General features: G+C 39.2%; 1 protein-coding gene across 2 annotated transcripts; it reads right to left on the bottom strand.

Moving 5' to 3' along the window:
- Positions 1-10,711: 10,711 nt before the first annotated feature.
- On the bottom strand, positions 10,712-103,598 carry PDS5A (PDS5 cohesin associated factor A). 2 transcript variants are annotated; one of them, XM_075091640.1, is made up of 34 exons: positions 103,321-103,598; positions 102,316-102,486; positions 65,001-65,204; positions 64,538-64,624; positions 63,633-63,730; positions 63,017-63,143; positions 58,705-58,785; positions 57,098-57,238; positions 55,930-56,045; positions 55,053-55,147; positions 53,998-54,143; positions 47,649-47,800; positions 44,152-44,265; positions 43,407-43,488; positions 42,572-42,620; positions 42,318-42,457; positions 40,740-40,855; positions 39,762-39,867; positions 38,110-38,270; positions 35,334-35,457; positions 34,021-34,179; positions 33,636-33,704; positions 32,846-32,982; positions 32,007-32,130; positions 31,561-31,765; positions 30,937-31,051; positions 26,430-26,562; positions 25,669-25,788; positions 24,425-24,487; positions 18,095-18,240; positions 16,770-16,875; positions 13,737-14,089; positions 12,484-12,634; positions 10,712-11,917 (listed from the first exon to the last, which is right to left on the bottom strand). In XM_075091640.1, the coding sequence occupies exons 1-34, from the start codon at positions 103,345-103,347 to the stop codon at positions 11,882-11,884; spliced, it is 4,254 nt and encodes a 1,417-aa protein (XP_074947741.1). In that variant the 5' UTR covers positions 103,348-103,598; the 3' UTR covers positions 10,712-11,881. The 2 variants fall into 2 exon arrangements, with proteins under 2 accessions (XP_074947741.1, XP_074947740.1); XM_075091639.1 differs by lacking the exon at positions 12,484-12,634 and having other exon boundaries at positions 103,321-103,470.
- Between the last annotated feature and the right edge of the window lie 4,865 nt (positions 103,599-108,463).

Here is a 108,463-nt window from a genome sequence, read left to right as displayed (position 1 = left end):
GCATCAGCCTTCCTGTACAGGAGGAGTGGGGGGGCTGGAATGCAGCATCAGTGTTTTTTGTCTTGAAAATAAAAAGTACACCAACACTTTTGTACACAAATGATTTTTTAAATAAACACACATTTTAAAAGATGTTGATTTTCACTGGGAATGCTGAACAATAAATGCATGTTTCCCTGAAACCAGTTTTCACTTCATTTCTGGTAATTTGAATTGTTCAGAGATTACAGGGTCTACTGCCTCCACCTCAGTGAGGAGAGAAAGGGACGATAATTTTCATGATGCACATTTCTTTAAAAATTTCTAAGTTGTGTGAATATAAGCTGTGTAACAAAAGCGTGCATTATTTCAATGAGGACTGCCTCAGGTGCTGATAGCCTAAGACGGATACAGCACAACACCTCCTGTCTCCTCTCAAAGTCTGTGTCTGAAGAAAGGAAAAAAGTTTTCTTGGGATTTTCCAGCACTGCCCCCATTCATCTCATCTGTGTGCATTTTAAATGACACTCTGTATAAATGACAGTTGGCTCTTACAGGGGGAGGTGGCAGCCTGGTGGGTATATAACACTGCCCTGAGGCTAGTAGAGATGACAGTGCTGGGGCTTGCTCTGCCACCAACACGTGCTATTCACTTTTTTGGCGTTTGTCAACATTTGTTCAATGGGGTGAAGCGGTTTCAAAGCCCGTGTCTGCCCAGCCGAAGCTCTGAGCAGTGAGTTTGCTGTGGAGCTGGTTGCAATACTTGCTCTCAGATCTAGATCCCATCATCGAGGGGGTTTGTGTCTGTGGCTCTGGGTGGGTTTTGCAGGTTTGCAGGCAGGCTCTGCCAGACAAGATGGTGCTGCACACTGTTATGGTGTTAGAACAGCGGTGTAAGGGGGATTTTTTAATTTCTTTATTTAAATTTACTATCCTCAGGAGCTATGTTGTATTGTGTGGTACCTCGTTCATTAGTGAGGGTGAGGGAGCAGGAGCACTCCCCAGCCCCTTTGTTGTGGGTGGGGGCTTCTCTTAGCCTGCCCATTGATTTAGAAAAAATGAAGAAAAATCCTGTGTTCTTGCAGTTAGACACTGCCGTGACATGAGTAACTGAGAGCTGCTTTGTACTGAAATACTTATGAAGTTGTCCAACAGATTTGTTATTTCTTCCAGCACCCCAAAACGGGAGGCGAGTTCACAGTTGAAATGGACTAACAGCACTTACGAGCTCAACTCCTCCTGTACTGAACTGTCTGTTTCAGTTGCTGTAACGTTGACACGTTTAGCTTTCGGGCAGGTAACGCTGATACTGCTGATACAGCAACTCCAGGATTTTAAAGTGTTTTAAGGTCAAGTCTGGAGCTGGAGCTGGAGCACCTCTACCTGGTATAATGTCAAATAAATTACATTGCTTCGCTTAGTGGCTGCTTTGTGTTGAAATACATGAAGTCTTTAGGTGGGTTTGTGGCAGCCTGGTGTAAAACAAATAGTAGTGGGCTGGGATGGTGAGGAAAAAATTAGTCTGGTGTTGCTAGGGGGAAACTGGGAGAGAAGCTGTTTTGTGCTGATGTTATATAAGCCACCAGACCCTTTAGCGACCCAAGTTGTCAGTATACAGCTGCCTTTGCTTGCAAGTGTGGTGCAGGGCACAGGCTCGTGGCCTCCTGCTCTTATGGCAGGTGGGAAAGGGACTGCGCACAGCCAGCACCTTGCTTTTCCTGTCCTGGTCTCTTCCCTTCCTCCATCTCTCCTAGAATAACTCTTCTTGCACCTGGCAGTTTAAGAACAAGATAGGCAGCAAATAGCCAAGGTTCCTGCTGATCCTGTTGGAGAGGTTTGGGAAGTTCCCCGCAGCCGAGCCATGCTACTGGATTGTGGGCAGCCCTTGCCTGTTTCAGGGCAAAGCTGGCTGTCCCCAGCCCAGGTGCACAGGCCCAGGTGCACGAGGGTGGCTTCCTTGAAGCAGGAACACCTCGCTGGTCACAGCCCAAAAACAGATGAGCTGGTTATGCTCCAAGGTGGATTTTGGTTCAAAAAGCAGACCTAGAACTGGCTGGTCCCATTTCACGTGGCAGTTGGGGGTAGCCTGGCAGATAAGCCTTTTTTTTTACCAAAGAGAGAGTGCTGGAAATTGTGTCATCACCACAGGTTTAACTTTCCCTGAAGGCAAGCTGAAGGACAAACACCAGACACAGAGGGGGTCCCTGGTGTTCCTGGAAGTGGTGGCCAACGTGTCTTCACATCCCTGCGAGAAGCTGTGTTGGATATTGAGGTGGTTTATCTCTAAAAAGTGGTTAAAGGATCCAAAGCTGTCAGTTCAAATGGAATGAAACCCCCTCATGTTTATGGCTTTTACTGTTAAAGAGGAAACTGATACATGAATCCTGTGTATGAACTGCCCAGAAGCAAATAACGTGCTGGGATGGGGGCAAGGAGGAGGGGTGTTCTCTCTCTTATGCTTGGCATGTGCATTCCCCGTTATAGCATCTTCCATGTTCGAGTCCTTCAATGCTCTGAACCACATCAGAAGTGCCAGGAGTAAATTGTGTCCAGGCCATACTTGTCAGAAGAGATATTTAGACGTAGACATGTATGAACAAAGTAGTTACCAAAAGTTCACCAAGTCAGAAGATGCCGAGTTGGGGGGAGAGAACCCCCAAAATCCCAGACAGTTCTTAAGAACAGAGAGGGAGAGAGTTGTTCTTTGTATTGTTCATGTACTGTTCTCCTCACCTATGAATCGTCCTCACCTGTGAGGAGTTCAGCAAGGGGAAGTGCAAGGTCCTGCACCTGGGGAGGAACAACCCCAGGCACCAGTACACGCTGGGACAACTGGAAAGTAAGCTCGGCAGAAAAGGACCTGGACTAAGTTGAAAATGAGCCATCAACCTGCCCTTGTGGCAAAGGCAGCAGTGTCCTCAGCTGCATTGGGCAAGGTGTTGCCAGCAGGGTGAGGGAGGGGATCCTGCCCCTCTGCTCGGCCCTGGTGAGGCCATGCACAGCTGGAGCACGGCGGCCAGATCTGATGGGTTGGGCTGGAGGCAGCCTGCTGTCAGGCCAGGCAATCGTGGCCTCAGGGCGTCTGTGTCTGTCCATGTCTGCAAAAAAAAAAAAAAAAAAAAAAAAAAAAAAGCAAAGGAAAATATATGACGGGGCCACATGCTGTAGATGTGACATGACAAAGCCCTCTTGATAGCAAAATGGTTGGAAAAAAAAGACATTTTTTGACTTAAAGGTGGGACATTTTGGAAAGAAATCAGCTCAGTGATGCTGAGTCAAATGAGATTCTGACACCATCATCTCAGCCAACAGCTTTGGGCAGCTTCCAAAGCGATCCTCAGGTAAAATGTGTGCAAGGAGAAGCCGTAAGAGCAAGAACCCTCCCTCCCCTGGCAGAGGCAATGAGTGTCCTCGGCCTGTGGTGCAGCTCCCTGGGCAGAGGGTGGGACCGTGTTTGGGTCCAACCCAGCAGGGGTCTGTTGGAAAAGGAACACATTACGAAGGCTGAGGAATGACCAAATAACAAATAGACTTGAGCCCTTTGGATCTGAACAAGATGGTGAGTCTGTCTTACTAAATTTAACAGGAAGACCCCTACTCCTGTTATCATAGCTCTGGGGGTGAAGGTGCCAAGGCTGGGGGGCACAGGTCCCCTCAAAATGGCCAAAAAGTTCCTAATACCTGACAGTTATGTGGGAAATGCTTGGTCCAACAAGCTTGGAGGATGTGTAGGAGATGGAGCGAGGTGGTGGGGATGGAGTTGTGCCACAGCCCTGGTGGTGCCCGTCCCCCTCCCAGGGGCACGCACAGAAGCCTCAGGGAGCAGCAGACTGCAGCCAGCCTGGGGGGGTGATGAGCCAAGCTGGTGGACACAGCAATGGGCATTTCTCTGGGGCCAGGTGATATACAAGGGACATGAGCTCAGGTTGGTATTAATTGGTTAGGAGTAAGTTTGGCCTGGAACCAAGTTTCCTGGGCCCCCTTCCAGCCCTCTGCTCCCCCAGAAGGGGCACCTCGTCGCTTTTCTGCTGTGGGTCCTGTGAGACTTGTGGCCCCAGCACGAGGCAGAGGTTCAGGCCTGGAGTCTCAATCAGGTGACTGGTGTTTTCAGGTGGCTGCAATGCTGAGCATGCGCTAAGAGGATCTGTGCCCTAGGGAATAAGCACTCGCCTATTTAGGCCTTTAGAAACATGGAGAGTTGCATGGCGGGAGTTAGGGGCTTCTCTGCCCCAAGTCACTCGTGAAAATGGCACGAAGGCTCTTCCTCTGTGCAAGGTGACAAAATGGGCCACAGGTCCCATCCAGCACTGTGGCCCCAGCCCAGCACCAGCACTGGACTGTGGGCCCAGGCAAGCCCGAAGTCCCCGGCAGCCCAGACGGGGGGGCAAGTGCCTGCCCAGATGCAGCCGCGCGTAGGCTGAGCACCTAAGCACTATACATCCCTGCAGCACTGCTCCTGCCGGGCCACAGCAGAGTCCCACCATCTCAGCGCTGCTACTCCAAAAGCTTCTGCCATGCGTGCAACTGCTTGGACATTAAGGAAGCTGCTGCCAGCCTGAACACTAATAAAATAAATATATTGTTTTCATTATATTGTTAAAGTAGGTCAAAGCTCCCTCCATTAGCCTACTTAGAAGGCTTTTGGTAACATCTGCTGTGTCAGTGCATTGACAGGGTCGGTGCCTGAAGGTTGCAGGAGATAGATAGATAATACAAAAAAGCCCTTGCGTCATTCCCACATGCCGGCCTTACTGGATGCGAGGGCCACTGACAAGTTGAACTTGGTGTTATGAACCACTGTTGTGGCAGAAAAACTGAGGATCAGCAGAAATAGGAAATGGGAGAGAAAAGCTCCTACTGCGAGGTAAAGCTCCTGACACAACTTTGTATATAGAAGACAAAGCCCAAGTAATGCTCAATGGAAACAATCATTGTCAGTTTAGAGGACTCGGAGCCAAATACTCAAACAAATAAATCAACCACCCATTTCTCTAGGGATGTACCTCCAAGCACAACTATGTGTGTTCAATGAGAAGAGCCTGGCTTTATTTATTTACGCTCTCCCATTTAGGTATTTATACACATTGATACGCTCTGATGGATGATCTTGCCAAGATGCCTTTGAAACTTGGAAAGCCACAGAGATGACCATGTCTACCTCACAAGCAACACAACAGGACTGTACATGCCACCATGATCTGGTACGTACAGTCTGTGAGGGTTTGGTCTTTCATATACCTGTGGAAACCAGAAAGAATTAAAAATACTTTTGGGTGGGTGGGGGAATGCTGGATTTCCTGTGATAGCTTGTAATAGTCCGGATGACCAGAAAATTTCCCTAAAGTATTTGGAGATTTGGCCATTCAGTGCATGTTGACAGACCTTCCAGCAGCTCCTGAGATGACTATGTGGCTCATAGACTGGGTGACATTATGGTAACATACAGGTTACCAGAACCAGAACCTGCATGGTAGGTGCACTGTGACAAACAACTCCCCGCTTGATGAGGAGAGCAAGTAACAGCAGCAACCTGTGCTGAAGTAGGGAGGACACCTACTCTGGACATGGAAAGTCCTTGTGGGAAAAGCAAAGTTTAAAGTCTTGCTGCTAAAGCAGAGCCTGATAAACTGTGAATGCATCCCCCAGAAGCATTAGAAATTAATCATGGCACAGAGTCCTCTTTCTCCCCAAATCCTTTTATGCCAGAAACTAAGCTCACACGGAGGAAAGCAAGAAGGTAATGCAGAAGACGTGATGTGCAGGCGTGGATGGATACAGCAGAGAGGGCCTTGGAGAATAGCTGGGAAGCAATGTACTGCAGCTAGAAGGTTGAGAAAAGGATGGGAAAGGGCCCTAAGGAAAGGTACAGAGCTACTGTGGTCATGTCCACTCCCAGGGACTGGAGAATGGCTTCCTTGTCCATGTCCCAGTTCTATCCTGGTGTAACAGCATGAGGAAGGATGAACAGTAATCACTGCTACCACCATCTGGAATAATTTATCCATACTAGAGGTTGCTCCATCCTTTCCTGGTAACATTCAGGGACGAAAACAGCCAAGAGGTGATAGCATGAAATTACTTGGGCAGTGACACTTTCTCCTAATTTTGCAGGAAGTGGAAAAGAGTTTATCTGTGGGCAGCAGGGAGCAGGCAGTGTCCATGCAGGGTACCCTGCATGTGCTCTGGGGATGGCACGTAAGCCTCCTGAGAGGAGAAGACTGATGACTCAGACCTCTGCCACTAGCATAAGCCCACCCCATTTCTGGTTTGGGGGCAGTACTGAGATGGATGATGCAGAGGCACCTGAATATATAGCAAAGCAAATGGTATTTTGATTTTCACTCATAGCACAGGGCAAAATATTCTGAGCATCCCAGCTTTCCTTGGCGTAGGGTGCCAGCCTACATGCCCTCTACCCAGCCAGATGCTGGCTGTTGCAGCTATGCCATGCCAAAGAAGTCAGATTATCGCCTATGAATTTTCTAGAGCACACAGTGATAACCCACCTGCTTTACAGCAATCGGAACCAACACCAAAGCAACTCAGCCATAATCACCCGCCATCTCTTGCTTCAGAAGCTTTGGTGCATCAGGGTCAACATACATCCATCTCCACTTCCAGGGCAATGAGAGAATTAAATGCCTGAACTTAACTTAAGGAGCAAAACATGTTTTCTTGTTCTGGAGCATGCCCGCTTTGCAGCGCTATGAACACACATCTGAGCTCTTGTAGCTGTTGAGTAATAGTCTTGTCGTGGGAGAAGGATGCTCGGTGTATGCAAAGTTATTTGGTCATGCTTCTTGCCTCAGCTGAAGTGCTGCTGAGACTACACTGCTGCCAGCATGACTTCATGAGTTACAAATTAGCTCGGATAACCTCTGTGCTCCCACTGAAAAGCAGATTGTCCCTGATGGCTGTCCCTCCTCATCAACACAGGGCTCAACTGTGCTGCCCATCTGTGTTGCCCTTGGATGTCTCAGCTCTGCTGACCGTGGATCTGGCTGCACAGTTGGTGATGAATCCACCAGGTTCAAAGTTGAATGGCTTCCTTGAATCATGGAATCATTTCTTGCCAAAGCTAAAGGGGACACCACAAGTCCTGGCTCTTCCTCCTGTTGATTTGCAACACTCATCCATTGCACAGTCAGACAGTTCCCTGATAAAAGTTTGTCATGACTTTTGTTAGGCAGAAGCAGGAGGACTTCTTCCAGGGCAATGGTATGACGCCTGCACACTGCCTGTTGCAGGCAGTAATTCGGGTAACTCTTCACGTGCAGTTTGTGTCAAGCACCCGTGAGAGACACCAAGGCTCCAAGGAAGACGCTCACATCATCTTTAGGCACATGTGATGCTGAGTTCAGTTACAACACTGCTCCTGCCAATTACTGGAGTAATCGTGGCTGCCGCTTCAGCATTTGTAGCCCAAGGGAGGGGGAGGTTATCTGAACTGGAGCAAGCCTGAAAGGACCTTTTGCTGTAGTCCCACTCATTTCTTTACAAGCAGCTGCAAATGACAAAAACTTGCTCATTTCCTTTCAGACTGCGAAAAAATCAGGCCAGGAACTTGCCTTGAGTGAGAGATGTTCCTGCTCTGAATTTGAAGTATTCTAGCATGTCAGATTTATGAAAGTAGTCATCCTGCGGGTCACCACAGTGACTGGGTGCTAAGGAATCTCTGATGGGAGCCACAGGACTGGCCACCTTCAGTCAGAAGATCACAGAGCGTGAGATCGAAGGGAGAAACTGGGTCACTTGCTGTCTTTGGTCTCTTGCGGTCAAACCACAGGAGTAACAAATTTTGGATCCACTCTCCTGACCTGGACTGGGCAGAAGGGAGGGGAGAGGCTGTGAGCCCCCGCCTCTGCTTCTGTATCTGGGCTTCAAAGTTCTGCTCCTAAGGAAGTCTGGCTGCCTTCCAGGAACCAAGCCAAATGGATCCAGGGAATGTCGGGCTTAAAAACTCTTTAAAGAATGGAAGCTGCTGTTGGTCTTTGAAGCTAAGGAGTGTTTTATCTTACTGAGCTTCCCTCTGACTGAGTACCTGGGGTACTCATCAGCAGGATGTTTCCCTCCTTGTCAGAAATTTAAGCAGGTGAAGGCTTCAAGGGACATACCAAGTGCTGCTGTACCAGAGGACTTCACTAATTGCTATTTAACACCTTGCTATTCCCTACGCAAACCTGCTCCTGCACCGAGGTACAATTCCTTGCTGAGGCCAGCTACTCTTCGACTAATGCTTTGTTATCAGCTACGCACATCTGCAGCCTGGCTGGCAAGGAGACTTTAGTCCAGCTTCTTTAGTTTGGACTGTTTCCTTGAGCACTGATTTGGGACTTGATTTCCATGCAGAAACCTATTACTGCTAATAAATATAATAATGGAGCACGCATGCAAGCAAACTAGGATCCCCATGGATGATATCTTAAAGAAGCAAATTTCCTGCGTATCGCAAGTGTTTGGTGATCCCAAATCTTTTTGGATCTTTAGAGGAGATGGTTCAGCTGTGACAGCCCCATCAGTTAACTTGGAACTGAAGAGCCAGTCTGATGTTGACTTGGTCCAACAACTTGTGCTAAGTAGCTAATGGCTGGAAGTACATTTTAGATAAGGATCTATTATTTATCAGCTCTAGAACTTAAAAGGCTTGTCAGCTTGTCAGAAAAGATTTATAATGCATATTATTTCTCCTGTTTAAGATTGCTCTAGAAAAAAATATTACTTTGTCTAAAACAACTATTCAGATTTAGTTTTGTTGAGTGGTAGAGGTTCAGTTTAGTACGTTACAAAGTATGTTCTCAGGACAGCCTTCCTGTCTCACTGTTACGAAAGCTGTGCAGTCCAGGCATCAGAGGACACAGAGAAACAGAAATAAATACATGTCCACTAAGAAACAAAGCCACACTTTTATGAAGATGGGAACTTAAAGATGACAAGAACTTAGCTCTAACTATGTAACTGAATGCAAAACCTCAGCACCTTTAAATCCTACACTGGATAAAAGCCGTAAAAGGCTGGGTTTTATTGGGCTTCCTTTTATTCTTTATTGCACATTAACAAGTGAAAAACTCTTGAGCATCAGTTTGCTTATTACAAGGACAGAATCCCCATTCTTATGTAAAATATTTAAAAACTCATACGTGGCCAAGTACAAAACCCCCACCTCTTTCTCTGGAGTAATTTGCCTTCAATTCCACAGTTTTACACTGATTAATAGATTTTATTTTTAAAGCCTCAGAAGAACAACTAGTGAAGCATAAATTTATGTATGTATAAATTATGCCTGTACTTCCCCGTTATAAAGGCTGATGGTTCCTACTACTGTCTATCCCAAGTGAGGCTGCTGTAATGACCCCTGGCCTCAGGGGATACTGTTCTTACAGAAAGACGTCCACCACTGAGGCAGCTCTGAACTGTGCCACGGGTACTCTCACGACTTTGGCGAGGGAGTAGCGGGGAACGGGCAGGGAAATTCTGTACGTAGCCTTGTCTGGGCAAGAAATCAGGGAGCCACCAGTAGACCTTTCCTACACTTTGTATGCTGCATTTTTGCTCAGCCAATTATGTCCAGCATAATTTGCTGCATGAATGTACTGATTGTCTTTGACTACGCTTATAATCAACACATAGAAGTAACTCAAATGTCCCCTTAAAGAAAACAGAAGAAAGAAACTCTACATAACTCTGCTTGTAAAAAGACAACTGAAAACCCTGCTCTGAGCATGGCACTGAACCTCCGGAAACCCCTTCTAACCTAAACTATTCTACAATGATTCCTTGAGTAACTTGACATTTGAACTGATTAAAAACTGACCAAAAAAACCCACAACCAAAACCCCAACAATTATCCACCTCACAAAAATCAAAGCTTTTGGAAATAATTCTCAATACTTGCAAGATTTGTCAAGTCCAGATTTCAAATCATTGCTAGAGGGGACACCACTAGGTGCCAGAGCTCATTTCTAAAAGAGAGTTTCTTTTTTAGGTAGCGCCTAAAATCTTCTATCAAAAACATTTTCAAATTGTTTTAAACCAAAATACCGTAACTTTTGCACAAGGGAAGTATTTGACCAGAACACTAGAAAGAAGCTACATCACTATCAGTAAATCCATCTTGTGAAATTATTTCAGTTTTAGAAATCAAACCCCTGATGGATGTGTAATTAAATGCTTTTAAAATCTCCCAGTCTCCCTCTGTCAAAAGCATTTCAAATCCTTCAATCAAAGCATCACCGATTGCTTTAGAAAGAGTTGCATATGCTGCTTTGTGAAAAGTCTGGTTTTCTCTCTTACAGAGGAAAAATAACTGTAACACCAGTTAAGCACTCAATAAGAGAGACTCAGTCATTGTTTAACAGCACACAACCGTGCCCTATCCACTTCAGGAGAGCAAGTAATCCTTAACCAATGTCAACAGTGTCCAGCTCTTCCACAATGCATCAAGGGATTTCAAAACAATCTCCAAAAGAGAAATGGTGAGCTGAGGCACAGGGAGACAAAGTGAACTGAACTGTTCACTGTCACCCTGCAGACCAACCCCCTGCTTCCCATACAACTTTGCATGATAAAGCACTGTAACTTCACCTAAAAACTATCTTTTTAACTATGTAACTGTCTATATTACAACTTCTTTGCTCAATACAATATTTCTATGAATGTCCAAGACCACGCACAGATACAGCAAGTAGTTTTCTGTGAAAGAAAATAAGAAAAATTAAAAAAAAAGACTGCCACATGACACCTAGAAGCGTTTATTTTATGCAACAAACTTAAATATGATCATGTGTACATAAAAGTGTACACTGTATCTATGCTGAACAATGCCAGGAAACATAATATTGATGCAACAATCGTCTAAAATAAACATTAAAAAATGAGCCTGGACAGGAAGACAAAATGCAAAACAGACTTACTTCCAATCAGCACAATGCTTAAAATTGAGAGCAATCCTAAACATTTCCAACTTTCCTTACAAAGCTGCCAAAGTCCAACTATTTTTAAAAATTGATTTTTTTTTCTTTACATCAATAATAAAAATCTGGTGACAAACATTATAAAATCAAATGCTGGACTGTCTTTACTCCTTTAAAATTTAGAATATTCCAACAGAACCGCAGGAGTAAAAACACTTAAGTGATATATGTTTTTATAAAACAAACATCAATATGTACATTTATTGCAAATTATATTAAACTAAAATGGAGGGAAAATTAAAAAATGAAATGTCTACTTGCGAATTAATAATAATTTTAAGTGATTACTTTCCCACTCTGATAAAAATCAGAAAGCAACATTTATAAAATTGCCACCACATGACTTTTCATAGCAGGGAACTGAAATCTGTACATCTTATTTTTGCAGAAAAGTAGGCAGGCAGAAAGAATTATACATAAAACAGTCTCCAAAAGTAAAGCAAAAAAAATTTTTTTGTGATTTTTTGTTTTTCCTCTAGTCTTGTTTAAAATCCATTCAGTAGACTTCTACTTTTTCTGTGAAACATGGGAATACCTGGCTCTAGAATCATGAATTTTCAATGTCAGTGTAAGGACCTCCTCTGACTTGCTTTAAAAAAAAAAAAATGCAGCATGAAAATTAATGGTGTAAATACACTTTTAAACTCCAGAATGCAGGAACTGGAACCAAGTGTTAAGCAATTTGCTTAATTATTGACTTTTCATAAAAAAAGTCTCTGGGGAAATAAGTACAGATGCTTTTAGCCTCTTTCTCAAGAGTTTCTGCTTTACATTTCCATTGAGAAGGATTAATTTCATGTGAAAGGGAAGCATAGTTTTCCTTCTGGTTTCAGAGCTGAAAGCTGTGTGTTTTGAAGTAATCTCAGTTCCTGTACAGGAAATTTCTGAATCCTAGTTTTTGCAGAAGCTTGGAGCATGCCTTTATTTGGCCTTCATTTCCTCCCTTTTCGAGCGAGTTTTCTTTTTACCTTTTTTTGGGGGAAAAAGGGAAATAAAAGTTAATCGTAAGGACATGGAAATTACAATTGATTCTGAATCAAAATCCTACTTATATCCTTTACATTTTAACTTTTACACTCTATACTGTGATTCTTCCATCTTTTATCTTCTCAGTGATTACATAATTAATTGAATACAAGTGAATTTCTGTATTGTATAGCACAACTTCCTGATAAACTTGGAAATACACAGGTTGAAGAATAATAATTCTTTAAGTGAGTAATGTCTTTTCAGCATAACAGAAATACATTTATCTGTAGCTTTCACTGGAATCAGAGAGTAAGAATGGGGGCTTATTCTCATTAACTGCATTTAGTTACCCGGGTTTATAAAAACAGTATTACTTAAGGACAAGCACTACTTCAGAAGTTTTTCAAATATTCACAGTAACATGTACATGTCTACTTAAAAGCAAAAATCAGACACAGCTATTTTTACATACATTTTTCTAGAAGACAGAAAAGCTTCTCTGATTCCCTGTTGTATAAGCTACAATAAAAACACAGAATTGTCCTAGACAAGATGCCTGCTACACCTTAAGGAAGCCTCCCTCTGCTATCTCTGTATCCTCAGTATCTTCCTGGCTGCTCCCACAGGCCTTAAAAAGATCCATTGCATTTTGGGAATATTCTGGACTTGAGTCTATCTCCAACAGTGAATCTCCATCACTTCCAAGCACCTGGCTTCTGAAAAATGTTAACAATGTTTTGGTAATTTTTCCAAGAAACACTGAGGTATTACATATTTCAAAGCAGCTATCTGACACAGGTGGCTTATTTAAGGCTATGGAGAGCGCAGTTTGTTATGAAGACTTAAAGAAAATTGATGTCTAAAACAAGCATTGCAAAGCAGTACACAAATACTAATCTCTTGAAAGACTGAACAATTTACTAGTATAGGAACCTTGCTGTGAGTGGAAAAGGTAATTCTTTTTGGCCAAGGTTCTCTGCAAGATCTTTACAAAATCTCTACAAAGAAACCATTCTAATGATTCTTTCTTCCTTAAGATTAAGTTGTGATTTCTTCCAACACACTGGTTTGCTGACCTTATCTTATTGCTCTACAACTTTGGACACTTTTGCATTAAAATTATTATTGTATCAGATTCGGCTAAACAAATGTCTCAGAGTTTATGCACATTTGTGGTTTGTTTATATTGGAAATCACATTCCCACATTTAAACACTGGAGTATAGAAAACTAAGTTATCATCCAAGAGCTGTTCTGTAGTTTACACAGTTCCAAATTCCACTTTCGATTTACTTAATATGTCTTTAAAAATTGTTAATATTAACAGTAAACAAGCACAGACAAAAATATCAAAAAGGAATGGCAGTTCAAATTACAACTTGTTCTGTTCATTAAAGACGGTCAGTTTTCAAGCCTTTGTTATCAATGAGCTGAAGCAGAGCAGAGCACCTGAACTCCTGTGTACCTGGCATTACTGAACGCACTTGAAATACTCTCAACTTTTAGTTCCTTTACACAGCAATGCTAGGAAGGGGAACCAGGATGACACAACATACAATTTGGTGAAAACCAGTTAGGTTATCCTGTTCTGACCAAACAAATTAAGTTCTCCAATTCCAGCTGCCCTGGTACTTAAATTTGAAAAACAGAACAGAACACAACACAATATATGCTGGACCATGATGTTTACAAATCTTTGTGATTTAGTTGTGCCCTTTAACATATGCTGGATCTATTATAATTGCATTTCTGGGTCTATCTTGAGACAAGAAAGGCCCACCCCATCCAGGCATGTTTTATTTATGCATTTTATTTTTACCTTTGTAGATCAATCTGTCTCTGTGCTGCTGCTGGTTTTTTTGCTGTGTCTTGCTGTTTTGGTGCTTTGGCGTTACCTGCCTCTAAACTCCCTGGACTTTCTTGACTGACTGCTGCCCTTTTCCTTCCCCTGACAGGTGGTTTATTTGTTTCCTCATTTTTTGCAGTGGTACCCTGAGGTTCAGGTTTGGGTGGACGCCCTCTCCTGGTTTTTGCTGCAAGTGATGGTCCTGTTTCATCTACATTTTTTTCTTCTGGTTTTTGATGAATATTCTCAGTTCCAGATGCTGTTGCTGTTCTTTTTTTCCCACGTTCAGTGCTGTTTCCTTGTGTAGCCTGATCAGAATTAATCTCCTAGAAGATAAAAATCACGAATGTGAAGACAAAAAAAGATTCCCAAAGGAAAACTCAAATTGTTACCTTCCTCTGACAGAAACATGAGTTTTTAAAACAAAGTTCATCTAAAAACACATCACATAGGCTTAAGACCTAGTAAAAAGTTTTACTAAATGGGATTTTGGACATCAGCCTTGCAAAAAGATTTCCTACAACGTGTGTAATGTTACTATCTGCACCCAATGTATCTTTTAATTGCTTGAAAAGTGCGATTACAGTAAGTAATAATCTCAGCTCCTCCCATGACGGTTCTTCTGGACAAGCTCCTTTTACTGCCTCTTTGCCAACTGACAGGAGAGAACTGAGGAGCAAGAGTAATGACTCCAGTACAGTAAAGGATATTTACTTCAATATATGCAAATTTTGAGACCAACCTTCAGTAAAGGTGCAGATTACTAAAACCCTAAATACCAGTAAAAGGAGAAAAACCAAAGCTTGCAGGGAATAAAAGGGAGTAAAACCTAGTCACAAACAAAACTTGCTGTCTTTGTTAATTCTTTGTCATGCCTGAATAGGTACGGCCTACATGCATGTTTTTCTCATTACACTGAACAAGGTAATGGAGTGATTAAACTTCATGAAGCACCGTCTGTATATGTGAAAGAGAAAGGGTGGCGGCAATGTAGGTCCCTACACAGAAAAGTATTCATATGGAAACAAAGAGGAAGCAACTGGATGCTGGACCTTCATTTGAACACTGGCTTCTGAAGCAGTTAGGAGGAGGGGCACAGAAAAGGGTACTGAAGAAGCATGGCTGGGATGACTTAGCAATTTTGGACACACCAATTAAGGCCACTCATTATTGTAAGTGCTGTGTCTGAACCAAGGAGTTTTTTGTTAAATATTCTATCATTATTTCTTAAATTTTTAAATAAGCCAGACAGTCTCTGTAATCTTTATTACTCTTCTGGCAGCTTCACAGCAGATGTTTACAACCTCTATTCATAAGAACTTTACAGGTGACCACTCTTTAAAAATTTCAACTAAAGTCAGATTTCAAGAACACAGAAAGCATTTTTGAAGATTCATTTCATAAATGTTTTGCTGAACTTTTCAGAAGAACCCTGTTTTGGGGAAATAGAAGAAAAGGAACCATACTTTGAAATTTAGAAAGATTTTTTTCTTCTTTGTTAGCTCACAGGTGTGAATGTCATGTGGATGTAATTTTTAAAGATTGAGAAAAAACTAACTTTATGTGATGATACAAATCCAAAACACCTGCTTCTCACTCTGATTTCATCTAATCAAAAAAGACTGAGTAGATATATCACTTCTTAAAATGGGTACAGCATGAACCATCTATGTATCCCTATATTACTACAAAAACCTATTTTGATTTTAGAATCACAGAATCATCTAGGTTGCTAGGGACCCCTTGAAATAATCTGGTCAATCCTTCTGTTGAAAGCAGGGCCTCAGGGTTTATCCAGGGCCCCTGACAAGCCAAGCTGTGAACAGCAACGTTCCATCACTTTTCTGGGCAACCTATTCCGGTGTTAATTTTCCTCACAATGTTTTTTTTTTTTTTTTTTGCTTGCACCCAGACAGTATTTCCCCTGAAGCAACTTCTGCCCGTAGCCTGTTGTCCTGTCACCATGCAGCCCTGAGAAGAGAGTACTTCCACCTTCTCCGTAAATACCTTGTAGATATTGAAAGACTGATTAGATCCCCCCAAGGCTTCTCTCCTCTAGGCTGAACAAGACCAGTGCTTTCAACCTTTCTTCATACAACTTCTCTGAGTCTTTATCATCTTGGTGGCCCCCTGCAAAGCTCCTTCCAGTTTTTCAATATCTGTGGTGAACTGGGGATGACAGCATTCTGGACACAGCATTCCAGGTGCAGCCTAATGAATGCCAAACAGGGTGGAATAATCCTATCCCTCAATCTGCTGGCTATACTCTTCCTGATGCAGCCTAGGACTCAGCTTGCTCTCGCTGCTGCCAAGGCACACTGTCACTGCCGACTCATGCTCTGCTGGCTCTCCATTGGGATGGTCCCCCAGGTCCTTCTCCGCCAACCTATACCCCAGCTGGGCAGATCTCAGTGTATTGTACTGCTGCGTGAGATGAATCTATCCCAGGTACAGGACTTCACATTTATCTCTGTTAAACTTCATGCAACTGAATGTTTTGTAAGTTAAAAATCATTATGATTTAGGCATGATCTTCTCTAATGGAAGGGGCGAAAAGCATTAAAAATCCTTAAAGTTTAAATAATACTTTAGTTGTGACACAACCCAAAGTTAGATGTTTATTTCATGCTACAAGACCACTTGAAATTTTCCTGGCATTATCTTCAGTTAAAGCTACAGGTGTCAACCTTCACTCTGAATCACAGCCTGTTATTATACTGGAAAATATAGAATAAAGGTGGGAATCTTCTGGAATTTTAGAAAAAGAAGGAAGAAGTCTCTTCTGATTTGCCATTGCTATTTTTAAGCACATGAGCTCTATTAAATACTCTGGATAAAATAAATAGTAGCTTTGAAAATAAGGGGTCTTAGTCTAGGAAGGTGATAAAACTACATGAAATTAAGTCGGACAATTACCAGTTCCTCAGAGACCACCTGCAATGATGTGTACTGAATACAATGCCAAGCCTATTACAGAGATACAGTCCATAAAATCCCCAGACATACCTTGTTTTTCACAGGTTCTGTCTTTGCTGGTGTGACTGAAATAATCCTCACAGGATTTTCATCATTCTCACTGACCCCAGTTTCTGATATATCTGAACTTTGTTCCCTGGTAGCATAATTGAAGATGAAATGAAACCAAAACATACAGAAAAAAAAAAGAAAAGTGTTTGCAATTATTTAAAAAATACAGTTAAAAAAAAATCCATGCAGACAGATTGAATTAGTTAAAACAAGTGTTGAATTTGCCTGAGTCCACACTTACATTTTCTCTCCCAGAACTCGGAAAGGTCTGACAGGGATTGTCTAGTCACTGAGCCAAACCCCTTATCACAGACACAATGCCATATAGTTCTTTTTACAAACTTAAGACCAATGCTCTAAACAACGCTGTGTTCTTTTTCCAGATAGAAAAAAAAAGGATACTGGCAAAGATAGTGAAGAAAAATAGAGACCAGCAATGCTCAAACATCAAGTTAATTTAAGCAAACATACAATAGTTTTAAAAACAATATAGTTAAAAAATAATCAAGATGATTACAGCATAATCGTGCGCACTTATAGAACAAATTCTGAACTGAGTTATACTTCCCTTTGGCCTTATGAAATGTAGCAACTGGAGTTGACTTTCTGTACTTTCTTTAACCCTTTATCTTAGCCAGTTAACCAATTCCAAAACAAATTAAGCAATCTGAAAATTTGAAAGTGTAAACTGTGTCTCCAGATTTATGACAAATTTAAAAACTCTGGATCTACATAAAAATAACACTTACTAGAAGAAAGATCAAATATTACAATCATATGTTGCATCTTTCCACTGAGATCCTGGTCCTCTTCAGCAAGTTCTTTTTAATTTTTCTTAATCTTAAATAGGTCAGAATATTTAATCTACATCCAAAATGTTTCTTATTACCGATCAGGATTAATCCTAATTTATACATCAAAAATGTGAGAGTTGCAAAACCTGTTTAGTATTAATTATGGGTGATCTTTTCAATTAATATATTTTCTGATGTAAATATATTATGAATATTAGCAACCAAAAATTCAGACAGTATAGTGTCTCTTCTCTTTCATTATATGTAATCACAGGCAGGCCACACCCGAACACTGGACTGAATTTATGTCGACTAAAAACCCAAAACAAAAAGCAAAGATAGAGATTTTTACCTATAGAGAACAACTATATTTTTTTTAAAATTGACAAAATTAAGACACACTTCAAACACACAGGTACACACACCAAATTACCTCCTCTCCTAAAACATGCAAGCACACTGGAGAACATGAAGTAAAGAGTTGATGAAAGAAATTTCAGATTCTTGTACCTTGATCGGTTTCCTGCAGAAGAGCTCAGCTCAGAGTTTACACTGATATTGCTTCCAGTCTCTGATCCTGTAGTTCTAATATACGGCCTCCTTCCAGTTGCAGATAACGGTTTGTTTACTGTACCTAATACACCAGTTGGTTTTGGCTAGAAGAAAATGTTTAAATCTTAAAAAATATGAACTGCAGATAAATATTTAAATTTTAATTTAGTTTTAAAATATACCCTGAGTATATTAAAATTCTTTTTCTGGATTAACAGTCTCAGTCATGATGCCATCAGTTTAGAGCTACAGACCTCATTCTTTACTTAAAAACCAGTCTATCTTTCTTCTATTTCTTATAATTTAACAGCACTTCATCAACTGCCTTGCTCTCTGCCATGCTCTGAAGGGATAGCAGCTGGAGAAGCCTCAACAAAAGCCAGAATGTTAGGTAATGATTAGAGGAATGAAAGGATGTGGCAATATGCTTTTGGTCTCAACACAGTTGAGAGCCTCTGGGTAAGGATGAAGGGGAAGGCAAATGAAGCGGACGTTGTTGTGGGGGTCTACTATTGACCGCCCAGCCAGAATGACAACACCAATGATTTATTCCACAAGGAATTAGGAATCTCTCTAGATCAACTGCCCTTTTCTTATGGGTGATTTTAACTTCCCAGACATCAGTTGGGAATATCATACAGCGGAGACAAACAGGTCCAGGAAATTTCTGAAGCATAGGTACTACGGTTGCTGACTAGGAAAGGTGCCTTTCTAGATTTTTATATTTTTTTTGTAAACAGAGAGGGACTTGTGGGTGAAGTGGTGATTGGTGGCTGTCTTAGTCACAGTGACCACGAAGTGGTTGAGTTTCAAAATGTTAGCGATAGGAGAAAAACCGCCAGCAAAACTTCAACCCTGGGTAGGGGGAGGGCAGACTTCAGACTGCTGAAGGAGCTAGTTAGTAAAGTCCACTGGGACCACTGGGGTCCAGGAATGCTAGTCATTTTTTAAGAGCCATCTCTTGAAAGTGCAGGAGCAGGCAATTCCAAAGTGTTATAAGTCAAGCAGGTGGGGCAGAAGGCTGGCTTGGCTGAGCAAGGATCTTCTATAACTCAGGCAGAACAGGAAAGCCTAAGGACTTTGGCAGCAAGGACAGGAGACATGGGAGGACTACAGAGACGCTGTTTATTTGCCATTGTAGGGAAAAAATTTGTGTGGCCAGATCTTCATTAGAATTCAAGCTGGCCAGCACTGTGAAGGACAACAAAAAGGGTTTTTTAAATATGTTAATAGCAAAAAGGGGATCAGAGATAACATTGGCCTGTTGCTTGATGAGGTCGGTCACCTCACAAATAGGGATGTAGACAAAGCAGAGACATTTAATGCCTTCTTTGCCTCTGTCTTCAACACTGGTGATGGGCCCTGGGACCCCCAGAGCCCTGCCTTGGAAGACCACAACTGGGGGGATGACAGACTCCCAGTTGACCCTGAACTTGTTCAAGACTTGCTGCTCCAGCAGTATGCACATAAATCTAAGGGGCTAAGCTAGCTGGTATTGTTGAGGTACCTCTCCATTATTTTTGAACAGCCTTGGGAGTCTGGAGAGGTCCCAGTTAACTGGAAGCTTGCTGATGACTCCAAGTTGAGTGCTGATGACATCAAGTTGAGTGGAGAAGTAGATACTCCAGAAGGGAGAGCCACTCTGCAGGAAGATCTGGATAGGCTGGAGGAGTGGGCCAGCAAGAACCTTATGAAGTTCAACAACGAAAGTGTAAGGTCATGCACCTGGGAAAACATAATCCAGGAGTGCAGCATAGACTGGGATCCACCTGGATGGAGAGCAGCTCTGTGGAAAGGGACCTGGGGGTCCTGGTGGACAGGAAGCTCAACATGAGCAAACAGTGTGCTGCTGCAGCCAAGAAGGCCAACAGGATGCTGGGTTGCATCAAAAAGGGCATCACCAGCAGAGATAAAGAAGTCATTATCCCACTTTACTCAGCGCTTGTCAGGCCACACCTGGAGTACTGTGTACAGTTCTGGTCCCCGCTCTACAAAAAGGATATGGACAGGCTGGAAGGGGTCCAGAGAAGGGCGACCAAGATGTTCAAAGGCCTGGGAAGCCTGTCATACAAGGATAGGCTGGGAGAGCTGGGTTTGTTCAGCCGTGAGAAAAGGAGGCTCAGAGGGGATCTCATTACAATGTACCAGTGCTGAAGGGGCAGCTACAAAGAAGACGGAGACTCCCCTTTTACCAGGAGTCACATGGAGAGGACAAGGGGGGAATGGACACAAATTGCTCTTGGGGAGATTCCGATTGGACACCAGAGGGAAATTTTTCACACTGAGGACAGTCACCATTGGAATAATCTCCGAAGGGAAGTGGTTGACTTGGCCACGTTGGACACCTTCAAGAGTCGTCTGGACAGGGTGTCTAAACAAGACAGACATCTTGTCTAGACTCTGCTCTTCCAAGAAAGGTTGGACTAGATGATCCCTGAGGTCCCTTCCAACCTGCGATTCTGTGATAACTGTTGTCCCAGTTTTCAAGAAGGGTAAGAAAGATGACCCTGGTAATCAGAGGCCTGTCAGCCTGACTTCAGTGACTGGTAAAATTATGGAGAAGGTTGTTCTGGGAGTTATTGAAAAAACACTTGAGACACATGCAGTCATTGGTCCAAGCCAGCAGAGGTTCACAAGGGGAAAGTGCTGCTTAACCAACTTAATTTCCTTTTATGACAAGGTCATTCACCTAGTTGACCAAGGAAAGCTAGCAGATGTGGTGGTTTTGGATTCTAGCAAAGCATTTGATACTGTCTCTCACAGTATCCTCCTGGATAAACTGTCCAGCACACAGCTAGACAAGCCCACAATATGTTGGGTGAGCAATTGGCTGGTGGGTCACACTCAGAGGGTCATAGTAAATGGGGTTACATCAGGCTGGTGGCCAGTCACCAGTGGGGTTCCCCAAGGCTCAACTTCAGGCCCAGTGCTCTTAAAATGTTTTTATAAATGATCTAGATGAGGAGCCAAATGTACGTTAAGTAAGTTCGCTGACAATACTAAACTAGGAGGAGCTGTGGACTCCCTCGTGGGTAGAGAGGCCTCACAGAGAGATCTGGATAGATTACAGAGCTGGACAATCACAAACCATATGAAATTTAACAAGATCAAGTACCTCATTCTCCACCTGCGATGGGATAATCCTGGTTATACATACAAACTGGAGGACGAGAGGCTGGAGAGCAGTTTGGGTTGATGGCAAGCTGAATATGAGTAAATAGTATGCCCTGGCAGCCAAAAGGGCCATCTGTGCCCTGGGGTGCATCCAGCACAGCGTAACTAGCTGGTTGAGGGAGGTGGTTGTCCCACATCACACTGCATTGGTGCAGCCCCACCTTGAGTACTGTGTGCAGTTTTGGGCGCCCCAGTAAAGAGGGACATCAAACTATTAGAGTGTGTCCAGAGGAGGGTGACCAAGATAGTGAAAGGCCTTGAGGGCAAGACTTATGAAGAGCAGCTGAGGTCACTTGGTTTGTTCAGCTTGGAAAAGAGAAAGCTGAGGGGTGCCCTCATCGCAGTCTACAACTTCCTCAAGGCGGAGCAGTGGAGGGGGAGTGCTAATCTCCTCTCTCTGGTGACCAGCATTAGGACACGAGGAAATGGATTGAAGCTGCATCAGGGGAAGTTCAGATTGGACAGTAGGGAAAGGTTCTTCACTGAGAAGGGGGTTGCTCACTGGAACAGGCTCCCCCAGGAAGTGGTCACAGCACAAAGCCTGTCAGGGTTCAAGGAGCATCTGGACGACGCTCTTAGTCATATGGTTTAGTTTTAGGTAGGACCTGATAACCCTTATGAGTCCCTTCCAACCTGAGATATTCTATGTCTCTAACATCCTATATTTGCAAAGTAAAGCACCTCTGGGAAAGGCTTTCCAAAATGTAATGCAGAATTAGGTACACTACAACAGTAGGAAATGTGTACACTTTCACTATACAGAAAGACAGTGTAAAAGTATATCACAGATTCTGGTGTTTTCCAATACAGCGGTGGTATTTTAGATCTTGTTATGGCTGGTGTCTGTTGACCAATTTGGTGAGGGTGAGGGTAGGTAGGCAGAAGGAAGATTTTGTTTTGTCTCTGGAGAGGAGTCAAAGAAGTTTTCATAACTGGCATGTCACATTCCTTGTGTAATTTTACATGTCCTCAGAGACCAAGTTAATTTGTTAAGACATTCCCACAAGAAAAAAATAAATCCCACATGTGGAAGTAATGAAGGAGCAGGCAGGAGAGATACCACAGATGCTGGAAAACATTTGGCGGGGTGGGACAGGACACATGAAAAAGCAGCAATGGTCTCTGTAAAAATGGCCTGTTACTGAGAACATGTTCAGTAGCTGCTTCATCCTAGTGCTAATACTGCACAACATTTACTTAAACATATTATTCTTCTAATATTTTATTTGCTCAATTTACTGAGTATTTTATAAAAAGCAGGAAGCACTCAGCACAGCTAACAGGAGAGAGAAAAATGTTTAAGAGAGAAAACAAAGTGCTTCTGCAAACCAGTAGGTTGCAAATTGCTGGCACCTACTGCCCTAAAAGGTTGTGAAGGCAGAGCATCAGGTGGTTCAAAACCAGAGCAGATAAATTTGGGAACAAGTCCATAAGCAGATATCAAAACCAACAGGCACAGATACAGTCTAGCACCCCATTATAAAAACTATGAATGCTGGGGGAGTAAGAAAGGGAATGTACTGCAGAAAGTGGCTAGGCTTGCACACTGTCCTTAATCATGTTGTATTAGTCCCTCTGGAAAAACAATACCAGGCCAAAACAGACCATTGGTCTGAGTCAGTGGGGTGTCTTTACACATCTGTGTTTTCTGAACCTGAAGTAAGCAGAAAAAGCAGCACGTGTTTGTGTATTCTATTCGAGTATGGAATAAATGTTTTGTTTTCCCAGAACACTGAAAATTACCTAAATAATACTAGGTTGGTATGGGACATTTCCTGCCCCCCCCCAAACCTAACCCTATTTTAACAGAATGCAGGAGAGAAGCCTGTCTCATACCAGTACATTTTGGTTGGGTTTGGTTTTTTTTTCATTATGACATATCTTTAGTACACATTGGTGAATGCCTTATCGAAAGAGAAATTTAATAAGTTTACACAGCCAACTAAACTTGCTTCAAATGCTTCATTCATTATATTTGAATGCTGTCAAAGGTGAAACAATTACAGCAGTAGACAGATACTTTGTTCTGAGGTTATTTAAAGCACCAGTTTGGCACTGGCTGCTGCTAAAAGATGGTCTTCTGCCTGCCTCCTCCCTTCCTAACTCCAACCCAGCTGAGTAGCATCCAGGCTGGTGTCACAGGGTGAACATGAAGCAAGGAGAGGCAGGATTCTGCCAACTGAGCAAACCTCACCCACCTGCTCTGACAGCAGAAACTTCTTTTAAAAATGAAAAATCAGGATGAGAAAAGGCAATTTTAAATTATATGGCTATTTACAGAGTGACCATTTGTCTCCATTCTTACAATGAACAACTGCCACGAAGTTCTGCTCTAACTGAAGACTTCAGAAACTAATGCAGTAACATGAAAATTAATAAATTCATATGAAATTGATATTAAAACCATGACTTATACTGTTCTCAGGATTTTTACATTTTATGGGTCAGCCAGCATTCTCTCACTAAGCTCAAGAAAAAAACCAAACCTGCTAATTTTCTGAGGTAGACTAAAAAGCATTCCAACTTAATTTAACCAGAACCTAGGAAAGACAGTTTCAGAATCCCAAGAAAGGGCAGCTTATGGTAAAAAGTATAAAATAGGTTCTGTTTTTTATATAGTTTTTTTGTTGTGCTGCCCTGCCATTGCAGAAAGACTTGGTATTTTTTCTACCGTATGAAGGTATTAGCCAATTTATGTCTGAAATAAAATGAGACGTTCAAAATGGTGTAGACATTTGCAGTCGAATCTAATAGCATTAACAGCTATATTAAAAATATTAAGAGTGACAATTTAAGACCTCTAATGCTAGTGGTGTCACAATTCAGTATCTGCACCATAACTTTATGCCACACTTATTTGAATAACGTAAAAACCTGTAATTATGTGAAAAACTCTAGTTAATCAAGGACCTATGCCTCACTGCACAGGTTATGACCTTGGTGTTGTTTACGCACCAGGTAGTATGTTAAAGGCATTAGTTATGCCATTAAATGGAAGAATCACAAATTATTGTTCACAAATTCCTAATACAATTCTTAAACTACAGCCGTCCAGGACATTTTAAAAAATCACAAGTAATACTGAAAGAATTGTAACTTGTCAAAATACAGTACCTTCCCTGTCAAAAGAAGAACCCTTATCTCTTCTGAAATATAATTCCTGTCATTGCAGAAATCCTGTATAGAAAAGAAAATAGACATCAGTTTGTTTTATCTCTCAATCTTGCTGTTATTTTTTTATTTATACACTATTGACTTCTCAAATTAGATGCTACTATCAAGTGCTACAGATATTTCACACCATGCAACTTGCTGACAAATTAATCAATCTAGTAAAGATAGGCCAAACTAGTATTCTGGAGGAGATTTGTAGTGAGCATTACTGAATGACAGTATGCCATACCTGAGGTTGGGATTAACATTTTTTTCTTCTTGAATGACACGAATCATTTGAAGTGAAGCAAGACTGCCCTCCCTAATTTTTTCACTTGCATCTTTTTAATGAGAAGTCCAAAAAGAGGAAAAGAGCTGCTGTTTTCTCTAAACAAGTTGAAAGTTGCTACCTTTGTTGTTCTGAGTACAGTTTACACAGACCAAAACACTAAACCTGAATGCAGGTAGCTATTGCAGACACCAGCTCCCTGTCACCATGGCATCTGCCACCTCACAGTTAAATAAGCAAACTAAATTTTGATTAAACAGACTCTGGAAAGGCTGTTAATTAACAGCCTAAGAGACTGAAAATGTGAAATGTATTCTTCAGTACAACCGAAACATCAGGTCTGGTCCAGAGAATTACTTTGGTTCCACTTATATTTTTAGAAGTATGCCTCTTGAAGAATAGTAGTGCTATTGCTGACAGTAGAGCTGTACTTACCAAGACTATTACTAGGAAATAAGAGGACCACCTTGTACAGCAAACAAAATAGCCAAACAGCTATGGATAGATATAAACATACCACAGGTAACATGATAACTGTGTCATTCCTTTCCCCCACCCCCCACCACCCCCCCCTTTTTTTTTTTCAGTCTGCTTTGCATTCTAATTCGGATATACAGTCAGAATGTACATATATCCTCATATATTCAGATGCATTTGTAAAACACTAATGAAATGATCCAGCAATACGTGCTAACGTATCAATATCTATTCTAATTAGGTCTCACCTGGTTACAAACATTTCTGAGACATTTATAGGACAGAGACAGTGCACTGCTGATGTTAAATTTAATTGCTGAGGGTAAAATATATGCATTTTCCTACTCATGATATTATATGATGGAGATAACCAGCTCTCAGTTATAAAAATTGAAGTTATTAGCTGTTATTACTTTGGAAGTTAAATGAACAAATTTACCTTTTCAGGTTGTGTAAAAAATTTGGTTGGCAATACAGGGTCCTTCGGTGAATCTGCATTGCACAAAGCACTTTTGCTGTTGATTACACATAGTGCTACATCACATACAGTATAAAGTTTCTAAAGAAATAAAGAAAAAAATGCTTTAGGAATTACTCTTTTTACAGTGGACAGAGAATGTGGTTCTTTAAACAGTTTAATCTATGTGTTAAAATAATGGCCACTAAGGACATGTTTTGTAATTACATCATTAATCATACTGTTGGCTCTTCAAACACATACAGAAGTCCTCATTTTTCATGTTACTATTTAATAAAAGCTAGTAATACTTTACATGCCTACGCTGTACAATAGAAGCTCTTGCTCAGTCAAATCACCATAAATGGTTTCTCATCTCTGCTAGAAACTAACAGGTTTAACAGTAGCCATATAATACACTATTTTCTCCCCCAAGAGCAGAAGACACTTATGTTGAGGAAAATAGGCAGTAGAAGTTAAAATAAGGCAGGCGGGCAGTAACAGGAATAGTTAACAAATTTTGTTTATTAACTTCATTAGGTATTGTGTGCTGGATAAGGTCAGCAAGGTTATGAAAGAATGAGATTGGCAACATGAAGACAATGCTCGCAATTAACACTCTCTGTAAAAGACCATAAAAACGTCTGAGGTAGTGCTTTCAGATTTCCTGCAAATCCTGTTCATCAACTGCTTGTGAAACCCTCAGCCCATCACCCAAGACTTATCTGAATTGCATTTCTTACTTCATTGGCCTTTGGCTCATCAGGAGACTGAGCATCTCGGGTAAGCTTGATGTTTTCTGCCATCTTTTTCATGAAGGCATGGCTATTATTCTCATTCTTTGTCATTAAAACTTCAAGCATGAACCACAGGCACCTAAAAAGCCATAAACCCACAAGCAATTACATTCCGACTTTTATACTGCAGCTCCCACATACAACGTCTTAAAAATTTTTGTCAGCCGAACTAGCTTTTTCTTAAGAAACCACAATCAATTTGAAGGTATTGTATAACATCATCCAAAGGTGTAAATAGAGTCTAAACCTTTAACACAGAGTCTTAATTGTACTCTTCGGAACAGATCTACCAAATTAGCATGCTTCTCTGTTTTATCTGTAAACACTGCCCAACTAAACAGCTTTTTTAACTTCCAAATATGAATAGAATCAACAATTCTGGTGCTACCATCATCTAGATGAAATTCTGTAATCACTACTGTCATGGTTTTAGCTGGGATAGAGTTAACTTTCTTCACTGTAGCTGGTATAGTGCTGTATTTTGGACTTAGTATGAGAATAATATTGAAAACACACTGATGTTTTAGCTGTTGCTAAGCAGTGCTTATACTAGTCAAGGACTTTCGCAGCTTCCCATGCTCTGCCGGGTGCACAAGAAGCCGGGAGGGGAGGGGGCACAGCCAAGGCAGCTGATCCAAACTGACCAAAGGGGTATTCCATATCATGTGATATCACACCCAGTATATTAACTGGGGAGAGTTGGCAGGGGGAAGCAGCGATCGCGGCCCAGGGACTGGCGTCGTTGGTGGCAGGTGGTGAGCAGTTGCAGCACTTGTTGTTTGGGTTTATGTCCCCTCCAAAGGTTTTGCCTCTCTCTCTCTGTCTGTTATTTTCCTTTTCATTATACTATTATTATTGTTGTTGTTGTTGTTACTACTATTACTATTACCGTTTTATTTTCATTACTAAACTGTTCTTATTTCAACCCATAAGTTTTCTTACTTTGGCCCTTCTGATTCTCTCCCAATCCCACTGGGGTGGGGGGAGTGATCAAGCAGCTGTGTGGTGCTTAGTTGCTGACTGGGGCTAAATCACGACAGCTACCTTGGTCTACGTCTATGTTTCTATCAACAATGTACCATGACCCCACTCAAAACAGGCTTAAACAAACCATACTGCTGGTAGACAGTTACATACAATGCATGCTTTAATACTGGAATTCAAATAGGAGAGGAGACCCAAAACTGAGCAGGTCAGTTTCTTCCTAATGCTCCATACAGGAGGAAAAGAAATCCTTAACATATCCTTAGACATAATGGAATGATTTTTCCCATTTTCTTTCTTTCAATCTCGTTTATTTATAGGGAGAACCCATTATATTTTGACTAAGAGTTTATTTTAAGAATTATTCCAATTATGATATAAAGCACAACTGGTCCATCCATGCTATCAATTTGCTATCAAGCTTCAGAGCTGCAAGTGGCTGGAGGGTCAACAATAATCATAATATGGTAAAATAATACTTAGTTGGGAAAGACATATGGGTGGGTCTGAGAAGCGCAGACTTTGCCAGTCGCTAATTTAATTCGGATGCTCTGAAGAGATATTACCTTGTAGAAAGAGGCTAATAAAAATACTAGAAAAACAGGATGACTGAACATTAGAATTCCCCATCCACAAAAGCCCCAGTCTTCTTAACTGATACAAATTATCGCAGCCAAAACCCAACACAAATATTTAGAGTTAATGTTCTTCACAGTAGCTAGTATGGGGCTATGTTTTGGGTCTGTGCTGAAAACAGTGTTGATTATATAATACATGTGTGTTTTCATTACTGCTGAGCAGGGCTTACACAAAGTCAAGGCCTTTTCTGCTGCTCACACCAGCACAAGAAGCCGGGAGGGGGCACGGCTGGGACAGCTGACCCCCAACTGACCCAAGGATATTCCATACCATATGATGTCATGCTCAGCATACAGAGCTGGGGGAGGAAGAAGGAAGGGGGGCATGTTTGGAGTGATGGCGTTTGTCTTCCCAAGTAATCATTACATGTGATGGAGCCCTGCTTCCATGGAGATGGCTGAACACTTGCCTGCCCGTGGGGAACAGTGAATTAATTCCTTGTTTTTGCTTTGCTTGCATGCGCAGCTTTTGCTTTACCTATTAAACTGTCTTTACCTCAACCCATGCGTTTTCTCATTTTTACTCTCCCCATTCTCTCCCCCATCCCACCAGGGGGGAGTGAGCAAGCAGCTGTGTGGGGCTTGCTTGCTGGCTGGGGTTACATCATGACAAGATTGTAATGCAAGAGATGAAGGAACATTCCTCTCAAAAACTCAAAGTAAAAGAGGGTTGTGCTCCATCAAAACACTTAATTATCTAGTGTTCAAATAAAATAAGACCTCCATATTCTGACTTCAATCTACAAAGGCTGTAAGTAAATAAATGTGTTTAATGCCTTTACATCCATCTATTCACTGTTCTCAAAACTTAAATGGGATGAGTACAGGACCAATAACATACCACACTAACCCAGCTTCTCCAAAACCCTGTGTCGTCCAAAGATTACTATCGAGGACAAATTTTTCTCTGGTAATTCCAGTTAACAGATGTCAACTTCAATAGCTTGATTTCCTCACTAAGTCAACAAATTAAATAAAGCATTAATTAATAAAACAAGACCTTTCTGGAATGACAGTGGGATTTCATGTAGAAAAATATGCACCTAGAACAGCAGAGTCACATAAAATAAGTTAATTCTCTGTATCCATTTCAGTATTTTTTGAATATGAATTTGGAAGAAAAAGACAGTCTCAAGATAAAAAAGAAACCCGAACCCAAACATACCTCTGTAGGACAAGCTTTAAAAATTTCATAAGATTTTTTTAAAATTTCTTACCAATTATCACAGATTATGGTTAAGGAACTTGCTAGGCATATATTTACTTTATGTGACTGTATTCAGGCCATATAAAACCAAGACAAACTAGGGAGACAACTACAAAACACACTGCCAGTCTGCTTTTCCAAGTTTGCAAGCATCTATGTTAACACTTTAAAGCGAACAACACTACGACTCTCAGAACTCTTGAAAGAAACACTGTATTACATTATATGAGAAACATGTTTTGCATTTATCTCAGGGGACTCTTCAGAGAAGTATTCCTGCCAAAATTCCTGTACAGAGTATTTCTTTGTTTGGAGCAGTCCTCTCTGGCTAGTTCAGCCAGCCTGTGACAAACATGAGGGAGACAACAAAGGAGAGCTATACAAGGGGTGTCCAAAAAAGCTCTGTGCACTAGCAAGCACTTCTCAGAGAAAGCATTAACTCAACAACCGTGAATGAGAACTTGTTCCATGCATTTTGGATAAAGTACACGCTGGAGAGTGCTTTCAGATGTGCCAGGAACAGGGAGTCCTGGGACAAAACGTAGGCTTGATGATTACATAAGAAATCTTCACTGACTTCAGGTTCTGACCAGGTGTGAGTCAAGTAACTTAGAAATCAGAACAAACCAAGTTTTTCATTTAAAGAAAGAATCAGACTTGGACTGTCACAGGTGAAGGTGCAAAAAGAATTAACATGTAAACTGGTCTATTTGTGCCAAGAATTAACTGCTTTTCTGATTATGTATACTGTAGTATGTGGTTATACATGTCTTTGTAATACTAAAACAACATAGCTCATAGTTCAACCAAAAAATAAATACAAGAAAAATACAAAATAAAAACGGGGGCCGGGGGTCTGTGCTTTAACAATATTTAAGTTTTAAAATTTAACTATTTTTCAAAATTCATTACAAGACACAGAAATAAAAAAGTTGTGCTTAAGGTATGAGAGATTATTTGAGGCATACAAGAAGGAAACAGTATAGAATAAACTTCTGTATGACAGGCATATGTACAATCATCTTTGCTGAATACATTAAGAAGCACTAAGCCTGCACTTCAGATGTACAGTGCAAATGATAAGTCAGCAGCCAACTTTGCATGAATTCTAGTAGGTTGTTTGCAGGGGAGGAAGAGAAAAAATAAGGGGGGGGTCAAAGTAAACCAACCGAAGAGGAAAAAAAAGAAAAAGAAAGAAGGTCCAGTGAAGCAGGACTCTGACCCAGCATCAGTGGCATTATGTTTCCAAGTCTTGGCGAATCTCTGCATTTTATAGCTTCCAAAATATCTGAACTGACATTACTTGGCATCTCTTAACTGTGTTGGGAAATTCTACAGATATTCCTAGGCACAAATACAAGAATCTAAAACCATTACTTCACTTTAAAGGAAGCCCAGACAACTCACTAATTTGGTATACTATGGTGTGACCTACAGGCTACCATTTGGGCTTTCAGAATATACTGCTAAGCAGTTGTTGATGCCTTCTTTCCTTGGTTAAATTGTTACACATTTCCAAGATAACCATTTTGTAAAATATAACAGGAGCTCCTCTTCCTAATAAGTTTTTTCCAAGCACGGAAAAATTCTCAGCATAACAATTCTAGAATCATTTGACACTTACTCTTTGACATCACGAAGCTGATCAACATCCTGAGGTTTTGTGAAATCTGGATCATGTGCCAGTAAGTGAATCATATATGGTACCACGTATTCAGGCAGCAAGGACAGCAATTTTTCTACAGTAACAAAAAATCATAAATAACCTCTGTATTACACACACTTATGCATCACAAGAAACACTTTCTCAAAGTATTAATTTTCAAACATGGAATGTAAAATTTCAACTTGCATTTTCTTCCTGCAAATTTTAATTTTAATGAATCATTAAAAATAATTGAACAAGCTTTACTACTACAAAACTACTTGTTCTTACTTCAGGAAGAAGGTCATAAAGCCTAAAACATGAGAAAACAACATTTTATTTTTTGAGCAAAACAACTACTACAATAACAGCATTGTATTTCACATGTATAATTCTCATCAACGTACAGAGAAGTCTTTTATGCTTTATGCTAATGCTAAACTAAGGAAATTTAGATCTGAATTTGTCTAATATAAAGATGAGGAAACAAATTAAACTTATCCAGTGTTTCTTTACAAAAGCAATTTGCTTAAGTTTAATGATTACTCCTTCCAGTTTAGTATTGGACTGTTGTATTCTTAACAGTTTTACTGAAATACTAACCGTTAGCCATAGGATTCTGCTTAATATATTCTCTTCGTATACTGATGTTTTTGAGCAAGCACTGTCTGGCATGTGCTCTTCTCTCTTTCACAGGGTCTTTGGCACACAAAGCAAAGATTGCCATATATTCCAAGGGGAGCAGTAATTTCACAAGTGCCTTATGCAGTTTCTGGGCAAATATCTGCCTCACTTGGTAGCACTCATCCTATAGCAACATAAAACATCTGGTTTTATGCAACCATAAAAATCTTGGTCTTAAAAAAAAGCATTCAAGGTGGAATTATGAGGAGGCATTTAAAAAATATCAACAGATGCAGCACAACAGATATTTGAAGTTTCAAGAGCTCTTTTAAATAGAAAATACTCAATGTAGCAGCAACAAAAGCTCAGGTGTAAGGACTCTGAGCTCAATTAAGAGTCACTTCAATTCAAATGCAGTTACTTACATTAATGACAAGTGCACAGAGCTGGAACTGTTCTGGGGTAATTATTTCATGGTAACAGGGTTCCTGTGCAAGCTTCATTATTGCACTACCAGCAGCTAATCGCAGTCGAGACATATCCGATTTACTATACAAACATGAGAGAAAAAAAACCCAAAACAAAACACAACTCTCCACAACTATCCTTAAACTACTTGAATGTCATGATTTTTTTTTTTACAAGATCAATGAGCGATTAAGGTTTTTCTCCATCAGATCAGATTACAGTTCCACAGCTTCAGATCAAGCTAAGTTAACCCAACCAAATTTGTGAAAATAAGGGGCTCTGCTTTCCCAACAAAAAACATAATTCCAGTAAAATAGTGAAATGACAAGAGTCAAGCTTCTTGTTTTCATATGACTGTCTAAATGCACTTTTGCCACAGATTTTCTCTTTCCTTCCGTCACCCTCAGAATGAAGATGAGGTGCAGTTACCTCACAGTTGGAACAAAGAAGCTCCACCCAAGATCACCCAATTCCTAAGTGTGTTAAATCTCATCACTCAATTATTTCCAAAGATAGTCCTGCAGGTCTTTTACTCTCTGGAATGTCTTTTACTATCAAGGTATCTACAGAGTTCTGAGTTAGGTTATTAGTAAATTACAAGAAAGAGGGATGATCAAGCATATTTTTATACTTGCCTTTCCACTCCTAAAATAAAACTCCAGTCAGATCTGTTTTCTATCATCACAGTAGCCAACATTATGCCCACCTTAAAATTCTAAAGACGCTCCAAAAGAATTAATATTCTTTGAAATTCTAGAACAAAATTGACAGAAGCCTGAAAGGAATAAAACCTGACCTGATGCGCTTCTGTTCTGTCAAGTCTCCTTCACTGACGAGCATAGCTGATAATAACCGGAGTGTGGAATTTGCAGATTTTGATTGGTTGTTTTTCATACCCAACAGCCAGCGTACCAAAAGTTTAATCGCTTGCACCTATAAATGTGAACAAACAATGAACTTACTTTCTGAAGTCGATAATGCACTAATACCTGCTGTCAAATTGAAATTTCCATAGACTCCTTTTGATTAGAGCTGATATATTTTTAAAGGAACAGAATGAAGAAGTAAATATTTAGAGAGTGAAGAAGTATCAGTCTTTGTGACACCGGGACTTTTCAGCTATGGTTCAGTGTCTTCTCACAGGTTCATCTAGAGGATACTTGCTACATGATTAAGAGCAACTAGGTAAATATTTCTAAAAACAGACATAATTTTATTCACCGTAAATAGCCTATAGAGACGAATGAATAAAATTCATCAAGGTCTCAATTTACTGCAAATCTGTTTACTGTCAGTAAAGTCAAATTACCTCTCTTGCAAGGAAAACTAAAACTTTTGATTCTCTCTCGTTTTCTCAACATTCAGCATAACTAATATGGGTAAGTGAAGACTCCAAAAGGCACAGTTTCTACTAGTTCTATAACTGTGTGTATAACGCAAAAAACTCCAGAACAGTGCATATTCTAAGCAGACCAATACAAAAGTACTCAAAGGGATTTATTCTAATACTTTCCATTGCACAACTTGGAAAAAAGGAGATTTTTAATCTCAAAAATACACATTATTACTGACAGCAGATCATTCACCTTTGCTAGTACTTCTGGAGAAACTTCTTCATCTGGAGACCACAATTTTCCATTTTTCTCACCTGTTGACTACAGACATTCATGTAAGTTTAAGAACTGGTTCAACCCATACAGGAAATGTAGAGGTAAAAATGGAAAAAAAAGTCACGGACTAAGCTTTCTTTCACACAAAGATCTTTTATAATGCAATATCACTGTACTAGCCACTTATAGAACATTCCTTTATTGACCCATTTAACAAAAACAAACAACCCAAACAAACATTCCCCCCCCCAAAACCATAAAAACCACAAAAAAAACAACCCAAAACAAAAACTCTATTTCCCAGAATGTTAATAACAGGCAAACAGAATAGTAAGGACTTCCCAAAAGAAGAAAATCTTACCCTGTCATTCATTAGGAGATCTTTCACAATGAAATTTGCAACAACAGATTTCATTGGAGAAGCAAACTGGTCTGGAGCCAACATAGAAATATGACCCAATGAGACTAATGGAGTTATAAGTTGTTCTGGTACATCAGCATTCAAACTTCTACTAAGAGGCTGAGGAAGGAAAAAAAAAAAAAATCAAAATTCAACTACAGATAAGTAAGCTACCATGCTTAATTTATTTTACTGCTGGATTGCTGATGAGTTTCAGGGGTTTTTCATAAGAATTAATAAAGTTAGCAGGTCAAAATGGAGAATGAATGTTATTTCATAATTAACAGAGTAACCAAAAATCCCAGGAGATAAGGGCAAAAATGAATTTTATATTCTCTTCATATTTTAATGGCCAAACACATTCAAAACCTGGGAGATATGGGAAAAACTCTGACTCAATTTTATTCAGGAGCTGTAAAAACCTAAATTTTAACTGCAAATGGCAGAAAATAATAGCAGGTTAAAAAACCCTTGGAGACCACCAGGGACATTTCTATCAAGCCATCAGTATTTCCCTTCCAGGTAACAGTCACCAGGATAATTCTGTACTGCTGCATCACTCAGCACCCTTACACCGTATTCTGGTATTAGCAAGGGAACATGCACTCTGACAGAAGTCCAAGCAGAGATCAAACTCCATAAGCTTAATTCAAAGCTTCTCACACTTCTGAATTATGCATAGGTTCAAAAGACAGCCAAGATTAAGAACCTAAGATATGTGCAGATTAATAATGTTGTTATTTAAGAGATTACAGTGAAAAGTAATAACCTCTCTGCTCTGTATAAGGTGACTTTTTGCTTTAGAGCTTGTCTAAGCAAGCAGCAAGTGAGCAGTAAGCTAATGTCTGAGCTTACTGTCACACAGTTATTCTGCACTAACTTCCTCAGTGAGAAAGTGCTGTATGTGCAAAGACCTTAAAGCATAGTAATTTAATACAGTTTGAAAGTAGAGTATGTTATCTCTCATTTAGTATCTGCTAAAGGTGTCCTCAGTGGGATTTAGTGTGGATCATTCCAGCATATTTAGTTTATTCCCCCCTAACTTTTCCCATGTAGACAAAAATGAATACCTTATCAGAATATTACAGAATATGTAAGAAACAGTCATAATTTGCTATTGTAAAATTAACGACTTAACTACCATGCACCTGTAGTCTTCCTGACCTCATAAATTGTTATCTGTTAATAAAGAGTATGAATTAAATTAATAGTAATTACTGATATCAATTAAGGAGAACAGAAACAAATCTTATAAACAGAAAAGCAAGACATACCTCAAATATCTGTGCAAGTTGCACTTCTTTATTTGAAAATATGGCATGTATACAGTGAACAGCTTGTTTTGCCTGATGAGGAGTGCCTCTTTTTGCTTTCTGATGCAAAATCGGAATTAGTGTTCTGTGAACATTAAACAAAATACTTCAAAATGCAATTTGCAATCTCCAAAAAAATAATGTTCTTCACCTATACAAATCTATCCTCACAGTCTTATAAATCAAGCATTCCTTTGAAGTCTGTTCAGGAAACATCATAATCATAAAGTGAAAAGAAGGATGGAACTCTAGTAATACTTGTTGAACATCTGACTGTACACAGTTAAGCAGAATAAAAGCCCATGGGGAAAAATAAAACATGAAAGAAAATAATGATCAAAATAAGGCTGTTTAGGAAGCCAAATATATGGGGGGAACCTGACAGGTTTAGCTAGGGTAAACTCCTGGGCTTGTTATCCAAGCTTGGAAGTGACAGACCTGAAGAAAATTTATGAAATAACCATTAAACATTAGTGTGTTTATAGGCCTTTACTACTTCAACTTTGGTCTTTAATCACAACGTATAGTCAAGTGAACAACTGCTTTCTTCTGAGCTCTTGCATTTGAATCCCCTGAAATCCCTCTGCTAATCAGAGGCCACCGAAGGAAAGAGCAGGGCAGAAGCCACTACAGATATCAGGGTGAGGTTGCTCAGGCTGTTTGGTTCCACTCCTGAGAGTGCACTGGAAGGCAGGCCTGTCCCTGAGAGGTCATTGCCCGAGACACTGACTGGTGAGGTTTACCCTGCAACTCGCCAGAAACTGACATGGGAAAACAAAATTGCCTAGAAAGCATCTGACACACAAACATCTTTAAAAGAAAAAAAAATCCTGCTTTCTTGAAAGGCTCAGTAACAATACAGCACTCAATATGTGGACTATTTAGCACCCAGCCTTCACTGACACATTCTACATAATCAAAAATCAGCAACAAGAGGTGGAAGAGCTTGCAGGCTTCAAAGAATAAAGTCTCAAACATTTTCCTCAAAAAACACATACAACCAAAAAAAAACCAAACAAAAGAACCCTAGAAAAATGTTAACAGTATCCTGAAGAAGGAGAATGTCTCTTCTCAAACCTGCTAAGATTCCACAAGTTGGATTAAATAAGAAACAAAATAGCGAAGAATTCAGTAAAACCTACAGTTAAAATAAGCTTCAATGCCTGACCTACAGTTTTCATAGTACATGCACATTCAATGGCCTTTGCGTTGGTGCATCGCTTAGAAACCATACCTCGTCACACCCCAACTGACAGAAATCTGCAGAAGGTGAAACCTGACATGTTTACATGCACCTTTACATGTTCGCATCTACAAGTTTACACATGGTCCATAGGCTCTCTCTGAGCATGTGCAATGCTTCCATCAGACTCTGGCATCACGTGGTGGTCCTTGCCGATGAACTGGTGCACAAATCTATTCATTTCCCATACAAGGAAGAACTTGGGCTACTGCTGGTGAACACTACTTCAAAGGCCAGCAGGCAGCCTGTTCACACAAGCGGTTTAAAAAAAAACAGGTCACTTGAAACAAACTGTCTTGTTCATCACATCAAATCTTTTGTTTACGATAAAAGATTTATCAATATATGAAACCTGGAACATCTACTTGTTCTCAGGTTTCTTTTACTTTGCATCACTGTAAACACTGGCCTGGTTTTGGCTCTCAGAACGTTAACCTGACTTGCTTGCAAACCATGCCAAGGGCTAGACATCCATTTTGACAGTTATATTTTTAAGTTATTTGAGACTGCTCAGGCTATGCTTCAGCAATACCTGGCTAAGGCATGAAGCAAAAAAATATTTCAGCAATAGCAGCTCCTTTGACGGTCTTGACTGAACTCCAGTAGGGAACTATAGACAACTGGGACTGTACTGGAACTATACTGACAATGGGGATTGCTAGGCTTTTCCTTCTCTTCACCGCTATAAATGTCTTAAAAGGCATATCATATGTAAACTTGTACATTTTCTTTTGCCCAAAATCAGATTCAAATCCATAAGAATCACTGAGGTTACATCTTCAATTCACTGAGAATTTAAGGTGTACATTGGTATACATTTTAGCATGGTAATACCAGAGATGTTATTTCAATATCTGCGAACTTGAAACCTGTGCTTTATGATCTGGATTAGTTACTAACAGGCTAATTTTAAGGCTTTAGATGTTACCCACAAGGTTTTAAATAGTCTGTGAATACGTAGTAGATTATGCAGCTTTAACCAGCAGTTAAAGCAAAACTTGCATAATGATGACTTATAGACAGCCAATTATTCTTTGTTCGAAATTCATCCCTGCTTTTGGATCTTGCTTCCCAGCTTGTTTCATAACAGAGCTGTTAACCATCAGAGATTATATTTTCATTCCTTACAAAGAGAGAAAAATTGTGTAAAGGACAGGTATGAGTAGAAACGATGCCAAGGAATTACATCTTTGCCATATTTTTACTGTTGCTTATTTTGTAACCTGGGAAACATGCTACATGCTGTTTTTAATGTGTCTATTAGTAGGAAATCTTTAAGAAGTACCTAACATCTTCAGTAAATACACAAAAATTGTGGGAAAACAGAATTTAAAAATGAAGAGAGAGAAATGTAGCGAAGGAATACAAAATTATGGAAGAGAATCTGTTCGTGTTTACAAGACTATAAAGTAATTTTAGGAGTAATACATTGAATAAGCCATCAAGAGGCACAATTCCAGGTATGAAAAGCAGCACGTAAAGTAATACACTCACGATCTTATCTGTGGCAGGTCTGTTTCTATTTTGTGACCTGTGTTTCTGAAAATCTGTATGGCTGCCTCGGCTACCTTATCATCTTCCATCCTGAGGCACTGCAGCAGAGACTCGTAGGTCTCTGCAGAGTGGAACGAGGTAGGATGTGTAAAGGACAGAACCTGCAAATACACATTAAAACAAAGGTATATTTACTCACGGTAAGTGAAACATTAGAAAAACAAATTATGGCTATTTATGAGCATTACCGTCAACATAAATAGCTATTACATGCTCATTTGAAATTATTACATTCAATAACTACATTCTGGAGAAGGTGATATAGGCATTTCCAAATAAATTCATCTGTACTTTGTTCTTCAGGTCCTACTCTCCTCCAAATATTGTATAAGATACTACGTTATTTGAATACGTAAATCTATTTATTAAAATGAACAGTTATTCAAGAGTATTCGTTTATATTCCAATCTACTTAAGAACGCGTTTTTGAACTTAACCGAAATCTTAATTTCTCCAGAATCTATAGTCCTTGAGCAGAAAAGAAATCAAGAAGGTTAAGATATCTACAAACAAAACATATACCACTGTACTTTTAATCTAAAGTTAATGAAATGTAACACATTCTGTTAAATAGAAGAAATGTAAAATAAGAAACTAAGCACACCGAGATTCAAGGCAGGACAAGAGAGAACAAAAGGTTATCCCAAAGCAAAACTATATTAAGTATAGTAAAGTTCAGATGACACAAGGCAGGAAAAACAACGAAAAGTTGCGTGTATTTTGTGTGTTCTTTGGATTTATCCTATCTTGCCTTCTTTGATCAGAGTGGCCTACTTGAGCGGGTATCAATGTGTGAAGTAACATTGACAGAGATATCCATGTCACTGCAACAAAATCTTCAACCTTGGCAAATTTCTTTTCTGAACTACATTAGCAAACAGACATTACTTCTTTGCATACTTCTGTGTAACTATTTCTGCTGTGGTTGCCCATTGCCAAATTTGGTGTGATATGTCTCCATGAACTCCACCTCACTCATTCACACTTCTGAAAAGTCTCACTTCAATTATGTGACCTTCCCCTCCATTCCCTCCTATATTTTATACTGCTCTTTGCATCATATTGAATATGAAGTCTCATTAGTGAGCTGCCAAATTCATCACAGATGTTTTCCAGACATTTTAAATCCTTCTTTCTCTCCCAGCTATTTCTCATCACCACTGAGAACACAAGTTCCCCCACCCACCCACCCCTTTTTTTTTTTCCTACATGACTTGGCTCTTTAGTTTATTGCTTGCTTTCCTTCCAGTATCATACAGGCCCCAAAGAATGTGCCTCTCCTGATTTCCCCATTTCTCTTCCTCTCACTTTACTTCTGTGCCTTCTTCTATATGACTTCCCTAAGCAGAAACCAATCTCTGCTTTAATGTGCATATTTCAACTCTTGGCACCCTTTCCAAAACATACTTCTTCCAAGAAACCGCCTCTTTCATTATTCTTTTCTCAAGTGAGTATTAATAACCAAACACTTTCATACATTAAAAAAGTAATTAACTAAATAATAACTATTAAAATGGTGCTAACATCAATTTGTTAGTCATACCACTTTTGTCCCTTCCATTACAAGCTATAGCAGCATTAACGTAGATTACCTTGAGAAGTTCAAGTCCTGCACGAATAGCAGTATCAGGACTTACACCCTCCTCTTCATCATCAGCTGTCCCCTCTATGGATTTATTCATTAGTTTTACTAGTGCACTGAAGTAAGAGATACAAAAAGAAAAACGCAAATTAATATGACCATGTACAAATGTTAAAGGCTGGAGATATCAACAAGATTATCTGGTTTTGACAATAAATAAAGGGAAAGCAATAGACCATTACAGAGGAGATGTAGTGTTTGATTTTAGATTGGTTTGTTTGTCGGTTTTTGTTGTTGTTGCTCGTTTGGTTTGTTTTGATTTTTTAAAAATCAAGTTATTCCATTATTCCTCTTCCTTCTGACTTAGCTTTCTGCAAAGTTAATTCTTTAGGAAAAAAACCCAAACAAACAAAAACCCAAAACAAACAAAAACACACACATCCACAAAAAACCAACCCAAAACCAACCAACCAACAAAAAAAAAAAAAACACCAAAAAAACCAAAAACACCCCCACCATTTTGGCAGCATTCAGATCAACACATAGTTGCATAGTTTCAGAATGTAATTAGTTTGCCAGACAAGTCTCAGAAGAAATCCAAACATTCTCTTACACAATCCCACAAAAGCTAATTAATTCAACTGCTATATGGAGGACTGTTGCAGTTAACTATGTGAAAATAATGATCATCATTTTCACCTTAAGCCCCACAAATAGCAGTTTCACTGGGAACAACTACTATATTTTTAAAAATAATTTGCAGACAGCACTGTAAAGAAGTAGAGGAAAGAAAAAAAATCCAGTTGCATTCTCTAGGCTGCTGAAAATAAAGACAACTATGTAAAATGTTTTCTTTAAAAAGCATATTTACTGCTAGGACAGATTAATCTAAGTCCCAAGTAGATTTTTTTTTCCTCTTATTTTTATTTTGTGTCATTTAAATCATCTTTATAATCACTTATGACTTAGTACGATCTTTCAAACTTACCTAATGGCTTCTGAGTCAATATGTACAGGGGCAATTCTTTCCAAAAGAAATTTGACCATTTCCAGAAAAGGATTTGTTGGCTGCTTCGGATTTGCAAGTTTCCGGGCTATCTCTCTCTACAAGAATGTCAGATGCAAACAAGAATTATACTCATTTTACTTACTTCTTAAGCATCTTGAATAAACTAAATATAGCCACTTCTTTTAACCACAGAAATTCTCTATATAATCAGTGAAACATATTTGAAGGGTGGCTGTTGTTATCTCCAAATCTTTCTTTATCACATTATATTGAAAGCAGACGTACTTTACCAAACTATTTAAGTGTAAGATGCATGTAGGTTTGTAGTGAGAGTTTTTCAGAGTTTCTTAAGGAACTGCAGGCCAGATCTAAAACAGTATCAAGGGAGAGCTACGTGCAATGTAGACAGAATTTAAATATCTGTGTTGACAAGAGTAATTCATAAATCTGTGGGTAACCCTGTTGTATGTGAGAGTTTTCATAAGCAACAATGAAAAAATTGCACTAAAAGCTACACTACTGCAGATGTGCAGAAGCACTATACTACCTTGGCTAAAACAGATGTTCAGACCCTATGTGCTTGCCTATGAATGTTTTGCATCCAAAAATTTGTTTTCCCCTATGAATGCCCCAAATGTCAAGAACATTAAATTCAGCTGCAAACCCAGAAGAAGATGGATAAGAAGATATTTTGTTTTGAACAGAAGTCTAAAAATCTCTCAAAGAAATGACTTCTTGGCCTTTCTCCTCCTAAAGGGCTGGAGGCTGCAGACCCTACAAACTAGGAAATCATTCTAACTGCTACGTTGAAGTACCTTCAAGGGAGTGGGAAGAAACTTTCCTCTTGAAATTGCATCACTGCATTTCCAAAGTGCAAAATTTACTAGCTTAGAAGGAGACTATACTCTGTCCCCTTCCCTAGACAATTTCAGATGCATTAGACAAATCCCAAGAAGCCTATGTTTGTTTGTTGATGCTCTCTATTGTGATTTCTGTCAATGCAACTCCTTACTTTATCTTGGGACCATAATGAAGAAAAATCTGTGATTGTTGGCACAATCTTTAAATCTCTGTTAAAGTCCAATTTAATATTAAGGTGTGTATTTTAATCAAAGAGGTTAAGGGGGGGGGGGAGAAGAGGCTGGTGTCAAAATAATGTTCTAGGAAGAAAAATAAATGAATAATATGCAGATGGTATAATACTCGGCTTGCTGGTACTCAGAAAAAGTTTCATCAGTGTCAGAAGACAGTTTAGGAACCTTACCACAAATAAGACACTGGAAATAAAATAGTGAAAAAAAATAAGCTGGTCTTCTAGTCTTTGTGCTTGACTCTCATAATCCCAGGAAAGAATAAAGCTAATATTTTCTTAGGAAGCAAGATGATGATCATAAATTGTATTTTCCATAATCTCTACAGATTAACCAAAAAGGTATTTTATGAAAATCAGGAATATATAAAAATCATATTAAGGTACCAAAAGAGACTGTTAACTCTGATTAATTGTTTTAAGCACAAATATTTAAGGTATAAAAGTTTGCTTTTCCATTTCCTTACCACACAGACATCTGCCTGTTTACAAGAACATGTAGGGCTAATTAACAGTTCAAGCTGGGACCGAAGTTTCTCATCATCACCCAGAACCTGATTGAATTTCTTCACAAAATCTTGTGCTTTTCCAGGATCTGGAAGGTTTTCTGTATGATTAAACACAATTTAACATAAGACAAATTTGCCACTTCAGCACGCCAAGATTCACAGAAATACAATATTCAGGAATGCTGTAATATATAGAACTTAATAACACTTACTTGCTATGGTCATCAGCTTTCCAAACATGGCAGCACTGTTTGCTTCTGACTGAGAATAGCAGCAAAAAATAAACAGACAAACAAATCAGTGATATCTCCTTTATAAAATGTAACTTTAAGCTGATATGTTAGCTCTTCTACAGCACTTCATTCTACTCTGGAATCTTATGGTTTATTTTTTTGTTTTAAGAATGAACACTAGAATAGTGTAACAGTATCATTAGCAGCTACTACGCACAAAAAAAGGGGAAAAAATCTTCCTGCAATATCAAAGAACTGCAAAAACCTCACTAATTCACATAACATTAAAATCAATTGTTGGAAGAAGACCTCAAAAAAAACCCCAAACCCCAAAGAAACAATTCCCCCAAGATCACCCCCACATCAAAACCCCAAAGCAATGCTCTTCTGTTTAAAGTTTCTGCTAGTCTGAAAATATGCTTGTAAGTAAAACTCCAGTATAAATATTTTAAAACTTTTGTTTTCAAACAAATTGTTGCTTTATGTTATGACATATTCCACTCTCAAAACATGCTGTAAAATGAGAAACAAAAGAAGTATGTCAAAAGTAAATAAAACACTTGGAAGTTTTTTTTTTTTTTTACTTTTTCCTACGTTATCAACCAGTAATATAAAATAATGGTAAACATAAGGAGCCCATATACCTTTAAGCGTTACTGAAAGTAACTTTACTTAATGAGAATGGAACATTATCTATATATGAAAATCAACAGAATAATAAAATTACACTGAACAAATAATACAGTATTAAAAAACCCAGCAAATTGGTCTATCAGGTCCACTGGATGAAGTATTAATATTTTCAAAACCGTACAGTGGGCTGCTTGTGCAAGTCTAGCAATTCTCGTACGTGACTCCTTAGCATGTTCTGGCACTTCCACATCTCATTCAGTGCTCTGCAGAAGTGCAAAACCAGAAAAGAAAAGCTTAGCAATTTGTTCATGACAGGAACATGCTGAATGTATTAGCAAACGAGATTATTTATCTTACAAGTGCAACATCTGCTAGGTACAATCAAATCATACCAAGTATTAAAAATAACCATTCCAAACAAGGTGGAACTGATTCTCTCTTTTTATAGAGTATCATCTCTCTTATTATTTTACTTAGAATGATTTCACATATGTAGGACAGCCACAGTACGTCTTACAACTGCCCAGATTATCCTGAAAATAACATTTTCAGCATAAAAAAACCCACAGGCCACTATCAACTGGAATTCAGCTATAGATACCTTCATTATGGACCCTAATATAGAGTAAATCTAGAAATAATTACTTGCGCATTTTTACTTCTGCATTGTTTTCACTGAATGAAAACAAATAGATAAACCCACTTTTCTCAAATATTAAGGTATCTTTTGTCTAAAGGGCATGTAGACGTTGCATATAAAATGGAAATGTTTTTAAATACTACTTGCAAATAACGCTAAGCACCAATTACTTATATTTTTATTTAAATCCTGACAATACAAGTAATATTATATATATTTATATATTATTATATATGTTGGAATAACCTGAGAAGGCAAGTATTTGCTGAACACAAACTAAACTCACTTGACAGCATTTGGATCCAGGCTAGCATACAAATAGTACAAGCACTTCATTCGCTCTTCTGTTTCCAAATTGTGTGGAACGAGATACTGAGCAAAGATTTTCTCTACCAGTAATCTGCAAGAAGAGAAGAGACAAAAACTGTACATTTCCAAAAGTGGTGATACCTTTCAGACAAGCTGAAAGAACAAGAAATTCCAGAAGTCATTGCAACTGGATTTTTCAACAGAGAAGAAAAAAAGTAATTGTCTCTTTCTCATCTGTAAAGATACTTTCCACTGTTGATAGAAAGATTAGCAAGAAGTGCTTCTTGAGAGCTTTTCCATGTCTTTGATTTTTCACCTTTAAGAGGGAGTAACAGCTTTATTTGTCACAATCCAAATTCTCCTTTGTCCTTAGGCTCTGAGAATCTCCCTTTGTTTACTCTCATCCATAAGAGTAAGGGATACAGACAGTAAAAAGCCCAAATAAAGGAGAAAAAAAATGTAACTTGAGGGGGAGGAAAAGTAAAAATCTGAAGTACCCTCAAGGGAAAGATTAAGATAAAACTGTAATGGGGGGGGGGGGACCAACCAAAACATTTGAAACTACTCATTATTCTAATACAGAATCTAAAAGTCAACATTAAAAAAACGGTGGAGACAAAGGAACACCAAAACATATACAACAAAAGGAGCAAAAAGGAAACTAAGCGAAAACAAACAAAACCAACAAAAACATTCTCCATTTATCTTTTTTTTTAATTACATACTTGAGGTTCTACATAAAATACAAAACTTGAACTATAAAATATGACTGTACAGTTCATGTAATTATAGCCCCCCCAAATGAAAGAACATTCAGACGATAATTTAATCCATAGCAGTGAGAGCTGTGCACAATGTTCAGCTCTACAATTTTGTATTTATGGACAAATATTTTGTGTGTTTGAATTTACAAAATTTTTCACTATGATTCCTAGTAAGCACTCCAGGAGTGCCTTGTACAAAGAGCACAGAAGGCAGTACAGGTCAAACACACCTTATTTCTGCTCAAAGAAAATTCCAACAGACATGATGGCATGGCAGAAGAATAAAAGGATGATCGTGAATATGGCTACAACTATCTCAAGGCACCCCATTAATATTAAAAGAAAACTTGTCTTTCTCCCTTTAAATGTACATTTTACTACTGATAACTCCAAGAACTAAATTACTTGGGGAGCAGGATCTTCAGATCTCAGGAGACTCATCTCTGTTTAATGTAATAGGAGACTGGAGGCAGAGTTATCTTACTAATTTATGAACATTGCTCTAGCCCACGTCTCTACAGATACATGTTCTAGGAAAGCTGTCAATACAAACGGTGAGGCTGTTATCACACCTTCCCTGGCCCATGTTGGTTCAGGTAAAGGTTTACAAGTAGGGAATTCCTCTGGGACACCCGTTTCTCCTGTGAAGAAAATAATTGGCTAGCATATCAATGCCAGGTAACAGGGCATATGTGGTTATTTTACTCCACTCCATTCCCTATGCATTTGTTGTAAAACAAAGAAGCTCAGAGCACACAGGTGACAAGCAGTTCTTACGTCTGGAACCCAGTCCTGAGTAGACATGCACATCAGTAGTCAAGTAACAACAAAAACATTATCAAGTGACTGAGTTCAGGATGTGTGGACAAAATTGGTTCTATTCTACTTCATACCTGAATACTGTGTGACATGGTGCTACTATCTTTTGAAAGAACTAGTGTTATCCTATGCACACAATGGAAAACAGCTGTCTGAGCCTTGGAGTATTCACTGTTACTTTTTATCCTCCTACCTCACTTTAGAAAGAAAACAGGCCAGAGCTGGCTAATTTTGACTTATGCTTGTGTGTTTAAAGGACGGGATGAACTCTGTCCTAAAGATCACAGCTTTTCTACAGCTCTTCAGGTCCTACAAGTACTAACTTTCTAATTCTGACAATGGTAACATTGAAATGCATTTATTCCTCCAGTCTAAGATGGGGAAACCAACCCAGTGTGGTCACTGGGCAAGAATTTCACTGTCAGCTTTAAAAACTAGTAGAACTTGGCTTAAACTTCAAGGTACCAAACTGAACTAGAAGAACACTGAAAATTAAGCCACCAATCCTTCAGTGTGGATGCCCAGAAAACAAACAGCATACAATCCATGCCTATTCATGCAAAGACCAGTTTCAATGGCTTAATCAGACTTTCAGACGAAATCACGTCAGAGAAAGAAACTCAGCTTTGATGACACACTCTTTCCTTAAAACTCCTTGCCTCGTTTCCCTGACAGTGTTCTCTGCATTTCCCATGAGCAGGAATATTGAAAACATCTGCCCCATTCACTATGGACTTTGATTCATCCCCTGCTCACTATCAAACCTGTGTACTGACAGTGAGATGTGAACATGATAGGAAAAACATGAACAAACCTCTCAATGCAAAATAAAGCATATTTGATGCATATATACATATGCAGAATTAGCTTTGTATAACTATGTGGAGATTTCCTAATTTTTCACTATTTGATACTTATACCTCAGCAGACTTTCAGTGTAATTTCTGTATGTATGGTCTTATAACCATATCTTTTCTCTTTTTTTTTTTTTAAAAAAGGCAACTAATCAAATATGTAGCTATGGCCCACTTATGATCAGCCACATAAACAGTGAGAGCCTTCAGCACTGCAGCGCTAAGAATTCACTATCATAACTGGCAACTGAAGGAGGCTACTAGCCCATTCAGACTAGTCACTAAGGTCACAGAACATACTAAGATAGCAGACTGTATAAGCAAGATGGTGAGAAACACTATTTTAAAAAAGGGCTGATTTCTGGTTTGCTGTATTAAAAATCTAGGCTGAAACTCCACCTTTGTGTGATCTCATAGTTTCCCTTTCCTTGTGAAAGACAAAGAATTAATAGTGAGACTTGAAAACTACCTTCCAAAACCTTGGCCAAAATACTTTTCTCTAAGCCAAAAAAGGTATTTCAACAATTAAAGGGACTGAGTGACAAAACAGGGAAGAGTAGACAACAGTGGAAGCACCCCTGATATTCCTTCAGCTTGTGTTCTTCCTAAAAGGTCCGTTTCTACATAGCATACCAAAATTAGATGTCTGCGTGCGTACTACGGTGTGTGTGTGTACATGCATGATGCACACAGATCATGGACTTTAACTGCTAGTCCCTGGAAAGTAGCATGGCAAACAAGAACTGGGTATAGTAAATGCAAAATTTGACAAGTTTTTTTCTACGCAGTAGTTAGTTAATGACAATCTACTGTCATCACAGATCCAGTTCCATCAGTAAATAGAATGAATACATGAACAGATAATGCAACCACCCTGAATACCTCAGTACATATCTTAATGGTTATTAATTAAATATATCATACTTAAAAGCACAAATACAGAATGTGACATAACAGCTTTCTCAGGATAAGCACATATTTTCAGAGTATCTCTTATCACTATACAATTAAAATTAGGAAGGCTTAGGTTGACTCACTTGTCATCAATGCTATTTTGATAATATATGTGCAAAAGTTTATCCTTTATCCAGCTCACTTTCTCTGCAGCATCTTTTCCAGCCTCGGCATGAAGACAATACTTCTTGTATAGCTGGGCAAGACCCATCATAGCTTCTTTTCTTACTCTCCACTTGAGGGGGAAGAAATGAAAAGGAGGTGGGGAATTGGTTTTGGTAAATAAATATCAAACATATACAAAATACAGTAAAGGTGTAGAAGTGTGAAAGACAAAACAGCCACATTCTGATCTCCTACATTTAGACAGTTCAAAAGCTGAAAAACGCTGTTCAGAGCCTCTAAATGAGAATTTGTAATGCCTACATAGGGGGTTTCTTCCCTGTACTATCCAGGCTGTGTTACCTTTACAGAGGAATCCAGTACTCCTCTGTGCTGAGCAAAGAAAATCTAGGAGTTAGTCAGTATAAAAAAAAAAAGTTAAGTACAGCTTAACACACATGCCTGAGTAAGTGTCTTCTTGAGCCAGGATTTAGAAGACTTATCTATTCAGAGACAGGTAACAATCAGAGGCAGCAGCCTTCTTTTGCCCCACAGCCTTATACTGTCTTACAGCATGCTTGTCTGAAAATGGGAGATCCAGAGCTTAGGCCTAGCTAAACTTGCTAGGGCTCGAACTCTTAGGCCACTTTCCATCCAGGACAGTGGGAGGAGGCTTCAGCTTTTTGCTGAAGCCTCAAACTAATTGCTATAAGACTCCAGGGATCCAAGAAAAAGCCAGACTGCAACACCCACAGATGGCATTCCTGGGTTCTCATCCTTGCTTTTCATGGTCACTACTTTATCCCCTCATGTAAACAGGAAATGTCCCATTATTGAACAGTTTAACAGACAAGATCTGTAAGCTCTCCTGTGCTGACCTGTGGAAGGAATCACACCAGAACAGACTGAGGATTAATTTAGACAGAATAGTGTCTCCCACTGAATGATTTACAAAGAAAGCCTCAGAAGAAACTTGTTGTCTCTCACCATTTAAAAGAAATGCATGAAATTAAGACTGAAAGAGAGAATTTCTTCTAGAACACAATAGATATCAATTTCTGCCTTGAACTCCAAGGACTAACAACGCTCAAAATCATTTCACCCTATCAAGCATGAATGTAGATACTATTATTCACACTGTGCATGACTTCTTCAATCTTGTTAAACTGACAGCTTGTTTTAATAACACCAAGTGAGATATTGCACATTTAGTTTCTTAATAGTTTTACTGAGTGACCTCCTTTTCTTGAAGGACAAAGGAAAGAAAAATCTTCAAGATAATACAACTTATGTCAGCACAACAGCCTTTGACATCACTTGCTCTGAGCTATATCAAGAAGATCGGGGAAAAAAAGGTATTTTGTTACACCTTTCTTAAATATAAAAAACCGCAGGTAACAGGTCAAGATAGTAATCACTTTGACAGTACGTAGTATAATACTCTTTCCCCGCACCCCCACCCCCCGAGAAAATCTTTAGACATAAACAGACGTTATTGTTTAACTTCTCTGCAGGAATTTGTTCATACCCACTGTGATCTAAAGCACATTTTAAAGAAAATAGAAGTCTGAAAGAGAAACATTTTCAGAAAAATATTAATATTTTTCTGCATTCAGATATAACCTTCCAATGCAAGTGATAGCTTCATCAGATCTCCTATATGAGACAGGAAGGACAGTAAAACTATCATCAGAAGACAATGGAGAAGGACTGCAAGAAATGATTCCAGAAAACTTAAGCCTAAAATGAAAGCAGAGTACTTAAACAAGGGGTTATAAGAAAAGGAAATTAGGATTGTCAATACATTTCTGATCATTGAAATTGCTGTAGAGAAGAAGTTAGAGCATGCAGAAAGGCAGTTTCAGGCAGAAGATGGGAAACACTGGACAGAAGCTCTTAGAGAATGCTTTGAGACACCATGGAAGCAAGTCACTGAACAGGAGATCCAGGCAGAAGAAAAGGAGTAAGCTGCTACCAAGAATTAAAGCAGAAACACATACAGTAGGGTAAAAGTCAAAGGTGAATGAAAATACAGGGGGACATAATAATCACTTTCAAAGGGAGCTGATCAATAAACAAAGTTAATGGAAGCATTATCCTGATTTAATTAACAGAAATTTTTTACAGTCTTAGCTTCCTTGGTTAACCAGCATAAACTCCTTCGCTGAACACTGCTGGGCTGAGTTAAAAAACCTCTTACCGAAAGTTCAAGACAATATCTTACCTGTTGGAATAGCTAACCTATTCCTTCCATAGAGTTAAGGAAACCTTAAAATCTTTCTCCTTCATCTGGAAAAACCACAACAGTTTTTAATAAGCACAGAGAAGGAGGAGTTAAAACTAACGCATGCAGAAAAATGCGTAAAGAGAAATAGGAAATGGGAGTCTGTTCCTATGGCTCCTCATTCAATAGCTTCTGGCTTTAAGCTGATTATGTGAAAGTCTGTTCTCACAAAGGGACTCAGACTCTAGACCACAAAGGCTGTTGGGAAAAATGGGAATAGAAGTCAGCCGTCAAAATTCTCCTCTAACTTTTCAGGTTCTTCAGGTTACCCCATTAAAAAGGAAAAGTACTGAACCATTTTTAGAAGCTTTCAATTTTCTTTTTAAAAATGTCTCCTGAAACTCATTATTGTGAAAAGTGAAGACATTGGAAAGACCATGGAGACAGTACTCCCATGGAAAATTCCTCAGCACAATTCTTACCGAAGACAAGATTCCAGTTTTTGGGAAGCCTCTGTTCCAACTGGACCAATAGAAATGGATTTGAAAACTATTGGTGGGGGGGGAGGTTTGTTGTTTTATAATAACTGTAATCATTGTGCAAATGCCCATACAGATTAAGTTAGCTAAGGACATTTAAAAAAAAAAAAAAAAAAAAACAAAAAAACAAACCACAAACCCCAAAAAACCAGAACTAAGTACTGTCTTTTAGCCAAAACCTTTCATCCTAAAAAAAGTCATTAGGCTATCTTTTGTAATACTGTGCCATTTAGAATATGGCCAGGAGGAAAAAAAACGATCACATAAACATAACAGTTAGCATGCTTTGAATTTGAAGTTTTCCAGATTCCTAATTGTTTTATAAAGAAAAGAGGCAGAACTGAAATGACAGATTAGTGTGTTTAAACAATCAGCATTTTACTTCACTCTCTTGGACAAGTGTTCTTTCTATTGTAATATCTATACTCATTTGACAGATGATTGCAGGCCCAAAAAGAATTAGATGAAGCCAAATTGATGAATGATCACTTAGGAGTTTGCAGTAGATTTGTCCAACAGAAATCTGGCTACAAGGGGTAAATGCAGTCAGGAGAACATAATTGAGTTCTTTAAAGCAAAAGAATAATTTAAAAAGGTATAATGCACTATGTCTGAAACTGAAAAAATCCTACACAGAAAATAAAGACAATTACATGGACATATCAATGTCCTTCTCCCAAACTTGAGAAAAATCCTTTTAAAAAATGCTGAAAGTTTACAAGTCCTTGATATTCACTTTATAATACTAATTGTATTTACGAAGACATGCTATACTGTTAAGGTCTACTTCAAATGCTAAGTATTTGTTGTAGTCATTTCTAGCCAATCCTCAATTTTCCTTTCTCCTCAGGATGTATTTTCATTAAAGCTCTCTCCAGAGATTTTTATTAGAGAAACATCATCTAGAGGTGAAGTTATTCTTCACTGCTAAGTGCCTGAAGAGGCACCTAACCTTGAAATGTAATATATCATCAAACCCATGACTGGTGTGAAACCACTGAGTCAAACATATTAGGAACATTAAGAAGTACTGCACTGGGTTTAAGACTATATGAACTGAAAATCCCTAGCTCTGCAGAAATGTGTATTACAGCTGTACAACTGACTGCCTCTTACTGATGGAGGCATGCTAAAGGAGAACAGAGACACTACGTACAAGATGCAGTAACAATCATCCCATTCTGACTATGAGGAAGTCCCAATGTGAAGTGGTGGTTACACTAAAAGTTTTTAGATCTCATAAATGACTTTTTGGACATGTTTGTTTAATGGCTGAAAAAGAAGGAAGGTGGTCTTAATTACTCCTGAGAAATGTGCAAGGCCAAGCTGCAGATACAACTAACTGAAGAGCTATCTGCTTTTTAATAGTGAACATACTCAAAGTCAGTATTTCTCTTTGTGCAAAGACAACATCCCTTTCTCAAAATCCATTACAGTAACATTCTCATTTAAAAAGGGGAACATAAAAAAGACAAACTTATTTTAAAAGAATTAAAGCAACTAGCTAGAATGGCGAATGTAATAGAAAGGATGCCCCCTATCAAAAAGGAACAACAACAACAACAACAACAACTCAACGTGGCTATGCAGGACAGTGAAGTCTGCTATTAAAACATCATCCTCCAAAGATCATGGAGTCACATCTGGAGGAGTGTGAACAGGGAAGAGTATAAGCTCTGGCAAATTGAAGGTAAATCCTTGATGGAGCATGGCAAAAGTTTCAGAACCAAATTGTTAAAAGCATACTAATTAAACAATTTCACCAAAGCCTCCAGAAGCAGGAAGTCTTCCAGACCCTTTTGGAGGGCTGAAAGACAAAAAAGATTTATTCCAGGAGAAAGGTCTGAAGAGGTTTCTTAAGGTGTCATTAGAAGACATTTTAAAGCAAATTAAGAAAACAAGCACTAACAAAATCATTAAGACCAGGTTGTATCTCATCCATGACTTCTACAGGTATTTAGAAATGATACACCAAATGCTAACTATTCTGTTATTGCCATCTGTCAATGAACAGATTGAACAGCAAATGTGAAAGAAGCCAAAAGGTTCCGAGAGGAACAGAGTGCCACTCGCCAGAACATTGGATTTTGAACGGGCAAACAGGTTGAAACAAAACAGTAACAACAACAAAGAGCAGACACTGCTGAAAAATGAAGTTAAGGGAATGAGCCATTACACTTTACATAATGGGAAGTTTTGTCTAAGATAAAATAAATTTTAGCAGACCCACAAGTATATCTGTAAAATGCATTAGGATCCCCAAAAACTTCCAAAGAAGTCTTATACCAGAGGCTCTTAAAATAAAAATCCTCCTGTGAATTAATTATTGACTAAAACATAGGAGAGAATGGTGGAAATAAATGACTGGTTTTCACAATGAAGGGAACAAAGGGAACCTATTGATGGAGTCAGAAGGGAATCTGTGACACTTAACGTATGAAAAATTATTCGAAAACGAACTGAACAGCGTGTATAAAATTTACCAAGGTAGGCAGTTCTAACATTATGATGATGAACTGCAGAAAAATGTCACGCTACTAAATCTTTACAATATGAAGTGAAAGAAATTCAGATTAAAGCCAGGTTTTCCCACCTGCATTAACTCTGCATGTATAGTATGCGGCAATGTACCACCCAAAATTATTCAGGAAAGATACTGAAGTCAACATAGATGTTTTCCAAAATTGTCAGGTCAGTGCTCAGAAATAGCACAGAAGACAAAGAGAATGGTAAAGAATAAGAAAAAAAATATCTTAAAGTAGGTACACAACACGGTGCACACCTTGAGTGCCATGGCCGACTCTGGTCACCATGGTTCCAACAGGATATAGAACAATCAGATAAGAATGATCAGAAGTATGCAATATAATCAATTTGTGTGGAAGTAGTGAATCGAGTGATTCTTCAGCTTGGAAAGCAAAGGAGCGGAGAAGATATGAAATACATATATATTAATCAGAAGTGGGTCGAGTAATATTTATTGTTTTTCATAATGCAAGAACTACGAGATACCCAGTGAAATGTATCGGATAAGTTTAAAACAAACAAGTGAAGTTAAGTTTAATGCATGTGTGGAAAAAGTGAATTTACTGATGCAGATGCCATGGATGCTTAAAAAGTACAAATAAGTTCAAGAAAGAACTTAATAAATATGGGGAATAAAGGTCCGTTGAAACCTATAATGAACAGGATCAAGCAGATTTAATAAATCCTTACAACACAAATTGCTGGAAGCCAAAACTGACCACTATGACAATTATACTGTGCTATGGGGACCTTTGGCCTAAACATATGTGGCAATTCTTATGTTCTTACAATACGACTATGCTCCTCACAAGTCAATGATCTTATTTGCTTGAAAACACTTGAGTGGTGCCTCCATAGTATGGAATCTACAGTAAGATATTCTGGTAAGAAAATTATCCCCCCCCAGCATTCTAGTTAATAGTCAATGCTAAGATTTTCTGTTTCTGTGGCTTTGGTGGTTTTTTTTTTTTGTTTGTTTGTTTACTTTTACCAAATTATATTAGAAGCAGATATTCTTGAAAATACAATAGTAACACTTACCCGTTTGTCCAGTGTTCTCTCCCTTACAAAACCAAGCAGCTGGTCATTGACTAAAGAAAGATCTCTCTTGCCTGCAGTAATAATTGTAACAATAACATCATGTCGAATGGCTTCTTCTGGGTCATGTGATCTAACCTTCAAATATTCTGTTACAATAAGAAACATTAAAAAGCTTGGCTTTTTTATGTAGATGACGTATTCCGATTTATTAATAACGTTAAAACAATTAAATGTCAGTCACATAACACAACCATATAGTCTATTAAGTGGGAAACTGCCTAAAGGAAACATCTGTTCCACCATTTTCTATGTTAAATATAAAACAATTACATAACTGTAAATATCAGAAGAAAATAAAAGTGAATAGCTTTTACAATAACTTCATTTGCAACAAGCAACAAAGTGAAACAAAGCTGATTAGAATATGTTGACAATAAGGGGGTGGGTTGGGGGTGGGGGTGTGGGTGTGTGTGTGAGAAGAAATAAAAAGAGCAGAGACACTAATTCCCAAAGAGCTAAGAAGGTAAATAATAAATGAAAAATACTGACAATTGCTGTAGGTTAGCTTGCATCAAAAAAGAACAGTGTGAGCAGAATTTCAGACCTAACTGAAAATAGTTTAAATGATGGTGATGTGAAGGAAGAAACTTCATAGTTTAGATCAGCACAATGGCATTTTCTAAACTCAGTGGAAGAAGAGTACTGGGGAATGCGTTGACTGTTTTTGAAAATAAATCAAGATGTTGCACCCATATTTGCTTTGACTTGCCAAAAGTTTCACTAGAACCTAAAATTACTTTAAAACTCATTCTGCAATGGGCAGCTTTTTAAGAAGCTACTCAATCTGACAAAGACCACACAATGTCACACACTCCTCTTTCTAATAAGTAGAGCTGGTCTTCAGCAGAAAGCAGTAACTGAGTAGTTAGCTCTTCCATCCAGCGCCAACCACTTGACTTGATATGTTTCAGAAATATATTCCTATATACAGAAATAATTACATTCTTCCCTGCTCATTTCTTAAATTATTCTAAGCCCCTGTATGAGAATCTCACCAGTGAGGTCTTTTGCTAAGTCTGGATGGTTCATTAAACAATGACTGGCGAATTTCACGCTCTCTAATCTCACAGGGACATGGATATCGTTGAACCTAGAGGGTTAGAAGATGATGAATGTTAATTTTTAATTAGCCTTGCAAATCAAGATTATTATCTATGTAGTAACATGTGTCGATAGTATATTCCATTAACTATTAGAATACTTTTATATGGCAAAATAACACAATATAAATGTTTTGAGTTTATCTCCATAATGTACTTCATAAACTTTTAAACATTATTTCTTGCAAAACTAAGTCAGGACTAAAATTAAAGGATGAATACACTATAGGTGGATGAAGTGTTGACCCAATGGATTTCGTTCATTGGCTTTTGAACATATGTCTCCATACACTGTCAATCGTGTGCGTATATATAAATATCTGAAATTATAAAAATATAAATCACCATGCAACATGTACCATTTGAAAACATTAAATTTTTTAAAAATGGTAAATTTCTGTATTTACTTGAAATGAAATATCTCTTCACTCAAAAAGGTAAATGCCAAATAAAACAGATATAGTTGAGGATATAGCTGAACTGCATGAAATTTCAGACAATGGTAGCATATCTATTAATTTCTCCTATGTATGTAATGTGCTATCTATCTAACCTATATTCCCATTGCTGACAGCAATATAGCAGCAGTCCTTCAGGCTTTTTCGTTCTAAAATATAACTGTATGTAATTCTCTGCTTTGAAGAGTTAACAAAATAACTTGTTCAACTACAGACAGTTACATCCTCTAAAATCACAATGAGAAATGCAACACTGTCAGAAAATTTAGAACACAAATAATAGACATTCAGAATTCTATTCCCATTTCTCTTACCGCCCAAGAAAGCACTGCCAAAGAGGACGGTTTTGTGTGGCCAGATCAGAATCTTTGGAGCCAAAGAGTTTAGCCAGAAGTCGAACAACAGCCAAACGTTCTTCTCCATCATTGCTCTAAAAATCAAAAAATGAAAAAGAAACTGTAAATCATTATCTGCAATAACAATTTCTGACTTCCTTTTTCTTCTGCCTTTGTAAGTTAGGTTAAAAAGTGAGTTGGAAATAATTTCTGGTAATCCCCAGTCTCCCTAATTAAACTACTAGATGAATATGAGTAAAAATATGCCTATTAAGTTAACATATTACAGCCATTGAATAGATGCCTGTGCTTTGAAAATGCCTTATCTTTCAGGAATAAAAACCCACACGGTAGTTTCAATAACATATATCCCTAACAATTTCAACAATAAACAATCTTGGTTTTGTTTTAAAACATACTTCAAGATATTTTATGTGCGTGGAAAAGGCACCAGTTATGATGTTATAAATACATGTACACTAATAAGAGATTTGTTTAATTTCACCAAATACCTATTTCTTGGTTATTTTTGTTTATTGCCACTGTACCCTATATGTAGATGCACACACATAAGATTATTTCCCTTTTCCACCTAACAATCTTATGAAAGAAAAATAGCTTTTTAATCAAAAAAACCCCAAACCCCCAAATCAGAATAGATTAACTACTCCCAAGGATTCAGAAGAAGTCAGCTGACTTATTAGCTGATTGTGACAAATCTGAGAAAATATTTGGAAATACTTCCTCTATTATTAAAATATTATTGCACAAAAGAAAATTCTGCAAATCAATACTGAAGCTGACACACTTGTATTTCATGAGATAAGCCAACCACAACCTAATTGCTTTATAAATTTCAGGTGGAATCCAAAGACAAAGTACATAAAAGTTTTGCATTAGTTAATATGAATTTATCATCATAACAATTATATATTTTGTGTGCATAATACACATCTGCAAGCATAGAAAGCATACAGTTGTACACAACTTTACAGTGTCCTCCCTTTAATATTACATTCATATTTCAAATAAAGGCATAAATGTAAAATTTTTATGCCTCCAGTAGAATACTTATTAAATCTACAGCACTGCACTCTTAATATCCACACAAATTTGATTACTTTTCCAAAGCTACACTGTAACCTACCTTCAGCTTGAATTCAAGCTGTGGCATGACAGACAGCAGTAAGTGAGGATCTATGGCAAAAAGCTCTTGTATCAAGTCAAACACATGTTCTGATAAGTCACTCACTGAAGACTTTCCCAGTACCAGAACCTGGTTAAAAAACTGGAATACAAACAACATTATTTAGCAGGTTTTTCTTCATTAATGCAAGCACTATTTTTAAAAATTGTTTTAATGTAGTATCATTAACATTTTAATTGTAATGGAAGGTACTCTATGCACTTTTTATTACATCAAAGCATTTCACCCTTACAGTTCTGGCTCAAGCGAATTAAAACAAATATCCTTCATAATTCAGTTCTATTACTTCCATCGGGATCGATTAATTCATAGTAATCTGATTATTTAAAATATCAATAACCATCTCCCCAGCAAAAGTAACAGGTAATAGAAGAACTGTTGATTTGAAATGCATATTCATCCAGTAAAAGTTGAGAAACAAATTAATATCTTATTTTTTATTTTCTTGTAATGTAAAACCAATAAAACTGAAGATCACCAAACATTGAAAAAGAAGCTTCTCTACTTCTAATCCATTTTAAAGAATGTCAGGTGACTTTATGGTACATCATGTGATATTTGACGGTAATGTATCAAAGTTGTTTAGTGATCTAACAGGAAAAAAAAACCAAATTAGCCTAAAATATGAATTATTTCTTTTGGATTTGTTAAATTTTAATATGCTTGATATACTTCCTATTAGACACTGTGGGTTAATGTTAATATTATTTGAGCAGTGCAAATGCTACAAAACTATTACACATTTGAATAAGAAAGTAAGAACAATATTAAATCAACTCAGAGGTCACGCTATATACTATACTGTTTCCAGCTATAACTAATTACAAAAGCTTAAAGAAACAGGGGAATTGGAAAGTGGTACTTGTTAGTGAGACTCCTTGAGCTTTTAAATACTTACTGATTAATCTTTTATGAATTTGTCTAGTTCCCTTTTTAAACTACTCTGACTTTTAAGAACTCTATTGGCTTTAGCACCAAGGAAAGGCAATAGAATGGACCAAACTATATCCCCCTCACAAGACTGTAGTAGCTTTTTTCATAGGAAGAACATTCAACATTGACATTCAACTAAAGGTATTATAGTCAGAGGAAGTTTTCTAAAAAACTCAATTTTTTCAGTCTTTATGACTAAAACAAGTTTAGGATAGGAAAATAAGTCTAGTAAAGAGCTGGTAGTTTGGAATCCTTCATCCTAAAGCTTGGAATGAAATGAGGCTGTCTGGTTGCTGGACATCTGAAGTACTAACAATTCCTTTTGTTAGAACAGGATTTTTCGGTGGCCACCTCTTTTCACAGCCTAGATTTAGACTTCAGACCAAGATGGGTAAAAATCAATTTCCTCTTCACTTATTTCAAACACCCCACATACTTCTTTAATCACCAAGCTAATAATATCCTATTTGGAAAATGGTATTCTTGTGGCCATGTTACAAAATGTGACTTTTATAAACAATCTTTTTAAACAAACAAGCAAACCTCCACTAAATCAAGACAGTAACAAGAACACTTGTTACTCGCAGGTAAAATGGATTAGTTAATTTACATACGTTGGCAATACATGGTTCAATGGTCTGGACGGTCCTTTTCAACAGGACTTTTGCAAGATCAAATGCTTGTTTATTAAGGTTCTGAAAGAAAGAAAAAATAATAATAGAATTTTGAAGATAAACTATTTCAGATTACTTTACTTTCCTCTCCCAACCTATTGGTGTTTTACCACCAATCCATTTGTTTTCAAAGCTATCAAGGTTCAGTTATGTTATTCCATAACTACAGACTTAGAAAAAACCTGAAAACTAGTTTTTTCCACACACTTAAAAGAAATCTAACCCAAAACCATCACTTCCTGAATATCTTTCTAAGACTTTATCACTCCAGTTGCTACCGTTCACATTGCATTCCTATTTATAAAATTTTCACATGCAGTCACATTAAAAATTTTGAAGAATCATTACCACACCTCCATACTTTGGTAATTAATATGCACCAAATTTTGCCACTGAAATATGAAATAGTCTAACTTACTGATTAAATGTGGTTTTGTTTCCCCCTCACATACTCATTAAACATACACCCTGTAGCAAAGTTCTTATCTAGAGGGTAAAACTGTGTGCTGACTTCTCCATGGACTGTACTCTATGTTCTGAGATAGCTCACAGAAAGCACCTATGCTTGGGCAGAGTTAGCTGCGAACCTTCCAAGTAAATGCTTGATTGCAACATAACAAATCTGAACATTGCTTTTATTACTCTTGAGCAAGATAAGGAATGTAACTGCACATCTGAAAAATGTGACTGTCCAAATCTGCACAAAATCCAATATGCAGTATCTCATCTCATCTCGGGATTAATGCAGCTTGGGGCGGGAGCGGGGGAAGAAGGGAGAAGGGGAAAAAAAAAAAAAAAAACAAACCCAAAAAAAAGAAGAAGGTGGATTAGCTGATTGCCCTGAAAATTACAAATGACTGCAGACAAAATACAGGTAAAGCCTAAGAATGACTGATTCTTAGAAAGACAGCATTTGGCAAGTCTACATTGAGAATGACTCCCTCACGTTCTTTTAGCTGATGAGGTGACAAACCAAAAGACAGTTCATCAACTGATAGTAAAGAGAAACAAACGGCCAAAGGCTCCAACAAATATCTCCTCAGTCACCATAGCACTAAACTGATGTCTCATTATAGAAGCAGACAGATAGGTATAAACTCTTCCCAAATTCAAAACAAAACCGTTTCTCTCCAAACCAGATGATGATTAAAATCTTGTTGGCAGGTGTGTCTGTATTAAACTAAAGGACTGTCAACCTCATATAGAACATATATTTTATTTGGGTCCTCAATACAGCTTCAAAGATTTCTTGTAATGAAGATGTTTTGGGTTTTTCCCTCCCCTAAACAGGCTCACCAGAGCTTAAAAAAAAACCAAACCAAAACATAAAATGCCCAAAAGAACCAAACACCAAAGCAGGCTAGAAAATAAATACATATTGATAAAATAAACAACTATTAATAAATAAACAAACAATCAATCTGTTAGGAGAACAAAAAACCCTTGAAGGTCTGGATTGGCCATGCTGTAGAGGATGCAGGAGAAAATACAGATTTTAAATACATGAAATGTATGTTTTTAAGGAATAACCTTGATAGTAAGAGTGTGAAGAAAAATATTCACTAAATAGCACTGGGTTTAAAGTCAATAAAAAGAACTACAGTTTGATGCCGTAGGTGGTCTAAGCAAAATGTGACATACCATACTGCTATTGAAAACCTGGATTTACTAGAGGAGAGCCACATTAGCACACACAAACAGAAAAACATACAATAAAGCCACTTTACTGATAATGCAGGTACAAATTAATTTAATGTAAATGCTGAAGTAGACTCCACTTCATGTCTAGGTACGGGTATATTTCTTTTTTACTGCAGTGTTGTCTTACACAATGTAAGAGTTTAAAACAAACAAAAAACCCCCAAACCCCAAAAGGAATAGAAAACATTACCGAAAACACAAAAGCTCCTTTACAAAGACAAACTTCCATTATGTATAACAGTCTAGCCAAACCGATACTTTTATTATGTCATAGCAGAATGATTAGTATTCAATTGCTTTGCTTTGTACAGATGTAAAAGTATTGTTACTGTATGTTCTCTACAAGAAAATAAACTATGCTTTCCAAGCTATAGTGCTTCTGATTTACATACCTAAGGACAAACAATTAACAAAATCAAAGAATTTCCTAGGAGATCTGTTCATGAAAGGAGAACATAATTGTTGCAGTCAAATTCTGCTAGGTAGAACAGACAAAAGAAGTTTCTCGTTTAGTTTTTGTTTGTTTGTTTGTGTTTGGTTTTAAAAAACAAACAAACAAACAAACAAAACCCAACAAACCGCAACACCCAACCATGGTAAAGCAGTTAAGTTCTGCTGTGACAGGAAACAAACAAGTTAAAACACACCAAAATACTGACTAAAGTATGATACTGAGCACTGACTACGGCATATTATCTGCTCAGTCATGATGGCCAAGAGCCAGTAAGGACTGGCCACCACTCCTCTAAGAGATACTAAATATGCAGTACTTCCCAATATTTACACCAAGTTTATCAGACACTTGCTTTAGAATTTCCTTCAGTAGGCGAAATTATATGATTATGCTAACAATGTTAATGCTAAGGGATCATATTCACTTTTACTTTGCCTACACCAAGTACTCACAACACACTGTTCAGTTGTACAAGGTTTACCAGGTCTTTGCATCCTCAGAGCAATGCTCACTATTAATAGCATCACCCAGCACCTGACATACACATCTCCACTCCTCTATTTCCACTCCAGATCTCTACTGCCTGTAATTGATTAGAAACAACTTACAAAGAACAGCGTATTTGCAAAAATACTTACTTTCTGTTGTTATGACTAAGAGGCCTCCCTTCCCATTAGCAGTTTTAATACGACATCATCTCATTGATGTCAATAAAAATGAGTTGATAGAATGCTGTTGCCATCTCATGGTTGTGACAGAAGGAATGCAAACTGACCTCAGATGACAGATACTATTATACACCCGTTGCTGAGATTTCACAGGTAAATGCAATGACCACAGCTTAGTCACTCCTGTGCTATACATTTTCATGAATTCTCCCTCCTCAGGTAACCAAAGGAATAACCCCTACTTTTACGTGCTAATTTAACTTTAATTATGGTGTCATACATGGAGCTGCCTTCATTTTGTCATTATTTTAAATTAATAAATGAACAACAGAAACTCATACTTGGTAATCAGAGTACAATTCATTTACTGTAGCTCATAACTGAAACTTACTGTTCTCCATACAATTTTTAGTAAGGAGCACATGTGTTTTAGCTGGGGAATTTTCTTGGTCAATGCAACGCAACACCAGCCTGCATGTCACTTTCTCTCATTTCACGGCTAAGGCAGTTGTGTTTATTCTCCTTTCTTCAAGTTTATTTAGCCATTATGGTAAAAGTACTTCAAAAGCTCAACTGCAGACCCAGTGACCAGGTAATAAGTTGCACAATGAAACAAGAAGGACAGCATCAGGGACAGTTAATGAAGCTGACTGTAAAGGGGGAGTCTCTGAAAAACCTGTCAAGGGAGCTGTGTAGACAGGCTAAGACAAATTCTGCAAGACAGCACCAATCTGCTAGGAGGGGCTCATGTAAGACTCCTCTAGGAAGAGGGTGGGGGTGAGTGGGGGGTGTCACTTATAAGTGAGTTAAAGGGATACTGAACTCTGCAAAGGGCAGAAAGTTTATGTAACTCATAAAAAGAATATGGAGCACTAAAAGCAACCAGCTAACTAGCTTTAAAAAAAAAAGGACTACACTTCAGGTACTAATTAGGTTTTATTAAATGGAAAGTTTAAGCAGGGGGACAACTAGGGATGTGGAAGGGAGCCTGACTGGCAAGCTGAGGCAGCACAGCAAGCCACCACAGATGTTCATATCTTTTCAATTAAAGAAAAAAAAACAAAACCAAAACCTACCACCCAAAACCAACCAACCAACCAACCAAAACCCAAACAACCAACAAACCCAAAACAACCCACAACCCTTAAGATAATATTCTTCTATTACATATGCTTGAAAATGTTTTGTTTCAATACAGAGTTCCTGAGGTGGCAAGTAGGCAGAATCTCTTTATCCAGAATAATCTAGACAAAGTTAATGAAGCGACCAAATAATTCCTAAAGGAAATTTTCAATCCACTGTTACCAATGCTGGGGGGTGAGGGGGGAAGCAGTCGTGATGGCTAAAGGGCGTGGAGAGATAAACAACAAGCAAAAGGCAATCAAAATTGTTATAATGATATACTACTGTAATATTTTACTTTGCAGACCTTGTGTGCAGGGATGAGGTTAATCAAAATGGAGTCCAGCAGCTCCTGAGTTACTCCATCGCCTTCCATGATGATAGAACTCATCAAATCCAGCATATGCATTTGTACCTTCTGGTTGTGGCTATTACTAAGGTGATAAAGAATAATATTATCAATACTAAATTTTCAGATCCTGACAAATACTAACAGTACTGTTAAGAAACAAGGTCTAACACTGTCTAACACTGCCCTCCCTTACACTCTCCACATCTCAAAACTATTTTATGTGCCTTTCCTCTCTTACAGAAAGCTTCAAAACCCTAGAACACCCTAACTTTGCTCTAAGAAGTGAAACAGAACAAAAAAGAGCAACAACCATGGAAATACAAATGTAGATAAATGAAGTACACTGTTGTAACATGGACAAGACATTTTAAAACACATCTACTTTTAGACACACACCCCACCACATTGTCAGTAATTCTCATACATTTGCTTTCCCTCTATCTCCTCATTTGGAGGAATAAAGACTTGTTCTATTCAGACATATCTATTTTGTTACTATGCAAGGATTCAGTCTACTCCTGAAACGGACGATATTTTGACAGTTCAATACAATTGAAGCAATTCAACTTACTTGATAACTGAAAAAAGAGTCCTAAAAAGCTGAATAAAAATTTCATTGCAATCTTCCAACTCAAAGCAGATGTTGTAAGATTTAACCCAAGCTAAATTCTAAAACAAAAATAGGATATTCAGGATATTATAACTTCACATTAAGTCACATAAATATAACCATGTTAGTTACATTTTTTTTTTCTATTTAAGGAAAAATATTATACAGTAGATTGTAAACCCTTTGGGGAAAGAGACTGGATATTTGCTTTGCATATAAAGACCTCGCAACACAAAGAGGCTGTGCAATATGCATCCAGAAAAAGCCCTAAATATAGAATAATCTGACTTCTTATGAATAAAAGCAGATTGACAAAAATCGTTAATCTAAGTCCATGTTTCTATACTTTTTTCTTCATGGTATGAAACAATACAGTTTTAAACATCAATAAAAGGTTTACAAAAAAGATACTATTTCCAAATGCAAACAGATAACTCCCCTGCACTTCTTGTCAAAAATAGTTTTTTCTAATGTTTTTAAACCAAAAATCTTATATTACTTCTCCCATTATCAATATAAGCAGATCTGCATTTTAATCAGCATTTGAAATTCTCTTGATGAGTTAATATAACCTTAAGGGTGCATGATACAAAAAAACACTTATAGAATTGTAAGACAAAGGCTAAATGTTAATAAATAGCAATCGTTTTAACATGTTCTCAACCATAGTCTGCATAAACTTATTAAATGCAAACAGAATTATAACTGCTAAAAGAAGCAATTCATTGAACTTTAATGAGTCTGGTGTGATTTACAAAATAAAAGAAATTTCCCAGCCATACTGGCACATCTGGAGAAAGACTGATTACATTTCTTAGGCTTACATAGCAAATACCATCTACTGGAAGTTACAATTATTGTGTTACCTCTAACAAGTAAAAGTATCTGTTAAATTGAGGGCTCTTCGTGTCCTCCAAGCCTTTTAATTGTCTTGTAATAAACAAGAATATGTCCTGTCAAAAAACAATAGTGTTTACAAGCTTGATTCAGCAGATAGTAAAAATACAACCCTTTACCAGTGACATCTACCCACATTTACAAACTCATGATTCTATGAACGTTAAATTGTCTTTTTCAGGCACTGACAGAAAGCTATCACCAACACAGATACTGGATATCTAGTGTTCCTTTACACATCACTGGCTCACAGGACTAAAGAAACATCTCTCTAATAAAACTGAACATCAGTCTAAACGCAAGTAAAAAATGTTTCAGTTGGGGTTTTTTTGTTCGATTTTGGGTTTGGTTTTTTTTGGGGGGGTGGCACGGATTTCCTCAGTAAGAGAATAAGGTAGGAAGAAAAGCCTTTATTTTATAAAGTGTTTTTACCTTAAGTTTGTCATGGGAAGTATATGGAGCTTCAGGAGCATAGATACGAAAGATATCAGCCAAGCAACATGCTACAAGGAGGCGCACATCTTTATTGGGATTCCTGAGGAAGAATTCAGATGCAAGGTGCAAGGCTAATGGGAGATACTGCTGCTTCTCATCCTCCGAGTCCTGGTCCATATCCATGAAGGTTTTTACCACCATCTGAAAAACACAGGGGGGAGGGGGAAAACCACCAAACATTCGAGTGCTTTCTGCTTTTATTCCTAATTACTAAACAACACTTTCTAAAAGGATGCAATGCTATCAATATGTGTTCTACTGCATAATCACAGTACTACAAATTTTTTGTTAGGAAAAACATCAGAAAAAGAGAAGTGTTAATCTGATACTTAAAGGCTTATTAAACTTGGTGTTTTAAATTAAGACACTTTGCAGCTCTGCTTATTTTTCCAGTCTTTACCTGAGGTGCAATACAGAAACTACTGCACACTGGTGAGGTTGGAGATGGCAGCACCTCTTCATCAAAACAGCCCCAGACCACTTCAAAGTGAGAACTTGCCTCAGTACGGACAGTACGAGGGGCTGCAAGCCATCTGGCCTAATGTATAGGCCACAGTATAATGCAGCTGTTTTAAGAGCTACGCCAAGACTTGAGAGGAGCCCAAGAGGCCGGTGTTATGCTCTGCGTGTATCAGAGACAGAGCTCAAGAACTATTTTACATACGCACAATCCTTTTATCTGGTTTAAACAAACTAGATACCAGATGAGAATTTAATTCCTCCTGCGAACTAGATCTATAGCATTAGACATAGTCTTTCTGCATACTCAAAACTGCATCTATAGCCTTACCTTTATAATGAAAAAAAATCAACTACGTGGTTTTCTGGTTTGTTCTAGCACTACTAAGAACTACTAATTCCTATGAAGTGCCACCAAAATTGTTTCTTTTTATTTATTATATGACACCAGTTAATTGAAACATCTCAACATAATTATTTGGCGAGACTGAAAGTGCATATTTAGTTTGAATAAATAAAAAGTTGCAGGTTAAACCTTTGGAATTGGGTTTGTTAAAGGATGAGGATGACTTCTAGGACATCACCACAGAATGGGAAGATATGCCCCAGATTCTTAGTATGACCTTAGTCAAGTCGGTCTTTATGTCCCATTCCTCCATGTCACTTGAGCATCTTTAGAGTTAAAATTGTGAAGCACAGCCATATTGCATACCAGTAGGATTTAGTATACCCATTACACACATTAGAGAGATACAAAACACTGAATGATAAATCTTGACTGGTCAAATTCACCTCTAGAATATTCACAGTAAAACACAAGAGAAGATTGAGCTCGCACAGCTAACAAACATATCCCTTACCACAATTCTTTTGTTATCCTGTCACTCAAATGATATTAAGGTTGTTCCTCCTTTATTAAGCATGCCCCCACTTCCAACATGAAAACACTGTCTTTCAGCTTTACCTCCTCCCTGAGTTTTGGAACCCAGTTTTTAAACTCAGTAGATCTTACAAATTAAATGTTTGACAGCAACCTTTCCTACAGTATGTTACTTAAAACTCCTCCTCAATTTCTATAAATGTACAAGTACATTCCTTCATCAAGCAACTTATAGCAAAACCAAAAATCAAGAAGGAAACAGAGAAGAAAAAACCCAAACCCTGAATAAAAGAGAACTTTACAGCTACAGCCCATAAAAACCCAAATTCTGCCTGCACTGGCCTGTTCCCCTACAAATATTCTTACGCTACGTTTTGACACATCAGCTGAAAAAACAAAACCATCCTTCTATTGACAGCGCAGGTCGGTCTGTTACAGTGTCACACATCACCTGTCCTTCCTAGACATTGGAATTAAAAAAAAATATATATATATTACATACTCTTCAGAACCTATCAGATTCTTTCAATACGGAAAGTTAAAAAAACAAGGAATAATGGCCTGTGACTTACAGCATGGAATTCAGATAAATCTTACTGAATGCTTTAAAAGATCTGTGGATCCTTCCCTGGAGACTGATGATAAACTATCTGTACCATATAAACTTGTCCCACTAAAATTCCTTCCAGTCTTTATACTAATTTTATAGATAACACATACAAGTGATCCATTGATCTTTCTCATAAACCTGGTCTCCTTTCTCCCTATGCATATCATAAGCTTCATAACCAGAATACCCTCCTAGATTCAGATCCCTCCAGGTTCTCATACTCATGTGACAATATGCATAAATCTTGCATATATCCCTTCTCTGATATGTAAAAAACAGACAAGGTAATGCAGCATGGTGCAGTGAAAACTCACACAACTTTCCCATTCCATAACAAAATGTTAGGGTATTCCAGGATTAAAGTAATGAAACTAGTCTTTGGCACTGTCTTGCCTGTTTGAAAACACACCAGCCTTACAGTTTTTCCTGTGTTCCTCTTGTATTCAGAGGAAACTGCCAGCAAATATCCATAAAACCTCTTTCTGTTTCCCTGCAAAGCGCTCCTTGATATTTCTTTTCTATTACAAAACACTTGGGCAGTAATTGGGCCATTGGCAAGCTGCAACTGCTATTTAACATAGTAATCTTTGTTTCCTCCATTGTTTCTTTACAGTCCCATATCTGCTTGCATTTGTGTGTTGTCTTTTGTTTTATAATAAAGTCTTTGGTGCATGACGTTCTGTTCACGGCATGCACAAAAACATGAACAGAATACTATCTTGGTCTTTATCTAGGATCCCAGATACCAAAGCAATACAAATAATGAATTGTATGTATGGGCTACACAAAATGTATGGTATAATGCAGCTAATATAAGTCATATATAAACAAGCTACACAGGGCTATAGATCACAGTTAAAAGCACGATGTAAATTCTTGCTAGTAGCAGGACACATATAAGACTTGGGTAAAAGGGAATTAATAAAGACTTGCATTTAAGTACAATCCATAAATTTGTTGGACTGTCACCATGGTTCAACAAAGTAATTCTATACATTTCTTGAATATATGCAGTTAACTACGTCTAAAATCCTACAACCTGGGAGTAGTGTCTATAGCCAAGCAACTACTGGTACCGATTAAGGTATTACACAACAGAATTACTTCCAAATGCCTGCTAATCTACATACTAGATTAACTGTTAAAATAGGAAAAAAAAAAAGTCCAGACGTTAAATACAATAGATGCTTGGCTCTTCTCACTCGCTAGAAAGCCAAGAACTCGCTCAAAGTTTCACCAGTTACAGGACTGGTGCTTTTGTCCTCTTGCACAATTGAAAAATTAGTCATCAGGCAACAATCAAGTGAGCAACTTAAGTCTTTAGAAGTACAAGATATTGCATGTTCGATGAAATCACTTATTTGTGACAGAACCACATATCCTCGAGTACAACGCATTGATCAACAACCGTTTCATGATTTCCTGGGGTACTCATGTCTTTCTCTCTGCAGCCATCCATTATCTTGTTTCCTCTAAGACAGGAACTACCTTCCCTTCCTTCCCCCACGTTTATACCACATCTAATGCAAAGTCTTGGTCCAGGACTATCGTTCACAAAAGCATCCATAATACAGAGAAATGAAATCACAACACACTGCAAGTTCTTTTCTGTGTTAAGGTCTGACAAAGAAAAGTTACTTCTAACCACCTGGATTGGTATTACTAGGAATACACAGAAGCAACAGAAATATTAGTATTAACATTGCACATACTTATCCAGCCCTTCCCCAAAATCTTTCTTAAGTTGTACTGTAGTCATAGTTCCCACTCTTTGCACATTTCCTATAACACCATTACATTTCCTGTTACAAATTAGGGGCTTTCTCAGACGACTTGAAAAAGAAAAAAAGGCAGTATGTAAGTTGCATGATGCCTAACAAATATTGATAACATGTAATGAAGAAGTTATAACATCCTATGAACAACTGCTCATAATTGGTTCAGAAGGATTTTCATTGTTAAAGTTTTTAGCCATACCACTGCAACACCAGTATTAATTTTAACAGCTAGAATTGATGTATTAAAAGAATCTGCTAATGAAACTGAAAACCTGAGAAAAACCTCTACATATACAAAAGGCTAAAGGTCCAAAATATAAAGTTTTAAATTATTTTTAAACCAAAGCTGGAAACCACTCATGTAACTGGTGATATACATAAGTGCAACAATGAAGGAGTATCACAAAGCAAGTAAGCCTCCAAAAATTCAAGAGTGTAGTTAATATTTCATTGAACCAGAGGGAAGAAAAAAATACAATGCAGAAAAGAGACATGAATTGCTACTGCCAGACAGATTTTAGTACAATTACTTTTTCCAAGAATCTGCATATTAAGAAAATCTTCTTTACTAAAGTAGTTATTAGTATTATAGGTACTCTACCAAAGCAAATTACATTCAAGATGTCATCTGATCCATCCTAACTACCCTTATTCTAATTGCAAAAAAGCCCAAAACAAACAAAACCCCACTCCAGTTCCTCTTTGTTTAAGATTTTCATTTTAGGTCTAAAAGGAACCTCAATTTCCGAACATTTTGATTCAACCATTACATAAATATTTCTCTAGCAGAATGCAGTAGTTATTTCAGAGTTAGGTATTCATTATTATCATGATAAGCCAGTATTTCTTCCAGGAAAAAGTGATTAAACCAAACAGGAACTCACTACTTTTTCAAATTACAGTACTATTGTCTAACTGAAGTCTTGCTGTACAGTTGAAACAACCCTAGCTAGAGCACTAATATTCAATTATATAAAACCCTACAGACTTAGTAGCTTTCACCATAGAAAATTGTTACTGTCCTCTGTGCAAAAAGCAGGAGACAGAACAGTATTATTTAAACATATTAATGTAACATCATCCATTCTTTTCCAAACAATTAAGTGCTCAATTTAAACACTAATTGCTAGCAAATGTAAACAAAATACAGCTATGCACTTTTACGATTAAATTCATTCTATGTTGCTTTTGATTTAATGCATCTCCATTAAATTATCACGTACTGGTACTTTAGTTGCCTTGCAAAAGTAGAAGTGTTAAAACTATTCTAGAAATTTTCATTATTGCCGTTTTTGCCATCGTACAATGAAATTCTAATTATCAGACCAAGATTTTACTCTTCCAAGCTCTGCAAACACTTAAGTGAAATGCTCTGATTATAACATTGGAGGTGTTACCAAAATGCAAACGCCTTCATTCAAACTAGCGAGAACAGTCAAATTAAGACTGCTAAGTCACTCTTACCACATTATGAACATACTGAAAATTAAATAATTTGACGCTTTCAGGGAGGTGCCCACCCAGCTGCATAAAAATGGCACTGTGCAAGCCAGTCACTCTGGGCTACCCTTTCACCCGTTGGAGAGAAATGCACACACCATGACTGAATTCAAGCACAGATGTCTACAGATGCCAGCTCAGTTTTGCCCTGGAAGAGCCTGTTCTCTGCACTGACCCTGAAAGCAGGTCAGTGTGACCAGATGCCTGAAATGAGGCAAGATGAACTCTACCTGCAGCTTCTTCTGACACTGTCAGCCTTTCAATTCTTTGAAACATACACCAGGGGTTGCCAAAGCGTTCAGTCTGCCCACAACTCATATGCAGTTTACGTGTAGCCTGTTTTCAAAAACAGTAAATCAGCATAGTAGCTTGCCCTTACACGACTCAGCTGCATGTGGCTCTTGTGCAAGACCTAAGCCTCAGACAGGAACACTAACTTTTGCTGTTCGGATCCTGGTTTGTGCTTATTGACCACATAGATATAGGTGCATGGTTTGTTGGATCAGGAAGCTCAGCTACTGCTGAAGGATACAGATGATTCCAGTATTATAGGGAGGAGAGCTATCTAAACACAAAGAGAGGACAGGGTAATCAGTGGCGATACAGAAAAGACTCAAAACAGTGCTTGCAGAGAGAAAGAAGCAGGCAGAGGTTGGAAAGCCTTGCTGCAGTTGGCAGGACAAGCACAAACCTCCAAGCTAGTCATAGCATGGGGAAGGTGTGTGCAGGTTGCATTTGTTTTACTGTTCTTACAACAGCTTAGTCATAGTATTCTGAAGTAACACTTAACCACCCTTGGCTTCAAATAAGAACAGGGAAGGATAGTCAGTATTTAAAAACTCAACTTGCAATCATCAAAATAATAAATTTAAAAATTGAGAAAATGTGGTATCATTTACTGTTACAGGAATAACATTAGAAGTTAACTTCAGTATTAAGATTATATACGAAAGATATTTGGAAGTAAAACTTCCCCAAATTGATGTGAACCCAGCTGACTCTTCCAGAACTTGGACAGCTCAGGGAGAGATGTCAAGAGAAGGCTGAAATCAAAGTACATTCAAATGCTGCAATTTTCAACTCTGCCATCAAAGCATTTTTACTTCACTTCCTCACATGGTTTAAGTAGTATTATGGGTGACCCTTGCCATTAGCTATTAACAATAAATCATGTTATTTGATTAAGATCTAATTGTAAAATATAGCAAAATACACAGACTTGTGTATCTGGTAAAAAACCATACTTCTAAATGGTGCAGATTTAGGATGAGAAGTCTTGGTCTCCCTCAGATATGGTCCTATCTATCAGCCGGAACCACCAAACAAACATGAAAAATTGAAATTATTGTGTGGATAGAAACAAAAGAAAAGATCTCAAAACATTCAAATCAGAAGGACCAGATGATTGTAATTTAGAATCTTTAAATACCCGACAAATGAAATCACAAAACCTAGCAACACAGGTTCTGTTTGCTTTTCTTTTAAAAAACCAAGCAAAAACCTGATGACAACAACAACAACAAACACCCACACAAACTAACACCCGAACAAGGAGGATACCAACTGGCTAGAAACTAGCAACCGTTAACCTAATAATCAAGAAAGAAGATCCTGCCAACACATCCAACAGGCTGACACCAACAGAATTTTATAATACAAACCTAATTCGGAAAGGCTGAATAAACGTTAAGGAAAAACAGGGTTAACACATAATAGGGGAATCATGTTGCTAAACCAAAAAACTTCCTTTGATGAGATAATCAACTCTCTAGACAAGGAAGAACAAGACAGACAATTTGTCTGAGTGTCAAGAACAGCATCACACTGAGCCACATGGAAATTGAGGACACTGGAAGAGATGAAGCTTAGCCCAACATTGCCTCCTTAGCCCCTTCCTGAAGTGTTAAACTGAGAGGACCTTTTGGACCCGAGTGAATTTATTGGTGGAGAATGGTGTTTGCTATTTCCATAAATAACTGTGGTACAAGAAGTAGGAATGGAGCGTAATGACCACAGTTACAGACTGGCAGTACAGGACAGGATATTATATGAGAAGAACAGAAATACCAAAAATTAATAATTGCTCAATGGTCATATGCTTAGTGCATTGTGCTATTAAGAGCTTATCAGCTGGAAACAACAGGAGAAGAGAGAGATGGGCATTTATTAAGCAATTGTAAAGAGATTATGAGCCAACAACAGACTATGTGCATGCAAACAATGAAAATGCAATTGCAGGATATGACAGAAGTAGTATTTCCAGTCAAGGAAAGGAAAAAACAGCAATACAACTCATGGAATGCTAAAAATACTAAATATGATTTGAAATAGATCGCTTAGGTCTGATTACCCTGACATACTAAACAAAATAATTAAAAATGGGAAAGGTACAAAAGGTGGCTACCAAAGGAGTCTCAAAAGCCTTCTCTTGTAAGGGGACATTAGAAGACTGTGGTTTGCTTAATCTACCAAAACAACAGCCAAAGGTCTCTCTTTTAATATGCCTTAAATACAGGAGTGCTCTTTATGCACTGGAAAAAGACTACAAGTAGAAATGGGACAGCAGCATCTCCAGCCTGAGAACTGGGGCTGCTTTCTGACCACAGAAGCATACACTCTGGAACACCATCCTCTTGCGGGGTTTCACTTCATGGCAAACAAGTCCTTTCCAGGGTCCACATTTATCACAGTTGTAGCTAGACAGAAGTAGATGCACAGATTAAGCAAGAGGCATATGTGAATCATAGAAGTGAACTGGAAAGGAGCTGATGGATTTTTGCGTTTGCTGCTGCTGTTCATAAAACAAAAAGTAGCACTCCCTTGCTGGTACTGTTAGAAACTTCTGAAAAATAGATTTTATTGCCTGATTTCTGCTACAAATTCTATCTCTAATCTACACTCTCTGACAAGACACCTAACTGGCTCTGAATAACTCAGAAAAAAACCCAAAAGTTGACAAAAAAAAAAGATTGTGAAAAGTATATTGTACGTTCTTTGGGACAATGACTATTAGCCTCCTTCTTTATAGCATGCTCACCCAGCAAAGCCAATGACCAGGGTTTCTAGGTGGATGAAGGATGGCCTTTAGCAAGGCCTGTTGTGACAGGACAAGGGGTAATGGTTTTGAACTAAAGGAGAGTAGACTTAGAATGGATATAAAGAAGAAATTTTTTACAGTGATGGTGGTAAAACACTGGTTTTACCTCTGGTTACCCAGAGAGGTTGTGGAGGCCCCATCCCTGGAAACATTCAAGGCCAGGTTGGACAGGGCTCTGAGCAACCTGATCTGGTTGAAGGTGTCCCTGCTCACTGCAGTGGGATTGGACTAGATGACCTCTAGAGGTCCCTTCCAACCCAAACCATTCTAAGATTCTGTGTATCATAAGAGATGTAAAGCTTACACAGGAACAGCAATGGTAGCCTGTACAGTAATATCCCTGTGACTAGGCAAACAGTTTAACTGGCTATCCTTCCCCTGGGAACTAACTGGGCTTTTCTTTGGAGGTTTGGCCAACTGCCAGATCATGTGAAAAGAAGTCTTAGATTTCTGGTTTACCACTATATTCACACTGGTAAACAGCATATTTTGTATTATTTTACTTACATCGAGCAACTCTGAGAATATTTTCCAGGAGCCCAGATGTTAAATTAATCCGACATGTGAAAAAGCAGAGAGACTGACTACTACTAAGAAGAGTGTACTGAGCAGTTCATGAATTACTTGATGTAGTTTGCTTGATACACACATTTTTAAGTAACTACATAATGAATATAAACATCACACACATACAGCATCAGAATCAAAACAGGACAAGTATTGTTACCAATTTGGGAGAGAGGTTGTACAATTACCCACATGTTGTATCTCCATATTTAACACACAGCAGAATTTCAGTTCCGCTATAAATCTAGATGATTCCTCAAATAACATCAACGCAACAGATGGGGGGGAAAAGGCAAATAAAATGAGAAAAATCAGATGCCTTAATATAAAATGTCTCTTACAGCACAAATTAGAACATGATATTTAAATAGTGGTGGATTATTTTGCTCTGCAAAATCAGTCATGTAACGTTGACTTATTGATCACAATAACTGGTATGGACTGCTGCAAGGAAAGGTTGCAAGAAAGTGTGCTCCCCAAGATTACAACAGCACAAAAGGAAGTAAAACAATGTCCTTCCTACCCAGCAAAAGAAAATCCTAATACCGTTATCACTGCGTGTGATAAATCTTGTACTCTCTGGCCATGAACAAGCCCACAGGAAGAGTCAGATTCATGATGTGCAAAGAAAATACTACATGCCTGTCCTTATCACTCAAACTTCGACAAAATATAACATTTTATTCAGGACTGAGTACTTTAGACGGTATCTTTGATTTTAGATTTTTACTTTAGTAACGGTTGGAAGATTCAAAACCATTTTTATACAACCCCCGTTCCTTCACTGCTATACATAATAGTGAGGTGCTTTTTCCTCCAGGCTAAATGATACTTTAAAGCCAAGCCTTTTTTTTTCTTTTTCTTTTTTTTTTTTTTTGGTCTTGAAGCAGGTACCACTATTCTTCATGTAAGAACATCCTGTAAGTTCATTTATATCCACTGCTGTAACAATATGAGATCTTTCTCATCTCTCCTTTCCTTTGAAACGGGACTGTTTTAAGCTGTTTAAAAAAAAAAACCAAACTGCTCCCACCAAAACAGGCTGTGCTTTTGTTTGTTCTGAAGATGCTGAAATTTGTCATTAAGGAGAAAGTATATTATAATCAGCTTTAATGGCCAGGAATTTAACAGAACTTCCCTTGTAACTACTGGCTGGACTACCATCTCTCTTACAGTTCTGTACACGCTGACAGCATAAAAAACACCAAAGGAAGACAAAGCACAGAGATATTCAGACCTGTTTGCCAATGAGGAGTCACAGCAGTACACAGTTCAAACCCCTCTCCCAGTAGCTATGGTTTTGGTTCCCTGTGACATGGAGATCCAGTTTAACCACTTGCTGCCGCCACCTCCTCCTTTCCTTTCCCTTTATTCACCCTGGCCTGCTTCTGTCCATGCAGTGCCACTGCATATTTTGCACTGGCCCCAACACTTGTTGAACAACTCAATGAGTCAATTTAACTTAATAATCTGGCCGAAAACTGCCTCAGAAAAAGTCCTGGGTAGTTTTCTGACAGGCATAGTTAGATCATGGACAGATCTGATATGTTCCAAAGCCAGTTGAAGGGAAGGGAGGGAGAATTCAATGGCCAAGAGCAGGGAGGAAAGAAGAATTTAGTCTTCTGGAACATGAACTCTTAACAAACAACCTAACAGGGACACAAACTCTTAACCTTGATAGTGGCAAGCACATGAAGTCTGAAACGGGCAGCTATATCCAAATCCTACTAGTCCCCCAGAAAATTTACCTTTACCTCTATTAATCAGAAACTGGCATAAGCATAAGATGTGATCACTGAGAAACATGTTGTTACAGTAACTTCCAAAACTTGTATCCAATGTATCAATTCATTTATTCATTTTCATTTCATGATCTATTTCCTGGTTTTGTATCATGACCTGAGACAGCAGAGGTTCCCCATTTACTCTTCTAGAACATCACTTTTACTTTGCCTTCCATGTTCTTATTATTCCCATCACATCCTCATCTCATACCTTCGGAGGCAAAGGTTCACTAGAACTATGGCACTGCACAGAGCACATTCACACAGTATTCAAACAAGCACACGTGCTTAATTTATACAAGGGAAGCGTAATATCCATAGTGTTTACTATTTGGCTCCTTACCCAGCGTTGAGTTCTATTAGATTTTTGGACAGAAGCTGTTTGGCGAAAGATTTCAGAGTGGCCTAGACTGATGCATCAGTCTACCCTGACTTAGTCAGCAAATAGTTTTGCTTTCTCTCACTATTCTTCACCTTGCTTTCATTGACATTAAGCCTAAAAGCTTCCACTAGATTCACCCCACTCACTTAAATAATTTTACTTAATAGGAATTCTGTCAAATCCTCCTTGGTTGCGATCAACCAAACCAATTCACCTCATCATGTTTCCTGTTTCCCAGACAGCTAAAAGGTTTTCAAGCATGCAGAGACTATCTAACCTTAGGTCACTATACGGTTTGTCATTAACAAAAAATATTTCTTTCAATCTACTTTTTGTTTTGATGCATGACAGTACTTGGCTACTCAACCCACAACCTTTTAAAGTAATTTTAATATAAGGAACATTGAGAAATATTGTTAGTTTGGCCTTACCATATTAAAATCCTTTAGGTATTTTGTCATCCTAGTTTTAAACTCTTTCACACAATTTTCTGTGACACAAGCTATAATACTGTGGATCAAACCACATGTTTGAACAATGTATGTATATTTCTTCTTAAATAATGAGAAGTAAGAGTGCCCATATTTATCAGCACATTATCTCTTCTTACTCATGCTACTCACACTACTCACCACCTCTTACAAAAATCCATGATTTGAGTGTGGTGCCACAGCACCCATTTTTTAAATATTTATCTTTTTTTTTAAGCAGCCCAGTCTTCAGCAGCATCTAGTCTTTATTACTGGGAAGATCTGTAACAGGATTCTTTCCAATTTTCCTGCCGAAGTCTAACAATTGTTTAAGTACTCTAAAGAAGGTTCATAAATTAAAACACTAAAAAGTCTTCTAAGTTCTCAGAAACTTTCCTCCCACGTACATAGATACATAACAAAAGAGTATTTGCAGAGGGACTAAAAAGAGCCTATTCTTTAAACATTCTAATGATAATTCAAGACATCATCGGTTAGAAGCATTTCATTAAATAGTCCTTTTCCCCCAGGTATACTAGCAAGTGTTATGTATGGGCTGAGGCAAACCCAAAAAATTCTTAAAAGCATATTCCCCACAGTGAAGGGTTTTCTATTTCCATATGAAGTTTCCCAAGGACTTTGATAATAGCCTCCAGATGCACGAGAGAGGATTCTTTATAACCAGCTCACTGCTGTGTGATAATTCATTTCCTCTTCCAAAGAGAAGGTGGTGCTGGACAGGAACAACAATGACCTTCTCAGTTCTACTGTGAATCGACTATAAGGGTTCATTTTGAAGTGAATATTTAGGCTCGGTTCTCACAACAAAATGATGTGTTAGAGTTTCACATTAAAACACAACAGAAATGCTATGCTTCCAGCAATACTGATGTTTTACAGGCTATACCCATGTCTATTTCTACACCACAATGCAGGTGCATCCCGTGATACATCATACAGTCTTCCTGACTCATCACCCCGAAGGCTATTGGGGGGGGGTGTGGGGTGTGAGTGTGAGTGTCTGTGAGTGTGAGTGTCTGTGAGTGTGAGTGTCTGTGAGTGTGAGTGTCTGTGAGTGTGAGTGTCTGTGAGTGTGAGTGTCTGTGAGTGTGAGTGTCTGTGAGTGTGAGTGTCTGTAAAGCACATCATCCTCTCCTTTCTGCTTCTGTTCCAACACAACCAAAAAAAAAAAACTTTTTTTCTCTAAGAAAACACAATTTCTCCCTTTCAGCAATCTTGTAAATTGCGGTGAGTTGAAAACTTGCTGTACCTACTGAAACAGAAGATTATGAAAAATATTGGTAGCTTGGATCTTTAGCTCTGATTGCACAGTCTGTGACAGTAAGAGAAGAAACAAATTAAAATTTCTTTCATGGAACTCCTTCAATGACTGCCAATTACACATAATACCATCATGCTCAGTCGCACAAGAAGGTATCAGGGTGAACAAGAAAATACTCTTCAGCCATGACGTTTGTTTTCAGCTTTCTTTAGAAGCCAGATTCCACCGAGCCATAGGACTGAACATTAGGAGGCAAATCATGTGAAACCCTAGCGCGAACTCATATCTAGTGATAAAACTGCACTGAAGAATTTTGTCTGTGTGCTGGTTGTCTGCTGGAGCCTTAATACAGGACTGTCATATTAATGACGATAATCATTATTATGCAGATGGTGTGGGTTTCCATTCTCAAGTGAGAGGCTAGACAAAAATCAGAACTGTCAAACTGCAAAAAGTTTTGATATTTCGCAATCAAAACTAATACTGCCAACCAGCAACAACAACAACAACAACAACAAAACCCTAACCAACTGCGTATCAAACCAGAACCTGCTTCTCACAAGGCACTGGCTGACATGGACGTTCCTGTTCATCTCACTGCAGCAAGCTTCAGCCAGCAGCTGGTGGTGTACCAGCTACTGCACCTACCAAACCAGACACACTTCTGCAAAGAATTTCTATTCAGACAAATTAGCTTTCTCCAATGAAGCACTATTTTACCAGAAAATTTTGGTACCTGTTGAGCATTATTATCTGTATGATTAACAAAAAAAGAAAGTTTTTAGGGAGCTACCAAGCTCAAAAACAGGGCACTGTAGAACGGACTGAAGGCAAATGCAGAAATTTGCTTATGCTGCGTGTGGCTGGTGGTTTCATTTTATTTTTAAGTAATTCAATTTAAAAAAAAAATTCTGGAAATTCTTAAAGCATAGGAAAAAATTGGTGTGTGAAAAATTAGTTCTGAAACATATCTGGAATGGTTTCCTGGCTATAAGTCTTATTTAATTCTTTAATAAGCAGGAAGAAAATTATGTATAATTAGTGCATGGAAAGTCCTGTATTGGCAGAATTAATTTAATAAGCTTAAATTACCTTACCCTGAATAATGACAAGTATCCTTAGTAATAAAGACTGATTTCTGATACGTTAAAATAATTTAAAAATATTTTGAAGAAATTTTCTATTTTAAAAATTTTCTTTAAAATGGTGTGAAAGTAAAGGAAAAATAAAAGGCACCAATATTGCTGATATAATATGAAAGTCAAATCCACAGTGTTCAGCAACAGGACAATGCTAAAGACAATGACATTCAGTTTCTAAGAAATAAGCCTGGAAAATGAACATGACATGCCTATGTATCTTATTATACTGTAGGCAGCAAAGAATAATATGAAAAGTCTTCAATAAATTCAGCTTGTAATGTTACCATCATAACTGTCTATATTAGTATTTGGAAATATTTCAAACTGCATATATTCTATACAGAAAGCATTTTGGAAGACTTCATATTACAGTATTTATTTTTAATGATTTTACTGTTCATTTTATGACAGAGTATTTCAGACAAGAATGTAGACTTTTCTATTTTGGGTATGGGAGTGAGGTGCATTTGCATGTCCAAGGAAGAAGTAAAAATTAAAAAGGAAAAGGCAAAGACAGGAGTCTGAGGAAAAGAAAGGAAGATAGAAAAACACCACAGTTTTTCCCATTCATTTCTCTATCTCATATTTGGTTTTATTTGTTGGATCTTGATGTTTACACCCAATCACCATTCACAGGACTATGTTTTCACTTGTTTCTAACTTTTCTAAATATTAATAATATTTTCAAGCCATATAGATACATTGACCTAATTGAAAATTATCTGCCATCCAAAACCTGTATTCTATTTCCAAAACCAAGATAATTTTTTTTTTCCTAATTAGAGAAAGAAAATCAAATAACTGCTTTTACAGAACTCTACTATACCTTTCTGGATTAGTCATACTATTTTAGGGGATAACATGGCACCTCTCAGAGTTGTGGTGGTTTTGCAGTTATTTTAATTTCAGGTTAATAAAGTCTTGTCTGGGAATTCTTCTCTAGTATTTGAGAACTTTAACTCCTGCTTTCTTCCACAAGAGTTCTGCAACTATTTTGCCTATCAGTTCCATCAAATTCTTGCCTTGTGGATAGCTAGAATATGCCTGTAACTGCTGTACCTGTCCCTCAACATTCCTCAGATGTAATCAGAGTTTTATAGCTACTGATTCAGCTAAGATAAGAAGCAGACAATATACCAGATATAAAGTGTTACTGCAAAGATTTTTTTTTTTAAAGAATGTTTTCAAAACATGCTGACTTTTTTTTTTAAGAAGTCTTCTTGTACTAAAATTTAAATACGCAAAGATCAACAATGTCCCAAAAATCAGAGAGAGCACTAAAATTTCCTTTCTTTGCTAAAAACAGACTTCAGATTAAGACTTCATGGTATGACCATTCCCACTACAGACATCAGGCATCCACTATTAGACAGATTCCCCAGACTATTCTTGGTGAATCTACTGACACCACCTGCATTATGCAGCATTTTCCCATTTTACCCTATACATTCACTTCTGTTTTATTTTGAAACTCTCCAATTAGTATAATAATTTCATTATCCAAGAAAAAAAAGGTATTTTCTCCAAAAAGCAATTATGTAACTATGCAAGGAAGAATTCAAACCAAGCAGACTTTTCAAAGTTAAAGGCTGAAAAATCATTGTATACATTTTTAAAATTATGTATATTATACTTAAATTAGACATTTAAATATGCTATTTAAGTTCAGTGTCAGAATTAACCATGCTGAATTTAGATTAAAATAACATTTTGCTAAACTACATTACTGAAATCAGCAACCTGCAAGTACTAAGTATCATCTAAATAGCTGCCAGCAACGTTCTCATAAAGAATGCCTAAAACAGTAATCACAGAAAAATTTTAAAGGTCCGACATACTTAAAAAAGCACTTGAGGCACAGTAGTTCTGTATTTGCAAAATGCTTTGTTAATGTTCATCTGGAAAAATCCCTTATCCTCTCCATGGCAAAATTTGAGAAATTTCAATCCCAAAAGTACAAAACAACGTAAGAGTCAATACACTTCTTGATGTTACACCCCTGTAATTACTTTAAATCTAGCTTGATACTTTATTAGAAATAAAGTGGTTTGCTACCTGCTAAATTTTACAGTTTAAGAGTCTCATAGTACAGTTATTTAAACATTCGATAAATTCTACCAATACAACAGTACCACTGTCTCAAGACAGTGCATATACTGCAGCAGTGAGTAACTTTTGCCTTCACTTGAAGTAGCTGGAAGATGTGGCTGATTCCCTTTGTAAGATCAGACACCTAAAACAATACTAACCTGTACCCCAAGCACGAACATAAATTTGGTACCCATTGACAGAGGATTTGGTCGTTTCACATATGTCTGCATCTGTGACAAAGAGACAGTGCCAAAGAGACATCCAAGAAGCTTACAGAGAGGGCAGCAAGCCTGGCCTAAAAAATTATGATTGCCCAGAACACATAAGAAAGTGTACACTTCACCTAGAGTACTGAATTGAAGTGTATATCTATTACTACATATATAGATATTATAAAAATAATGCCTCATTGTTTAAAAATGATCTTTGGTTTTGTTTCTCTGACTCAAAAATTGAACGAGAGACTCAACTTCACTTGCTCAGCTACTGTGACCTCAGAACAGTAGTCCACATACACGTGCTGGAGATTTAAAAAACAGCTAAAACATTTTATTTTTTAAGTGACTGTGAAAATTGAAAAGAGGAAGGGAAATGTTACCTATAAAAGAAAAGGACACAACAGATATTTCTCTCATACAAACTCTGCAGGAGAATGACAACTAGTTGACCAGGCGAATGTCAAAACAAACCATTTCTTAAGCATATATGAGACATGTCATAGCACAAAATTTAACTTTTCTTATCTAAAAACATTCTAGACAATATAGTTATTGCCTTCAGGTCCTGAATCCCATATAAAATTATGTTTGTCTTAAGCTTGCATATACAAAACTTAAAATACATGAAGTTCCATTACTTTTATTCTTCAAAAAGCCAAAACCAGATGAAACTCAATTTCATTCACTTTCTGTATATTGTTTTTCTGGGTTTTTGTGTGTTTTGTTTTAATTTTTTTTTTAATCAGCTTCATGATCATAGAATGCAGGTCAGTAGCATATTGAAACAGTTTACAAAAAAAACCTCTGGAATGTACCTTGCTAAATTTGTTTTCTAACCTTTCCATCCTAAAAAGAAAAATGTAACAGTATATAAAATAAATGTATTCCAATTTAATTGGTATTGTTGGCATTTTTTGTTTTGTTTTTAAACATTCCGCAAGGCAAGAAAGGAAGACTTCAGAAGCGCACTTTGGTCTACAGATTGTGCAAGTTTGCAACAGCCTTCAAAAGCTGCAGGAGATCATTGAAAATCCTAAAAATGCTGTTGGTTAAGATTTATGATCGAGAAACAAAAGCTGTCAACTATAATCTTTAGTACCTAAACTCGGACATTAAGCTGAAGCCATTTAGCACCTTAAAGAAAAGCGCTGAGACCTAATATTTGACTATGAATTTTATGGGAAATGAGCATAGGAGGAGACAACAAGTTGCTGCCCAGGTAACTTATACTGAGGAAAATGCCTCAGTATTTATATTAGCTAGTCCCAAAATACTGATACATTCATGATAAGATTAATCACAGAATTCTGTTCCAGATGTTGAAATTCCTAGCCAAGAGAGGCCAGAAGGTATTACTCCTAGATGCTAATATTGGCAGTTTCCTCACTAGTGGTGAAGTACTGCCCTGTACTAAGGACCAAAAAGAAGTAAGTACTAAAGGGAAACATCCAGAAAGGATGGAGAAAAATGCTGCCTGCTTGAAACCACAGCCTCGCTCAGCTTTAGCTTTACCCATCTGTCTTTTGCCAGAGCTCTGAATGCTCGCACACAGGGTTATCTTGATAGTGATAAAATCATGGGGTAACATACAAATCAGGTCGTGGCCATCTGCATATGGTTGACACTATGTCTACAACATTTGTTTTGAATTTGCTTAGGAACTGCTTTCAGATGTCAAAAGGAGGATGTCAGAAGACAGCTGATCCTTGTGAGAGTCAAGTATTGAGAGGCCAAGTGGTAGAAAAGTAGTTTTCCATCACTGAGTATACTCTTCCAACTTAAGCATTTCGTATCCCGTATGCTTATGACTTGTCTTGGGTGAGAAAGCAGTATCTCCTAGTCAGCAATCTCAAAGAAGCCCTGGAAAACCAGAGCATCTTCCCCCTTCATTTGCAGTATGACAGTTTTGTATGCATTCTTGTCTCAGTTGAGACAGCACAGTCAGTTTACAGTAATATTCGTATTAGCCTCCATCTAGCTTCCCTTTAAAACATAATAATCATCTAGAAACAATGTACCCAAGTTTGTTTGTGCTGGTCAAGCCTCTGAACATTTGATCCATTGGCCATGAACGGTATCAGTTACTCACAATTTTTTTTCACGTATCATCAAAGACTTGAGAGGTAATTAGATATTTTGAATCAAAACTCACTTAAGATCTCCAGAATTTATTTACAAACAAAAAGACTGAACCCCATGAATCCCAATATACTACTGACTGGTGAACATATGCAAAGCACATCCACACATTCATTTCTTATGCATTATTTTGAAGCTTTCTGAATTAAGATTACAAATAAAGATTTGCTTTAATAACAATACAAAATGAAACAACTAAAAACAACAAGCCACAAACCCACTCAGTAACAAGAGATGAAATCAAATTATTTCAAAGTGAGGATTTGTATAATCAAAATTATCCATACAACTTCAACCAGCAGTTTCTGGCAACATTCCTATGCAGCTATTTTCATAGATGTTTCCATATACAAACAAATTATTACTAGAAAAACATGCAAAATTCAGTCCTATGGCTGGCTAAAGTTTGGCAACTACAGAATTCCAATGCATACACGACCGCACAAGTGCAGGCTCTTTGTAAGCACCGCCTCTTCAAATAAAGCAAAATCACGTTCAAACATTTTTCAACAGCAGCCGGATTTTTGGCCAATCAAGGAGGCCTGAATATATTCTGCACAACTCTCAGGCCCTGAAGTGCAAGAAATATGAGTTAAATGAGCAACATTTAAAGAAGAAAGGTTTTCACTTTCTTTGAGTAATTCTGGAGGAGCTTCATGTGCAACAGTAAATTCGTGGTCTGTCCCTGCTATGAGCCCTGTGGAGTGTTAATAATGCTGGCTTTGGGATGATACAAAAAAAGATTCCACTGCTTGCATTTTATCAGTTCACGCTTGGGAGGGATAAAGCTATTTACTGTGCCTATATGCTGGGCCATACAATTTTTTTTTTTTAATGTCTGATTATCCGCAAATAAAACATTCATTTCTGTATATGTGTATGTATGCGCACACATATTCCCCTACAGACAAATATACATCCGGTAAGTTAGCACAACTCTTTGTTTCAAGAACAATCAACTACAGCAGGCGGGGGGGGGGTGGTGGTGGTGGTGGAAGAACTAAAGCTGGCATGAAGACAAATCCGTTTGCAAGCACTGACGTGTACCGCCTACTCTAGTTCAAGTCACAGCACAAGACTCAGTAGTTTGGATTGCCGAACGGGAGAAGACCAGCCTAAACACCAAAGACCACATCTCATAATGGTAATACTGGTACAGAACTGTAAGCCTTCAGGCTTAGGGAGGCCTGAAAAAAAAAACAAACCAACACTAAAAGCTCAAATTCTTTCTTTTGTACAAATAGGAAAGACAATAAGGGGAAAAAAAGAGGAAGCCAAACATTCCTAGAGAAAGGACAAGTGTATGTAAGTACCTCTCACTAAATATTACCATACCAATTCTGAATTCCAATATAAAATCAATTTATTTTGAAAGCAATCATGCATTAATATGAATAGCATGATCTATTACAGCAGCCAGTCAGCTAAAACATTAGAAAAGTCATCATGGATTCCACAACATTCGCATTAGTTCAAAATTACTGGCACCAGCACAATCCACACATTTGCGTATAAACTGATTTCAGTTGTTTCTAACCAGAGAACATTCTCTCCTCTATCTTTTCTTTTTCAGACATTGAAGGGTAGAGTGCATCATTCACTGCACTTAGATTTGCAGCTCTCCGAAACAAGGGGCACACTTCATTTTCCATACAGATACTGCCTCACCAAATTGGAGGGGTAGGGGATGTTTGTAGAATTTCTTACGGTGCAGTTTTATAACACTGAGAGTCAACCCAGATCTGTCAGACCTGTCCCTCTCTTACTCCAGCATACATGCGCCTGATGAGTGACACTACTGAAAAATCCCTTTTCTGGTTAGGTTACCTTTCAGATAGATCTGCTTCTTGAACCAGCTCATTACATGGCTGTAAAAACACACAGGGGAGGGTGGGGCTGCTTCAGCCCAATCTCAGGGTGCAGGTTAATGAAACTCTGAGTTGATTTAACATGGTCAAACCAATGTACACAGTGTCCCAAATTAACCAATCCCTGCAAGTAACAGTTCTGCCACCCCAAGACTGTCATACAGCTTCTACCAGCACAACGAGGGGGTAGTAGGTGACTGTTTAAGTCACACTGATCCAAATGAAAACTAACCTGGAAAAAAAATGGTTTTGAATAGGACCACTTCCACAACCCAGTATCCTGCAGGCCACAGGCACTCCTGAGTTGGTGTGTGGAAAAGGATGGCCCACAAGCAAGCAAGAGTATTTCACTGGCTCAAAGTGCTGGCTTTGGTGTTTGTGCTTCTGCACGTTCCAGCAGAGTGAAGGACACCAGGGTCTGATTCAGGGCAATCCTCCAGCTACTGGTGTAGCAAGTCCATCCTTTCCAACTACCCTACATTCCCCCTCCCTGCCTACAATCAGTACATGCTTCCACTTTTTACTTTTCTCCTCTTACTCTTCACAAACTTGATTTGTTTCTACAACTCTGAGAGTGCTGCTGACTCAAACAAGGCAAATTACTTTGAATCGTTATTCTCCCTGAACAGCAATGGCAGCAGTGGGGAAGATGAATAACTGTTTCCTTCAGTAGCAGCACCAACTTAAGAGTACTCAAAGTAGTCAGGTACAACAGTGTCAGGATGACAAGCTTCCAGACACAGTTCTGGCATCCTGTAGAGAAGACTTGCATTTTTTTATTTTTAGATACACTAACTTGCTTTTGACTATGTTAAAATACCCGCTATGCAGGTCAGCTCAGATTACTAAGCTGACTTGCAGTACTCTGCAGAACTAACCTGTCATTACTTACCCTCCACCTTTTCACCTTCCTGATGAAATTATTTTTGCCCACAGCTTTGTTTTCAAGCAGAAGATTGATAAATATGATGAAAAGCAGTGGGAAAATCCTCAACATCCCCTAAAAATGCTAGCAATTAATATTTTCCTCATTTATAAAATTTTTATGTGATTGGCTAGTTTTAAAATTAATTTTATGGGGATGTTGCATGATGCCAGGAGTTCAACCAGTGTTGACAGGCGTTAAATCAAAAACTTAAACTCATCACAGCCCACATACTGACTGAAGTCAGACTGACTCTCAAGATTCTCAAGCCCGTCTGAATTAGGGCACAACCCCAGAGTACAACTTCTCAGGAGGCAGAGCCGATGTAGGAGAGTCCCTGAAGATCTCTCTCAAAGCAGCTTCACTGCTAGGTAAAATGTAGTGAACTCCATCCTCGTAGATGTATATGGGTGTCAGAAACCAATTTTAGCATCAGAAATGGAGTGGCACACAGAGCTGCAGCTCTAGGATGAGTATGCTTTAATCTACATAAGAAATCCAACTCAGAATGCTCCAATGTGCAGAAGAGCCTAAACTACGAACAACAGGCAAAAATGTCAAAATGAAACAAAATTAAATGGCAGCCTTTTTACTATGTCATCTGACTGAAGGTGTTTTAACCTTTAAAGGCAAAAGGCTAGCACTGAAAGAGCTTAAACTTTGGAAAACATTACACACCACCCCCACTTTCCCAGCTGAGGTTTAGAAACATAGCCTTTAACTTGGTTTTCACTCCCAGTTCCCAAGTAAAGAGATTTTTTTTAACAACTTATTAGGTTTTCTACTGACCTACTTCCAGTTGTACCAACGTGTATATATTCTACAAAGATATAGCTTTAGTACTTGGTGAACCCTCCATTTTCCTAAAGCAAAATATTCATGATTTTACAGCAGTCTAGACTACCAGTTCCAACTGCGACACAGCTGAAATCTTATTTCCAGATTCCCAATTTCCCTTAGGCTGCAGAGTTATGTCTACTTTCATATTCTACATACATTTTCTAAGAAAAAAAAAGTCACTAACGGCTCACAAATGCAACTCCTAGACCTTCATTTACTGACTTCACACAAGCAAAAATAGTACTATTTTTCTTGTCACTGGAATTTTACTGGTGATAGCAGAAGTGGGAGCTTTAGAGAAGAGATGGATTAGAAGTTTTTCAGAAATAGTGACACATGCCAACTACATTTACAAAGGATGACTGAATAACTTATTTAAATAAACATGTATTTTCAGCAAAAAGCTTTAAAGTTGCCTTGCATTTCTTTGTTTTGCTTTGTAAGTGAATGAACGTTAACTCTGCAGCAATTCAGTGCTGAGAAAGAATAACCTGTCAAAAACCAAACATATAGGGTAACCTTTTCCACCTCCCCCCAGAATGCTGAATTCGGTTTCCACCATCAAAAGTAAGCATTGAGGTTACGTTATTTCATTCTTAATACTGCAACAGCTTAAGAATTAAACTTCCCTTCATTTATCCTACAATACATTGTGCCATTGCACGAACAAAGGGGTGTAATTTCTGAATGGTTCCTCTTCACTGTTTCATGCAGGCGAAGTTTTTAAAGAAAAAAAAAAAATCTATTCTTTCTAATGACTAGGACTAGGACTTCAGGACTAAAGCCCACAGAAAGGCACTGCAGGAAGTGAGAGTTAAGCGACAGAGTATGAGGTTTTACTCTTTTAAATCACAATGAAAGAACAATTTTTATATTCCTCAAAAATTTATTTCAAATAATTCCCTACTAAATTATGGCTATGGTTTGATTACATTTCAATGAGTTTATTATGGAGAACCATTACTGCATTTTGGATAATTAAGTACATGCATATAAGAACACAGTTAAAACACAAAATGGTATTAAGATAACAGGATTTACGCAACTTTTACTACTCTATCTGAAGATAGAGCGAAAATTTTAAGGGGGAATAACCAACAGCATTTTCCTTTCATTAAATTGGTAACACAAATAAAGTCAATCGGTGGTGTTTGTTTTTTTTTCAAGGAACAACTTATTTTAACACACTTCTTTTCACATCCACACTATGGCATCATTATAAGGCTCAAACTGCACATTTTCTTTATATTAAGCACTTCCTAAGTTCAAATCTACTTTTGCTGCACACATTTTACTTCAGCATTTGTACCAATGAATGCAGCTATCATTTTAGTTAAAAACCACCACTTTAAGTTAAAAAATTAGTAATATTTTCAAATACCATGCACAGGTCTCTACCAGTCTGTGGGTTAAGAAAGTATTAAAACATTTTTGTGCTTTATTTTAGCTGTTTATCTCCTTTACCTCTCTTATATGAAATGAGTTTTATCATAAGCAGCAAAATTAACGATGGCTGGTTTCCAACAGATCTGTTCCCCATCACTCTCCTCCAAAACAGCTGCCAATTCACTCCCTCTGCATTCCTCACTCTCACCCTCCTGCCCTACCTGCCTGCTCCCCTCAGGGTGCTGTGCCTGGAGAGCTGGGGAGGGGGCAGCATATCCCAAAAAACATTTGGAATACCCATGTGAGAACTAGCTGAATCTACTCCAGCTAGCACACTGGCTGCTGCCTTCTGAAACGTTTAACAGCGCTGATCCATTTCCCTTGTATAAACAGAATTTGGATGCGTCTATTCTGCTCAGCACCAATTAGACAAATCTTGCATCTCTGAAACCTTTGCCCAACTGCCAGCAAGTTCTGAACTAATGTAACTTCAGGGAAGATAAGTAATGAAGAAATTAGACTGATCAGATAAAAACCTGATTTCATTACAAAAGCAAGCTAAAGACATTTGTCCAGACAAAGCACTATCACATACACAAAGTAAACTGAAAAACATAAATATGCTTTTCTTTCAATTTTTTAAGAGACCAATTCTCAGGCACTTAAAACTACAGTAGTAAGATTTTCACAGTAAGTACAAGTTTGAAGTTGGTCTTTCAATAGTCTCTCACATGAGATCATAGAACCATAGAATTGTTAAGGTTGGAAAAGACCCCCAAGATCATCGAGTCCAACCGCTAACCTATCACTGCCAAGTCCACCACTAAACCATATGCTCAAGCACCACGTCTACCCTTCTTTTAAATACCTCCAGGGATGGAGACTCAAACACCTCCCTGGGCAGCCTGTTCCAATGTCTGACAACCCTTTCCGTGAAGAAGTTTTTCCTAATGTCCAACCTAAACTTCCCCTGGCACAGCTTGAGGCCATTTCCTCTCATCCTATCGCTTGTTACTAGCAAGAAGAGACCGACCCCCACCTCGCTAAAGCCTCCTTTCAGGTAGTTGTAGAGAGTGATAAGGTCTCCCCTCAGCCTCCTCTTCTCCAGACTAAACAACCCCAGCTCCCTCAGCCGCTCCTCATAAGACTTGTTCTCTAGACCCTTCACCAACTTTGCTGCCCTTCTCTGGACACGCTCCAGCACCTCAATGTCCTTCTTGTAGTGAGGGGCCCAAAACTGAACACAGTACTCGAGGTGCGGCCTCACCAGTGCCGAGTACAGGGGCACTATCACCTCCCTGCTCCTGCTGGCCACACTATTCCTGATACAAACCAGGATGCCATTGGCCTTCTTGGCCACCTGGGCACACTGCTGGCTCACGTTCAGCCAGCTGTCAACCAACACCCCCAGGTCCTTCTCCTCCAGGCAGCTCTCCAGCCACTCCTCCCCAAGCCTGTAGCGTTGCATGGAGTTGTTGTGACCCAAGTGCAGGACCCGGCACTTGGCCTTGTTAAACCTCATACCGCTGGCTCCAGCCCAACGATCCAGCCTGTCCAGGTCCCTCTGTAGGGCCTTCCTGCCCTCCAGCAGATCGACACTTCCACCCAGCTTGGTGTCATCTGCAAACTTACTGAGGGGGCACTCAATCCCCTCATCCAGATCATCAGTGAAGATATTGAACAGGACCGGCCCCAACACTGAGCCCTGGGGAACACCACTCGTGACTGGCCGCCAGCTGGATTTGACTCCATTCACCACCACTCTCTGGGCTTGGCCGTCCAGCCAGTTTTTAACCCAGTGCAGAGTGCACTTGTCCAAGCCGTGAGCAGCCAGCTTCTCCAGGAGAATGCTGTGGGAGACAGTGTCACAGGCCTTACTAAAGTCCAAGTAGAATATGTCCACAACCTTCCCCTCATCCACTAAGCGGGTCACCTTATCATAGAAGGAGACTGGGTTAGTGAGGCAGGACCTCCCTTTCATAAACCCATGCTGGCTGAGCCCGATCCCCTGGGTGTCCCGCATGTGCTGTGTAATGGCATTCAAGATGATCTGCTCCATGACCTTTCCCGGCACCGAGGACAGGCTGATAGGCCTGTAGTTCCCCGGATCCTCCTTCCGATCCTTCTTGTAGAGGGGCATCACATTTGCTAGTTTCCAGTCATCCGGGACCTCCCCGGTTGACCACGACTGCTGATAAATGATGGACAGTGGCTTGGCAAGCTCCTCCGCCAGCTCCCTCAGTATCCTTGCATGGATCCCATCCAGCCCCATGGACTTGTGAAGAAGCAGGTTGGTGACTGCCCCCTCTTCAACAACTGGGACTTCATTCTGCATACTAGCTCCATTTCCCAGCACAGGGGCCTGACAACCCTGAGGATGACCAGTCTGACTATTAAAGACTGAGGCAAAGAAAGCATTAAGTACCTCAGCCTTCTCCTCATCTTTCCTGGCAAGGTTACCTTCCGCATCCAGCAAAGGAGGGAGATTCTCCCTGGCCCTCCTTTTGTCACTGATGTATCTATAAAAACATTTTTTGTTATCTTTAACGGTGGCGGCCAGTTTAAGTTCTAGTTGGGCCTTCGCCTTCCTAATCTTTTCCCTGAATAACCTCACAGCATCCTTGTAGTCCTCCTGAGTCACCTGCCCCTTCTTCCAAAGGCAGTAAGCTCTCCTTTTTCTCTTGAGTTCCAGCCAAAGCTCACTATTCAGCCAAGCCAGTCTTCTCCCCCACCTGCTTGACTTACGGCACATGGGGACGGCCTGCTCCTGCGCCTTTGACACTTCCATCTTTAATAACATCCAGTCTTCCTGGACTCCTTTGCCCTTCAGGACTGCCTCCCAAGAGACTCTGTTAACCAGACTCCTTAACAATCCAAAGTCTGTCCTTCTGAAGTTCAGGGTAGCAGTTTTGCTGACCTTCTTCCTTACTTCTCCAAGAATCGAGAACTCTGTCATGTCATGGTCACTGAGCCCAAGACAGCCTCCGACCGCCACATCACCCACCAGGCCTTCTCTGTTCATAAACAGCAGGCCCTGCGGGGCACCTCCCCTGGTTGGCTCGCTCACCAGCTGCGTCAGGAAGTTCTCTCCCACATACTCCAGGAACCTCCAAGACTGCTTTCTCTCTGCTGTGTTGTATTTCCAGCAGATATCTGGTGAGTTGAAGTCTCCCACGAGAACAAGGGCTAGAGATTGTGAGACTTCAGCCAACTGCTTGTAGAGTACTTCATCTGTCTCCTCATCCTGGCTGGGTGGTCTATAACAGCCTCCCACCAGGATGTCTGCCTTATTGGCCTTCCCCCTGATCCTTACCCATAAGCACTCAACCTTATCACGACCGTTGTTGAGTTCTAGACAGTCAAAACACTCTCTAACATACAAGGCTACCCCTCCACCTCTCCTTCCTTGCCTGTCCCTTTTAAAGAGCTTATAGCCATCCTCTGCAGCACTCCAGTTGTGTGAGTCATCCCACCACGTTTCCATGATGGCGATCACATCATAGTTTTCCTGGCATGCAATGGCTTACAGCTCCTTCTGTTTATTGCCCATGCTGCATTCATTGGTATAAATGCACTTCAGTTGAGCTATTGATCTCTTCTCCAACACAGGCATGCCACCCCCAGGCTCATAGCTAGCAAGACTGGTTTTATCGCCTTCCCCCTTCGTATCCAGTTTAAAGCCCTCTCAACGAGGCCTGCTAACTCCTGAGCCAGAATCCTTTTCCCTCTTTGCGACAGGTGAATCCCATCTGTCTCAAGCAGGCCTGGGGCCATGTAAACTGCCCCACGATCCAAAAAAACAAAATTCCACTGCTGGCACCAGCCTCTGAGCCAGGGGTTAATGAGATGGGACTTCCTGTTCCCTTCCGTATGCCTCCCGGCTACCAACTGGATGGAGGAAAACACTACCGTGCTCCTGATCCTTCAAGTAATCCCCCCAGTCCTCTAAAGTCCCTTTTGATTGTCTTTGCACCTCTCTCAGCTATCTCACCACTGCCGATCTGAACAACCACTAGATGCAGTGATAAAAATAGTTTCAAGATCAATAATTACACAATATTTTTTTTAAAAAAAGTAAACCTGCAGATCTAAAGCTATTGCCTGATGGTCAATCAGATTATTTCCATAGAAAGCCATAAGAAAGACAGAGGCTACAACTGCAGATGAAAGGGAATTCTTTAATGACTGCAAGCAAATGCTAGTACTACTAAACACTAACATATCTACTTTTTTTTTTAAGCGTGTGCATTTTTCAGGTGCTGTAACCAGCAATGAAGAGTGTGGAAGAAGACTCCAGAAATATTTGATACCTCCAAACTCCTTTTAAAATTTTCTTTCTCCTTCTCTTTCATCTTCAATGTCTGTATCAGTTCAAAAGATCATTTGTAAACAGAAAAGACATATGTCTCTCTGATTTTTATTAATGTATTTTGCCAGTACAAAACTTTTTCTCTGCTTCAACAGTTTGGAGAGTTTTGATAAATCTCTGGAGATAAATATCTTAATTTCTACCATAAGGTATTAAAATACAACACTAAAAACATTATATAAATCCTAAAATCGCTAATGACTACACCAAATAGTGTTTCAGCAAAAGGTGACAGGCTCTATTCATGGAAGACAATAGAGTACCATTAAGATTAGGTAATATTACTGAACTAGAAAGAAATAGGAATTCCCTTGAGAATAAGACATTAAAAAGGCTGACCAGTCTTCACAGTAATTTTGAATGGATTTTCCCCCACTGTGGCTGCAAAACTGATCCTAACATTGCAAGCTCTGACATCTCCATCAGATAAGTATGTATCATCTGGCTCACATAAATAAAAGATACGTTTAGGGTATCCCATGCTATCTAGGTGCCACGAAGTTTTCAATCTTCCTTTCCAAGCAGGAACCTACTTTGTGCCAATTTTATCTTTGTTTACCTTTGACAGTACTTCATCATGCTTAAGACATCTTTGCAACAGCCAAATTCTGATGTCAGCACAGCAGTGGGAATACAGTTCATTAGTTTGCTGCAGCTGCAGAGCCAGCAATCACACGTTGCTTTGAGTGACACCAAAAATAAGCATGTGTTTTAGATTTCCAGGTAACAATGATGATTAAGAAGATATTGCAGTCTGGAGAAATTTCATATACAAAGAATGTTTAACATAGATTGGGGACTAGACAAAAGTTCTGTTTCTTTAACTACCAAAATGGCTATAATATCTACTGTGAACAAATGATCTGCTAATTATTTTGTCTGTTGTTTTTCTTTTTGGTAGCAAAGATGCACATAGGCATTAAGCAGATAAAATAATATGAATTGATTCAAGTAGAAAGGGAAGAAAAGTAATCTCAGAAGTAGTTTGATTTCCCTCCGTATCAATCATCTCCATATTACTGCCTGCAAACCAAGGGATCATTTTTCTTTCATGCCATAGCACTGTTGTGAGATTAACACCTCCTTTATGAGTCTTTGAGCACAGCTAAGGCTCCTGCTGTTTTGCAAACTTATGCATACAAACTCCTCATAAGAGTGCAGTGATATGTCAAGGATTTTGTACCTGAACTTTACTTAAAATATTTGAATACACAAGAAGTCTCCCACATTATACCATAAAAATACCTACTGACAGCCACACCCACCTAAAGTAGGTGACGTATATGATTAAAGCATGTCACTTATATTAAATACATCAGTTCAGCTCTGCTCTGCCACAACCCTCCAGTATAAGCCTAAGAAATACTTAACCTTCAACAATTTTTTAAAGTTACAACTTCAATGAATGCCCTTTCTTCAGGAGAGAGGAGGAAAACCCAGAATTTCTTAATTTACTGTCTGTCATTTGTTATTTTGTATGCTTTTATCACAACTCTTATTCATCTCCTTTCCAAGGTATACGATTGTTTACTTCTCAAACCCCTAGTCAGTCTCACAGAATCACAGGTTGGAAGGGACCTCAGGGATCATCTAGTCCAACCTTTCTAGGAAGAGCGCAGTCTAGACAAGATGGCCCAGCAGCCTGTCCAGCAAAATCTTAAAAGTGTCCAACGTGGACAAGTCAACCACTTCCCTTCGGAGATTATTCCAACGGTGACTGTCCTCAGTGTGAAAAATTTCCCTCTGGTGTCCAATCGGAATCTCCCCAAGAGCAACTTGTGTCCATTCCCCCTTGCCCTCTCCATGTAACTCCTGGTAAAAGGGGAGTCTCCGTCTTCTTTGTAGCTGCCCCTTCAGCACTGGTACATTGTAATGAGATCCCCTCTGAGCCTCCTTTTCTCAAGGCTGAACAAACCCAGCTCTCCCAGCCTATTCTTGTATGACAGGCTTCCCAGGCCTTTGAACATCTTGGTCGCCCTTCTCTGGACCCCTTCCAGCCTGTCCACATCCTTTTTGTAGAGCGGGGACCAGAACTGTACACAGTACTCCAGGTGTGGCCTGACCAGTGCTGAGTAGTGCGGGATAACAACTTCTTTATCTCTGCTGGTGATGCCCTTTTTGATGCAACCCAGCATCCTGTTGGCCTTTTTGGCTGCAGCAGCACACTGTTTGCTCATGTTGAGCTTCCTGTCCACCAGGACCCCCAGGTCCCTTTCCACAGAGCTGCTCTCCATCCAGGTGGATCCCAGTCTGTGCTGCACTCCTGGATTATGTTTTCCCAGGTGCATGACCTTACACTTGTCCTTATTGAGCTTCATAAGGTTCTTGTTAGCCCACTCTTCCAGCCTATCCAGATCTTCCTGCAGAGTGGCTCTCCCTTCTGGAGTGTCTACTTCCCTGCTCAATTTGGTGTCATCAGCAAACTTCATCAGGCTACACTTGATCCCGTTATCCAGATCACTTATAAAGGTGTTGAATAACATTGGGCCCCATATCAATCCCTGGGTGACCCCACTTGTGACAGGTTGCCACTTTAAAAGACAGCTATGTACCACTACCCTTTGGGTGCCGCCTGTCAGCCAGTTCCCCACCCACTGCACAGACCACTTGTCTAGGCCATAACGCATCAATTTCTCCAGGAGGAGTCCATTGGGAACCGTATCAAAAGCCTTAGAGAAGTCCAGGTAGACAATGTCAACCACTTCCCCCTGTCAACCAGGCAAGTCGCCTTGTCGTAGAAGGCCACCAGGTTTGTCAAGCACGATCTGCCCTTAGTGAAGCCATGTTGGATTTTCCCAATCATATGCTTCATTTGACTTGTGATGGCCCCCAGGAGGATTCGTTCCATAACTTTCCCAGGGTTTGAAGTAATACTGATGGGCCTATAATTACCTGGATCCTCTCTCGAGCCCTTCTTGTAGATAGGGGTAACATTTGCCTTCCTCGAGTCCTTCTGGACATCCCCCACTCTCCACAACTTCTCAAAGATTATGGAGAGTGGCCTCGATCTTCAAACCTAATGTTTACATGCGATTTGGCAAGTGATTACACACCTTTTTTATTTTTCTTTAAAAAACAAAACAAAACAAAAATCCAAACAAAAAACCCAAACAAAACAAAACACCACAAAAACCCCAACACAAAAAGAAGACCCCAACCAAAAACTTGAGGCCATTACTTCGTTCAGTCCACAGAAAGGACTTGCTCTGGAGTTAATCAAGGTTGTTTGGTAGAGGACTGTATTGCCCAATCACCAAAGGCCACCTTTCTTACTTATTGAAGCTGGAAGACTATAACTGAAGGAAAATATTGCAGGAAAGGAATATTCTATGCTATGTTTTAGAACAGTTAAGCCTGGAGACTTGCATACTAGCCTCCCATCTATTACAAAGTTTCTATATGATGCCTGTTAAACAGCCTATAACAAAGTTTCCACAGAAAATGTTTGTCATTTTCTGTGTTCTTAGGCAGAGATGATGAGGCCTGGTTTACAGAAGTGCTAGCAACTCAGAAATATAACTGAAATCAAAGGAACTTGTGGTCTAAACATGTACAGTGCAACAGAATGCACAGTCACTTCGGAACTCACGTTTTAGAAATGCCAAATCAGGCATATGAAGCCAGCTTCTCTTTCTTGTGTTTGGGTTTGGTTTTTTTCATTTCAGCAGCTCTTCAGTTCCCCATCTTTTAAACTGTGACTAAGACCACATCCTCACCTCACAAAAAAGCACTAGCTCAAGAATAAATTTAATAATTCTTCGAGGTTTATAACAGAATAAATAAGGGCATAAGAACTTCTCAACTAGTCTGTCCATTTTGCTGGTCAATCATCAGAAGTTATCATCCCTAATTCAGCAACCTCTATTTTTCCCCCTTTCAAATTGGGGCTTCTTTTCTTTCACAATATAGTTATCTTCTTGTTGCCAGGATACCATTAGAATAATATTGTACATGTGAAATTGTCGTTAATTAGTGATGCACTTGTAACAAGAAAATTATCAGATACAAAAACAAAGGGTCTCATCACCAATCAATTTGAAATTAAGTAATATCTGGGTGAACTGGGTGAGCCTACATGGTCTATTTCTCTAAGGATTGATTAAATTGGGACATTTACAAAGCAAACAGCTAATATTCCACTGGAAAAAAATCAGAACAAGATTTCTTCTTCTCTGACTAGTGGCCTGTCCTAGTTAATGAAAAACTTGATTGTAACAAGAGTCAAACTAATTAAAAAGATTAAACTATGAGCAAAATCAAATTAGAAATTTGGCTTTAGGCTTATGTGGCCAGCAATAGCTCAAGAACATTGCAAACTGCAGTCTGCAGTTAAATACAATTAATGGAAGTTTTAAAATTGTTAGAATAATTAACTGCTGATCATTACTGTAACCTGGCTATATGAAATCCACAAAACTACTTCTCATTCTTAAATGTAAGCATCTAAGTACATGCAAGTCAGAGGTCTAAGCCATGAAAATACCCATGTCACCTAAGTCTTGTCAGCAAATAGTATTATTAACTAATACAATCCAGCATACTTAATACATATATCTTTCCCTCTCCAGCACACCAAATTCTAGTGTGTGACACAATATATAATAGATTTTCTCCCCCCACATGATACTTTAATTTGTTAAGTTTCCTTCAAAATAACTACCTAAGCTTAGCCAGGTCAGATCGAAAGTCCATCTAACTACACAATCTCAGAGAGTGGTCATTAACTTATACAGAAATACCAGGTTGAGTAAAGAGCAACTTTTTTTTTCCTCTCACATACCTCCAGCCTACTCCAAAACGTTTAAGTAGCAAAAAAAGTAACCTTTCTCAGTTTTAGCATTATGTAACAGATGCCTAAAACACACCCGTGCATAATATGATAAATTATTAGCATTAACTATTTCTAGTGATATGAGGATAATCTTCCAAAGATAAAGACACAACAGGCCCAACTACAAAGAGGCCAACATCTAACAACCAGAGGAACACGCAGAAAGACAATGGGAAGAAGGAGATGGAGTGTGTTTCACTCTGGCACAAATACATATCAGATAACTAAGAAATGCCATGGAACAAGATAAGGAAGACTTCAACGCACACTAAGACTGCTAACTTCTCCAGAGGATCACAATCTAGGCCTTGGGGTGGGGTGGCAAAGTGAGAATTGGGGAGAATATGGAAGGGTGGGGGGTGGAAATCAAAAGAAACGTGCACAGAAATGCCTTGTCAGACTACCACCATGGGAAAAGCAACAAGACTACTGGACTGATTGAAAAACAAAATGGAAAATCACTCCCCCACCCCAACCCAAAACACCACCCCACCATTCCACCCCACCCCCAAAAAAATACAACCAAAAAAATCCAGAAAACAGAATATTAACCCTAGCTATGGTAAAGAACTACATTGCCTTCAACAAATTCTAACCCATAAAACTCAATTTCACAAAGAAAGGTTTTTACATTGCCTTAAACCTTTGTTAAAAATCTCTATGCTGAAACTAATTTGTCACTCCTTTTCCTTTGGAAGGTTTCAGAAACTTTTGGGGTTTTTTGGTACTTTCGTATCTTAAGTGTCTGATTAAGCGTACTTTTTACAGATGTCATGAATTAGTGTTGCTTACACTGATATCCATAGGTAAAATAAAACACTGCACTATAAATGTTTTCCTTTTTTCTACAGACTTGTCATATGCTTTAGCAAACTGTACAGTTGTTGATACAAAGCTATATCTGAATTTGTCATCGTGCATTATTTCTTTTACTTAAAAAATCTAGCAGGCAAGACAGAGACAGGGACTTTTACATTGTTTCTGCAAAACTATCTCAAAAGGTAACATTTGCCAACTGTCACATTTAAATCGACTCTGAAGTTCCTTCAACACTCTAAGGCAGGACTGCCACAGGAAGAAGTTATGACTTACCCTATATGCCAGCACAAGCATTTGTGAGCTCTCACAATAAATCAGGCAAGAAAACAATTCACGCTAAAGTTAACACAGATTTGGTGGGGTTTTTTTCCTCCCAAATTTTAACCCAGAGATGTTCACCCATCCATTTTGACACGCTGCAAAACAAAATGCTTCTAGGGAGGGTACAGAACAGAGGTTGGGAAAGCAGCAGCAGAGCGTGCCACTTTTCAGTGGCAATTCTGGCTTTGCCTACAGAGGCTGTTTAAGTCAGTCTTCTGAGAAACTTTATACATTTTGGCTTGGTGGTACTATTTTTAGTTATCTGACAATTAAGTATGCTACTATTAATCTTATTCATAATGATGACAAGGTTATATATAAAGACATCAAAATATTCTCTTGTGACCAAATAAAGTTATATCTGATATTTAACAGTTTACTGACAACAATATAAAAGTCTGGAGCTTGAGAAGGCAGTAAAATAGAGTAAATTTTGAAAACATTTCAAGAGTCATAAAGAAGCTTTGCAGCAAAGCAGATGCTGAGCTTCTAAAACTTCTTTCAACCTTCAACTATCTTACATGAAGAAATATGATATTGCTAGGACAATTGTTCTCAGTTTGTATTTAGCTGCTAGCTCAATTTTGGAACCCAAGGAGGACTACTTGGGTGCCTCGGAATTGTTTGTTTTCCGCTTCTATGGCTTGGTTAAATAAAAGTTATCACCTCTGCCCACAAGCCTTACTAAATTGACAAGCATTTGACTTACAGCCCTGAAGGCAATCACTATATAACTTGAAGAGTTGCACTGTAAAGAGGAACATTATCCCCCCTCAAAAACCCCCAACTTTTGTAGTCAAAGTACCATAAGCCTCAACTCCCTGCTACATACTAGCTGCCTAGTTTGGTTAAACTTAATTGGATCTCTTAAATGGACACTTGTCCCCAACCATAGCACATCACAGTTACAATCGCTTCTTCAATAGCTGAAATTATACACCTCATACTGTCCCACTCCAAGAAAGCACCGACCCATCAACGTAATCTAACACACCAGAAACCACCTTTTACTCCATCAAGCTCCTGAACTAGTGTTTCATTCATCATACATATGCAATCCAGAGGCGTTTCCTTTCTACACTGCTCAGAAGGTACATGTTGATTTTAAAATTCTCAATACTTCCATTTTTAGGACAGTGCTAATGTTATCATACAGATATATCAAAACACTGTAAATGAATCTGGCCTACATTTTATTACCCACAACCCCAAGCAGAAGGAGCGAAAGGATAGAAAAACATTCTTTTTAAAAGTCCTTGGCACAAAAGCTGCTGCTCAGGCACTCTGGGACAGGTGCCCAGAACGTCTCAAGTTCCAATAATAAGAAATGCCTTCATTACAAGAAGGTCTGGACACAAAAATACAGATGTGATATCAGAAAAGTTGCTAATAAGGACACAAATTTGTAACCAATTAAGCTGACCATGACTTCAATAAGCTAAAAGAACAAAAATTTGCAGGAACTGATCCAAACCCTGGTGGCCAAAGCACTAAGTTACACATGCATCTTCTATGAGAGACACAGAGAGCATCTTTAGATCATGCACGGCCAAGAAGGTGGCAAAAACTCTACAGTTTCTAAGATTGATTCATGCCTAAATTTGTACATTCTGCTAAAGCTGGCTTTTAATATTAAGTCATATTTAAAGTGTGGAAAGTTATCTTTTAATTGATCAGAACTTTTTCAAACATTTCCATCCCAAGCACCGCATCATAATATTCCACATGTCGAAGTTTGTTTTCATAAATCAAGTTGATATAAAGATTTAGATTTAATAAATAAAGATTATATATATCTCTATTCAAAAACATAAGCAAAAAAGTATCATTGGTTTAGTTCCAAAGGGTACAGTACTTCCAATTTTCTTGATGCTTCAGTAAAGCCGATATCTGACCAAAAAAATTCCTCAAACTCAGATTAAGCAGTACCGATAAGATAAGAAAAATCTTCCTCTGTTGTTTCAGTGATGGTAGGTCCACTACCAAAGTATTTGTTCCCATTTAAAGCTAATATACAGTCTTGAGGTCACCTGACTTCCTTAACAGTAGTTCATAAAAAAATGACAGAAAAAAAATCTGCTCTCAGCCTGAAAATTATGCCCAACACACACACGTGAATTCAGCAAAACATATATACATGACTTGGAAATTCTATTATTCCTATTATCTAGGAATGGCAAGCTCACCGCTGCAAGTTCTCCACTTGGGGACAAAATAAAATATCCACTTCGGTGAGCACCCCAAAACTGCACTCCTTCCCATTCCACACAGACTTTGATTCATGGTCTCCATCCAAACAATCAGAACTCTAGGATCTTCTCCTGTGACAAGGAATATGGACTTGTCCATTCAATAATTTTCAAAACTGTAATTGGACAAAAAGGCTCGTTTTCAAAGAAAAAACTGACATCTGCCTTGCTGCTCTGAAAGCAAAGCAAAGCACAAAGCCTACGTTGTCTTCACATTTATGGGTAAAACATTTTTCAATGTACTACCTGACTGGCCAAGACCATGATTGCTACTTTTAAATCTTTGTGGGGTCACTGTTGTGATGGGAAACAGATCATCAGATGAGAGAATATTTCCGATCTCTAAAAAATTATTACTATATCTCCACCCTGGGCACAGGACCAAATCCCAGATTATGACAACTTTCTGGTCCAAAGACCATGGCGTTAACAAATGAGCTGTGCCAATACTTGATCAATGCTCAACTTTATTCTCTATTTTCAGCAGAGTTAAGAAATAATAACTACAGTATCACAGTAGTGTTTCATATTTCCAGTGGAAAAAGGTATTAAGAAAATAAAAAATACAGGTAAGCCTCACAGTCCCCCAGAAGGCTGTCAAGCAAGCAGAGATGCTTTTTTAACAGTCCATTTTGCTTATGAAAATGTAGCAACTTTGCCAAGCACCAGTTATACTGAATAAGAAATAAACAATATGTATTAGATCAAATTGCAAAATCTGAGGCAGGTTTTAAATGTAAAACAATTTCAAAATTCCATCTACAAGCTCCAGAAATTAATCTTTGCTGTTTCTGAACAGTCCTATCTTTTCAGTCGATAGCCTTAGCTAGATCTAGTTGTCGCCTCTGCCCAACTACGCTCGGTCATAGTGCTGGAACCCATACGAATCTTCTAGCTTACTAACAAAAACTTTCAGTAACGTATCCTGCAATTATTACTTGTGATTCCAGTTCAGACCTCTCCCCAAAACCGTGTATGTATTTCATGTACAGATTAGCAGTTTAACGTATCAACTCTGGCTTTGGGAGAACTCACAAAAGCAGAGAAACAAATTACAAAAATGACTCCTCTTTTAAGGAAAAGTAAGGAAGCAGTATTCCCATTATGGTGTGCAGGCACGAAGGAGACATTTCAACCATGACAAGGAAACAGTTCTCTGGCAGTTCTCCTTTCCCCTGATGAAATGTTTACCTTAAGAAGCAAAAGCTGCAGGGGAGGGGACGGTGGTCAGGATTGCTTACCTACCTTTAACCGTTTAACCACCTCATCGTTGGTGATCTTGTCCGTGATCTCCTTCACTCCAGGAGGATAGTAGATGATTTTACCATCGGCAGCAGGTTTTGGTTGGGTAGCAGGGAAGTCCATCCTGGTGCTGCTGGTTATGAACTTTCCTTCTCCACAGTCCTCTACCGGCCTCTATCGGTCAGAAAACAAAAGTTCAGCAGAATGGAAATGACTTTCTAACCCTCTTTTTCCATTTCTCACCCTCAATTCGCCGAAGGCCCCGGTTATCCCCCCGCCGGCCGCGCCCCCCGCCGCTGCCCCCGCCGCACCCCCCCGCCCCGGGCGGCGCTGAGGCGAGGCCCGGCCCGCCGCCGCTCCCCGTAACTCCGGCCCCGCCGTTTCCCTCCTTTCATTGCGGGGCTCCTCCAGCCCAACACTGTTAGTTCGGAGCCGACGGTTTTACAATGAAATTTCGGGCTCGATCGAAGGATGCCCCGGGTCCGAGGGCTCGGTACGGCCCGGGCGGGGGGAGGAGGGGGCGGGGGTGCAAATCCCGGCCCCGGGGGCGGGGGGGGGTGTGCTTCGGAGCCGGCGCACCGGCCCCGGGAGACGAGGCCTAAACAGTTAGGCCTCAAAACTATCAGGAGGCAGAGAAACCAACAGGAGAGGCGGAGGGAGGGAGGGAGGGAGGCGGCGGCGAGCACAAACAAAACACCCCCGCCGCCCCCCCCCGCCCGGCGCCGGGCCCCCCGCCCGCCCCCTCCGCAGCGGCGGGAGCCCCCCCGAAAAGGGGGCCAGGCCATTCTCCACTTTCCATTTGTTCCCGCAACTTCATGTCCCCTCAGCCCTTCGCCCCACAGCCCCTCCTCGCCCCCCCGCCCCGCACCCGGTCGGGCCCACAAAGAGCCCCCCCTCCGCGCCCCGGCTCCGCGCACACACCCCCGCCCGCCGCGGGCGACGGGGAGAGCTGGGGTGGGGGGGGGGGGAGCGGGGACGGAGGGAAGCGGGACCCGGAGCCGCCTTTACCTCATGCAGCTCCGGAAGGTGCAGCATTGAGTAGCCTCCGTGCCGGGTGGTCCTCGCCGCTCCGCCGCCACCCCCGCCAGCCGCTACCCTGGCTGCTCCCGCTGCCTCCCTGCTCCGCGGTGCGGCGGCGGCGGCGGCTCCTGCTCGGGGAGGGAGGGCTGGGGGGAGGGGGAGGCTGCTCGGTGGCGGCAGCGGCGGCGGCGGCCGGGGAGAGGGGGAGGCTCCGGCGGAGCGTGCGCGGCGGGGACACAGTGCCGCTCTCCGTCCGGCCGGGGAAGAGCAGCCCGGGAGGAGGCTCCGCTCCACGCCGCGCCGCCCCCCTCCCCTTGCCCGCCCTCCGGCCTGAGACCGGGCCCGCAGCGCCGCCCAGCCAGGATCCCCCGGCCCCCGGGGCAGGGGCGAGGCAGGCCCGTAAGTCTTCTGCCCCGCCGAGCCCCGCGCAGGGCGGTGGCGGCGGGTAGTACCGGGCGCGGCCGCCGCAGCGCTGCCTCCCGCTTGGCGCCAAAACTCCCGGAGCGGCCGGGCAGGGCCTGAGGGCCGCTCTGCGGCCCGGCCTCGGCCTTTCGGGGCTCTCCTCCCGGGTGGCGGGAGGGGGTCAGCGGCTGGTGGCGAGGACGAGGCCAGGGCCCGGCTACTGCCGGGATTGCTGGGGAGGGGGTCCGGCTGCAGGGCAGCAGCGCCGTGTGCGGGAAGGAGGGGGAACATGTTTGTGCTTCCTCACGCAGCCGGGCGGCTCGTGGCTGCGCCGCCTCGCCCTGCCGGTTCCGCGGGCGGTGGTGAGGCCTGGTCGGCGGGATAAATAAGAAAATGGGGGGAGAAGCTGTATGGGGCGGCACGGATGGTGCTGCGGGAGGGAGAAGTGCCTAGCCCTTCTTCAGAGAGGTGAGGGGGAAGAGGAGCATGCACGCATCGACCTCCAGATTTTTCTTCCTTCATTGGCAGAGGAGTTTCTTAAACGTTTAGTCATAAATCTTCAGGAGAAACTTGAATACGCAGACCCAAAGAGCCCTTGTCAGCCAACTCAGGAAATCCTTCCATGCAAAATGTCTTTTTAATTTAATATTTTTTTATATTTCCAAGAGAGGGGTTATGTCTGGAAAGTCAGTAGCAAAGTGGGGTATATCTGTTTTGAATCCATGTTATGTGCCCTGCATGTCCGAAGTATACATGGCTAGAAAGTGTTTTCCAGATGTCTACCCTGCTCAGAGAAGATGTGTGACAACTGAAAGATGACTTTTAACTGATCAAGACTAATTTGGGGTCTTCAGCTGACTATTGGTTACTCAAACCAGTTAAAAGTATAATTCTTCTCAGTTTTGAAAACCTCTGATGAATTTTCTGTAGAGCAAATTAAAGGCAGGTGGCTGGGACCCATCTGCGTGGAGGGATGGGTTTCTCTGCTGGGGCTGTGCATGTGTGATGGGGCCTTGCTGGGCACAGCGGAAGGACCTGCCAGTCACGCAGGAAAGATGCAAGAGGGTGAAGGGATGGGAGAGGGGTAAGTGAGTAAGGTTATGGTGAAGTATGCCAAATTGCAGATTTACAAGGTGCGGGAGGAAAACATACAAAGACTGAGGTGCTCTTAGTGGTTGGACTTGATCATCTTAGAGGTCTTTTCCAACCTTGATGATTCTATTATTCAGGTACTTCTGGTGCAATAGCATGTGGTTAGGAAATTACTCTCCTATACCTGCATTCCTTGTCTCCCTGCAGTGTTGTCCTAGGGGAGTTAAAGCCTTGAATGTCTGTAGCCTCTATGAAACCACCAATGAGAATGACTGAGAGTTGCAAGGAACCCTTAGGAGATCTCAGACACTGGTGTGGAAATCTACAAGGGTGCCACCAGACAAGGTGTTTAAATCTGGCTGCGAGTCCAGGCTTAGGTAAAATTATTCTCCCCAGGCATAAGGATCGATGGATTGGGGCATTCAAAATGGACAGGTGACTAAGAATTGGATACACGATTCAGTTTTAACAAAGTTGTACTGATTTAATAAATAAAGCCAACACCAAGCTTTTAATATTTTTTTTTCTAATCTGAATGACAGTGGCTGTTTAGATTTACCTTAGAGCTGAAGTACCAGATGAGCTATCAGCTCTTATTTGTTGTCAATAAAAGAACATGTACTGTCAGCGCTATTACACTTCTAATGAATTTGGGGTTTATATCCTTTCATTTGTTACATTAGGCACTTTGCTTCCCAAATCAAATTACTAGTACAATCAATTAATTTGGTGTAGATTCCTGACTTTTAATACACTTGTACTAACAAAAATGAGAAACAAATCCTGGAAGATTATTCTGTAGCTGAAGAATGAATGTATCAAAAACCTATATGAGCTGTATTCAATTTAAATATAAAAAGAGAAGGTAAGTTAGTAAAAACGATGCAAGAAGTAAATTTGAAGTGACCTTTGCTGAGGATTTTTTTTTTATGACCCAAGCATAAAGCTAGAAAGATGTTGGGCAGGCTTCTCTTTGGGCAGAATTGAAGTATTATGGGTGTCATATTCTAGAAATTTCACTCAAGTATCTGAATTTCTTGGGTTTTAATGTTTATTTTCAAGTATTGTTTTCATGTTATTGAAAAGTTATATTTTACATATATCATTCACGTGACCTATAACATCATAACATTTTCTTGTAATCTTGTGGTTACAAGTTTTTCATGAAGTGACACTACCTAGAAATTTTTATACAACAGGTCATGAAGCAGGAACAGAGTGAAAAGGTAGAGGGCTACACTCCCACAACCTGTTTTAAGTCTAAATTAAGAACAAACACAACACAGCGCCCCTAGTATGAACTTCTAGTAACTTTTGTTTTCCACTGAAGAATAAGATAAACTCTTGCATTCTAAGGCATATGTACACTGTCACTAACACATAGTCAGATGTGGCGGTTCAGAGATTTCACCTGAAAGTGCCAGGGAAAGTTTGCTCATTTAATTAAAATTTTATTTCATCTTGAGCAAGTTGTTTGTGAAGCCCTATACTGGAGTACTCTTGGTTGGGGACCAAGATCTCTCTGTCTTCTTGCAGACTTCAGGTAAATAGCGAAGTTAGCAGTTACTGTGCAGTAATGTTCAAAGATTTTTAATTCTCAGGATTGCATATCTGTAATATAACATAGAAAAAGTCCTGAAATAGACTAGTAGAAAGCTGAGTAGGAGAGGTTCACGCTAGACTTCTGCTTTCACAGGTAATGCTTAGTCAACTCTATGAAAATTTGGACCACCCCTCAGCATCAATGTTGTTGGGAGTCCGTAGCCATTAAATGCAGGTGCAGTTTCTACTGGTAGACTGTTGCACTGCTGGTATAATTTGCTGTCTGACCGTAGGTTGTGGTATCAACACAACCTTGCTGACATACCCTTGGTCCACAGCAGGAGTATTTTGCCAGCATACTAGTGTAAAACTGCCAGAGTGCTCTTGGGATAGCCATTAATTTAGATGTTGTTAGTCAGATATTCAGTGTTTTGGATGAGTCTTAGAGAAATCATGATCAGCAAAGTGGCTGAGAGAGGAGTAGGTGCAATTCCATAATCATGGGATGATTAGGCAATGGTCCATCTTTTCACAGAAGAGAAACAGCAGATTAGTACTTCTGCACTATTTAAAATTCTAAAGGGCTAAAACAAAGCGTGTCGTTCTGATATCACACCCAGTTAGGGGAGGTATGAATGAACACTTAACTGCCAATTAGCTTGAATATATCCATGGCATTTTCAGAATGTGCAAACATAAAAGCTTCAGATAATCTGACTTGTGGCACTCTTAATCTGAATAGTCCTGAAATCTGCTCGCAGATATGATTACTGCTAGTGTCTGGTTTGTTGCCTTTGCTTGTTTGACCTTCACCCTTCTAATTTCAGCAAGCAGCTGAGATCTGACTTGGACTCTGCTTCTTGTACAGCTGTAGCCAGGTTCACATGATCCCTTGGGTTTTAATGGATGGATCTGTCTGATAATAAGACCCAGTCCGTTAGTCTTTACCCAGATTTTATTGAGTCCCTACCTGGACAAATTTATGTTGGAATTTATTTACATTTGCTCCCGTTATTTTTATTGGAATGTATTTACTCCAATCTGTTTGTTGTTCATTTGTTTACTAATATATTTTAGACAGCAGGAGAGGTTAGAGGAAAGTACCAAGAAAATAAGAATGTGGTGTTTTTACTGGAAGGGGAAATCATGCAGCACAAGGTTTTCAAAACAAAACAGCTTTCAGGTGAAACAGAAGAGAATATGGAGTGATTACTTTAAGCACAGAAAATCCCTTAATTTATGTTGATTAAATTAAGCTATGTGCACATCTTTCCAGGAACAGCTTAACCGTTATCCTTGGGTGTTTGTTAGTACAGTAAGCATGGATAGTAATAATGATCAAGAACTAAACAGTCATATCAAGACACACCAGTGTGTCAGGAACTGCTGAATAAGTCGTATCTGTCAGTCAGCTGGGCAGACAAGTAAGAAATCCTATCTGGTGGGTTAGGAAAACACTTGTCTTCCTAATAATAGCTGTGCTCTTCAAAGCCCCTGCTTTGCAGAACCAGGTGGTGGAGTGTGGTTCTTCACTATTAAATCTTTTAAGTCACAGTCAAATAGGGCAGGGGGTGGGGGAAGCTTTTTTTACTTGTTTTCAACTCTAGCATTTAGCCAGTTTTTGATACCTAGCAGGTTGCTTTCTGGGAGGCTGCTTCCCAATCATGAACACTTCCCCCTCCCCCCCACTTTATTTTTTTCAGTGTTACACTTTTTTCTGCAATGCATCAGTTCCTCTGAACTCAGTAAAAATCAAACCCTGGAAAATATTTTTTTTGTCCTCAATTTTGCACAGAAGCTTTCTCTCTTAGCTTTTTGACTTTGGTATTAGTTCTTGTTTCTGGTCACCTTTCCTATTTGTCCGTCTGTTGATTCTCTCAGACATGTAGTTGCACATTGCACACAGGTCCTCCTGTTAAAAATTATAGACTCCAAGTTTGCTGCTCTGGATCTTCAGAGATATCCCTGAGGTTTCTAATTAAACTTCACAGTGTAATATATCTTTGATAACAGCACCTAACTGTTTACCTATTTTTATAAAAGAACTGATGTTTTTTACATCTGCTGTAAATTGAGAACAGTGGTTACACTCGCC

This window comes from Phalacrocorax aristotelis, chromosome 4 (assembly GCF_949628215.1).
Source record: "Phalacrocorax aristotelis chromosome 4, bGulAri2.1, whole genome shotgun sequence".
NCBI classification, from domain to species: domain Eukaryota; kingdom Metazoa; phylum Chordata; class Aves; order Suliformes; family Phalacrocoracidae; genus Phalacrocorax; species Phalacrocorax aristotelis.
This window is presented reverse-complemented; position numbering and strand designations above follow the sequence as displayed.

Bases quoted from the DNA above. Each gene is read 5' to 3' on its own strand.
- PDS5A (XM_075091640.1), bottom strand. From the start codon at position 103,347: ATGCTGCACCTTCCGGAGCTGCATGAG. The intron at 64,625-65,000 runs GTAAAAACACTT...GTTTTTTGACAG, and splicing joins CTTCCCATGACAAACTTAAG to GACATATTCTTGTTTATTAC. The intron at 63,144-63,632 runs GTAAGTTGAATT...TTATCACCTTAG, and splicing joins ACTCTTTTTTCAGTTATCAA to TAATAGCCACAACCAGAAGG.